Source organism: Triticum aestivum, chromosome 5B, assembly GCF_018294505.1.
Source record: "Triticum aestivum cultivar Chinese Spring chromosome 5B, IWGSC CS RefSeq v2.1, whole genome shotgun sequence".
NCBI lineage: Eukaryota > Viridiplantae > Streptophyta > Magnoliopsida > Poales > Poaceae > Triticum > Triticum aestivum.
Window position 1 is genome coordinate 442448918 of NC_057807.1, and position 144179 is coordinate 442593096.

Below are 144179 nucleotides of genomic sequence, written 5' to 3' on the forward strand. Positions count from 1 at the left end.
TGTCTTGGGTTACAGTTGGGATAGCCCGGCTCCCTTGTTTTGGTACCTTACGTTCCGTTAATTCGGCTAAGGTAGCGCAGGGAGAACTACTGCGATTGTGCCCTGATTTTTCCGGACGAGCACCTCAGTAGAAAAAGCACAAAACTGTCTGACATGATATGGTGAGAGACTGGTCGCTGTTCGAGAGGTCTTAAAATCCTTAAAGTTTTTTCCGCTTTAGGCGTTAATTCGGCTTTGTCCGATATAGGCGTGTATAGCGCCCCAATTCGGCCTTCCGGATTCTAGGGGCTTCGCCGAAATTTAAAATGATAGACTTCTATGGCTAAGTGAAGGTTATAAAGCCGCATAGTCCGATTGCCTTGTTCGCTGCGCTGGACACCTCCTTAAGGGACCAAACATTTGGATAAAGAGTGTCCGGGTTTTCCACGAACACCCCAGTACTAGTTACATGGGGGCGGAAGCCGATGACTGGCCTACTTTCAGAATTTGATAAACAGCCGCACAGAAGGTGATATTTTAAATAACAAAAGCGCTACATAGCGCAAGTAACTTCGTCTTTAAATTACAAACATGACAGAGGTGAATTCATTCAAAAATTATGTCTTTGGTACATTCATCGGCCACGAGGCAAGCACCCTTCATAACGCCATCATAATACTTCTTGGGGACGCGATGCGGCTTGCCCTCTGGCGGCCCGTCCTTCACCAGCTCCTCCGCATCCATCTTGCCCCAATGCACCTTGGCACGAGCAAGGGCCCGGCAGGCACCCTCAATGCAAACGGATCACTTGATGACTTCCAGTCACGGACAGGAATCCACCATCCGCTTGATCAGGCCGAAGTAGCTGGTGGGCAGAAGCTCACCAGGCCATATCCGGACTATGAGATCTTTCATAGCCACTTCGGCCGCCTTGTGGAGTTCGACCAACTGCTTCAGTTGGTCACTCAGAGGTGTTGCATGTTCGGCCCCAGCATACTGGGACCAGAACAACTTCTCCGTTGAGCTCCCCTCCTGGGCACGGTAGAACTCCGCGGCATCTGATACGCTGCGCGGCAGGTCTGCGAATGCCCCTGGAGAGCTCCGGATTCGAGTAAGTAAAAGAAATGCCTCCTCCACATGTTTTCTTTGCATATTAAATTTCTTACCCGCCGCTATCTTTTTGGCCTCCTGGATCTCTTGATGTGCCCTCTCGGCTTCGGCCTTGGCATCTTTTATATTTGTAAGGGCCTTCGCAAGCTCGGCCTCTTTTGCTTTCAGCTCATGCTCCGCGGACTCGAGCTTCTTGCCGAGCCCCTGGAGCTCTTCTTATACTTCGCCCACTCGGGCTTCTTGCTTTTCGTGCTTCTTGCGCTCCAAGGCCGCTTTGTTTTCGCCCTCGGACAGCGCCTTCTTGAGAGACACCACTTCGGTAGTGGCCTCTGCTATTAAATCACAACGCTTCGTCGTTAGCATAATCAACTTTTATTTTTTTATTATATGAGAGAGGGGAATCATTCACCTTTGCTCACTTCGAGCTGCCTCCTCGCGAGGCCGAGCTCTCCCTATGCCCGCTCTAAATCATGCGTCAGGCCGGCGATTTCGGCCATGCGAGTAGCAGCGGCCAGCAGCACAGCCTGTTTATTTACATTCAAAACTTATTGTTAGACTCCTGCGGATTATAATTGACCCTCCGTTTGGTTTTTCTTTCCAAACACCAAACAGAGTATCAGGGGCTACTACCTATCGGGTGGTGATTTCACACATTTTTACTTACCTCAAAGCATGTCAGGAGGCTGGTGCAGGCTTCGGTTAGTCCGCTCTTGGCGGACGAAACCTTCTGAATCACCGCACTCATAAGAGTACGGTGCTCTTCATCTAGGGAAGCGCCGCGAAGCGATTCCAGCAGACAATCCGGCGCCTCGGGCGCAACGGAAATCCTTGATACAGACGGCCCTCCCTCCCTAATGAGGGGCTGTCCGCCTAAATCCGGAACCACTGAAGGCTCCGGGATAGTGTTTGGTTGAGAGTCCGGCTTGCTTCGGCTCTCACCTACACGGTCCGCGGGGATTTTGAACCCCGCGAGTCCGACGTATGGGACGCTGCCTTGAGGCGCCTCCAGGGTCACCTCCCCTATCTCTGGGAGCCTTTGGGACAACACCTCCGTGTCGTCCGCAGGCCGAGGAGAAGTGTCCGTCGGGAGTGAGTTCATTGCTGACTCACTCAGGGACCCGTCCGAAGACGACACTTCGGGATGGGCCCTGGCCGGACTGCACACAGGTTCGGCGTTATAACAAAACTATGAAGCAAAATTACGACGGAATGCGGACACTTACGATCGCACCAGGGGCTTCTTCCTGGGCAACCACCCTTCCTCGCTATCAGCGGTGGTGGCAGAGTTGTCCGGAAGGGACACCTTTCCCTTCTTGGATGTCCCAGTCTCCCCTATCGGGCAGCCTTCCTCTTCTTCCCTCCCCCGACACGGGGAGGTGGTGCTTCTTCCTGTTCCTCCCCGCCTCCGCGGGAGGAATCTGCTTCGTCGTCGTCAGACGACAAGGGTATGACGGCCTTGCACCGGGGGCCTCTCCTGGTCCCCTGGTCCGCCGTCTCAGGACCCCCATCCTGTCCGGATAGGGCGGCCTCTTCTTCTTCTTCTCCTTCTTCCATTTCGGGGGAGGAGTGTTCCTCGTCCTCTTCGGATGAGGCTTCTGGCGTAGCCTTACGCCGGAGACTCTTTCGGGTCCCCGGGGCCTTCTTGTTGGCCTTCTTCTTCGGCCCCTTGTAGGGTGCCGGAGCCAGCATCTCCGTCAGGAGAGCATTAGCTGGGCTTTCCGGCAGCGGTGCCGGATAGTCAATCCGCTCCGCCACCTCCACATAATCCTGAAATGAATACAAACAATTACTTGAGTTTCCCCCATAATTATATTAGGAAGGACTGAATTTGGTGATAGCCTTAGAACTCACCTGAGTAGGTTGCCGTGCGGCGTGGAGCCCGCGGTCCTCGGATATGGGAGGAGGTACTTCGGAAGCCTTGAACAACACCTTCCACGAATTTTTGTGCTTCATGCCATAGAGCCTCTGAAGCGTCTGGTGTTCGGCTGGAACGAACTCCCACAGATTTAATGCCCGCCTTTGGCATGGCAGAATCAGGCGAATGAGCATGACCTGTATCACGTTGAGAAGCTTGATTTTCTTATCCTTCATGCCCTTGATGCAGGTTTTGAGTCCGGTCAGCTCTGTAGATTCGCCCCAGGACAAGCCCTTCCGTTCCCAGGAAGTGAGCCGCATAGGGGTTCCGGATCGGAACTCGGGGGCCGCCGCCCAGTTGACGTCACGCGGCTCGGTGATGTAGAACCACCCCGACTGCCACCCCTTCATGGTTTCTGCAAAGGAGCCGTCAAGCCAGGTGACCTTAGGCATCTTGCCCACCATGGCTCCTCCGCACTCCGCTTGCTGGCCACTCACGATCTTCGGCTTCACGCAAAAGATTTGCAACCACAAGCCGAAATGAGGCTTGATGCGGAGGAAAGCCTCGCATACGACGATGAACGCCGGGATGTTGAGGACGAAGTTTGGAGCTAGATCATGGAAGTCTAGCCCGTAGTAGAACGTGAGCCCACGGACGAAGGGGTGGAGTGGAAACCCCAGTCCACAGACAAAGTGGGCGAGGAACACGACCCTCTCATGGGGTCCTGGAGTTGGAATGACCTGCCCCTTGTCTGGTAGCCGGTGTGCTATGTCTGCGGCCAAGTATCCGGCCGCCCGAAGATTCGCAATCTTCTTCTCCGTCGCGGTGGAAGCCACCCACTTGCCTCCTGCTCCAGACATGACTAACTGTGCGGAGAAGACCTGGACTAGGGCGCTGGAGCTCGATGGGGCAAGAGTATGCGAGGGAGGAAGAAGGCGTGGGTAAAAATGGGGAACTCTTATCCCTTTATAGAGGCGACGAAAGCAGTGCGCCTCCCCACTAGCCTGTTGAGAATTGCTTACTTCCCAAGCGCCACGATTGATGGCACGAGGGGATTACCCATACCCGTATTGATGAGAATCCCGCGATAAGGGGACATGATCTCTGCTTTGACAGGACGTGTCAAGGAAACCGCCTCGCAATACGCGATGTGGCTGGTTGTGAAAAAACGGTTCGAATAATGACCTGGCCCTAATGGCATGTCACGTCCTCTAAAAGCTGTCAGTATCATTCTCTCTACGGTGGTATGTGAAGATCATTTTTGCAGATCCAGACACAACCTACATGTTCGATAATCACCTTGGAGTATTCGGAGGAGGAACCCGCCTTGCAATGCCGAAGACAAGACTGCGCGCCGGACTCATCGTCATTGAAGCCTGGTTCAGGGGCTACTAAGGGAGTCCTGGATAAGGGGGTATCCGGACAGCCGGACTGTATACATCGTCCGGACTATAGAAGCGTCAAGATACAAGACTCAAGACTTCGGCTCGTGTCCTGATGGGACTCTCCTTTGCGTGGAAGACAAGCTTAGTGATCCGGATATTATGTTTCATTCCTTGTAACCGACTCCGTGTAAACCCTAGCTCTCCGGTGTCTATATAAACCGGAGAGCATGGTCCTTAGAAGGCCGATCACAATTACAATCATACCATCATAGGCTAGCTCTTAGGGTTAGCCTCTGCGATCTCGTGGTAGATCTACTCTTGTATTCCACATATCTTCAATATTAATCAAGCAGGAAGTAGGGTTTTACCTCCATCGAGAGGGCCCGAACCTGGGTAAACATTGTGTCCCTTGCTTCTTGTTACCATCAGCCTAAGACGCACAGATCGGGACCGCCTACCCGAGATCCGCCGGTTTTGACACCAACATGCGTCCCGCCCCAAGAGGGCGTGGTATCCGCTGCTGAATGGGGCTACTTGGAATGTAATTTCCTCGGACATGTAATTCTCCGGCGTGCCAAATACCACATCCAGTGTGATTTTTCCCGCGCATTGTGCCTCTCGACTAGGGATGATTCCCCTGAAGGTCATGCTGCTTCATTCAATGCGGCTCTTGTCAATTTCCATCTTGTTAAGGGTTTCCTCATAGATGAGGTTTAGTCTGCTTCCGCCGTCCATGAGCACTTTAGTAAGCCTGAAACCATCCACGGTTGGGCTAAGGACCAAAGCGGCTGGTGCTCGGACTGTCCGGAATTGGGGTTCGTCACTGGCATTGTAGGTTATAGCCGTGTCGTTCCATGGGTTTATTGTTGCCACGTGGCAAACTTCTGTGAGGCTGCGCTGAGCTCGCTTGCGCCTATTATTTGAGGCGAAAGTCTCGAAGACTGTAAATACCGTATTGTTGTCTCCGGCAGGATGTTTTATGAGGAGATCCTCGCCGCTCTTTGCTACCTGCCGGAGTATCCAACATGATCTAAGGCTATGCGTTGGCGTAGTATCCGGTGTGCTATGAATCTTGCACGGCCCGTTTAGCCATTCTTCCAATACGGTTCCGCGCCTTGCGGCGGGCTTTATTTTTTTGGTACTTAAATCGGGTGACTTACGAGTGTTTACCCTTTTAGTTCGGATAGAGGATTTGGCTAGAGCCGGATTGTCCCAGAAACTTGTTTGGGTTGTCCAGGCGCCTTCCATCGCGCAGTACTTTTGCACTATGGCCGCTAAGTCAACGAAGTGTACTATGTCACGACGACTTATAGCGTTGAGAATCCCTTTGTCCATGCAATTTTTGCAAAAGAGGGAGATTGCGTCTGCCTCGCGACAATCCTTGACCCTGTTTATCACAAGGAGGAATCTGGCCCAGTAGTGATGTACTGTTTCTTGGGGCTCTTGTCTGATATGGGAAAGATTGGATAAATCTGGGTGGGTGGGCGGATTTGAATCCGAATCCCGACCCGATCTGGGACCCAGGGGCAAAGAAGCTTCCGAGCTTAACGGCTCGGGTTCTGGGGCGTTGCCCGATTTCTTCGGCCCGCCCCCCGATCCTGAGTCCGGGACCGGGGTCATGTCCTCCCGCGAGCGGGTGTCCGGCTCGGAGAGTTCGGAAATCCGGACATAGTTCATCCTCAAAGTGGAGGGAAAATTAGGATGATGTTCTTCCACTACCGCTATCTCATGGGTGACCGGTGGAGAAAAGAGCTCTATTGGGTCCATCTGTTCGGCAAATTCCGAATCAACGTGGAGGCTATTTTTAATGACCTAGGAAGTCATCGTCGGTGCAATAGCCGATCGGGCGGTCATAACGAAGCCGCCCAGCCGGAGAGTTTGGCCTAAAGCCAGGGCTCCCCCGGAGGTGATGTTGTCTTTGACAACAAGACGAGCCATCAAGCCTTATAGTGACGACACAGAGGAACTCTCAATGAAAGCACCAATGTCGGTGTCAAAACCGGCGGATCTCGGGTAGGGGGTCCCGAACTATGCGTCTAAGGCTAATGGTAACAGGAGGCTGGGGACACGATGTTTACCCAGGTTCGGGCCCTCTCGATGGAGGTAATACCCTACTTCCTGCTTGATTGATCTTGATGATACGGGTATTACAAGAGTTGATCTACCACGAGGTCAGAGAGGCTAAACCCTAGAAGCTAGCCTATGGTATGATTGTTATTATGTCCTACGGACTAGACCCTCTGGTTTATATAGACACCGGAGGGGGCTAGGGTTACACAGAGTCGGTTTATAGAGGAGGAGATCTACATCCAAATCGCCAAGCTTGCCTTCCACGCCAAGGAGAGTCCCATCCGGACATGGGACGAAGTCTTATATCTTGTATCTTCATAGTCCAACAGTCTGGCCAAAGTACATAGTCCGGCTGTCCGGATACACCCTTATCTAGGACTCCCTCACTCGCCGTCGTCGCCCTCCCAGCCGCATCAGTCTCGGCCTGCGCCGCTCCTGGACGTGCATGCACGCCGTCCTCGCCGGATCCAATGAGATCCGACTGGAATCCTCGCCGTCGTCGCCCTCCCAGCAGCATGAGTCTCCTCCGCTGCAAACTCTCTTTTCTGAAACAAAGCCCAATTGTAGAAAGCGTGGACACAAAGGGGCTTGCTCTCCACCGTATGATGAAGAGGCAATCCGACAGACACGAAGGCGGCGGACGCTCGCACGCCATCGGTTCGCTGAAGGTAAGCTTTTCCCAAAAAAATACCCAGCCCAACCGGGCGTCTTTCATCTGATTGTCCACACTGTCCAAACTCCCTAAAAAATTGCTCAAAAAAATCTAAACTAGTAGACTGCCCATGCTTTGCCACGAGATTTTAAAATTTTGTACTAGTTGCATGTACAGACGAAAAAACAATTGAAATCCATTTCACTTGCAACGTATTCAATAGAAAAGTCGACCCTATACATAGAAAGACCTATCATGTTTGATTCACAAAATAAAGAAGGTGACTACAAAAGCATGTTATGAACTTAAAGGGTTCGATAGAGAGCAACGGAATTGTTCTCCGGGATATGATCGTTGACATACGACATCTCTAAGGACTATTTCAAACTGGACCCAACATACCATGAAGGTTGTTTCCAACGTGATTCCGGATGAGCAGAGATTTGTTCTTGTACGTGGTGCATGACATGGAGGAGGCTGATAACTACTTCAAGCTGAGAAAAGATTGTTGCGGAAAACTTTTCATCTCTCCTCTACAGAAATGTACGGCTGCTCAGGATGCTTGCTTATGGCAAAGTTGTAGTTGGTGCTGAAGTCTGAATGGGAGAAACCAAATGCTTGTAGGCCACTGTGAAATTTTCCCTCACTGTGATGAAGGTGTTTGGATCGGAGTACCTGAGAAACCAACTATCGAGGACATAGAAAAATTACTGACAGTTGGAGCATCAAGAGGCTTCCCAGATGTGCAATGTTCAGTTGATTACATTCATGATCAATGGAAGAAGTGCCTGTAAGGTTTGCGCGAGCAAGTACCAAGATCACACCAAAGAGGCCACCATCATACTTGAAGTAGTGACATTGAAGGACTTTTGGATTTGGCATGCTTTCTTTGACACGCCTGGTTCTCACAATGATATCAATGTGCTCCAGCGATCTCCGTTGTTCAAGAGACTTTGTGACGTGAATGCTCTGACATACAATTAGACCGTCAACGGACACAACTATAAAATGAGATACTACCTTGCTGATGGTATCTATCCTTAGCAAGAGACGTTTGTGAAGACTATATTCGAGCACGGAGGTATTAAAGAATGTGTCTTTGCACAAATACAAGAAGGTGCTAGAAGGATATGGGGAGGGCATACAGAGTCTTCCAAGCTTGTGGGGTATTGTTCGTGGAGCTGAAATGGCGTGGGAACCAAAGACACTGTGACAGATAATAACATGTTGTGTAATCTTCCACAACATGATTGTGGAGAATGAGTACAAAAAGACAGCCCGCACACACGATTGAATTTGAGAATCCTAGAGTACAACTCTGCTCCATGCACGGAACAAAATGGAAAGTATGTTTTGAACTTTCTGGAAAAGCATCGACAACTTCTAGATCAACACGTGCAACTATTTAATGATCTCGTAAAGCATATATGTGGGTGGAAATCAATAAACTATATATTTGAATATTCTGATGGGTTTGAACTATGTATATTTAGGTATGAATAAATATTATTACTGTGCGGCATTCATTGTTACGTGTAGTTGTATCATCAAATGATCAATGTGCATGTGTTTGCATGGATTTGAGGTTTTAAAAGTGGACGTGCGATCCACCGTTTAGGGTTTGAATTTGCCTAGTCTGGTTGCGGATGCTCTTTGCTCATGCAATGGGACAAATACATGCGACCCTCGTGTCGCAACCGAATGAATCGTTCGCCCTTGTGTAAAAAAAGGTGGTTGTTCACGCGAGCAAGGCTGCTTTTCTGTTACTGCTCGTCCTTGCTCATGGGCAAGCAGTAAAGCTGTCCTATATATTCGCAATGCCGAACGCGAACAAACCATCTATACCCACCCACGGGCAGGGCAGCGAGCTAGCTAGGGTACTGGTCCGGTATACAATACAGCTAGCTATCGAGAGGAGACTGGAGAGAGATGGAGCATGGCTTCATCTTTGTGATGCTCCTGGCCATGGTGGCCACCGTCGGAGCGCGGTCAGGAGCCACGGTGCAGCCATCCTGCGTCCCCGTTGCAGATGGCGCCCCTCGCATGCACGGTACTACTACTACTTGCGAACTCTTCGGAACAGCTAGCTACGTTTCGATTGTTTCCTTGCTCTTTACTCGATATGAACAAATTTCTGGGTGTTGTGCAGCCGGAGCAGTGCCCCCGTCGGTCGCCGCCAACTCGTCCCCGGCGCTTCATCGTCTGCATCGTCCTGCCAGAGGACTGCCAACACACCCAGCTCCGGCGGATCATGACCCGCGGTCACGGTCACTCACCCGGCCGCTTCCTCGTCTGCCTCGTCCGGCCAGAGGACTACCAACAACACCAACTCCCGTGGATCATGAGCCGTGGTCACCACCGCCGCCCGCCATGCAAGGGTGATTAGTTATGAAATTGCAGCCGTGCCTGCTTCTCAGTACGTTGCTGTTGATCATCACCTGGCAAAAAGAAAATTCCCAGTGTGGTCGCTTTAGTATTCTGTATCCTGTAGTCCAGTCTAGTGTTCCAGTTTTTGCCAGCGTGCAAGCTCTAGTCTACATTTTTGCTTAAACATCACTGTAATAAGTTCTTTAGGCCTTACATCTAAATTCGCGTCTTCTCTTAGAATCTTTTTTCTTGGAACACCTCTTTGAATCTTTGATAATACCACTGCGCTAATGAGATCAGATAAATCAGGGACATCTGTCCATGAAAAAGGGAAGAAATGCCCTATAATTTATAAGTAATTCACATCCCCTCCCTATGCGTTTCTGCTCCCGGAAAAAGAATTATATAAGACCAGGTCTCACGGGTTAGCAGGTGAGACCCATTCTGATGGATGCCACGTGGCATTCACAAATCACAAAGCATCTACCCCACCCCCACCTGAAATCAGGGGGGTTCTCTTTTTTGCCACAAGCTTCTCAGATGTCCAAACATAACGAATTTTTTCCGGACATCACGCACTAGACATCTTTAATGCAAAAAAATCATTTTTTTAATTTTCTAGTTTTTTTTACTGCTCTGGAGCAGGAATTTTTTTTTGTTTGAGGTGCTCGGGTGCAGAGATGGATTTTCGCCTAGGTTCTTTACTTCTTTCTAATATATACAGAGGGAGGTCCGAATGTATGGCCCAACTGCATAAATATTTTCTGTTGAGACTGCAAATCAGCAAGGACGATCTGCCTATGTACGTACCATCAAGAACCGAGAGGACATATTGTGCGTGATTCTTCAGACTCGGCTTGCGGGCAGCTACAACTGACACTGGGAAAAGATCTGGACATTTTCATCGAAACAGATCTTTTTTACCTTTTTCTTTTCTTTTGCGGGACCACATCTTTTACTTCACTCAGTCAAACACAACATTCGTGCATATCAGTCACACCAACCAAGTAGTAGTAGCACAACATTTCTGTATATCAATCACCACATTTTTGCTTTTCTTGTCTGTAAATATTACTTTTATATTAATGAAAATTACATATAAAACAATTGTTCTATGGTTCGGGTTTGAAAGAAAAAGTAGTAGTAACATGAGAGATTAGTATCTTGAGTCCACAACAGGACAACATACATAGTACACAAGAGGCAAGACAATCTTATTCCTCCTTGGAACAGGCTTTTGTTCCGCTTTATATAGAGAGCAACAACCGAAAGTACACGGCCGACCAATACAAGATGGTGAGGTAGCCCTCTTACAAAGCTGATCATGAGATATCCGTCAAACGCAGAATGCACACGATTATACTACCATCTACAAGACCGGTAGCACTAAACACCCACACACTACGACTTAGCACACCTAACCTCCACGACAACGCCCCAAAGAGGAAGAATGGCATGGAGCATCGCCGTTGACAAATCTTATTGCGCACACTGTCCCCCATCCTTCCAAATGTAAGAGGACATGCGACATTGATGCAGTTTATCGAGGAAATTACATGATGGATCCATCAACTTGGTGAGGATGTACAACAATTCCATCCATCATCAACTAGTAAACCGGCAAAAGTGACCCACTAAACTTGGCACTAATGATAACATAGTGGTGATCAGTTTAGTCCAAAAGAGGCCACACGAAGGGATACATGCCTACGCGAGGATTGTTCATGTCACAATACAATTGCGTGAAACACGTTTAAGTGTACTTCAACGACAAAGCTAACACTACAAAAAATACGTCAACTTGCGACCATCACTATTGGTCACTTAATGGTCATTGTTTTTTATTTGCGACCTTTTTGTGACAAAAACAGATGGTCAAAAGCTGACCGTCGTAAACTGAAATTAACAGCCTTCTTCGGGATAAGGTCGTGGAAGGCAACGATCAAAACAAAAGCCTACGACCTTATGTTTTGGTCGCTAGCTTTCTGCCCAGGCTATGTCGGATCCGACGTGGCTAGTTGACATGGCAAAATTGTGACCAAATGAAAAAGCCGTTGATAAGAACCAGCCCGGTCCAATTGGGTGTTTACATGGGTCGAGCCCAACAAGTCAGCCTTTTATATTATTTCCCTATTAATTTTGGTCAGCTACATGGGCCAGACCCAACAATTTGGCCTTTTATTTATTTTTGAGCCATGGCCTTTTAACATTGTTTAGGCCATTATATTTTGGAGTTGGTCCCACCAATCAAATGGGTCCCACTTGTCATCATCTCACACATTGGGCCCACTTAACAGAAATTTCGAAAATGCTCAAATTATTTTCATAAATGGTTCCCACAAGTCAGGCATTCATTCCACACGTTTACAAATCACATACATAATCAATATTTCAAACGGAACATCACAAATGTAGTTCATCAAATAACACTAAGTCGACTACAATCTGTACATAGTCTATTACAACCCAAATATGCCTACTATTACAATATTTACAGTCTATTACAGTCAAACATAAGAGATAACTCTTTGCTGAGTAGGTCTATACGGCTTCAAACTTCAAATTTCGTAGACCTGGAGCTCCTGTAAAAGAGTGAACACATAGGGTACCAGCATTAGAGTTGCTATTATTCCTCGACTATCAAAAAATTATATACTGAAAGAGATCTCATGGAAATGTAGATTTATGGACCAAATATATGATAAAGCAACAGATTCAACCAACTTCAAAGACCTAGATGTTTGTGATGCATCTTCACAGAACCACAAGAACACTAGATATAGTATAATATGATTTCAGGAGACCACAAGAGCATCAATCAGTAGCAGGTATATAGCTAGCAAACTACTACTAGGCATCATCGACACTTGAACCATAACATGTCCAGCAAGGAAACGAAAAATAGGACAAGTACTAATTCTGGATAACATGTACAGGAAGGCCATCCAATGGTTTCAGCCACATCCTAATAAACCAACAGCACTCTAATACTACTAATTACAGCAGCAAATCAAATAGCCAGATGAAGCACCAACACTTGATCATCAACGAAACAGTCGGCAAGGACTTAACCACGGCGCAAAAAGCTTCGAAATCCTAACTAGCGCATGAAACAGAGCATGGTTGTAGCATAGCAAAGGGAGGAGCTCATAGTGGTGGTTTGTGCAGCCGATGTCGAACAGCCTCCGTTCGTTGCTTGCGAGCACCATGCACCTCGGTTGGCCATGAAGCTCTTGTCCTCTACTGCACGGATGAAATCCAAAGCATCGCTGTTGCACATAGATAAGAGGAGTCAGAAATTTTGAGGTCAAATCGAAAAGGGAATAGCATATAGTTTGCAAGTGCTCAATCTTATGGACACATTCATGGTATAGTTTGTCCAAATGATCTCATATTTTTTACAAAGATGCATCTTGGAATGACAAACAATGTTTGGCTAAGAAAGTTTTCATTTTCTTTGGATGAAAAATTCATTTTTCATTTTTTGAGTGCCCAAAATGAGTTTTTCTGTGAAGGACCTACAATATATTTGTTGCAAAAATTGGACCAAATCAATTTTCTAAAATACTAGGACATATTTAATGCAGAATTGACCAAATAGTTTGGTGTCAAAAGTTTTGATTCACCTCTCGTGAAAAAGACAAATTTCTGCCGATTCAGTAGGAAGCGGGTCAAATTTGAACTGCAGCTGCCTCATAGTTTGTTCTTTATTTTTTTCGCAAATTATTTCTAGCTACATAAGTATCTATTTAATCAGAGAAACACCAAAAAAAGTCTAAGATTCAACCACTAGCTAGGAACTGTTATTCCCGCCGTTTTGACTGCATTTTGAAACAGGCATAAAAAAATTTGGAAAAACCTTTGCATTGTGTCATTATATGTGACCAAGTTACCAGGAAAAATAATAAACTTGTAATACTATAATTTTTTTAAAAAAGTGTTCTCAGAAATGAGCTATCATGTGTGAAGATCAATGGCTTTCAAGCCAAATGATCAATCTTATGGCCATATTCATGACATAGTTTGTTCAAATGATCTCATATCGTGCACAAGGGTGCATCTTGGAATGGCAAACAATGTTGCCTAAGGAAGTTTTCATTTTCTTTGGACGAAAAATACATTTTCCATTTTTCGAGTGCCCAAAATGAGTTCTTTTTGTGAATGACCTACCATATATTTGTTGCAAAATTGTATCAAGTAAATTTTATTAAATATTAGGCCATATTTAATGCATAATTGACAAAAAAAATTGGGTGTAATTTTTTTTGATCCACCTCTCATGAAAAAGACAAATTTCCGCCGATTTAGTAGGAAGCGGGTCAAATTTGAACTGCAGCTGCCTTATAATTTACTCTTTATTTTTTAAAAAAATCATTTCTAGGTACAAAAATATCTATTTAATTATAAATTCATGGTTTGGCGGCGATACATCGAGGTTTGGACGGTGGCCGAGGGCCCCAACTCCGGAGCGCGTAAGCTCGCATGCCCGCCGCGTGGTCACCGTGTGACAGTGGCGTTGCCTTGCATTTTGGGTGGCCTAGGCATGCCTAGTGGGTTGGTCAGTCCCAAGGTAGGTTCTAGGAAGAAAGTGACAACAGAAGAATCGCACGACGAGACCAAACTATGCTCAAACATGAATTAGCAACCAAGTGTTTGATTAGCGGTACAGGAAATGCACATGACTAATGGGTGTGAATTTTGGCTGAGGATGATCATCTACTAAGAAGAGTTTCTTCACAAATTTTCAGCTCAAAAGGAGGATCCTAGGTGGCACTTGCTTTGCAAAGTACCACACCGGACAGAAATATGAATGTTGAGGCTGGGCTCAAAATAATGAATGGATTGAGCTGAAATTTGGTGGAGCATGGTTATTTGGGCATAGGAAAGCACTGTAGAAAATTGATACCATTTGGACATGTCAACGTGATACTTCCTTCACAATGCTCTTCTCTGGACCGGAACTTGGGAAAATTAGTGAGAGAAATTGGATAAATGAAATGAGCTCAAATTTAGTGTAGGTAAGTTACATAGGTATGGTCATGCCCTGGTAAATTTTCAGTAATTATAAAGCAATCTAAAATATAGTTGCTTCACAAAATGAAAATTTTACCAGAAAAAAAGATTGGATCGTGAGCTCTCATGAATTGTTATATGGGGCTAAAATTTTGTGGAGAGCTATGATATGGACATATATAAGATGTGGCAAAAATTCATCTCATTAGGATATGCATAGCTAGTACTTCCTTCACAAAGTTTCTAGTTGAATGAAAACTTTGGAAAATTATTGAGGAAGATTTACTGGGCAAATGGAGCTGAATTTTGTCATTATGCAATGATTTGGATAGGAAAGAGTGCCCAAAATTTTTTAGAGCAATCAAGAATATATAAATAACACTTTCTTCACAAAGTGATGTTCTGAACAGAGTAGGAAAATGAATATTGTTCAATTATTTTTGAACTAGGCAAGGAAGATTTTTGACATATTTGATGAACATATGATCCAAAGAATTTATGAGAATTTTTTGGGAATTTTGAGAATAACAGAAATATAGGTTGCTTCACAACCTAGGGCAGAAATTGACACATGGACATGCCACATAGGCAAAACTGACGAGGTGGCGCCTAGTCATCGCAATCCACCATAATTTACAAGGCTATGCCCATCTATATTGGTCGTTATCAGCTAGAAATAAGATAGCGAACCAGCATTGTTTGCTTTATGACCATTTCGTGTAAGGAAATTACAACCTTTCTGACCAAAATGGTCACAATGGTTTAGGGTTTCAAGCCCCCCCCCCCCCAAACAGCTTTTGACCAATTGGTCTCAAATAGTCGTAGATTTATGATCAATTTTCCTAGGTTCACTGACAGAAGGTCACAAGAAGATCATAAGTTGACATATTTCTTATAGTGTGATTCTGTAACTTTGCTAGTGAAGCGGGTCCATGGGTGATTCAAAAGCCAACTGGAACTGAAACAATCGGGCCTTAGCATTTACTCCACGAAATGATGAAATGTTGATCAAGATTGACCAACCACCACGACCCACCCCATGGAGTAATTTATTCGGACAATAATAAAGTTAGTTTGTGTTTTCAAAAAACTATGCAGACAGTGAAACGAACAAATTAATACTGTAGGCAGACAGAAACGCATCGTATCAAACGAATAAACTGCAAAAAAAGCACCACAATGGAGGACCCTAACTCAAAAAACTACCATCTTTCAAAAAAATCAAAACCACCACCACTGGACTAATAGTTTCCAAACAATGCCGATTGATCGATTAGACAAGTTTGATGCAAGATCTGACATATGGATCTCACTGTCAGATGCCACATGGTTGGGGTTTAGACGGCGCCCGTCACGCACATACTCACGACACTAAGGTTTTACCAGCTCGCATTTCATGAGAAACAAATCACCAGTCCAGTCGCCGCCCCGTGCCTGCCAGCGAGCCCGCCTTGCACCGCCGCCGCGCACCCGCTAGCGAGCCTTCCTTGTAGCGCCGCCGCGCGCTCGCCGGTGAGCCTGCCTTTCAGAGCCACTGCCTCCAGCCACCGAGCCTTCCCTGCCTCCATCGGGGAGCACCAGGGACATAGAAGCGACCAACTTGTGAAGGGGAACGAGGGGGCATGGGAACCGTCATGGCTGATGGGCCTCGGCCAACAGTGAGAGGGGACGAGAGTTTGGCCGTGCGAGACAGCGACCACTGAGCGTCGATGGAGGCGGCAGGGTGTAAGGCGGTGAGGAGCACCTTGTGGCGGGATGGGCACCCGTGCGACTCCTCGACCGAGCTGGAACCAGGAGCTCGCCGCCGCTGACTCCGATGTGGAGCTCCTCCACAACGTCACCGGTCTGCATCGTCCATCAGAGTAGCGACCATGGGTGAGCCAAGGTGCCGTCAGCGAGCTCTCCGACGAGCTCGTGAGCTTCTCGACAGAATGCTAGAGAAGGGAAGGAGAGAGATGAGAGATGCTGACAAGTGGGTCTATATCAACTTAACGGTCTATGCAAACGTTGTTGACTTTTCTTGCCACATCATCAGTTAAACTTGGGCTCCAAGCATCAGGTTTTCGCTGAAACCGCTCTAATCGGTCAATGAGTGTTTTCTGAAAACTGTCAGCACAGTTGCGGTGGTTTTTTTGAAGAAAAAGAAAATGTGTAGAGAGATGTTTTGCAATACAATAATCGTTGTATTGATAGGGTGCTGGTGCACGTATATATAAGTACAGGGTATCCCTCAACCTCAACTATACACAACTAGAAGGTGTGCCACAACACGTAATACATGCAACACAAAGTACAACTCAACACCCCCCCGCAGTCGAAGCGTCGCCAGAGACACAGAGACTGGACCAGAACTCCTCGAAGACGGAAGTAGGCAATCCCTTAGTCATCACGTCAGCAAACTGTTGCGACGTCGGCACGTGAAGAACCCGAACACGGCCAAGGCCAACCTGCTCGCGCACGAAGTGAATATCGATCTCAATATGCTTCGTACATCAATGGTGCACTGGGTTGGCGGAAAGGTAGACCGCGCTGACGTTATCGCAGTAGACAAGAGTGGCCTTATGAACATCACAAAGCAACTCCTGGAGCAGCTGACAGAGCCAAGAGGACTCGGCCACAGCATTAGCCACGGCGCGATACTCTGCCTCGGCGCTAGAGCGGGAGACCGTGGGCTGCCGCTTCGATGACCAAGAGATCAACGAGGGCCCAAGGTAGACGCAGTAGCCTGGCGTGGAGCATCGAGTGTCGGGGCAGCTAGCCCAGTCGGTATCCGAGTAGGCCACGAGGTCGGTGGAGGCGGAGGCCGTCATGGTGAGCCCCAAAGACATGGTGCCGCGTATATACCGGAGAATATGCTTCACCAAGGTCTAGTGGGAGTCATGCGAAGCGTGCATGTGGAGGCACACCTGTTGAACAACGTACTGCAAATCGAGTCAAGTCAGCGTCAGGTACTGTAAAGCACCAACAATGGAGCGGTAAAACGCTCCATCGGACGCGAGAGACCCCTTCAGAGCAGAGACCTTTGCCTTTGTGTCGACGGGGGTGGGTGCCGGCTTGCAGTTAAGCATACTGGCACGCTCCAGGAGCTCGTGGGTGTACTTCTGCTGATGCAGAAAGAAGCCGTCAGTCCGGCGGACCACCTCGATGCCGAGGAAGTAGTGCATGGGCCCCAAGTCCTTGAGGGCGAACTTATCACGAAGACGAGCAGTCAGCCGCTGAAGGAGATCGGGGGTGGACGCCATGAGGATGATGTTGTCAATGTAGAGCAGCAGATATGCAGTGTCAGCTCCCTGATAATACACGGAGAGTGAGGCATCAGAGCGAGTGGACCGAAATCCCAGAGACTGCAGGAAGACTGCGATACGATGGTACCAAGCCCGAGGCGCCTGCTTTAACCCGTAAAGAGAACGAGAGAGTAAGCACACAAAGGCTGGATGCTCAGCGTCGACAAAGCTAGTGGGCTGCTCACAGTACACCTGCTCGGCAAGATGGCCGTGCAAGAAGGCGTTGGAGACATCCAACTGGTGCACATGCCAGTCGCGCGAGACCGCCAACTGGAGCACGGCGCGGATCGCGCCCGGTTTAACAACCGGGGCGAAGGTGTCGGTGAAGTCCACGCCAGCGCGCTGCCGAAATCCACGAACCATACATCGAGCCTTGTAGCGCTCGAGAGAACTGTCCGGGGCGAGTCCTGTGACGAAACACCCACTTGTCAGTGATGATATTGGCACGAGGGGGGCGCGGAACAAGCTGCCACGTGCGGTTGCACTATAGGACGTCGAACTCCTCCTGCATCGCAGCTAGCCAATGGGGATCCCGAAGGGCAGCACGAGCGGAGGTGGGAACGGGTGATGGTGTCGACCTGCGATTGATACCATGTAGAGAGATGTTTTGCAATACAATAATTGTTGTATTGATGGGGTGCCGATGCACGTATATATAAGTACAGGTGAAAGAACATGCGGTGCCCCCATGTTTGGTTTTGGTAATTGATGACAATCTCTATGGACTAATGGTTGTCTTGAGTTATATTTGAAGGATTTGTCCATAGGATTTTCTTGAAGTCCATGTGTTGGTTTCAAGGAGTTTATGAGTTGACCAAGGTGCTATGAAGGAATTATCCAAAGATTGGTCATGCGAGTGTTGAGCTTATTGCAAGCATGTCTTGAAGAAGAAGGTTGTGTGATCATTCATGTTTACCTTCAATACATCATCCAAATGAAGAGAGTTGCAAAGATTTAAGGTTGATCAAGACTAAGTCAATAGTGAATCAAGTTGATCAACTCACAAAGCGTAGAAGATGTACCGAGAGGGATCAAGTGATCCCATGGTATGGTAAGCATTGTCCATTGCACTTTGTGTACTAACCCATGGTCTATGTGAGAGTTCTATGTGGGGTTAGGTACGTATCCATGGGCTTGCATCAAGAGGAAGATATCATACAACCCATGGAAAGGATGACATCAAGTGGCGATCGTCATCAAGATTGCCATGTGCAAGTTCAAGTGGAGCATCACGAAGAGATCAAGTGCTTGAATCTTGCCATCCATTGTGGTGTCAATGGACTTGTGAAGATGAGCCGAAGAGTGGCTCACCCATAGTGGACTATGGGGGAGCAATCATCTAGTCTTCATCGAGCCAACGCAATCAAGAAAGGTGGTCCATCTTGAGGGAGTCAAGATCGTCGTCATCTAACTCAAGTGGACCATGTGCAAGGCAAAGGTTTGCCCTTGATAGGTTTTCTATTTTACCGGTCTCATGGTGGTAGTAGGGAGACCGGGTTATATGATCGTTTGCCGTACTATCAAGGGGGGCTCTCAAGTTGGTAGCTTGATCGTATCGTTAGTAGAGAGCTCAAACCCTTGCATCCTTGCATCATGTTTCTTGGTTCTTGTTTCGTTCTCTTTGTGAGTCTTAGAGCTTATGGTCATCTTGATGAAAAGCTTGAGTTCATCGAAAACGGAGTTCACATGCGTCTTCTATGATGTTTTCGGTGTTGGAGGTTTTACCGGTCTTTTCCGAGAAAGGGTTCTCACCATTTTCCTTTGGGCCTTTTCTAATTTGCTTCTTATTGGTATTTCTTTCAATATTGTGTTAGCCCTTGTCGCTAGCTTTCCAACAAACTTGGTTTCGTTGAATTCGGAGTCCGTTTGCAAAAGTTGTGGTTGTTTTGGTAAAGGCTGCAGCGGTACTACCGCGACTGGAGCGGATGTAATTTTTTACTACCGCTCCAGAGCAGTACTACCGCGGCTCCTGAGCGGTACTACCGCTCCAGAGCAGTACTACCGCGACTCCTAAGCGGTAGTACCGCTCCGGACCAAAATCTCGTGTTTTGCTCAGCGGAAGTAGGCACAGAAGTATTTTTTAGTACCGCTCGCAAGCAGTAGTACCGCTACCATTTGCGGTAGTACCGTGAGGTCGAGCGGTAGTACCGTGAGGACGAGCGGTACTACCGCTCCAAAGGTTCTTTTGGCCTTTTTGCCTCCTCGCTGTTGTGTTTCGAAGGGGTACTACCGCCCTAGCGGTAGTACCGCTCCTTGGAGCGGTAGTACCGCTCTGTGCGGACTGTGAGCATAACAGTTGGATTCGGGAGCTCCTATAAAAGGGGGTCTTCTTCCCCATTCAACTTAATCCTTTGAGCTCGTGTTCTTCCCCCATTGTTGACCTTCTTCGAGCTTGCTAACTCTCAATCCCTCCATGGATTCTTGCTAGTTTTTGAGGGAAAAGAGAGAGGAGATCTAGATCCGTGTTTCCACCAATCGCTTTCTCCTCTAAGTGAGGGGAACCCCTTGGATCTAGGTCTTGGAGTTCTTCGTGTTCTTCTTTCGTTCTTCCTCTCATTTTCCTCCCTAACGTTAGTTGCTTTGGTGGGATTTGGGAGAGAAGGACTTGGGCACTCCTTGTGCCCTTGCCATTGCATTTGGTGCATCGGTTTGAGTTCTCCACGGTGATACGTGGAAGTGAAGTTTGAGAAGCTTATTACTCTTGGGTGTTTGGGCACCCTAGAGCTTGTTCCTCTTGGGTGCCTTGGTGCCCTAGACGGTTGGTGGTGTTCGGAGCTCAATCATTGTGGTGTAAAGCTCCGGGCAAGCGTCGGGGTCTCCAATTAGGTTGTGGAGATCGCCCCGAGCAATTTGATGGGTACCGGTGACCGCCTCCAAGGGTTGCCAAAGTGTACGGGTTCTGTGACCGCCCCCAAGGGTCGCCATTTGTACGGGTTCGGTGACCGCCCTTAAGGGTCCCTTAGTGAAATCACGGCATCTTGCATTGTGCGAGGGCGTGAGGAGATTACGGTGGCCCTAGTGGCTTCTTGGGGAGCATTGTGCCTCCACACCGCTCCAAACGGAGATTAGCATCCGCAAGGGTGTGAACTTCGGGATACATCATCGTCTTCGCGTGCCTTGGTTATCTCTTACCCGAGCCCCTTTACTTATGCACTTTACTTTGTGATAGCCATATTGTTCTTTGTCATATATCTTGCTATCACATAGTTGCTTATCTTGCTTAGCATAAGTTGTTGGTGCATATAGGTGAGCCTAGTTGTTGTAGGTTTTGTGCTTGACAAATTAACCGCTAGGTTTATTCCAAAGCCTAAACCGTAATTATTTTAAAGCGCCTATTCACCCCCCCCCTCTAGGCGACATCCTCGATCTTTCAATTGGTATCAGAGCCTCGTCTCTCTTTATTAGGCTTTACCGCCTAGAGAGTAAATATGTCGACTAGGGGATTAGGATTCTCTGACACTCTTAGTTTCGATGGCACAAATTTTGATGTTTGGGTAATTCGCATGCTTAATCTCTTTAGGGTCATGGACCCAAATTTAGAGCGAATTGTAGATATGGGTTTTTCTCCTCCAAAGGATCCCCAAAGATTATCTTTAGAGGATGAGAAAAACTCTTATCTCAATGCTCAAGCTTCTAATGTGCTTTTCGATGCTTTGAGCAATGTAGTTATATTTCAACTCATGTCGTTCCGAGATGCTCATGAGTTGTGGACGAAGCTTCAAGATAAATATGGTGTGTCCAAGATTTGTGGGGATGATTATTCTCCCTCCACCTCCGGTCGTATAGTCTTCTCAACTTCTTCTACTTCACCTACATGTGGTTTGCCACAAGATAATGACATGGTGAGTAGTGTTGGTCATTGCAATGATGATAGTATGCTTATTGTGGATGATCCTTCATCACTATATTATTGCAATGCTCCTTCTTTGGGCTTTAACACTTCGAACACTCCAAATGTTTCACATGCTTGTGTTGATAGTCCTTGCATATCATGTAGAAATTGCTTGACTAAATCTCATGATGATATGCTTGCTATGTCTTGTTGCCATGATAAAAATGCATCTATTTCCTCAAATTGTTGTGCTAACAATGTAGTGGAAACTGAACACTCCATGGAACAAGATGTGGTGTTTAATGGTGCCTCAAGGGATCCTACATCATCATCTATTGCTTTTTGCCTTATGGCTAAGGTGTCAAAGGTATCTCCTACTTTGTACCCCAATATGTCTCTTGATGATGATGTTGATGCTAATGATGAAGAGAATGATAATGTTGCCTCCTTAAAAACTAAGGGGGAAATGATTTTTAAAGCTCTTCATAAAAATAAAATTGCTCGTTCCAACTTCATGGAAATAATGTCCATTGCCATTGATGGCAAGAAATACATTGAGGAGTTGGAATCTCATCTAGAGGAGCATGAGGCCACCATTGATAAAATGGAAGGTCATGGGCGTGATTACGCTAATGAGATTGCGGACCTCTCTCAAGCTCTTGAACTTGAACAAACCACCAAGGAATCTCTCGAGGAGACTTTTGCTCTAGAATTGTCTAAAGTGAAGGAATCTACTGATAGAGCTCTTAAGGTGGCCAATGTTTTTGAAACTAAAAATGCTAAGCTTGAAGTTGCTCATGCTAGACTCCTTGAGGATTTTGAGCACCTCGAAAATGGCTCAAGGGTCATCAAGGGTGAGCTCATCAAACTCACCGAGTCTCATGCTCAACTTGAAGCTTCTTATTTAAAAGAGCTTGCCAAGTTGCCTTCTCCTCTTGTTGTTAATGATGATGCTTGTGCTACTAATTCTATTACTTGTGAAGCATCCATTTTGAAGGAGAATGTTGAGCTACGGGCTCAACTTGAGGTGCTATCTTGCAATTATGGGAAATTGGAAGAAAGTCATGAAAAGCTCTCAAGCTCTCATGATGATCTTCTAGTATCCCATAGTGTGCTAAAGATAGCTCATGAGGCCATGATTGCTAAGGTAACATCTAGTGAGCCTCATGTGGATACTAGCACTACTTCTAGTCAAAATAGTATATTGCCATGTGCTAGTCCTTGTAATTCATCTACTCACAATGTTGGTACATCTTGTGATGAATTGCTTTCCTTGCCTTGTTGCTCTAACGGTGAAGCTTATCCTTCCTCTAGTACTTGTGTTGAGACTAACCATGTAGAGGAAATCAAAGAGCTCAAGGCCCAAGTCACTTCTTTGAAGAAAGATTTGGAAAAGTGTCATGAAGGGAAGGCCACACTCAACAATATCTTGAGTGTGCAAAATTCCCCCAATGACAAAGGTGGACTTGGATTCAACTCCAACAAGAAGAAGAAGTCCAACATGAACAAAAAGAAGGGCCAAGAACAAGTCAAGAATTCGGCCAAGATTGTTTGCTTCAAGTGCAAAGTAGAAGGGCATCATGTTAGATCTTGCCCATTGAAGAAGAAGGCCATTAGTGTCAAGCAACAAGGGAAGAGGGCACAAGTTCAATCTCATGCTCAACATCAAGTTGAAGAAAGGCCTCTTCCCAAGAATACTCAAGTTAATGCTTCTCAAATTGAGAAATCAAGTGATAAGAAAGTGAAGAGTAGACGTTGCTACTTATGTCGTGAGAAAGGTCACGTCGCTTCTTCATGCACTAGTGGTAACTTATCCAACCCAATTATTATTGATGATATCTATTCTCTTGGTAAGGATAAGGTTGGCAATGTGTTTGCCAAGTTTGTTGGTACTCAAAGTGGTGTCAAGCAAAGAACCATTTGGGTAGCCAAACCTATTGTGACTAACCTCTTAGGACCCAACTTGGTTGGGTACCAACAAGCTCAAACTTGATCAATAGGTGTTGTTGGAGGGCATTGGAGACTTGGCTACATTATGAAGAATTAAGGGGACTTCATCACTCTTATTGTCTCAAGCCAAGTCAATTGAATCATCAAGTTTATATCTTATATCCAATGTGTCTCCTTGCGGTAACTTGTACTTAAATTGTTTACATTGAAAGTTACTTGCCCCTTTGCATGTTTTGGTTTTGTTCCTTGCATGTGTTTGTATATGATGTATCTCCAAATTACCGTTGTGTATGTTGGTTTGCACATCATGTACTTGTGTGTTGTTCGTTGAGCCTTAGTGCATCTTGTTTATTTCTTAGTTGGCTCTTGTGAGATATTAATGGAATATCCATTATGGGGGAGTGGTGTGCTTTGTGCACCTCACAATCCTATAAATGTGTGCACATGAGTAATACCATCTAGTAATGATATTTCTAGATTATCTAGTTGCTAGGTGGTATATCGCTCATGGGAAATTCAAATTCTAAAAATTCCATTGATTATCTCGTGTTGGATCCTCTTATTGCCTCTTGTTAAGTTTTCTTCATTGGTATCACATTATGGGGGAGTAATATGCTATGGATATTACTAGCCTAGAAAATGTGTACATTTGAGATGTTGTCACCTAGTGTTGATATTGTAGATTATCTTGTTCCTAGGTGGCATGTTAGCTCTACAAGTTGCAGTTTGCTTGTGTGTGGTGTGAAGATGATGTTGGATATCCTTGCTATCTACCACCGGGAATTCTTTCCATCTACTTCTTGTCTTTCGACAATTGGTAGTCATTTATGTGTGGTAGAATTTATTGATCATCTTTACATTGGCTTTTGTTTTACTTGCCTTTTCTCTTGCCAAGGTTTGTGTCAACTCCTGTTGTCTTCCATACCACTTGTGGATCTTGTTTATTTCTTGTTCTTGTCTAGTGTTTTCTAGATATAGTGAAAGCAGTGATCCCACCTTGTGCATTTTGTATTCAAATACAAATCCTATATAATGCACAACTCGTGGGGGAGTCATTCTTTTTCTTCACTCTTCTTGTGATCCTTATCAAGTGTGTTTTGGTGGAAGGCAAGCCATTTCTTTTTGGTACTTTGTGCCATCATGAAACTTTGTTGAGAGCTTGGTATGTTTGGAACCATCCTCTCTTTGGGAGTTTGACATCTTTAATTTAGTCTGTATCAATGGATATCTCATTCCTTGATGTATCTTTAATGATATCTTCCAAGTTATGATTTCTCCATTTGGTATCCTTTTCACTTGGCATTTCTTTGTCTTTTGGTTTAGGGTTTTGAAAGTCTTGAGCATGCATGTTTACTTCATGTATTTCATTTGGCATGCTTTCTTTCTTTGACTCAATATATAGGGGAAACTCCACCTACTCTCAATTTGGATGAGATGTGCATGGAATTAATTTTCATATCTATATGCACATATTTATGTGGAGTTTGTCCTATGTATTGGTGTTTCTAACTATTTGGTCCCGATGAGTTTGGGTACCGTTTAGTTTATGTTGTTCTTCTAGGAACATTTGGAGATGCATTGGATGCTTGGCTCACTCACAAGGAAGGTGTTGTCACCATGTGCATATTGGAGTCAAGCTAGGATGATCAATGAACTACTATCTGCCTTCAATTGGTATCTACTACATCCTTCCAATGATATCTCGGTAACAAGTATCTATTCATGCTTTCCCTTCTTGTATTCAACCTTGTGTAGGTTGTATCTTGTCATGATATTCATTTCATATCTTGTGATACTTGTTTCCTTTCTCAAAGCATCCCGACAATGATCTCATGTTGCTAGTTGTGATGTCTTTGATGGTTGTGTGGTAGGAATTCGTTTATATACAATAAGACCATATCTAGCCAAGTGTTATGCTTTCAAGCAAATATCTTATTGGTATATTTATGACTTCCTTGTGGATATCTTGTTCCTTCGTGTTGTAACTATTTCGAGTGTACATCCTTCTTTGTAGATATATATCGTCATGAATTCGTCTACCTAGAACCTTATACACTTGAGAGAAATTACATCTCTAGTTGATATCCTCTCTTTCACGTCCACCTTGTCTTTCTTATGTTATTTCTTTGGTGGCTCCGTGAAAGCTTTTGCCTTGAGTGCATGTTCTCTATCGTTGCATCTTGTTGCACTCGTGTGTGGTGAAGATTTTTTTTCTTCATGCTTATCTCTACGAGGCTTTTGCCATCTTATTTGGTATCCCTTGTCTTGATGAGGCTTTCATCTTCTATCTTCACCATGGGTTGTCACAAGCATAGGTTCTTTATATGCTTATTAGTGACCTTGTGAACCCGTTTGCTAGTTGTGTGTGGGAATGACATGCCTTGCACCGTGTATCTCATTCTTTCAAGACTATTTTGATGTGTAATGCTCATCCGTACATTAGTCTTCTCTAGTGCATTGCCTTGACTCACACACATCATTTTGGTTGAGCCTATTCTTAAGTTGCCTCTTTTACTTCTTGCTCAACCATGTGCTTGTTGCAAGCGCTAGGCTTTGTTTCCTATATTCTCACTTGCACTGGATGTAAGTTTCTATTGATTTTGGGGGAGCTATGATCCTATTTTGTGCACTTTGTATCCAAATACAAATATTCTTATATGTGCACAAATCATGGGGTGCTTCTCTAGCTTATTTAGAACACTCCTTTGCTCATATCATAATATCCTTCATTCTTGTGGCTCATAGGATCTTTGGTCTAGTTGGTTCAATTGATATCATTTGATTGCTTGCTTCAATTGGTATCTTTTGATTGCTCGATTGCTTGTTTCTCTCTTTGTTATGTCTTTGTGGCATATCATTCTTTTGCAATCTTGGGCCTCAATATAGTTTATCTTCCTCCAAGTATTTACCATTGGATATGTGTATTGCATTCCACTCTATTTTTGAGAGATACACAATTTATGGAGGAACACTCTTTTATTGGCCTTCATAGATTTTCGCCCATTTTGGCAATCGATGCCAATGGGGGAGAAGTTTCAGAGAGTTTTGTGGAGAAGTCTAGAGAGTTATCTATTCTTGCTTTGTTTTTGTTCCTTAGCATTTGCATCTCATTCGCATGCACTATTAGTTGTTGCATTGCATGGTGATGCATAATTCCTTATATAAACTCTCTTGAAAGTGATTGTCATCAATTACCAAAATGGGGGAGATTGAAAGAACATGCGGTGCCCCCATGTTTGGTTTTGGTAATTGATGACAATCTCTATGGACTAATGGTTGTCTTGAGTTATATTTGAAGGATTTGTCCATAGGATTTTCTTGAAGTCCATGTGTTGGTTTCAAGGAGTTTATGAGTTGACCAAGGTGCTATGAAGGAATTATCCAAAGATTGGTCATGCGAGTGTTGAGCTTATTGCAAGCATGTCTTGAAGAAGAAGGTTGTGTGATCATTCATGTTTACCTTCAATACATCATCCAAATGAAGAGAGTTGCAAAGATTTAAGGTTGATCAAGACTAAGTCAATAGTGAATCAAGTTGATCAACTCACAAAGCGTAGAAGATGTACCGAGAGGGATCAAGTGATCCCATGGTATGGTAAGCATTGTCCATTGCACTTTGTGTACTAACCCATGGTCTATGTGAGAGTTCTATGTGGGGTTAGGTACGTATCCATGGGCTTGCATCAAGAGGAAGATATCATACAACCCATGGAAAAGATGACATCAAGTGGCGATCGTCATCAAGATTGCCGTGTGCAAGTTCAAGTGGAGCATCACGAAGAGATCAAGTGCTTGAATCTTGCCATCCATTATGGTGTCAATGGACTTGTGAAGATGAGCCGAAGAGTGGCTCACCCATAGTGGACTATGGGGGAGCAATCATCTAGTCTTCATCGAGCCAACGCAATCAAGAAAGGTGGTCCATCTTGAGGGAGTCAAGATCGTCGTCATCTAACTCAAGTGGACCATGTGCAAGGCAAAGGTTTGCCCTTGATAGGTTTTCTATTTTACCGGTCTCATGGTGGTAGTAGGGAGACCGGGTTATATGATCGTTTGCCGTACTATCAAGGGGGGCTCTCAAGTTGGTAGCTTGATCGTATCGTTAGTAGAGAGCTCAAACCCTTGCATCCTTGCATCATGTTTCTTGGTTCTTGTTTCGTTCTCTTTGTGAGTCTTAGAGCTTATGGTCATCTTGATGAAAAGCTTGAGTTCATCGAAAACGGAGTTCACATGCGTCTTCTATGATGTTTTCGGTGTTGGAGGTTTTACCGGTCTTTTCCGAGAAAGGGTTCTCACCATTTTCCTTTGGGCCTTTTCTAATTTGCTTCTTATTGGTATTTCTTTCAATATTGTGTTAGCCCTTGTCGCTAGCTTTCCAACAAACTTGGTTTCGTTGAATTCGGAGTCCGTTTGCAAAAGTTGTGGTTGTTTTGGTAAAGGCTGCAGCGGTACTACCGCGACTGGAGCGGATGTAATTTTTTTTACTACCGCTCCAGAGCAGTACTACCGCGGCTCCTGAGCGGTAGTACCACTCCAGAGCAGTACTACCGCGGATCCTAAGCGGTAGTACCGCTCCGGACCAAAATCTCGTGTTTTGCTCAGCAGAATTAGGCACAGAAGTATTTTTTTAGTACCGCTCGCAAGCAGTAGTACCGCTACCATTTGCGGTAGTACCGTGAGGTCGAGCGGTAGTACCGTGAGGACGAGCGGTACTACCGCTCCAAAGGTTCTTTTGGCCTTTTTGCCCCCTCGCTGTTGTGTTTCGAAGGGGTACTACTGCCCTAGCGGTAGTACCGCTCCTTGGAGCGGTAGTACCGCTCCTTGGAGCGGTAGTACCTCTCTGTGCGGGCTATGAGCATAACGGTTGGATTCGGGAGCTCCTATAAAAGGGGGTCTTCTTCCCCATTCAACTTAATCCTTTGAGCTCGTGTTCTTCCCCCATTGTTGACCTTCTTCGAGCTTGCTAACTCTCAATCCCTCCATGGATTCTTGCTAGTTTTTGAGAGAAAAGAGAGAGGAGATCTAGATCCACGTTTCCACCAATCACTTTCTCCTCTAAGTGAGGGGAACCCCTTGGATCTAGGTCTTGGAGTTCTTCGTGTTCTTCTTTCGTTCTTCCTCTCATTTTCCTCCCTAGCGTTAGTTGCTTTGGTGGGATTTGGGAGAGAAGGACTTGGGCACTCCGTGTGCCCTTGCCATTGCATTTGGTGCATCGGTTTGAGTTCTCCACGGTGATACGTGGAAGTGAAGTTTGAGAAGCTTATTACTCTTGGGTGTTTGGGCACCCTAGAGCTTGTTCCTCTTGGGTGCCTTGGTGCCCTAGACGGTTGGTGGTGTTCGGAGCTCAATCATTGTGGTGTAAAGCTCCGGGCAAGCGTCGGGGTCTCCAATTAGGTTGTGGAGATCGCCCCGAGCAATTTGACGGGTACCGGTGACCGCCTCCAAGGGTTGCCAAAGTGTACGGGTTCGGTGACCGCCCCCAAGGGTCGCCATTTGTACGGGTTCGGTGACCGCCCTCAAGGGCCCCTTAGTGGAATCACGGCATCTTGCATTGTGCGAGGGCGTGAGGAGATTACGGTGGCCCTAGTGGCTTCTTGGGGAGCATTGTGCCTCCACACCGCTCCAAACGGAGATTAGCATCCGCAAGGGTGTGAACTTCGGGATACATCGTCGTCTCCATGTGCCTCACTAATCTCTTACCCGAGCCCCTTTACTTATGCACTTTACTTTGTGATAGCCATATTGTTCTTTGTCATATATCTTGCTATCACATAGTTGCTTATCTTGCTTAGCATAAGTTGTTGGTGCACATAGGTGAGCCTAGTTGTTGTAGGTTTTGTGCTTGACAAATTAACCGCTAGGTTTATTCCGCATTTGGTCAAGTCTAAACCGTAATTATTTTAAAGCGCCTATTCACCCCCCCCCCCTCTAGGCGACATCCTCGATCTTTCAACAGGGTAGGCCTCAACCTCAACTATACACAACTAGGAGGTGGGCCAGAACACGTAATACTTGCAACATAAAGTACAACTCAACAAAACGAAAGGTGGTGGTTTTCTAAACTAAGGTCCCCAATTGTGGTGTTTTTTTGCAATTTACTCCGCCCAAACCCATTATCCACACTTATCCTCAACACTATTGCAACATCCAACGTGCTTATTCTTATTTAGACTTATCCAATACGTGTTGATCGACACCAACTAAACACCAACATCAGCATCAATCGATCCTCCGCACCTGCCGATCGATTAGGCGACGCGGTGGCACAACATGATCCCGTCAGAGATGGCGAGCTGGCGCACCTGGACGCGGCGGTCGTCGGTGAGCTCCGCGTTGAACCCCCGGTGATCCCCGCGAGCTCTTCAGATGTCCAAACAAGATGATTTTTTGCTTGGACAAAACGACCTCGAACGTCTTTCATGCAAATATAATTTAACTTCCTTTTATTTTTCTAGCATTTTTTTTATTTTACAGTAGCTCGGAGCAGAAACAAAATTGAGGGGGCATGGGAGCAAATGTGCTCGGGTGCAAAGATGGATTTTCGCCTAGGTTCTTTACTTCTTTCTAATATATATGGAGGGAGGCCGGAAAGTATGGCCCAACTGCCCAAATATTTTTTGTTGGAGACTGCAAATCAACAAGGACGATCTGTCGTTTTTAATGTGTCTGCATGTCTCTGCCCTACCCTAGCGCCGCCTGAGGCGATGAGGGTTTACCTACTCCGCCGGCAGCTTCTGTCGGCGTTGAGTTTTCCTTACCATAGCCCTTCCCGTCTGTCTCTCCTGCGAAGGAGACCATGGGGAGGTCGCATCGGTGGTCTGGCCCTGTTCGTCAAGAGAGCCACCTTGGTGGCTACCAGATCGGGAGAGGACCACAAGAACAACAAGGGTGCAGGTCCAGCCAAGAAGAAACTGGGCATGCATGAAGCGCGTGCTCAGAGCAAGGACATGGAACGGGACAAAGGCAAGCCTAACCCACCTTTGGTTCCGCCTCCACCAGAACAGTATGTACCTCGTACAGCGAAGAAGAGGCTCAGAAAGGAGACTACTCCGGAGAAGGGAAGCAAGAGTGCAGGTGGTTCGGGTTATACAGAAAGCGACTTGGCAACATCGGTGGCCTCCCTCGTGGAGGACTGCCGGGCCTAATGTCGACGCTATGCTGGAAATGTCGCGGGCTAGGCGACCCCGCGACAGTCAATGAATTGCGCGATCTCGCGCGGGAATGTGCGCCGGTGATCCTTTGTGTGGTTGAAACCCAGCTACCAAAATATCGCGTGGAAGGTTTGGCTAGAACATTGGGCTATGAGAGTGCTTATGGGGTGAGCAGTAGTGGCAGAAGTGGAGGTCTGTGCATTTTCTGGAAACATCCTCTTGATCTAGTGTTGAGGAACTACTCAAAGTACCATATCGATATGGAGGTCCGTCAAAAGGGGAAGGAACCATGGAGGATTACTTGTTGGTACGGTGAAGCAACGAGGCACCTGCGGTATAAAACGTGGGACATGATGAGGTATCTAAAAGCAGATTGTGAGCTGCCATGGCTCTGCATTGGGGACTTCAATGGGGTGAATAGCTCTCATGCGACGTTGTTGGTGTGAATTGTCTCTCATGTGACGTAGTTGGTTGTAATCGCTCTCATGCAACATCTTCGTTGGAAAAAATAGCTCCCATGCGACACTGCTGCCTAATCCAAAGACACATGTTTAAAACTCGAATCAGGTGAGCGGGACCCACAGCATGGGACCCACTAACTTATCCAACTCAGCATTGGTCAGGTGAGCGGGACCCACAGCGTGGGACCCACTAACTTATCCAGGTCAGCATTGGTACAAGAGGACACCGAGCCGTGCCCCGAGCCGTGCAGCACCCGAGCCCATCCTCCCCCCTCCCCCTCCCCGACCGTTGTTGTTCTTTTTCTCCGGCGACGACGCGCAGCAACGCTGTTCCGGGCCGCGACCTAGCAATGTCGAGCTCCGCTTCAGCCTCCCGCCGCTCATGGCCGTGCTATGGCGCAGTGCCCATGACAAGATGCCCTGCATGCCCACGTATCGCACCCCTGAAGCGGCTAGTCACAACGACCGACAAGAATGGCAACCTTGGGTGGGAATTCGTGAAATGCGAGAGCAAACCAGAGCAGGGAAAGGTGAGATTTTACTTCTCAATATGCCAATTTTGGTTTTTGTCTCCCAATTTCATATTTGCCCATTTTTCCCCATCGGATTTGGGATTTAGGGTTCATCTTTCCGATTTCAGAAATTGAAGCAATGCACCCATTTTGAGTGGCTAGATGAGTACATAGAGCGGATTCAACTGGAGGGTGCATCAGGGGAGCTCGATTTACTGTTGGAGGCGGAGAAGTTGGGCAAGTTTGGATCGGGCGCATCTGGATCCGGGGCCCCTGGATCTGGCAATTCCATCGGGGGCGCCCGCCCTTCCATTGGTGCTACTGTGGGGGATGCAGGAGTGACGGCAGAGCTGAAGAAGCTGAACAAGCAGATGAAGAAACTCATCAAATTGCAGAAGCAGGGCAATTTGATGGGGCTGATGGCCGCACTTTTTTATGTTTGTGGTCTCGCATTTGTTTATGTGATGATAATTAGTCGTAAGTGAATAGATTGGGCATCATTTGTAATCGGGATGATATGTACATTTGAATAAAAGTGTTGCGCTGTATGAATTCAGCATGTCCTCTCCACTCTGTTTCGGCCCCGTTTTTTAGTTCTTCAGTTCGTCATCAGTTTCAGTTTCAGTGGTAGAGGGAGAAAAGGAAAAAAAAGGTTCGTCCACAGTTGCCCGAAAAGGCCAGGCCCATATAGAAGTTAGGCAGGGCCGAATAGAACATATCCAGGCCCATTGATAAAAGGAGTGCAAAAAAAGTGCACACGGTCATTGACATCGATATATCTTTTCGGCTTTAGATCATTTCACAAATTTTAAGTTTCCTGCAGTCACCTTTTTTGAGATAACTCATCTGATAATTATTTGAGATATTTTTATGCATAAGCTATTTGAGATAATTATTTGAGCAGTCTTTGTGAACCAAAAAAGTTGCAATTGTTTGGTTCTAGTTTATTTCAACCAAGCACCATTTCTTAATATATATTTTTTACTTGTGCTATGGTGTTTTCAAAGTTTTTACTCGTGTGTTTCAACCGAAAAAGGTTGTGCCCAAAAAAGAAGACATCTAGTGTGCCCCTAGTAGCATCTCCTTACAACATAGAGGGGCATCCCCTTACAACCAGGGGCGGATCCATACTTGGTCATGGGTGTACACCCAAATCTTTTGGCTAGACATTTTTATATATGGTGTATACTTTAATACATTCAGTGCCCAAATGACCTTTCTCGCTAATGCCATGTTTGGCAGCAAAAAATGACATAGCAAGCATGATTTAAACATCAAACAACACTTGCGCATGTCATCAGCACCAGATAATTAGCATTTTTCTTGCCCATTGTCTTCAAATGCATTGTATACCAACTGTATGATTATGTAGTACAGTACATAATCTTTATTGTCAATTTCTTGGTAACGTACATTTTAGATACCAGATCAATTGTTTTTTAGTACACATGACCACATAAATAAAATGCAATGGAGAAACTTTAGGACCGAAAAAACATATAGATAGATAGTGGGGCATCGGGTACCCTAGTAGCATAGATAGATAAAACATATAGAGGGGCATCCCCCCACTACATATAGTTCATAAAACATGAAAGTAAAATAATTAAAACTAGATATATAAAAGACACGGGCACACACGCCCGAACCAACACAAACACAAACTAGAGCCCCAAACTAGATAGATAGAAGACTCGCCCCTTGAACAACTCCTTGGCCCCTCCTCCTTGCCACTCCTTGGCCCCTCCTCCTTGGGCCCCTCACTCGTCATCCTCCGGCATCTGGTAGGGGAGGGTGTGCATGCCGTTGGGGTGAGGGAAGATGTGGTGGAAGTTGGTGAAGATGTTGTAGGTCGTGAACGCGATAAACTCGCATCCACACCAGAACACCTGGCCGAGGAGGTGGTGAGCGTCGTAGGGGTTGGTGAAGGTGACGTGGAGGCCGATGACGAGGCCGTTGGCGTTGCCATCGTACTGCTCGTGGAGGTGGAACATGGGCGGAGTGCCCGGAGGGAGGTGGCGGTAGCCGGCTTGGAGGAAGAAGCGAGCCAACTCTCTAGGGCCCCTCCACCTAGAGATGGCCCACACCCTCAGGCTATTCTCGACGACGACTCCGGCCGGGTACTGCCTCTCCGGCACGGTGCGAGGGCGACGGTAGGTAGGGCCGTTGAACTGCATGGTGGCTCGAGTGGTGGATTTGGCTCGAAAAGAAGAAGGGGAGGAGGCTTGAGAGATGAGTGTGAGAGGATGAGGAAATGGTGCCCTTTTATAGCCGCGTTGCAGCTGTGGTCAATGTGTACACGGTGCCTTCTGGATCGTTTTCTCTTCTCCGTTCGCACTGGCATAAGTAATTGCGGGCATTAATTCAAAAAACGGCGGCCAGAGCATCCAAAGAGGCACGGGCAGCACAGGCGAGTTGCATCGTTTCGTGCACTTGCATCGGCGGTGACAGGCCCGTTCATCCGCGCGTGACACTGAAAAAGGAGCTGCGCCACATCTGCACCACCGACGCGTCCGTCTCGTTCAAACATGCATTTGTTAAAATAGCTTAGATGCGACGTACCTATACGCTGCGCCCCTGCCGTGCTTTACTGCGTCGATGCGTGCATGCAATGGCGGGCTAGGTGTTCACGAGCAAAGAATAGCTAGGCTGCGACGTTGCATGGCATGCATGGGACAGGGATGGCCCACATGTCATTGACCCTCTCGCATGCAGCCCATCCCCCTCTCGACGGCCGTGCGCACACACGCCAGGCTCTGCCGGGCCCGATCCGCTCGGCCCAACGGTCACTTAGATGATCCCCCGCTCAACGTTATCTGTTCGTCAGAGAGAAAAAACGGTGGCCAATCAGATTGGAGCCCACGGATCGCCCCCACGGAATCCTTCTAGAAGGCCTATCCGACGGCCGCAGTTTGGCGTTAGGGTTAGATCGACGGTGGACGTTTGGCGCTAGGGTTACATGGGGTTTGGAGGCAGTCAACGGGGTTTTGAAAGGTTTGACCGAACATTCAAATGTGTATAACTAATTCAAAAAAAATCTAAAAAATGAAAAACCTGCGCATATAGCCTTTTTATGTTACATAGTTATGATATAAAATGATAAACTTGATCTAATGATCTTTGCTTGAAAAAACCTTCACAAATTGGACTATCTCGACTGAGGTTGCATGGAGTTCACAGGAGTGAGAAGAGGGTTTGAGGTTTTGAAAATGCAAAAAAAATCAAAAACATCACCTTAGCTTCATTTTAGAGTGACTAAGGAGGATCTGAAGTTATTTTTGCATTTAAAAATTTTAAACTTGTTTTTTTATTGCTAACTTTGTATTAAAGGGTGTTTTTTCAAAAATAAATTAAATAATATGAATACTTATTCAAAAAAAGGTGAGACTTCGTATTGATCCTATATAGGTATAATATAAGCTAAGAAAATCTTTTTTGGGTGATTTTGAGAAGGTCGAAAAAACTTGCTTAGAAATGGGGCCGTTTTCCCTTACTTTGGAGCCTGTTTGGACAACATTGTCCGTGACTATGAGTTGGAATTCACAAAAAGGGTTGGATTTATGAACTAAAGTGCATAATAGTACATAAAACGATGCAACATCACAGAACAAATAAATGAACTCAAAAAATATTGGAGATAGGTTCAAATTTGAATATCGGTTCAAATTTGAATATCGGTCAAATCAACATCATGGCACATAAGTTATCACATGAAAGAACATAAGTTTTCACATCAAATGACAACAAACTTAAGTTTTCACATCAAATTTGAATGATTTCGACTCTATTTCTTTTGCTTCTTTCTACCACTCGATTTCTTCTGCTTTTTTCCACCGTTTGGTTCCACGGCGCATAGTTTGTTGATGCTGATGCTCTTGATTTTTGGCCCCTTGCAAACTCCACTAGGCCCCCTCAACTTTTGCACCTGACCATGTCCCACTTCTTCAGTTTGCACTTCTGCAGATTGAGTAGATGGCACACATTGTTCAACTACTTCAGTTTGCAACTCAACACTTGGCAGCACAACCTCCAAACATGGCAACACAGTTGTCAAAGCAGATTCGAATGGCAGCACAACAGTTGCTTCATCTGCAACAGTTTCAGATTGCCCTAGCGTCTGCAAAACAGATTCAGTATGCATCACATCGTCCAAAACACAAACACTTAGCTCATGTTCAGCAGTAACAGTTTCAGTTAGCTCCATATCTTTGTCACCAAACATTATCTGCTTAGTGCTCTTCCTTCTATAGCCACTGAGTCTTGCTTTTTTCACTGGCCAGCATTGTTCAACAACAAGAGGTGGGGCTTTTTCTGCACGCTTCCTCCTAAAAAATAAAGCATTTGACTTGGTTAGATACTAGAACAAGTAGCAAAATCAAAAACTTGCAAAAACAGTAACATAAACATACTTTGGCCTCTGAGGAGTGTAGATGCACTTAGATGAACCAATTCTGTGCCCAAGTACCTCACACAACTTGCACCTATTTTTGTTACCTTTTTGAGCCCTTTTGGGCTTATCATTCTTTTCCTTTTCCTTTTTCCCCTTCTTACTACAACCACCTTTCTCAAACCAAGCTTTGAATCTGCTCTGTTTAGGCCTCCCAGCCTTTCTTCTAGTGACAGGGGACACAAGGTAAATTCTATTTCCACCTCAGGCCACTGAGATTGGTCAGTCAGTGCAGGAATTGGACTTGCATATGCAGCTTTGAATTTTTGTACTGAATAATACTCATGCAAATATGGGTGCATATTTAACCTGGGTTTAGATGCCAAAAAAGTATGGAATGCTCACATGGTTTTCCAGTGTGTTGCCACTCTTGGCAAGTGCACTCATGCAACTCAGTATTTACCACATGCCTCTTGCCACTCTTTGTATCTCTAACTTCAGCACCCCACAAGGAAGATTTCTCAACAGATAGATGTGAAAGATTTCTACTCCTGTTGACCACCTGTTGTACCACTGCTGGAAGCTTGTCCCCTTCCAAAATATTAGCAATTTTTCCTCTCAACTCCCACAAACGCATGATCATGATCCTTATTTGGTCCACCATGTCATGCACAGGCAAGTCTTTCAAATGCTTCACTTTGTTGTTAAAACTTTCTGCCAAGTTGTTATTGATATGATCACATTTTATGGCAGTATTAAAACATGATCTATACCACAATAGAGAATGGTGGGTGTTCAACCATGAAGCAAATTCATTATCACTACATGATGCCAATATCTTACCAAGGTGATAGGAATGTGTCTGTCTGGTGTAGGATCTTGCTGCTGGCCACATGCGCCCAAATTCATCTCCTCTAAATTTTTTTATCAGATTCATCCACATATGTCCAAAGCACTCCCTCTGCTCAGCATGGGGGAAAACATTTTTTACTGCATTTTCCAACCCTTTACATGCATCTGTGTGGATGGCCAAAGGAGAAACTGGCCCTATGCATCTTTTCAGTTGCATCATGAACCATATCCATGATGCCTCTGTCTCTGATTGAAACATTCCTATTGCAATTGGGAACATCCAGTTGTGTCCATCTAGAGCATTGCATGCAGCCAACTGACCATTCCACTTTCCAGTCAAAAACGATGAGTCTATGCTCAAATATGGACGACAACCTGCTTTGAATCCATCTATGCAAGGCTTCAAACACATAAAAAACTTGCTGAATAAAACCTTGCCATCCTCTGTTACCTCTGTATCTATCTCCACCACACTCCCAGGTGACCTCTTCTCCACCTCTGCTTTAAAACTATACAACATCCTAAATGTATTTGCCCAGTCACCATACAATGATTTCATGGCCCTTTGTTTTGCTTTCCACACTGTGGTATATTGCAGCTGGATGGGGTACAACTTCTCCAAGTCAACTTTAAGCCTCTTTGCAGTAGTGTTTGGAGTCTTGGCTAAAATAGGAGTAATCTTCTCTGTAACCCAAAGCTGTGATGTCATCTTTGAAACTCTCTGTGAAGTGGTCATACATGTATGCTGGTGTGGTATTTGATTTACCCTTACTGTACTTCCATCAGGTTGTAGTCTGGCAGACAAGTACCATTTGCAAGGATTGCCACCACCATCATAACCTTTGCACCGAGCATAAAATTTCTTTCGATCAGTCCACATAGTCTTGGCATCAAACTCTTTTTTCACTGCATAGGTCCTGAAAGACATCTTAAACTCCTTCATGCTTGGCCACAACTTTCCCACCTCAATAACTGGGTTCTCTTTGTCATACAAACAAACCAGCTCATTATCATCTGCATCATCCACATCATCTGCAGCCTCTCTCATCAGGTGTTCTTCATCCTCATTTGCATTTCTAGGGCCTGTGTTACCTTCAGCTGGCAAAGAACTGTCATCCTTCTCCTTATCTTTGTCATCAACTTGAATGCCAAACATTTCGGCCATATCAATGTCAGATATTGGTGTAATGACCAAATCTGTTTTTTCATTCAACTCTACTACATTCCAGTCAACAACAATCTTCCTAGCACCATGGGTTCCCTCCTCTCCATCTGCATCAATCCCAGTATCTTCAGCTACTATAGTCGGTTCAGTCAACAATGCCAACATCTTCTTTTGTGAAACCCACTCATCATCTTCCATCTGTGCAGCCATCTTTGATGGCATATAACCAACTCTGGAATGAGTTTGCAGATCAATTAGCTCTGCATAAAATGTTACTTGTTTGCTTGCCCATCCTCCTTGCTGATCAATTTCAGCAACCATGGATTCTCCATCTTCAATTCTCACATATTCACCATTATAGTTATCGAAACGTTGCAGAGATACCTCTTGTTCTGGACCCCAAACAATACTCTCCCCAATTCTCTCCACCAAATTGCCCACGGCCTTCTCCTTCATGATCTCCAATTCCTGGGGATCAACATCTGCAAAATCGACATCCAACCTCACGGTGGTATCTCTATCAATGTCTTGGACACTGCCATCACTGAGCTTGGCTTTACAGGGAAAAAATTCCACTATAATTGCGAATGTGGTGGCAGAACCTGAACCTCCCCTGTTTTGTCAATGGCAGGCAGCGGCGGCAGTCACTACCAAATCGAGTTCGATTCTAAATCGCCAAGAAAAAAGGGTGGCATTACCGATTTGAAGCACTGTCTCCTCGGGGCAGCCCGTCTCCTCGCTCCATCTCATCTAGCCCTCGCTCCATCTCCTATCCAATCAAGCAACAGGGGCAGCATGAGACCACAGATTTATTCAAAATTCAGTGGAATGGGAGTAGTGTTTGGAAAATACTCACTCGCAATAGCCGCTGCAGGGATAGGCGCTCCACCACCGGGCCGCGGAGAAGAAACAACCCCCGGATCCAATGGAGCCCGATTCTAAATCGCCAAGAAACAGAGGGCAGCATGAGGCCACAGATCCCCCAAAATTCTGGGGAGTGGGACTAGGGTTTCGGGCTCACCTCGCAATAGCTCTACCGCTGCCGAGAAATGCGCTCCACCACCGCGGAGAAGAAACCACTGGCGGAGAAGATGCTTACGGCGGCGCCGCTCGCCCAGTCCAGCACGGGCGAGTCCAGCACGGTCACACAGTCACCGGTCGAGTCGTGGACGGTTGACTCTTGACTACGTGGCCATAGGTGGACCCCACCAGTCAGAGCACATAACCCCCAGTGTCCTAACCAAATCTCAGCCTAACGGACAGCCAACTAGCCGCGTAAATGGTGTGTCGCATGGGAGCTATTTTTTCCAACGAAGATGTCGCATGCAAGCTATTACAGCCAACGACGTCGCATGAGAGACAGTTCACACCAACGACGTCGCATGGGAGCTATTCACCCGACTTCAATGAGGTTCTCAGGCGGGAAGAACAGTTCGGCACTAACGAGAGAGATATGGCGCAGGTGAATCTGTTTCGGGAAGCAGTGGATGTATGCCAGCTAGGTGATCTCGGATACAGTGGCCTCGACTGGACATTCGAGAGAAGGGTTCACAATGGTTTCTGTAGGGTGAGGCTGGACCGAGCTCTGGCCACGCCAGACTGGTGTAGTTTGTTTCCTTCTGCAGCGGTGCGTCACTTAACGGCGGCGAAGTCAGATCATTCTCCTATACTACTGTACAACAGTTTGGAGGCAAACAATATGAGGATAGCAGATACCAGACCGTTTAGGTACGAATTAATGTGGGAGAGACATGCTGACTTCAAGTCTTTCCTGGAGCAATTATGGGGCGGGAAAAGGCTGGTTCTGTAGCGGAGCTTTGTGAGAAACTAAAGCACACGGCGTCAACTATTCTTGGTTGGGGAGCGTCGGAATTTGGTGCGGTCCGGCAAGAGCTACGTGCGCTACGCAGACAGCTAGTTGATCTCCGGGCGGTTGTGGACAGAACGGGGCCATCATATGAAGAGCTGAAAATAGAAGAGCGAATGATTGAGTTGAGATTTAGGGAAGAAATCATGTGGCGGCAACGGGCACGTGTGCAATGGCTCATGGAAGGAGATAAGAATACCAAGTTTTTTCATCGCAAAGCGTCAAACAGGAGGAAGAAGAACCGGGTTGAGTGACTCGCAAGGGCAGATGGTACATTTTGCGAGGACCCAGCGGAGCTAGAAAACATGGCTGTGAGTTTTTATGAAGAGCTCTACACGACAGAAGGAGTGTTTGGGATAGAGGAAGTGCTTTCCCATGTACCTTGTAAAGTGACTGGGCTTATGAATGAAAATTTGACTGAACCATATACGGAGAGAGAAGTTAAAGAAGTTCTTTTTCAAATGTTCCCGACAAAGGCGCCTGGTCCTGACGGTTTTCTGGCGCACTTTTTCAGAAATATTGGCATTTGTGTGGCGAGGAAGTTACAAAGATTGTTATTCGGATTTTGAAGGGAGATGACTCCCCCGCGGAGATCAATAGGACGTTCATCGTTATCATTCCTAAGGTACTAAATCCATTATATCTTGCTCAGTATCGGCCTATTAGCTTGTGCAATGTGATTTACAAAGTCGCATCAAAAGTGCTCGCAAACCGTCTGAAGCAAATCCTCCCGGATATTATTTCTGAAGAGCAATCAGCGTTTGTTCCTGGTCGGCTAATTACCGATAATGTGATCACGGCATTTGAATGTTTGCATTTCATGAAAACGAACCGAAGTAAGAAAAACACACACTGTGCAGTAAAGTTGGACATGAAAAAGGCGTATGATCATTTGGAATGGAAATATCTTGAGGCGATCATGCTTAAGTTGGGATTTTGTAGTTCCTTTTTGGAGACTGTCATGAGAGGAGTCACTTCAGTCTCATTCTCAATTCTGTTTAATGGAAGACAAACCCAAGAGTTTAAACCAACTAGGGGCATAAGGCAGGGCGATCCCATCTCGCCTTACCTGTTCCTTTTAGCAGGAGAGGGTCTATCATGCCTTTTAAAGCACGAAGCGAGTAGGGGTCAGATTGAGGGTATCAAGATCGCAGCAAACGGCACCCCAAATACACCATCTTCTTTTTGCTGACGACTGTCTGCTATTTTGTAAGGCCTCTGAGCCCAATGTTACATGTTTGAAAGGTACAATTGAGGCATATTGTAACGCATCAGGACAACGCGTAAATGCTGACAAGTCCTCAATCTATTTTGGTAAAAAGTGTCCGGAGCAAACTAGAATCATGGTAAAGGATCTTCTGGAGATACTGAATGAAACACTGGCTGAGAAATACCTTGGTTTACCCTCGGAAGTGGGCAGGTCAGTGAATGGAACGTTTGCATATTTGAAAGACAGAGTATGGAAGAACGTCCAGGGATGGATGGAACTTACTCTTGCTGGCAGTGGGAAAGAAGTGCTCATAAAATCGGTTGTGCAAGCGATCCCTACATACTCAATGGCAGTTTTTAAATTGCCGAGAGGTCTTTGCCAGCACATTACCTCGCTCATAAGAAAATTTTGGTGGGGGAGTAAGGCGGGAGAGAGGAAAACGGCATGGGTCTCTTGGGAGACGATGACCATGCCGAAGTACAAGGGTGGAATGGGATTCAGAGACATGGAGCTTTTTAACTTGTCACTTCTTGCTCAGCAAGTGTGGCGAATCTTACAAGATCCCTCCTCATTGAGTTCTCGAATTTTGCAGGCAACTTATTACCCTACTTCAGATGTCCTTTCTGCTGAGTTAGGTCCTAATCCATCCAGGGTATGGCGCTCTCTTTGTGAGGGCAGGGACATACTAAGAGTTGGCCTAATTAAGCGCATTGGAATGGGACAACTACAAATGCTTGGTCAGAGAATTGGTTGCCGAGGGACTTCAGGCTGCGTCCAACATGTGCGATCACTACAAACCCACCACAAATGGTGTCTGACTTCATACATGCAGCAACCAGAGAATGGAATATGGAAGAGCTTGAAAAACACATGCTACCGATGGACATTGAGGTCATTAGGCAGATTCCTCTAAGCTATAAGGCCCATGATAATTTCTGGGCGTGGCAGTACGAGAAGTCCGGCTGCTTCTCGGTGAGATCAGCGTACAGAATGCTCGTGGAAACAAAATTACAGCGTGAAGATTGGCTCCATGAGGCGACAGGGGACTCCAACCGAGAGGAGGAAGAGAAGAATTGGCGCCAGCTATGGAGGGTCAAGGTTCCAGCAAAGCTCAGGGTATTTGCTTGGAGACTTGCCCGGGCATCTTTGCCCACCAGTGAGGAGCGGAACCGCCGGAAGATGACGGACTCAGCAGCGTGTCCGATATGTAATGCAGCTGTTGATTCATGGAGGCACGCCCTCCTGGACTGTAATTTGGCAAAGAGTGTCTGGTGCCTTCGAGAAGATGATTCGGCCATCCCTCTTTTTGGTGATGAAACACCAGTTGCAAAATTATGGCTGTGTTGCAAAATTATGGTTGTTTGGTCTGAGCAGGACACTCGATAGTGCTAAGTTTGTTGACGTTCTTGTGACTCTCTGGGCGATATGGTGGGCTCGACGCCGCGCCATTCATGAAGGGGAATTTCAGAGCCCTTTGTCTACACACTTGTTTATCCGGCGCTATCTTGACGAGATTGAGACCTGCAGTAGACCGATACAGTCCCGGAATGATCCTACCAAAGCCAATATGAAGCAAACAAAATGGATTAGGCCGGTTCCGGGAATGGTGAAGCTCAACGCAGATGGCGCAGTGGCGAAGAATCTGAACAAGGGCGCTGTTGGTGTTGTATGCCGGAGTCATGATGGACTGTATCTGGGTGCGTCGGCAGTGGTGTTCGACGGTGTGATGGATTCCACAACCCTTGAAGCTCTTGCATGTCGAGAGGCTTTATCACTGGCCGAGGATCTGCATGTGAATAACATTAGTATTGCAACCGACTGTCTGAGTCATTAATGAGCTTCGTGAGTCCGTTCATCGGGGTCCTTACTGCATGATCCTAAATGATATCCGGGATAAAGCTGCGACCCTCCCGGAGTGCTCCTTCAGCTACGAACAGCGCGAATGTAATGTCGAGCCTCATAGACTAGCTAGGATGGCAACTAGTTTAGATGTGGGGAGGCATGTCTGGCTAGGTGACCCCCCCTGCTCACCTTTGTATCTCTCAAAACATTGATCTTTGAATAAAGAGCGCTGTTACTCAAAAAAAAAAAAAAAACAAGGACGATCTGTCTATGTATGTACCATCAAGAACCGAAAGGACATATTGTGCGTGATCCATCATACTTGGCTTGCGGGCAGCTACAACTGACACTGGGAAAAGATCAGGATATTTTCATCTAAACCACATGTCTTACCCTTTTTGCCTTTCTTTTGAGGGAACGCATCTTTTACTTCACTCAGTCAAACATAACATTTGTACATATCAGTCGCACCAACCAAGTAGTAGTAGCACAACATTTCTGTATATTAGTCGCCGCATTTTTTCTTTTCTTGTCTGTAAATATTACTTTTATATTAATGAAAATTACACATAAAACAATTGTTCTACTGTTCAGGTTTGAAAAAAGAAGTAGTAGTAAAATGAGAGATTAATATCCTCAATCTTGACTCTTGAGTCCAAAGCAGGACAACATAGGTAGTACACAAGAGGTAAGATAATCTTATTCCTCCTCAAAACAGGCTTTCATCCCACTTTATATATAAAGCAACAAACGAAAGAACACGGACGAACAATACAAAATGATAAGGTAGCCCTCTTATAATGCCGATCCTGAGATATCCGGTAAACGCAGAACGTGCGCGACTACACTAGCAGCTACAAGCACCGGAAGCACTAAACACCCCCCACACTAACCTAGCACACCTAAGCTCCATGACAATGCCCCCAAGAGGAAGAACAGCGCAGAGCGTCACCGCTGACAAATCTTATTGCCCACGCTATCCCCCCCTTCCTTCCAAATGTAGGAGGACATGCGGCATTGGTGCAACTTATCGAAAATTACATGGTGGGTCCATCAACTTGGTGAGGATGTACAATTCCATCCATCAACTAGTAAACCAGCAAAAGCGACCCACTGAACTTGGTACTAATGATAACGTAGTGGTGATCAGGTTAGTCCAAAAGAGGCCACGGGAGGGGAAATATGCCTACGTGATGGCTGGTTCAGGCCACAATGCGATTTCCTGAAACCCGTTTAAGTGTACTTCTGTGACAAAGCTGATTCTGCAACTTTGCTAGTGAAGCAAATCCACAAGTGATTCGAAGCCAACTAGAACTGAAACAAACAGGCCTTAGTAGTTACTCCACGGGATGACGGAATGTCGATCAACATTGACCAACCACCACGACCCACCCCACGGAGTAGTTTATTCGGTCAATAATAGTCAGTTTGTGTTTTATACAAGAAAAAAAACTGCGCAGATAGTGGAACGAACAAATTAACACTGCAGGCAGACAAAAACACATCGTACCAAGCGAATGAACTGCAAAAAAATCACCACAATTGAGACTTTTATACTAAGTGCGACCAAAGGTAGCTAGTTGATACTCCATCACACAGCATATCTACAAATATGACAATGTAGAAAAGTGCGATCATAGCCAACATTTATATGCTAGTTAGGGGATCTCTATTTTGCTGAAGTGAACAATGTACATACAAAATTCTACTCCCTCCGTTCCTAAATATTTGTCTTTTTAGGGATTTCAAATGGTTACCATATACGGATGTATATAGACATATATTAGAGTGTAGATTCACTCATTTTGCTCCGTATGTAGTCACTTGTTGAAATCTCTAGAAAGACAAATATTTAGGAACGGAGGGAGTACATAGTTTCAAGAGTATAGAATGTAATCCCACCTTCACATGATACATTGTAGGTTACCAATCCCAAGTTAACTTGGCAACAACCTAGATTGCAAGCTATGTCGCGGACCGGCGGGAGACACGGCGGTGACCTGCAAGACAAGATGATGGGAGGTGGGCGGTTACAGAGAGAGACGACTCAACGACTTGCAAGCATGTGATTTATAGTCCAGTAAATATCACATGGCACTGGTAGGAAAACAAAAAAATTAAGCGTTGACAATTAGTAGAACCCAATACCCCGATATTGAATAAGGTGTGACGTTATAGTCCAATCATCTCCCTGTCAGAACATCCAAAACATTTCACCTCTACATAATTTTTTACTAAACAATGTTTTGCCAGAATGTCATACACCATTTCAGCACAGCGATCCTTTTTTATATACAGAGCAATGAGAATAGGAACTAATCTTAGTGAACTAAAAGTTATTCTCAATGTTAATAAAAAGAGTCAGACAACATAGAAGAGCATATTGCAACCATAAGCAATTTCCCCTTGTGGTGATAGCAAGAGGAATCTGGTAAAAATGTTCAATGATGGCTATGATCTGCATATGGTTCATGATTGGAAGTTAGTGTACACAAATGGTTGATCAGACAAAACACCAGATGTTCAATCACACTAACAGTTAGTCGTTCGCATCACTTTCTCTTCCGAAGCGCGCCCATTCGAGTTCAGTATGGATGCACTGAGCGCTTAAGACAGCGGCAAGCATGAGCCAAAACAGAACACAACTCTGCCAAATCATGAATATTAACACAATCTAAACTAATGACCATGACAACACATATGAAAGGAAAGAATGCAACAGCTAGATAGAAAAGGAAGAGAGCAAACCTCCACTGACAGAACAAACAAGCAGCAACCTGCACAGATCATACAGCCTGCGAGATAAAAGGGAAGGAAATCGTCAGGGCAGAAGCATTAATCCAAAAGAACTTCATCCCCACTGACCATGCAGATGTAAACTGAAACAGCAAGGCTGTTCCAACATTCTAGAGAATTCAGAAAAAGCCCTAAGATTATGGCATTAAACAAACAACGACCTATAAATTCTCACCACCCTTCCAACTCGCCGGTGAGAATTTATAGGTCGTACGACCTAGTATTAACAAAGATCATGCAGTAGCTAGCGAGAAAGGGAGGGAACAAACCTCGATCGACATAACAAAGAAGCAGCAGCCTCGAAGATCATACAACCTGTGAAACAAAAAAGGAATCTGGTCAGAAGGAAAAACAAGCATAGCCTATTCGTACATGACTGTATATAAAGATTCCCAGCCAAAAATTGCAGCCTATACTAATACACGACTGGATATCAAGATCATCAGGATAAATAGTTTCCTTACAGAATCATGTACACTTGTGCATTTAATTAAACATCTAAATAAAGATAAAGGATATACCATCTTTCCATCTGATAATCTCCGGTAGTCAACCACTCGTAATATCTTGAAAAGGAGATTGTGCCTATAATTGGGAGGATCTTGTGAAATGTTTAATCTAGTTATCCTTGCCTTCCCTGTAGATTACCGCTGGTGCAGTACTGATTGTTCAAAAATTCTGCAATATAGAGTTAATATGGAGTATATTGAGAGTACGATCAAACAAACAAAAAATCAGAAGAAATGGCAAGAGTTTCCAACATTGCAAATAAACAATAGACTGGACAAAAAAGTCAAAAGCTTGTAGACACAAACACAAATAGTTGATACCCAGACCTTCGATCAGAAATGACTTGAATATTTATTTTTCTTAGATTGCAAGGAGCAGATCATTAGATTACTTAGTACTGCTTACAAAAAGCATACGTAACCTTCTCTTCAACTTGTGAGTAGGTTGAATCCGATGTTCCAGCGCATGGTCCCCTGCTGTGCACACACAATTGGGCGATCCAAATGCAAGTACTCGCACGCCAATGGAAGGTAGACTGCGTGCATGATGACACACAACCCGCTCTATTTCCTTCCTGCTGTTTTCCTTCACAAAGAAAGATAACTATGGAATCAACATTAAACTTCAGAGAATAAGATAAAGCTGAATTAGATATCCATACGGAAAACACCCAGAACTGAGAAATGACATAGGAATTGAGAGCTGAATTAGAGAGAGCACATAGCCATGTGAGAGATGACATAGGAATTGAGAAAATATAATCGGACCAAAATCTAGCATATTCTTCCGAACATATCCTAAAGTAATTTAGAAAATGTGTCTTCATATTTTCACTACGAAAACGCTAATAAATCAAAAGAAACTGAAGGTAAACGAAAAGTGGCTTGATCAGGAGCTGCACTACTGACCATTAAATAAGCAGCAGTGCAACACTCTCCATCAGCCAAGCACCTACTGGGCATCCACAATTTTGATTTAAAATGAGATCCTTTGTTAATAGGTGAGAACCTGTCATTGCAATCGACATGTTCAGGCACAATTTAATTTAATTATTATTGTCGGTGTCTTCAAAGCATTATCAATGAATAAGAAGGAAGGTACTAAGTTACCAAACTGACATGCCAACACAAATAGTTCTACTGGCAATCAGATAAATCACGCGTGTAAGCAATATAAAAAGGATCATACATAATAGATCATGCATGTAAGAAATATGAAGTGCAGGTTTCTGTACACCTAGCACTTCTCATTTTCACATAGAAAGGTACAATCAGATGTCAAAACAACAGTATATGTTCAAGGCATATAGATGAACGTGGTACAAAGAAGCATCAGTGGTACAAAGAAGGATCAGGGTATTGCTGGGTTGGCACAGTATCCCAGTGTTAATGTACATATGGTGGAAGTTTAGGAATGAGTTCACTTCTTTAACAAAATAGGAAAAGTGTGGCCTGTAGCATGAAGAGTAAATTCAAGAAAGTAAACTGATGGGCAGGGAACCATTATTTAAATTCCCATGGTGAATTTCCCTACAAAAGTCCTGCAGCAGGAAAAGCACATGACATATATAGAAAAAAATAGGAAAGTGGGTCCTTGTGTTTATCTTCTGCAAAACATGGCTATTTTCAACATAATCATATAACTATTTTATGCTGCACAATCAAAATCATTAAGAAATTAGTCTCTTAATCTTCTCTTTGTATGTGACACACTGCAAACAGAAGGCCCAGGAAAATGTCACATTGCACAGAATAAATGAGTCATGGTGGGTAGAGCAAACCAGCTTACTTTCCACACAAACCTGAATCGCCTGTTGCTTTGACTGTAACCCAGTCACCAACCTGCAAAGCACAAATAGAAGATGAGATCAAATGATTTGCCCTACAAATTTAGGACAAAGAATAGCTCTAACGCAAAACAACAAAAACTAAAGTAGCTAAAGAAGGGGAAAGTAAGAGACCTCATACCTTAAAATCATCGAACTTCTCCATGCTGATGGATCCGCCTGCCAAGGTGCAGACTGATTAGGAATATCAATTGTTGCTTTTTTTTTCTTTTTTTTTCGAGAAAACGCAAAGGACTCTTTGCGTTTCATTTCATTGAAAAGATGAGAAGATACAAACCTCCTTGTTGCTAGCAAGTAAAAGGATCTATGATGAGTACTTGTATCCACTATACAGAGAACATTTCTCTTTGTCAAATGACTTCAATGAATCATAATAAATTCAATACATTTTAGGAAGAAAAAATTGATCCAAGTCCATGTGGCGCCAGGGAATTAAAATTGTTGAGGTGCCAATCTGGAAAATACTCAGATAAAAGAGCATGTCTTCAAGAACAAACATAAACTCAATGTTGAATTGAGGAACAGTACCAATGGAAAAAGACAGGAAGAAAGGAAACTACAATGAGAGGCAACTTCTCTGCCCTGACAGTATAGGAAAGCAAAGCCTGCAAATTGGAAGACGACATCACATTTAAATTACCTCTGATACTACTGTTCAAGAAATCGGCCGAGTCAGCGATTTATGGCTTATCGTGTGGTGACCGCTAAGATTAGGCCTTATCTTTGATATTTATCATTCGGACCGATTTATCGCTCTGAAAGGCGATATATCGTTAGATTCCCGATTAATCGGGCTGGGCCCCTAATGTCAGAAAGCCCAAAAGGCTAAATTTTGGCTCCCCTAAGGCGCCTTTGGTGGCCTTCCCGCATAGCCGCAACACATAATTGGGATTTCCCCCACTCAGTTAGGGTTTCAGCCTCCCCACCGCGCCGCAATGCAAGATTCGCCACGCCGCTGCACCCTGCTCGCCTCCGGCGGCCCTATCTAGCACCACCCGAGCTAGGCGCCCTCTGGATCCCCCTCTCCTCTTCCACGGGACCTCAACCAGCAGCGCGGCAGAACCATCTCCAACTCCTGCATCGCCATCGCGACTCCTCTGCAACTCCCATCACCTACGGCTGGATCTGCTCCCGTCGCCATGCCTTGCTACAGCAGCACCGGGCTGCGCCCCTCTTCCTCTACCAGCACTGGAGCTGCGCCACTCTTCCTCTCGCAGGCCATACCTTCTCCAGCAGCAAGACGAACGGCTCCATCCTCTCCTGGTATTGTTTCTTTGTTACGCGGCTCTCCTCTTTTAAGTTTTAAAACTGCAGCTACTGTCATTTCTTCTGTCGGTAAAAATGAGTGCCAGCTGCTGTCATTTCTTCGTCACTCAATAACTGTGGTTGTAAGCAAGTCTTATTGTCAATAACTGTAGTTGTAAGCAAATTGTCATTTCTTCAGTTAAAACTACCTACTAGTAGTGATAAAAATCAGTCATTTTTTGAGTTTAACTGCAGCTGCTGACTACTAGTTGTTGTTGACTTCAGTCATTCAGTCACTAGTGATAAAATTCAGTCAGTTTCGGGTGTAACAGAATCAACTGCAGAATCAAAATAGTGCAGAATCATGTACAGAATAAGTTGCCCATCTATGTTGTTGCCCTTTTATTTTATGTACAGAATAAGAATCATCAATCATATACAGAATAAGTTGCCCTTTTATTAGTCTGATTCTCATACATGTTGTTGCCCTTTTTTCAGATGGCTGCTTCCGGTGCTTCTGGGGTTACAAGTTCCAGACTTGAGAGAAACTCAGATGACATGGCATGGGAGTTTGCTATGCTGATTGATCCAGATGATCTGCAAAGAGTCAAGTGCAAGCTTTGTGGAAAAGTGATGTCGGGAGGGGTGACTAGGATGAAGCAACGCATTGCTCAGATCAAAGGGTCAGTGACAAGTTGCATGCAAGCGACACTAGAACAGCAAGCTCGGTGTAAGGATGCATATGAGGCGCCAAAGAAGAAGAAGAAGCAAAAGCTACAGGAAGAAAATGAAGTAAGAGCCTTGGTGATGCGGAGCATCCTACGGACATCACCATGTCAAGAGTCCATTTGGCAAGTGACACGTGCGACCTCTACGTCACATACATAAAGGTGGATCATCTCCTTTACACGTGTTCACTTGACCCCTTCGAGGATGGTATACTACTTGACATTCCTCTCGTGTGCATGCATAGGTATTGCCGGAGCTTCACGGACGACGACGAGGAGTGCAAGCGCCAAGGAACACCTACACCATCCGCGAGGGAAGCTTGGAAGCGAAGACGGAAGAAGACGGAGCTGCAGTAAAGCTACAGCCACCGGACGTCCGACGCGACCACGCCCAGGCCATCCAGAAGAACCGCAACCAATGCACGCTAAAGCGGCCGAACGACCGACGAGACGCCGGACGTCAGACACACTACAGCCACCGGACGACCGGCCGCTACCGGAAATCCGGCGACGCCTGTCCAGAGAAGAAACATCGAAAGTCCGACGACCGGACCTCCACGAGCGCCGGATGACTCCGACACTGCCTGTGCGCAGCCGGGCCTTTGGCCTTGTACCCCTCTCCCACTTACCCTTTCGTGGCTTAGACTATAAATAGACCACCTCCACCTCCTTTCTAAGGTTAGCAAATATGATAGCTCATCTTAGTCCTTTGCTCCTACCTACTCTTCTCTTGAGAGAGAGAGACCACTCCCATGGATTTCAAGACCTCCATGTGAGCATGTGAGAAGATCCCGAGGGATTCAAGACCCCACTTGTGGAAAGGATCTACCTAGATCATACCAAGACCCCATCTCCTTTGGATTTGGGATGAACTCTACCTTGTATCTTTCCCTTTGTTGTTCATGTACCTTGTGGATCTATGTGATTGTTAGTCTAGTGGATGAGTGATTGGACTTGTTCTTGAGTGTTTTCCTTCTCCGTTCTTCCTCGTGTTCATCGTGTTCTTCGTGTTCTTCGCGAGAATCCGCTCCAATCATGAAAGATCGGCTGAAACCGGGTCTAGCCCGTATCATATGGTATCATGAGCCATGTTGATCACGAATTTGGAGTCTTCCCCCTCCGTTTCTAGCCTAATTTTGTGTGTTTTCATCGCAATTCGAAAATCCCCACCAAAAATAGCCCCAATTTTTTTTGACATTGTTCTGGTGCCACTCTTCTCGAGACGACTTCTTCTCGTGACATTGTTGCTCATTCTGAGCGGCAACATGCGATGGCATAGATTGCTACACTTGAGCGCACCGACTCGTGGTAACACAATTCCCTTCCTCATCGTACTCATCCCATCACTTGTAAGTGGGTTTGCAAGGTTAGGACCTTGATGGTTCTCTTGAACGTTACAGAGCTCGTAGTGTGGTCTGTGGCTTTAGGCAAGAACATGGTCGTGACTATGATGAGACATTTGCTCCTATGCCCCAGATGACCACTCTTCGTACACTTCTCGTTGTGGCTTCTATGCACCACTAGTTTGTCTCTCGGCTGCTTTCAAAAATGCCTTTCTTAAGGGTGAGTTGCATGAGACGCTCTACATGTAGCCTCCACCTAGGTATCCCGTTCTTGATGGCATGACTGTGATCGGTTTTGACGAGTGCTCATGATCTGCAATTTATATCCACGTTTTCGCTCATTGTCAGAATTTTCTCTTATATGTCAATGACATGATCATCACTCGCGACGACTCTGAGTACATTTGCCTTTATGGAGGCTCGTGTTACCCAGTAGTTTCTTATGCCTGATCTTGGTCCACTTTGCTACTTCCATGGGATTGAGGTTTTTTCCGCCTCTGATGGCTCTTTATTTTCCAAGAGAGGTATATCCAAGATCTTCTTTCTTATGCTGCTCTTGCTAATGAGCGCACTATTGACTCCTATGGACCTCAATGTCCACCTCTGTACTTCTAAAGGTTTGGCCTTGCACTATTGACTCCTATGGACCTCAATGTCCACCTCTGTACTTCTAACGGTATGGCCTTGTCTCATCTAACGCACTAATGTCATCTTGTTGAGGGTCTTGTCTATTAGATGTCACTCGTCCAGACATTTCATATCCCATCAAATTCTAAGTCAGTTTGTCTGCGCTTCCGCTTCGACCCACTAGTCACCTCCTCTGTGTTCTACGATATCTTCGCCTAGACATTTATCACTTGTTTCGTTGCATTTGCTACGTTCTTCTTGAACCACGTGAGCGCACCAAACTGAGTACTCAACCTGTTGAATGTGTCTTATTCGGTTATAGTGATGAGCACAAGGGCTATTGATAGTCGGATGTGCATTTCTTGATATGTGACTTTCGATGAGTCTCGTCCTTCTATCCTCGTCCATCCTCTCCTTTGCCTCCCCATTGAAGATATTTCTTTACTCAATTTCCCCGATACACCTATCACTCATGTATTACCCTCGTCCACCATCCCACTAATTCTTCCCATACTATTGTTGTGGACCCACGCTATCCTCACTTGTGGCTTCACCACCTTGTTCATTGCCTAAGGCTACCTCACCTCGCTCGTCCTATGAGGATTCCCCAATGACTCCCCCTCATCCTCTTTTACTACAATAATCGTGTGTATGTTGTGGATGTTGCCGGTGTGCCATTTTCATCTAATTAGCTCAACCTGCTTATGGCTCCGCACTCACCCGCTTCCGCCCATTAACCAATATGGTTATTCTGGCGCCCCTCCTCTCGAGAAGACTTCTTATCATGGCGCCATTGTTCATCTCGAACGGCAGCATGTGATGGCAAAGGAGATTGCCGCTCTTGAGCACACCATCACATGGGATGTAATTACCCTTGCATCTTGTGCTCGTCCCATCACTTGTAAGTGGGTCTACAAGGTTAAGACTGATGGTTCTCTTGAGCATTACAAAGCTCGTATTGTGCCCTATGGCTTGGCCCACATAACCACTCTTCGCACACTAGTCTATCGTTGTGGCTTCTGTTCGTCGCTAGTCTATCTCTCAACTTTATGTCAAGAATGTCTTTCTCCTCCTAATGCCTCTTCCTCCACACCCCCCATGCACTCTCCGCTAGCATCCTTTGCCTGGTTGCGGGTTGCTCTATGCCATGCCTCGGTACCACGTTTGTGTTCCCTTGATGGGCGCCGCAATAGCCAAATGCTCGGGCGCCACCGTGGAAGAGAGGTGAAAAATGTTCACGAATTGGAATAAAAATCACATATTCGAAAAATAAGTTCAGGAACTCGAAAAAAGTTCACGCACAAATTCGGGAAGAAGTTCGTGAATGTGGAAAAAGTATACAAATTTTTAAAATATTCGCAAATTTGAAAAAAAGTTTAATAATTTAAAAAATGTTCACAAATTTGAAAGAGAACTCAAGACACGAATTTGGGAAGAAGAATTTGGAGAATGTTCATGGACTCGAAACACAAATATGGGAAGAGGTTTGAGAAACTGAAAAATGGATTTGACAAAAGTTCATTAGCTTGAAAAATCATGAATACGAAGGTCACAAACTAAAAAAAAAAGTTCACAAATTTGAAGAAGGAAAAATGAAAATTAGGAGGAAAAAACAAAACAAAAAAGGACCAAATAGAAAACCGGGCAAAACACAGATGTAAAAAAGCACAAAAACCAGACTAGAAAACAGAAGAAAAATACGAGTGTGCGGTGCGAAAAAGTAAACTGGCAAAGGCCCAACGGCAAACGGGGTGCACGCTTTGTCTACCAAAACAATAGGAAGTGGCGCCTTAAGCGTTGAATAGGGTTTGGAGTGGGAAAGAAGTGAAAACGTTGTCACGGGCGGCATGCCCCGTCTTCAGACGTCGAGCTCGAAGCCAAGCGTGTTAGGATTAGGGTCATCACACGAGTACTTTACTTGTTGGCCATCAAAATTGTGACTCCCAAGGCCTTGAGGAGCTTCACTGGCTTCACTTTCCCTCTGCTACCATTGCCGCCAATCTCCACCTCTATTACCTCATTTACCGGCTCTCGGAGGCATCATCGTTTTGTTCACTTGTGTGGCTCTCGTCGCCCATCCTTAGTTCGACGTGGTCTTCTTGGATCTATCTTTGGCAGTGTGTCTTTAGACTGGCGGTGTCTCTTTAGACTATCAGGTTTGTCAACTTGGTAAATAGGTTTGGTTAGCTTATCCTCATAGCGGTATTGTGTCTCGACGTCCTTTCAATCTCATTTACTCTGATATTTGAGATAGAACTCCCTTTGCTTCGAAAGGAGGCCATCTCTACTATACCTTTATAGACGATTTCTCTCGATGTGCATGGATATATTTTCCGCCTTATAGTGAGGACTTGTCCATCTATAAGAAGTTTGCCGCTGGGGTTCATACCCAATTTTCTCCACTCCTATCTATATCTTCCATGCAAACTTAGCTCGTGAGTATATCTCTAATTTGTTGCGCGGATTCCTTGCTAAGCAAGGCCCACTCGCGCAGTCTCTTGTCCAGGTGCTCATGCTCATGTTCCTGCATTTTCAGTCTGCCAAAAAACTTGTGGTCAAACACTTCTATATCTCGATCATCACTGGCGACGACTCTTAAGTTCATTGCCTTTGTGAAGGCTTGTCATAGTGAGTTTCTTATGACCGATCTTGGTCCGCTTCACTACTTCCTAGAGATTGAGGTTTCTTTCTACATCTAATGGTTTCTATATTTCCTGGGAGAAGTATATCCATCTATCTCATTAACCATCAGCCATCCACTGCTCTGCAAGGTGGTGTTCCATTCAAGCGTCTCTTTGACTGTTTCTTGATTATTCGGTGCTTCAATTGTTTGCTTTGTCCTTCCTGCCCCTCGTTAGGGCACCAAACTGACTGCCAGTCTATTGAGTGTGTCCTCATAGGATACAGTGATGAGCATACGGGATATCGTTGTTGGGAACTTGGGATCATATTGGTTGTTGGATGCCTATTTCTTAAGATGTAACTTTTGTTGAGTCTCACCCCTTCTACCCGTGCTCATTTTCATCAACTTCTTTATTGAAGGATATCTCTTTCCTCACTTTCCCAACACTCCTATCACTCCTGTTGAGCTGTTATCCATTCATCGTACTCCTCCTGCTTCTCCGACTATTGCAGATCCAACATAATCTCCTATGATTTCCTCACCTCGCTTATCACAGACCTTCATCACTGGTAGCTTCCTTGTCACCATGACTTGAGATTTGTCTCGATGATTCCTGCTCGTACTCTGCCATCTTTTCCTCACTTTTATACACGTCGTCCGTGTTGTGGGAGTGTCTACTAATGTGCCATCTTCCCTCTCGGCCTACTTATGGCTTGCGTCCTCGTCCACTTCCTACTTGTGGTCTTCCAAGCGTTGGTGTTGCTATTCTTGAGACGACTTCATATCCTGACGATGTTCATCCTGAATAGCAGCATGTGATGGCGTCGAAGCTTGATTGATGCTCTTGACCACATAGGCGCGTGGGATCTCATTTCTCTTCCTCGTGCTCGTCCCACCACTTCTAAGTGGATCTAAAAGGTTAAGACTGATGGTTCTCTTGAGTGTTACAAAGCTCATCTAGTGGTGAGAACATGGTCATGACTGATGAGACTTTTGCTCCTATAATGGCCAAGATGACCACTCTTCGCGAACTTTTCGTCATGGCTTCTGTTCGCCGCCGGTATCTCTCAACTTCATGTAAGAATGCCTACATGTAGCCACTACATGAGTACTCTCTTTCGAATGGCACGGTTTGTCGTCTTCGTCGCTCTTTATATGGTCTTGAGTAAAACCCTCCTGCCTGGTTTGAGCACTTCGTCTTAGTGCTAACTGCGGCTGGTTTTTTCGGTGAGTGCTCATGATCCTGCACTTCCTGTCCACATTCAACTCATGGTTGAACACTTCTTTTATATGTGAATCATCACTGGCGACGACTCACAAGTACATTGCCTTTGTGAAGGCTCATCATAATGAGTTTCTTATGTCCGATCTTAGTCCTCGTCACTACTTGCGATTAAGGTTTCTTCTACCTCTAATGGCTTCTTTATTTCCTAAGAGAAGCATATCCAGGATCTTATTGCTCGTGCTGCTCTTACTGATGAGCACACTCATCCACCTTGTGTCCACCTCCGCTCCCTGTAAGTCCGGATGGGCATCCTTTGCCTGGTGGCGGATTGCTATGTGTGTTGTCTCGATCCCACATCCCGTGTTCCTTTTATGGGCGACACCATAACCGTACGCTCGAGCACCACCAATGGCGAGCAAGAGCTCGAACAATCGGCGCATACCAGGATTTTATGCACGGGACACGCCCGAGAACACGGCGCTACCTATCGTCAAGGCCAAGGGCACACTGTAGAAGAACGTGGGATGCTTAATCAATGCATGACACAAAATCCGCAAACAGGACAAGGACACCAACCCGAATCAGCGGGGAACGAAGAGTGCACAGGCACGTGGGATGCTGGATCAAGTCCATCTGCTACCAGTACCGCCAGTCTCCCCGACTCTATTCCCTTGTTTACAAGTTATTTTCAGAAGTGGCATCATCTCCTTGAGTCACTTGTGTGGCCCTCGTCTCTCATCCTTCGTGCGACGTGGTCCTCTTGGATCCGTCTCCGGTGATGTCTTTAGACTGTCAGGGTTGTTGGCTTGGTAAACAGGTCCAATTACCTTATACTCATGGCGAGATTATGTCTCAGCGTCGTTTCGACCTTGTTCTCTCTGATGTCTGGGTCCATCTCCTTTGCCTCAAAAGTAGGTCATCGCTAGTATATTATCATTATAGATGATTTCTCTCCACACACCTGGATCTATTTTATTTCTTCTCGTAGTGAGGTCTTACCTATATATAAGCGTTTTGCTGCCACGGTTCACATTTAGTTCTCTATGCTTATTGTGTTATGCGAAGACTCTGCTAAAGAGCAAATCTCCAAGTTCTTGCATGGAGTCCTTGTTGAGCAGGGTGTTGTTGCTTAGATCTCTTTTTCTTGGTGCTCAACTGTTTGCTCAAAATGGCGACGCAAACATCGTCACCTTGAGAAGGCTCATGCATTGATGGTCGTCACCTCTCTTCCGCCGCACTTTCGGGCCGAGTCTTTCACCACTTCCATCTATCTCATCAACCTTCAGCCATCCGCTGCTCGATAGGGTGGCGTTCCTTTCAAGCGTCTATCTTACTATTTCTTGATTATTTGGCCGTGTTATGTCCTTCTTGACCCTCGTGAAGGCACCAAACTGATTGCCCAGTCTACTGAGTGTGTCTTCATAGGTTACAACGATGAGCTAACAGGATATCGTTGTAGGGAACATGTTGGTTGTTGGATGCCTATTTCTTGGGATGTGACTTTTGTTGAGTCCCACCCCTTCTACCCGTGCTTATTTTCATCAACTTATTTATTGGAGGATATCTCTTTCCTCACTTTCCCGACACTCCTACCACTCATGTTGAGTGGTTATCCATTCATCGTACTCCTCCTGCTTCTCCGACTATTGTAGATCCAACATAATCTCCTATGATTTCCTCACCTCGCTTATCACAGACCTTCATCACTGGTAGCTTCCTGGTCACCATGAATTGAGATTTATCTCGATGATTCCAGCTCCTACTCTGCTATCTTTTCCTCACTTTTATACATGTCGTCCGCGTTTTGTGGATGTGTCTACTAATGTGCCATCTTCCCTGTCTCAGCCTACTTATGGCTTGCGTCCTCGTCTGCTTTCTACTTGTGGTCTTCCAAGCGTTGGCGTTGCTATTCTTGAGAGGACTTCATATCCTGACTTTGTTCATACTGAATAGCAGCATGTGATGGCGTCGAAGCTTGATTGATGCTCCTGACCAAATCGGCGCATGGGATCTCATTTCTCTTCCTCGTGCTCGTCTCATCACTTCTAAGTGGATCTGAAAGGTTAAGACTGATGGTTCTCTTGAGTGTTACAAAGCTCATCTAGTGGTGAGAACATGGTCCTGACTATGATGAGACACTTGCTCCTATAATGGCCAACATGACCACTCTTCGCAGACCTTTCGTCGTTGCTTCTGTTCGCCGCCGGTATGTCTCAACTTGATGTAAGAATGCCTACATATAGCCACTACATGAATATTCTCTTCCGGATGGCATTGTTTGTCGTCTTCGTCGCTCTTTATATGGCCTTGAGTAAACCCCTCCTGCCTGGTTTGAGCACTTCGTCTTGGTGCTAACTATGGCTGGTTTTTTCGGTGAGTGCTCATGATCTTGTACTTCCTGTCCACCATTCAACTCATGGTCGAACACTTCTTTTATATGTGAATCATCACTGGCGACGACTCACAAGTACATTGCCTTTGTGAAGGCTCGTCATAATGAGTTTCTGATCTTCGATCTTAGTCCTCGTCACTACTTGCGATTGAGGTTTCTTCTACCTCTGATGGCTTCTTTATTTCCTAAGAGAAGCATATCCAGGATCTTATTGCTCGTGCTGCTCTTACTGATGAGCACACTCGTCCACCTTGTGTCCACCTCCGCTCCCTGTAAGTCCGGATGGGCATCCTGTGCCAGGTGGCGCATTGCTATCTGTGTTGTCTAGATCCCACATCCCGTGTTCCCTTTATGGGCGACACCATAACCGCACGCTCGAGCACCACCAATGGCGAGCAAGAGCTCGGACAATCGGCGCATATACCTGGATTTTATGCACGGGACACGCCCGAGAACACGGCACTACCTATCGTCAAGGCCAAGGGTACACTATAGGAGAACATGGGATGCTTAATCAAGTGCGTGACACAAAATCCGCAAACAGGACAAGGACACCAACCCGAATCAGCGAGGAACGAAGAGTGCACAGGTACGTGGGATGCTGGATCAAGTCCATCTGCTGCCACTACCGCCAGTCACCCCGCCTCTATTGCCTTGTTTACAAGTTATTTTCAGAAGTGGCATCATCTCCTTGAGTCACTTGTGTGGCCCTCGTCTCTCATCCTTAGTTCGACGTGGTCCTCTAGGACCCGTCTCCGGTGATGTCTTTAGACTGTCAGGGTTGTCAGCTTGGTAAACAGGTCCAATTACCTTATACTCATGGCGAGACTATGTCTCAGCGTCGTTTGTACCTTGTTCTCTCTGATGTCTGGGTCCATCTCCTTTGCCTCAAAAGTAGGTCATCGCTAGTATATTATCTTTATAGAAGATTTCTCTACACATACCTGGATCTATTTTATTTCTTCTTGTAGTGAGGTCTTTCCTATATATAAGTGTTTAGATGCCACGGTTCACATTTAGTTCTCTATGCTTATTGTGTTATGCGAAGACTCTGCTAAAGAGCAAATCTCCAAGTTCTTGCATGGAGTCCTTGTTGAGCAGGGTGTTGTTGCTTAGATCTCTTTTTCTTGGTGCTCAACTGTTTGCTCAAAATGGTGTCGCAAACATCATCACCTTGAGAAGGCTCATTTGTTGATGGTCGTCACCTCTCTTCTGCCGCACTTTCGGGCCGAGTCTGTCACTACTTCCATCTATCTCATCAACCTTCAGCCATCCGCTGCTTGATAGGGTAGCGTTCCTTTCAAGCGTCTATCTTACTATTTCTTGATTATTTGGTCGTGTTATGTCCTTCTTGACCCACGTGAAGGCACCAAACTGACTGCCCAGTCTATTGAGTGTGTCTTCATAGGTTACAACGATGAGCTAACAGGATATCGTTGTAGGGAACATGTTGGTTGTTGGATGCCTATTTCTTGGGATGTGACTTTTGTTAAGTCTCACCCCTTCTACCCGTGCTCATTTTCATCAACTTCTTTATTGGAGGATATCTCTTTCCTCACTTTCCCGACACTCCTACCACTCCTGTTGAGCCGTTATCCATTCATCGTACTACTCCTCCTTCTCCAATTATTGTAGATGCAACATATTCTCCTATGATTTCTTCACCTCGCTTATCACAGACCTTCATCACTGGTAGCTTCCTTGTCACCATGGCTTGAGATTTGTCTCGATGATTCCGGCCCGTACTCTGCTATCTTTTCCTCACTTTTATACACGTCGTCCGTGTATTGTGGGTGTGTCTACTAATGTGCCATCTTCCCTTTCTCAGCCTACTTATGGCTTGCGTCCTCATCCGCTTCCTACTTGTGGTCTTCCAAGCGTTGGCATTGCTATTCTTGAGACGACTTCATATCCTGACGTTGTTCATCCTGAATAGCAGCATGTGATGGCGTCAAAGCTTCATTGATGCTCTTGACCACATCGGCGCGTGGGATCTCATTTTTCTTCCTCGTACTCGTCTCATCACTTCTAAGTGGATCTAGAAGGTTAAGACTGATGGTTCTCTTGAGTGTTACAAAGCTCATCTAGTGGTGAGAACATGGTCATGACTATGATGAGACATTTGCTCCTATAATGGCCAACATGTCCACTCTTCGCAAACTTTTCGTCATGGCTTCTATTCGCCGCCGGTATGTCTCAACTTGATGTAAGAATGCCTACATGTGGCCACTACATGAGTATTCTCTTCCGGATGGCATGGTTTGTCGTCTTCGTCGCTCTTTATATGGTCTTGAGTAAACCCCTCCTGCCTGGTTTGAGCACTTCATCTTAGTGCTAACTGCTGCTGGTTTTTTCGGTGAGTGCTCATGATCCTGCACTTCCTATCCACCATTCAACTCATGGTCAAACACTTCTTTTATATGCCTTTGTGAAGGCTCGTCATAATGAGTTTCTTATCTCCGATCTTAGTCCTCGTCACTACTTGCGATTAAGGTTTCTTCTACCTCTAATGGCTTCTTTATTTCCTAAGAGAAGCATATCCAGGATCTTATTGCTCGTGCTGCTCTTACTGATGAGCACACTCATCCACCTGGTGTCCACCTCCGCTCCCTATAAGTCCGGATGGGCATCCCTTGCCTGGTGGCGGATTGCAATGTGTGTTGACTCGATCCCACATCCCGTGTTCCCTTTATGGACAACACCATAACCGCACGCTCAAGCACCACCAATGGCGAGCAAGAGCTCGGACAATCGGCGCATACTTGGATTTTATGCATGGGACACGCCCGAGAACACGACGCTACCTTCGTCAAGGCCAAGGGCACACTATAGGAGAACGTGGGATGCTTAATCAAGTGCGTGACACAAAATCCGCAAACAGGACAAGGACACCAACCCGAATCAGCGGGGAACGAAGAGTGCACAGGCACGTGGGATGCTGGATCAAGTTCATCTGCTGCCACTACCGCCAGTCTCCCCGCCTCTATTGCCTTGTTTACAAGTTGTTTTCAGAAGTGGCATCATCTCCTTGAGTCACTTGTGTGGCCCTCGTCTCTCATCCTTAGTTCGACGTGGTCCTCTTGGATCCATCTTCGGTGATGTCTTTAGACTGTCAGGGTTGTCGGCTTGGTAAACAGGTCCAATTACCTTATACTTATGGCGAGACTATGTCTCAGCGTCGTTTCGACCTTGCTCTATCTGATGTGTGGGTCCATCTCCTTTGCCTCAAAAGTAGGTCATCGCTAGTATATTATCTTTATAGATGATTTCTCTCCACACACCTGGATCTCTTTTATTTTTTCTCGTAGTGAGGTCTTATCTATATATAAGCGTTTTCCTGCCACGGTTCACATTCAGTTCTCTACGCTTATTGTGTTATGCGAAGACTCTGCTAAAGAGTATATCTCCAAGCTCTTGCATGGAGTCCTTGTTAAGCAGGGTGTTGTTGCTCAGATCTCTTTTCTTGGTCCTCAACTGTTTGCTCAAAATGGCATCACAAACATCGTCACCTTGAGAAGGCTCATGCGTAGATGGTCGTCACCTCTCTTCCGCCGCACTTTCGGGCCAGAGTCTGTAACCACTTCCATCTATCTCATCAACCTTCAGCCATCCGCTGCTTGATAGGGTAGCGTTCCTTTCAAGTGTCTATCTTACTATTTCTTGATTACTTGGTCGTGTTATGTCCTTCTTGCCCCTCGTGAAGGCACCAAACTGACTGCCCAGTCTATTGAGTGTGTCTTCATTGGTTACAACGATGAGATAAATGGATATCGTTGTAGGGAACATGTTGGTTGTTGGATGCCTATTTCTTGGGATGTGACTTTTGTTGAGTCTCACCCCTTCTACCCGTGCTCATTTTCATCAACTTCTTTATTGGAGGATATCTCTTTCCTCACTTTCCCGACACTCCTATCACACCTGTTGAGCCATTATGCATTCATCGTACTCCTCCTGCTTCTCCGACTATTGTAGATCCAACATAATCTCCTATGATTTCTTCACCTCGCTTATCACAGACCTTCATCACTGGTAGCTTCCTTGTCACCATGACTTTAGATTTGTCTCGATGATTCCGGCTTGTACTCTGCTATCTTTTCCTCACTTTTATACACGTCGTCCGCGTATTGTGGGTGTGTCTACTAATGTGACATCTTCCCTTTCTCAGCCTACTTATGGCTTGCGTCCTCGTCCACTTCAAACTTGTGGTCTTCCAAGCGTTGGCGTTGCTATTCTTGAGAGGACTTCATATCCTGACGTTGTTCATCCTGAATAGCAGCATGTGATGGCGTCAAAGCTTGATTGATGCTCTTGACCACATCGGTGCGTGGGATCTCATTTCTCTTCCTCGTGCTCGTCCCATCACTTCTAAGTGGATCTAAAAGGTTAAGACTGATGGTTCTCTTGAGTGTTACAAAGCTCATCTAGTGGTGAGAACATGGTCATGACTATGATGAGACATTTGCTCCTATAATGGCCACCATGACCACTATTCGTAGACTTCTCGTCGTGGCTTCTGTTCGCCGCCGGTATGTCTCAACTTGATGTAAGAATGCCTACATGTAACCACTACATGAGTATTCTCTTCCGGATGGCATGGTTTGTCGTCTTCGTCGCTCTTTATATGGTCTTGAGTAAACCCCTCCTGCCTGGTTTGAGCACTTCATCTTAGTGCTAACCGCGGCTGGTTTTTTCGGTGAGTGCTCATGATCCCGCACTTCGTATCCACCATTCAACTCATGGTCGAACACTCCTTTTATATGCCTTTGTGAAGGCTCGTCATAATGAGTTTCTTATCTCCGATCTTAGTCCTCGTCACTACTTGCGATTAAGGTTTCTTCTACCTCTAATGGCTTCTTTATTTCCTAAGAAAAGCATATCCAGGATCTTATTGCTCGTGCTGCTCTTACTGATGGGCACACTCATCCACCTTGTGTCCACCTCCGCTCCCTATAAGTCCGGATGGGCATCCTTTGCTTGGTGGCAGACTGCTATGTGTGCTGTCTCGATCCCACATCCCGTGTTCCCTTTATGGGCAACACCATAACCGCACGCTCAAGCACCACCAATGGCGAGCAAGAGCTCGGACAATCGGCGCATACTTGGATTTTATGCAGGGGACACGCCCGAGAACACGACGCTACCTATCGTCAAGGCCAAGGGCACACTGTAGGAGAATGTGGGATGCTTAATCAAGTGCCTGACACAAAATCCGCAAACAGGACAAGGACACCAACCAGAATCAGCGGGGAACGAGGACTGCTCAGGCACGTGGGATGCTGGATCAAGTCCATCTGCTGCCACTACCGCCAGTCTCCCCGCCTGTATTGCCTAGTTTAAAAGTTATTTTCAGAAGTGGCATCATCTCCTTGAGTCACTTGTGTGGCCCTCGTCTCTCATCCTTAGTTCGACGTGGTCCTCTTGGATCCGTCTCCGGTGATGTCTTTAGTCTGTCAGGGTTGTCGACTTGGTAAACAGTTCCAATTACCTTATACTCATGGCGAGACTATGTCTTAGCGTCGTTTCGGCCTTGTTTTCTCTCATGTCTGGGTCCATCTCCTTTGCCTCAAAAGTAGGTCATCGCTAGTATATTATCTTTATAGATGATTTCTCTCCACACACCTGGATCTATTTTATTTCTTCTCGTAGTGAGGTCGTATCTATATATAAATGTTTTGCTGCCACGGTTCACATTCAGTTCTCTACGCTTATTGTGTTATGCGAAGACTCTGCTAAAGGGTATATCTCCAAGCTCTTGCATGGAGTCCTTGTTGAGCAGGGTGTTGTTACTCAGATCTCCTTTCTTGGTGCTCGACTGTTTGCTCAAAATGGCATCACAAACATCGTCACCTTGAGAAGGCTCATGCGTTGATGGTCGTCACCTCTCTTCCGCCGCACTTTTGGGCCAGAGTCTGTCACCACTTCCATCTATCTCATCAACCTTCGGCCATAGCATGGCGTTCCTTTCAAGCGTCTATCTTACTATTTCTTGATTATTTGGCCGTGTTATGTCCTTCTTGCCCCTCATGAAGGCACCAAACCGACTGCCTAGTCTATTGAGTTTGTCTTCATAAGTTATAACGATGAGCTAACAGGATATCGTTGTAGGGAACATGTTGGTTGTTGGATGCCTATTTCTTGGGATGTGACTTTTGTTGAGTCTCACCCCTTCTACCCGTGCTCATTTGCATCAACTTCTTTATTGGAGGATATATCTTTCCTCACTTTCCCGACACTCCTATCACTCCTGTTGAGCTATTATCCATTTATCGTACTCCTCCTGCTTCTCGACTATTGCAGATCCAACATAATCTCCTATGATTTCCTCACCTCTCTTATCACAGACCTTCATCACTGGTAGCTTCCTTGTCACCATGACTTGAGATTTGTCTCGATGATTCCTGCTCGTACTCTGCTATCTTTTCCTCACTTTTATACACGTCGTCCGTGTTGTGGGAGTGTCTACTAATGTGCCATCTTCCCTGCTCGGCCTACTTATGACTTGCGTCCTCGTCCGCTAACTACTTGTGGTCTTCCAAGCGTTGGTGTTGCTATTCTTGAGACGACTTCATATGTTGACGTTGTTCATCCTGAATAGCAGCATGTGATGGCGTCGAAGCTTGATTGATGCTCTTGACCACATCGGCGCGTGGGATCTCATTTCTCTTCCTCGTGCTCGTCCCATCACTTCTAAGTGGATCTAAAATTTTAAGGCTGATGGTTCTCTTGAGTGTTACAAAGCTCATCTAGTGGTGAGAACATGGTCATGACTATGATGAGACATTTGCTCCTATAATGGCCAATATGACCACTATTCGTAGACTTCTCATCATGGCTTCTGTTCGCCGCCGGTATGTCTCAACATGATGTAAGAATGCCTACATGTAGCCACTACATGAGTATTCTCTTCCGGATGGCATGGTTTGTCGTCTTCGTCGCTCTTTATATGGTCTTGAGTAAACCCCTCCTGCCTGGTTTGAGCACTTCATCTTAGTGCTAACTGCGGCTGGTTTTTTCGGTGAGTGCTCATGATCCTGCACTTCGTCTCCACCATTCAAGTCATGGTCGAACACTCCTTTTATATGCCTTTGTGAAGGCTCGTCATAATGAGTTTCTTATCTCCGATCTTAGTCCTCGTCACTACTTGCGATTAAGGTTTCTTCTACCTCTAATGGCTTATTTATTTCCTAAGAGAAGCATATCTAGGATCTTATTGCTCATGCTGCTCTTACTGATGGGCACACTCATCCACCTTGTGTCCACCTCCGCTCCCTATAAGTCTGGATGGGCATCCTTTGCTTGGAGGCAGACTGCTATGTGTGCTGTCTCGATCCCACATCCCGTGTTCCCTTTATGGGCAACACCATAACCGCACGCTCAAGCACCACCAATGGCGAGCAAGAGCTCGGACAATCGGCGCATACTTGGATTTTATGCAGGGGACACGCCCGAGAACACGGCGCTACCTATCGTCAAGGCCAAGGGCACACTGTAGGAGAATGTGGGATGCTTAATCAAGTGCCTGATACAAAATCCGAAACAGGACAAGGACACCAACCAAAATCAGCGGGGAACAAGGACTGCACAGGCACGTGGGATGCTGGATCAAGTCCATCTGCTGCCACTACCGCCAGTCTCCCCGCCTCTATTGCCTTGTTTACAAGTTACTTTCAAAAGTGGCATCATCTCCTTGAGTCACTTGTGTGGCCCTCGTCTCTCATCCTTAGTTCGACGTGGTCCTCTTGGATCCGTCTCCGGTGATGTCTTTAGACTGTCAGGGTTGTCGGCTTGGTAAACAATTCCAATTACCTTATACTCATGGCGAGACTATGTCTCGGCGACGTTTCGACCTTGTTCTCTCTCATGTCTGGGTCCATCTCCTTTGCCTCAAAAGTAGGTCATCGCTAGTATATTGACTTTATAGATGATTTCTCTCCACACATCTGGATCTATTTTATTTCTTCTGGTAGTGAGGTCTTATCTATATATAAGCGTTTTGTTGCTACGGTTCACATTCAGTTCTCTACACTTATTGTGTTATGCGAAGACTCTGCTAAAGAGTATATCTCCAAGCTCTTGGATGGAGTCCTTGTTGAGCAGGGTGTTGTTGCTCAGATCTCCTTTCTTGGTGCACAACTGTTTGCTCAAATTTGCATCACAAACATCGTCACCTTGAGAAGGCTCATGCGTTGATGGTCGTCACCTCTCTTCCGATGCACTTTCGGGCCAGAGTCTGTCACCACGTCCATCTATCTCATCAACCATCAGCCATCCGCTGCTTGATAGTGTGGCGTTCCTTTCAAGCGTCTATCTTACTATTTCTTGATTATTTGGCCGTGTTATCTCCTTCTTGCCCCTCGTGAAGGCACCAAACTGACTGCCGACTTTTGTTGAGTCTAACCCCTTCTACCCGTGCTCATTTTCATCAACTTCTTTATTGGAGGATATCTCTTTCCTCACTTTCCCGACACTCCTATCACTCCAGTTGAGCCATTATCCATTCATCGAACTCCTCCTGCTTCTCCGACTATTGCAGATCCAACATAATCTCCTATGATTTCCTCACCTCGCTTATCACAGACCTTCATCACTAGTAGCTTCCTTATCACCATGACTTGAGATTTGTCTCGATGATTCCTGCTCGTACTCTGCTATCTTTTCCTCACTTTTATACACGTCATCCGTGTTGTGGGAGTGTCTACTAATGTGCCATCTTCCCTGTCTCGGCCTACTTATGGCTTGCGTCCTCGTCCTCTTCCTACTTGTGGTCTTCCAAGCGTTGGTGTTGCTATTCTTGAGACGACTTCATATCCTGACGTTGTTCGTCCTGAATAGCAGCATGTGATGGCGTCGAAGCTTGATTGATGCTCTTGACCACATCGGCGCGTGGGATCTCATTTCTCTTCCTCGTGCTCGTCCCATCACTTCTAAGTGGATCTAAAAGGTTAAGACTGATGGTTCTCTTGAGTGTTACAAAACTCATCTAGTGGTGAGAACATGGTCATGACTATGATGAGACATTTGCTCCTACAATGGCCAACATGACCACTATTCGTAGACTTTTCGTCGTGGCTTCTGTTCGCCGCCGGTATGTCTCAACTTGATGTAAGAATGCCGACATGTAGCCACTACATGAGTATTCTCTTTCGGATGGCATGGTTTGTCGCCTTCGGCACTCTTTATATGGTCTTGAGTAAACCCCTCCTGCCTGGTTTGAGGAATTCATCTTAGTGCTAACTGCGGCTGGTTTTTTCGGTGAGTGCTCATGATCCTGCACTTCTATCCACCATTCAACTCATGGTCGAACACTTCTTTTATATGCCTCTGTGAAGTCTCGTCATAATGAGTTTCTTATCTCCGATCTTAGTCCTCGTCACTACTTGCGATTAAGGTTTCTTCTACCTATAATGGCTTCTTTATTTTCTAAGAGAAACATATCCAGGATCTTATTGCTCGTGCTGCTCTTACTAATGAGCACACTCATCCACCTTGTGTCCACCTCCACTCCCTATAAGTCCGGATGGGCATCCTTTGCCTGGTGGCAGATTGCTATGTGTGCTGTCTCGATCCCACATCCCGTGTTCCCTTTATGGGCAATACCATAACCGCACGCTCAAGCACCACCAATGGCGAGCAAGAGCTCGGACAATCGGCACAAACTTGGATTTTATGCACGGGACACGCCCGAGAACACGACGCTACCTATCGTCGAGGCCAAGGGCACACTGTAGGAGAACGTGGGATGCTTAATCAAGTGCGTGACACAAAATCCACAAACAGGACAAGGACACCAACCCGAATCAGCGGGGAACGAAGAGTGCATAGGCACGTGGGATGCTGGATCAAGTCCATCTGCTGCCACTACCGCCAGTCTCCCCGCCTCTATTTCCTTGTTTACAAGTTATTTTCAGAAGTGGCATCATCTTCTTGAGTCTCTTGTGTGGCCCTCGTTTCTCATCCTTAGTTCGACGTCGTCCTCTTGGATCCGTCTCCGGTGATGTTTTCAGACTGTCAGGGTTGTCGGCTCGGTAAACAAGTCCAATTACCTTATACTCATGGCAAGACTATGTCTCAGCGTCGTTTCGACCTTGTTCTCTCTGATGTCTGGTTCCATCTCCTTTGCCTCAAAAGTAGGTTATCGCTAGTATATTATCTTTAGCTGATTTCTCTCAAAACACTTGGATCTATTTTATTTCTTCTCGTAGTGAGGTCTTATCTATATATAAGCGTTTTGCTGCTATGGTTCACATTCAGTTCTCTACGCTTATTGTGTTATGCGAAGACTCTGCTAAAGAGTATATCTCCAAGCTCTTGCATGGAGTCCTTGTTGAGCAGGGTGATGTTGCTCCGATCTCCTTTCTTGGTGCTCAACTGTTTGCTCAAAATGGCATCACAAACATCGTCACCTTGAGAAGGCTCATGCGTTGATGGTCGTCACCTCTCTTCCGCCGCACTTTCGGGCCAGAGTCTATCACCACTTCCATCTATTTCATCAACCTTCAGCCATCCGCTGCTTGATAGGGTTGCGTTCCTTTCAAGCGTCTATCTTACTATTTCTTGATTATTTGGCCGTGTTATGTCCTTGTCCCTCGTGAAGGCACCAAACTGACTGCCCAGTCTATTGAGTTTTTCTTCATAGGTTACAACGATGAGCTAACAAGATATCGTTGTAGGGAACATGTTGGTTGTTGGATACCTATTTCTTGGGATGTGACTTTTGTTGAGTCTCACCCCTTCTACCTGTGCTCATTTGCATCAACTTCTTTATTGGAGGATATCTCTTTCCTCACTTTCCCGACACTCCTATCACTCCTGTTGAGCTGTTATCCATTCATCATACTCCTCCTGCTTCTCCGATTATTGTAGATGCAACATAATCTCCTATGATTTCTTCACCTCGCTTATCACAGACCTTCATCACTGGTAGCTTCCTTGTCACCATGACTTGAGATTTGTCTCGATGATTCCGGCTCGTACTCTGCTATCTTTTCCTCACTTTTATACACGTCGTCCGTGTTGTGGGAGTGTCTACTAATGTGCCATCTTCCCTGTCTCGGCCTACTTATGACTTGCATCCTCGTCCGCTTCCTACTTGTGGTCTTCCAAGCGTTGGTGTTGCTATTCTTGAGACGACTTCATATGCTGAAGTTGTTCATCCTGAATAGCAGCATGTGATGGCGTCGAAGCTTGATTGATGCTCTTGACCACATCGGCGCGTGGGACCTCATTTCTCTTCCTCGTGCTCGTCCCATCACTTCTAAGTGGATCTAAAAGGTTAAGACTGATGGTTCTCTTGAGTGTTACAAAGCTCATCTAGTGGTGAGAACATGGTCATGACTATGGTGAGACATTTGCTCCTATAATGGCCAATATGACCACTATTCGTAGACTTCTCGTCGTGGCTTCTGTTCGCCGCCGGTATGTCTCAACTTGATGTAAGAATGCCTACATGTAGCCACTACATGAGTATTCTCTTCCGGATGGCATGGTTTGTCGTCTTCGTCGCTCTTTATATGGTCTTGAGTAAACCCCTCCTGCCTGGTTTGAGCACTTCATCTTATGCTAACTGCGGCTGGTTTTTTCGGTGAGTGCTCATGATCCTGCACTTCGTATCCACCATTCAACTCATGGTCGAACACTCCTTTTATATGCCTTTGTGAAGGCTCGTCATAATGAGTTTCTTATCTCCGATCTTAGTCCTCGTCACTACTTGCGATTAAGGTTTCTTCTACCTCTAATGGCTTCTTTATTTCCTAGGAGAAGCATATCCAGGATCTTATTGCTCGTGCTGCTCTTACTGATGGGCACACTCATCCACCTTGTGTCCACCTCCGCTCCCTATAAGTCCGGATGGGCATCCTTTGCTTGGTGGCAGACTGCTATGTGTGCTGTCTCGATCCCACATCCCGTGTTCCCTTTATGTGCAACACCATAACCGCACGCTCAAGCATCACCAATGGGGAGCAAGAGCTCGGACAATCGGCGCATACTTGGATTTTATGCAAGGGACACGCCCGAGAACACGACGCTACCTATCGTCAAGGCCAAGGGCACACTGTAGGAGAATGTGGGATGCTTAATCAAGTGCCTGACACAAAATCCGCAAACAGGACAAGGACACCAACCAGAATCAGCGGGGAACGAGGACTGCACAGGCACGTGGGATGCTGGATCAAGTCCATCTGCTGCCACTACCGCCAGTCTCCCCGCCTCTATTGCCTTGTTTACAAGTTATTTTCAAAAGTGGCATCATTTACTTGAGTCACTTGTGTGGCCCTCGCCTCTCATCCTTAGTTCGACGTGGTCCTCTTAGATCCGTCTCCGGTGATGTCTTTAGACTGTCAGGGTTGTCGGCTTGGTAAACAGTTCCAATTACTTTATACTCATGGCGAGACTATGTCTCAGCGTCATTTCGACCTTGTTCTCTCTCATGTCTGGGTCCATCTCCTTTGCCTCAAAAGTAGGTCATCGCTAGTATATTATCTTTATAGATGATTTCTCTCCACACACCTGGATCTATTTTATTTCTTCTCGTAGTGAGGTCGTATCTATATATAAACGTTTTGCTGCCACGGTTCACATTCAGTTCTCTACGCTTATTGTGTTATGCGAAGACTCTCCTAAAGAGTATATCTCCAAGCTCTTGCATGGAGTCCTTGTTGAGCAAGGTGTTGTTACTCAGATCTCCTTTCTTGGTGCTCAACTGTTTGCTCAAAATGGCATCACAAACATCGTCACCTTGAGAAGGCTCATGCGTTGATGATCGTCACCTCTCTTCCGCCGCACTTTTGGGCCAGAGTCTGTCACCACTTCCCTCTATCTCATCAACCTTCAGCCATCCGCTACTTGATAGCGTGGCGTTCCTTTCAAGCGTCTATCTTACTATTTCTTGATTATTTGGCCGTGTTATGTCCTTCTTGCCCCTCGTGAAGGCACCAAACTGACTGCCCAGTCTATTGAGTTTGTCTTCAGAAGTTATAACGATGAGCTAACAGGATATCGCTGTAGGGAACATGTTGGTTGTTGGATGCCTATTTCTTGGGATGTGACTTTTGTTGAGTCTCACCCCTTCTACCCGTGCTCATTTGCATCAACTTCTTTATTGGAGGATATCTCTTTCCTCACTTTCCCGACACTCCTATCACTCCTGTTGAGCCGTTATCCATTCATCGTACTCCTCCTGCTTCTCCGACTATTGCAGATCCAACATAATCTCCTATGGTTTCCTCACCTCGCTTATCACAGACCTTCATCACTGGTAGCTTCCTTGTCACTATGACTTGAGATTTGTCTCGATGATTCCTGCTCGTACTCTGCTATCTTTTCCTCACTTTTATACACGTCGTCCGTGTTGTGGGAGTGTCTACTAATGTGCCATCTTCCCTGTCTCGGCCTACTTATGACTTGCGTCCTCGTCCGCTTCCTACTTGTGGTCTTCCAAGCGTTGCTGTTGCTATTCTTGAGACGACTTCATATCCTGACGTTGTTCATCCCGAATAGCAGCATGTGATGGCGTCGAAGCTTAATTGATGCTCTTGACCACATCAGCGCGTGGGATCTCATTTCTTTTGCTCGTGCTCGTCTGATCACTTCTAAGTGGATCTAAAAGGTTAAGACTGATGGTTCTCTTGATTGTTACAAAGCTCATCTAGTGGTGAGAACATGGTCATGACTATGATGAGACATTTGCTCCTATAATGGCCAAGATGACCACTATTCGTAGACTTCTCGTCGTGGCTTCTGTTCGCCACCGATATGTCTCAACTTGATGTAAGAATGCCTACATGTAGCCACTACATGAGTATTCTCCTCCGGATGGCATGGTTTGTCGTCTTCGTCGCTCTTTATATGGTCTTGAGTAAACCCCTCCTGCCTGGTTTGAGCACTTCATCTTAGTGCTAACTGCGGCTGGTTTTTTCGGTGAGTGCTCATGATCCTGCACTTCGTATCCAAAATTCAACTCATGGTCGAACACTCCTTTTATATAACTTTGTGAAGGCTCGTCATAATGAGTTTCTTATCCCCGATCTTAGTCCTCGTCACTACTTGCAATTAAGGTTTCTTCCCTCTAATGGCTTCTTTATTTCCTAAGAAAAGCATATCCAGGATCTTATTGCTCGTGCTGCTCTTACTGATGGGCACACTCATCCACCTTGTGTCCACCTCCGCTCCTTATAAGTCCGGATGGGCATCCTTTGCTTGGTGGCAGACTGCTATGTGTGTTGTCTCGATCCCACATCCCGTGTTCCCTTTATGGGCAACACCATAACCGCACGCTCAAGCACCACCAATGGCGAGCAAGAGCTCGGACAATCGGCGCATACTTGGATTTTATGCAGGGGACACGCCCGAGAACACGGCGCTACCTATCATCAAGGCCAAGGGCACACTGTAGGAGAACGTGGGATGCTTAATCAAGTGCCTGACACAAAATCCGCAAACAGGACACGGACACCAACCCAAATCAGTGGGGAACGAGGACTGCACAGGCACGTGGGATGCTGGATCAAGTCCATCTGCTGCCACTACCGCCAGTCTCCCCGCCTCTATTTCCTTGTTTACAAGTTATTTTCAGAAGTGGCATCATCTCCTTGAGTCACTTGTGTGGCCATCGTCTCTCATCCTTAGTTCGACGTGGTCCTCTTGGATCCGTCTCCGGTGATGTCATCAGACTGTCAGGGTTGTCGGCTTGGTAAACAAGTCCAATTACCTTATACTCATGGCGAGACTATGTCCCAGTGTCGTTTCGACCTTGTTCTCTCTCATGTCTGGGTCCATCTCCTTTGCCTCAAAAGTAGGTCATCGCTAGTATATTATCTTTATAGTTGATTTCGCTCCACACACCTGGATCTATTTTATTTCTTCTCGTAGTGAGGTCTTATCTATATATAAGCGTTTTGCTGCCATGGTTCACATTCAGTTCTCTACGCTTATTGTGTTATGTGAAGACTCTGCTAAAGAGTATATCTCCAAGCTCTTGCATGTAGTCCTTGTTGAGCAAGGTGATGTTGCTCAGATCTCCTTTCTTGGTGCTCAACTGTTTGCTCAAAATGGCATCACAAACATCGTCACCTTGAGAAGGCTCATGCATTGATGGTCGTCACCTCTCTTCCGCCGCACTTTCGGGCTAGAGTCTGTCACCACTTCCATCTATCTCATCAACCTTCAGCCATCCGCTGCTTGATAGGGTGGCGTTCCTTTCAAGCGTCTATCTTACTATTTCTTGATTATTTGGCCGTGTTATGTCCTTGTCCCTCATGAAGGCACCAAACTGACTGCCCAGTCTATTGAGTTTTTCTTCATAGGTTACAACGATGAGCTAACAGGATATCGTTGTAGGGAACATGTTGGTTGTTGGCTACCTATTTCTTGGGATGTGACTTTTGTTGAGTCTCACCCCTTCTACCCGTGCTCATTTGCATCAACTTCTTTATTGGAGGATATCTCTTTCCTCACTTTCCCGACACTCCTATCACTCCTGTTGAGCCGTTATCCATTCATCGTACTCCTCCTGCTTCTCCGACTATTGCAGATCCAACATAATCTCCTATGGTTTCCTCACCTCGCTTATCACAGACCTTCATCACTGGTAGCTTCCTTGTCACCATGACTTGAGATTTGTCTCGATGATTCCTGCTCGTACTTTGCTATCTTATCCTCACTTTTATACACGACGTCCGTGTTGTCGGAGTGTCTACAAATGTGCCATCTTCCCTGTCTCGGCCTACTTATGGCTTTCGTCCTCGTCCGCTTCCTACTTGTGGTCTTCCAAGCGTTGGTGTTGCTATTCTTGAGACGACTTCATATCCTGACGTTGTTCATCCCGAATAGCAGCATGTGATGGCGTCGAAGCTTAATTGATGCTCTTGACCACATCAGCGCGTGGGATCTCATTTCTCTTGCTCGTGCTCGTCTGATCACTTCTAAGTGGATCTAAAAGGTTAAGACTGATGGTTCTCTTGATTGTTACAAAGCTCATCTAGTGGTGAGAACATGGTCATGACTATGATGAGACATTTGCTCCTATAATGGCCAACATGACCACTATTCATAGACTTTTCATCGTGGCTTCTGTTTGCCGCCGGTATGTCTCAACTTGATGTAAGAATGCCTACATGTAGCCACTACATGAGTATTCTCTTTCGGATGGCATGGTTTGTCGTTTTCGTCGCTCTTTATATGGTCTTGAGTAAACCCCTCCTACCTGGTTTGACCACTTCGTCTTAGTGCTAATTGCGGCTGGTTTTTTTGGTGAGTGCTAATGATCCTGCACTTCCTGTCCACCATTCAACTCATGGTCGGACACTTCTTTTATATGTGAATCATCACTGCCGACGACTCACAAGTACATTGCCTTTGTCATAATGAGCTTCTAATCTCTGAACTTAGTCATAATGAGCTTCTTATCTCTGATCTTAGTCCTCGTCACTACTTGCGGTTGAGGTTTCTTCTACCTCTAATGGCTTCTGTATTTCCTAAGAGAAGCATATCCAGGATCTTATTGCTCGTGCTGCTCTTACTGATGAGCACACTCATCCACCTTCTGTCCACCTCCGCTTCCTGGAAGTCTGGATGGGCATCCTTTGCCTGGTGGCGGATTGCTATGTGTGTTGTCTCAATCCCACATCCCGTGTTCCCTTTATGGGCGACACCATAACCGCACGCTCGAGCACCACCAATGGCGAGCAAGAGCTCGGACAATCAGCGCATACCTGGATTTTATAAATGGGACACGCCCGAGAACATGGCGCTACCTATCGTCAAGGCCAAGGGCACAATGTAGGAGAACGTGGGATGCTTAATCAAGTGCGTGCACAAAATCCACACACAGGACAAGGACACCAACCCGAATCAGCAGGGAACGAAGAGTGCACAGGCACATGGTATGCTGGATCAAGTCCATCTGCTGCCACTACCGCCAGTCTCCCCGCCTCTATTGCCTAGTTTACAAGTTATTTTCTGAAGTGGCATCATCTCCTTGAGTCACTTGTGTGGCCCTCGTCTCTCATCCTTAGTTCGACGTGGTCCTCTTGGATCCGTCTCCGGTGATGTCTTTATACTGTCAGGGTTGTCGACTTGGTAAACAGTTCCAATTACCTTATACTCATGGCGAGACTATGTCTTAGCGTCGTTTCGGCCTTGTTTTCTCTCATGTCTGGGTCCATCTCCTTTGCCTCAAAAGTAGGTCATCGCTAGTATATTATCTTTATAGATGATTTCTCTCCACACACCTGGATCTATTTTATTTCTTCTCGTAGTGAGGTCGTATCTATATATAAATGTTTTGCTGCCACGGTTCACATTCAGTTCTCTACGCTTATTGTGTTATGCGAAGACTCTGCTTAAGAGTATATCTCCAAGCTCTTGCATGGAGTCCTTGTTGAGCAGGGTGCCGTTGCTCAGATCTCTTTTCTTGGTGCTCAACTGTTTGCTCAAAATGGCATCACAAACATCGTCACCTTGAGAAGGCTCATGCGTTGATGGTCGTCACCTCTCTTCCGCCGCACTTTCGGGTCGAGTCTGTCACCACTTCCATCTATCTCATCAACCTTCAGCCATCCGCTGCTCGATAGGGTGGCGTTCCTTTCAAGCGTCTATCTTACTATTTCTTGATTATTTGGCTCTGTTATGTCCGTCTTACCCCTCATGAAGGCAACAAACTGACTGCCTAGTCTATTGAGTTTTTCTTCATAGGTTACAACGATGAGCTAACAGGATATCGTTGTAGGGAACATGTTGGTTGTTGGATACCTATTTCTTGGGATGTGACCTTCGTTGAGTCTCAACCCATCTACCCGTGCTCATTTTCAGCAACTTCTTTATTGGAGGATATCTCTTTCCTCACTTTCCCCGACACTCATATCACTCCTGTTGAGTTGTTATCCATTCATCGTACTCCTGCTTCTCCGACTATTGCAGATGGAACATAATCTCCTATGATTTCCTCACCTCGCTTCTCACAGACCTTCATCACTGGTAGCTTCCTTGTCACCATGACTTGAGATTTGTCTCGATGGTTCCTTCTCGTACTCTGCTATATTTTCCTCACTTTTATACACGTCGTCCGCGTGTTGTGGGAGTGTCTACTAATGTGCCATTTTCCCTGTCTCAGCCTACTTTATGGCTTGCGTCCTCGTCCGCTTCCTACTTGTGGTCTTCCAAGCGTTGGCGTTGCTATTCTTGAGACGACTTCATATCCTGACGTTGTTCATCCTGAATAGCAAGATGTGATGGCGTCAAAGCTTGATTGATGCTCTTGACCACATCGGCGCGTGGGATCTCATTTCTCTTCCTCGTGCTCGTCTCATCACTTCTAAGTGGATCTAAAAGTTTAAGACTGATGGTTCTCTTGAGTGTTACAAAGCTCATCTAGTGGTGAGAACATGGTCATGACTATGATGAGACATTTGCTCCTATAATGGCCAACATGACCACTATTTGCAGACTTTTCGGTGTGGCTTCTGTTCGCCGCATGTAGGTCTCAACTTGATGTAAGAATGCCTGCATGTAGCCACTACATGAGTATTCTCTTCCGGATTGCATGGTTTGTCGTCTTCGTCGCTCTTTATATGGTCTTGAGTAAACCCCTCTTGCCTGGTTTGAGCACTTCGTCTTAGTGCTAATTGCGGCTGGTTTTTCGGTGAGTGCTCATGATCCTGCACTTCCTGTCCACCATTCAACTCATGGTCGAACACTTCTTTTATATTTGAATCATCACTAGCGACGACTCACAAGTACATTGCCTTTGTGAACGCTCGTCATAATGAGTTTCTTATCTCTAATCTTAGTCCTCGTCACTACTTGCGATTGAGGTTTCTTCTACCTCTAAGGCTTCTTTATTTCCTAAGAGAATATCCAGGATCTTATTACTCGTGCTGCTCTTACTGATGAGCACACTCATCCACCTTGTGTCCACCTCCGCTCCCTCTAAGGCTTCTTTATTTCCAAAGAGAAGTATATCCAGGATCTTATTACTCATGCTGCTCTTACTAATGAGCCCACTCATCCACCTTGTGTACCTCTGCTCACTGTAAGTCCGGATGGGCATCCGTTGCCTGGTGGCGGATTGCTATGTGTGTTGTCTCGATCCCACATCCCGTGTTCCCTTTATGGGCGACACCATAACCGCACGCTCGAGCACCACCAATGGTGTGCAAGAGCTCGGACAATCGGCGCATACCTGAATTTTATGCACGGGACACGCCCGAGAACACGGCGCTACCTGTCGTCAAGGCCAAGGGCACACTGTAGGAGAACATGGGATGCTTAATCAAGTGCGTGACACAAAATCCACAAACGGGACAAGGACACCATCCCGAATCAACGGGAACGAAGAGTGCACAGGCACATGGGATACTGGATCAAGTCCATCTGCTGCCACTACCGCCAGTCTCCCCACCTCTATTGCCTAGTTTACAAGTTATTTTTAGAAGTGGCATCATCTCCTTGAGTCACTTGTGTGGCCCTCGTCTCTCATCCTTAGTTCGACGTGGTCCACTTGGATCCGTCTCCGGTGATGTCTTTAGACTATAAGGGTTGTCGGCTTGGGAAACAGGTCCAATTACCTTATACTTATAGCGAGACTATGTCTAAGCATCGTTTTGACCTTGTTCTCTCTGATGTCTGAGTCCATCTCCTTTGCCTCAAAAGTAGGTCATCGCTAGTATATTATCTTTATAGATGATTTCTCTCCACACACCTGAATTTATTTTATTTCTTCCCATAGTGAGGACTTATCTATATATAAGCGTTTTGCTGCCATGGTTCACATTCAGTTCTCTACGCTTATTGTGTTATGCGAAGACTCTGCTAAAGATTATATCTCCAAGCTCTTGCATGGAGTCCTTGTTGAGCAGGGTGCTGTTGCTCAGATCTCTTTTCTTGGTGCTCAACTGTTTGCTCAAAATGGTGTCGCAAACATCATCACCTTGAGAAGGCTCATTTGTTGATGGTCGTCACCTCTCTTCTGCCGCACTTTCGGGCCGAGTCTGTCACCACTTCCATCTATCTCATCAACCTTCAGCCATCCGCTGCTCGACAGGGTGGCGTTCCTTTCAAGCGTCTATCTAACTTTTTCTTGATTATTTGGCGCTTCAGTTGTTTGGCCGTGTTATGTCCTTCTTGCCCCTCGTGAAGACAACAAACTGACTGCCCAGTCTATTGAGTGTGTCTTCATAGGTTACAACGATGAGCTAACAGGATATCATTGTAGGGAACATGTTGGTTGTTGGATGCCTATTCCTTTGGATGTGACTTTTGTTGAGTCTCACCACATCTACCCGTGCTCATTTTCATCAACTTCTTTATTGGAGGATATCTCTTTCCTCACTTTTCCGACACTCCTATCACTCCTATTGAGTCGTTATCCATTCATTGTACTCCTCTTGCTACTCCGACTATTGCAGATCCAACATAATCTCCTATGATTTCCTCACCTCGCTTATCACAGACCTTCATCACTGGTAGCTTCCTTGTCACCATGACTTGAGATTTGTCTCGATGATTCCTGCTCGTACTCTGCTATCTTTTCCTCACATTTATACACGTCGTTCGCGTGTTGTGGGTGTGTCTACTAATGTGCCATCTTCCCTGTCTCAGTCTACTTATGGCTTGCGTCCTCGTCCTCTTCCTACTTGTGGTCTTCCAAGCATTAGCTTTGCTATTCTTGAGACGACTTCATATCCTGACGTTGTTCATCCCGAATAGCAGCATGTGATGGCGTCGAAGCTTGATTGATGCTCTTGACCACATCAGCGTGTGGGATCTCATTTCTCTTCCTCGTGCTCGTCGCATCACTTCTAAGTGGATCTAAAAGGTTAAGACTGATGTTTCTCTTGAGTGTTACAAAGCTCATCTAGTGGTGAGAACATGGTCATGACTATGATGAGACATTTGCTCCTATAATGGCCAACATGACCACTATTCGTAGAATTTTCGTCGTGGCTTCTGTTCGCCGCCGGTATGTCTCAACTTGATGTAAGAATGCCTACATGTAGCCACTACATGAGTATTCTCTTCGGGGTGGAATGGTTTGTCGTCTTCGTCGCTCTTTATATGGTCTTGAGTAAACCCCTCCTGCCTGGTTTGAGCACTTCGTCTTAGTGCTAACTGCAGCTGGTTTTTTCGGTGAGTGCTCATGATCCTGCATTTCCTGTCCACCATTCAACTCATGGTCAAACACTTCTTTTATCTGTGAATCATCACTGACAACGATTCACAAGTACATTGCCTTTGTGAAGGCTCGTCATAATGAGCTTCTTATCTCTGATCTTAGTCCTCGTCACTACTTGCGATTGAGGTTTCTTCTACCTCTAGTGGCTTCTTTATTTCCTAAAAGAAGCATATCCAGGATCTTATTGCTCGTGCTGCTCTTACTGATGAGCACACTCATCCACCTTGTGTCCACCTCTGCTCCATGTAAGTCCGGATGAGCATCCTTTGCCTGGTGGCGGATTGCTATGTGTGTTGTCTTGATCCCACATCCCATGTTCCCTTTATGGGCGACACCATAACCGCACGCTCGAGCACCACCAATGGTGAGCAAGAGCTCGAACAATCGGCACATACCTGGATTTTATGCACGGGACACGCCCGAGAACACGGCGCTACCTATCGTCAAGGCCAAGGGCACACTATAGGAGAACGTGGGATGCTTAATCAAGTGCGTGACACAAAATCCGCAAACAGGACAAGGACACCAACCCGAATCTGCGGGGAACGAAGAGTGCACAGGCACGTGGGATGGTGGATCAAGTCCATCTGCTGCCACTACTGCCAATCTCCCCGCCTCTATTGCCTAATTTACAAGTTATTTTCAAAAGTGGCATCATCTCCTTGAGTCACTTGTGTGGCCCTCATCTCTCACCCTTAGTTCGACGTGGTCCTCTTGGATCCTTCTCCGGTGATGCCTTTAGACTATCAGGGTTGTCGGCTTGGTAAACAAGTCCAATTACCTTATACTCATAGCGAGACTATGTCTCAGCGTCGTTTCGACCTTGTTCTCTCTGATGTCCGGGTCCATCTCCTTTGCCTCAAAAGTAGGCCATCACTAGTATATTATCTTTATAGATGATTTCTCTCCACACACCTGGATCTATTTTATTTCTTCTCGTAGTGAGGTCGTATCTATATATCAGCGTTTTGCTGCCACGGTTCACATTTAGTTCTCTACGCTTATTGTGTTATGCGATGACTCTGCTAAAGAGTATATCTACAAGCTCTTGCATGGAGTCATTGTTGAGCAAGGTGTTGTTGCTCAGATCTCTTTTCTTGGTGCTCAACTGCTCATGCTCAAAATGGCGTCTCAAACATCGTCACCTTGAGAAGGCTCATGCGTTGATGGTCGTCGCGTCTCTTCCACCGCACTTTAGGACCGAGTCTGTCACCACTTCCATCTATCTCATCAACCTTCAGCCATTTGCTGCTCGATAGGGTGGTGTTCCTTTCAAGCGTCTATCTAACTATTTCTTGATTATTTGGCGCTTCAATTGTTTGGTTGTGTTATGCCCTTCTTGCCCCTCGTGAAGACACCAAACTGACTGCCCGGTCTATTGAGTGTGTCTTCATAGGTTACAACGATGAGCATATGGAATATCGTTGTAGGGAACATGTTGGTTGTTGGATGCCTATTTCTTGGGATGTGACTTTTGTTGAGTCTCACCCCTTCTACCGTGCTCATTTTCATCAACTTCTATATTAGAGGATATCTCTTTCCTCACTTTCCCGACACTCCTATGACTCCCATTGAACCCTTATCCATTCATCATACTCCTTCTCCGACTATTGTAGATCCAACATCATCTCCTATGGTTTCCTCACCTCGCTTAACACAGACCTTCATCACCGGTAGCTTCCTTGTCACCATGACTTGAGATTGTCTCGATGATTCCTACTCGTACTCTGCTATCTTTTCCTCACTTTTATAGACGTCGTCCGCGTGTGGTGGATGTGTCTACTAATGCGCCATCTACCATATCTCAACCTACTTATGGCTAGCGTCCTTGTCCGCATCCTCCTGTTTATCACCTTGGTCTTCCAAGCGTTGGCACTGCTATTCTTGAGACGACTTCTTATCGTGACATTGTTCATCCCGAATGGCAGCATGTGATGGCGTGGAAGGACACCAACCCGAATCTGCGGGGAACGAAGAGTGCACAGGCACGTGGGATGGTGGATCAAGTCCATCTGCTGCCACTACTGCCAGTCTCCCCGCCTCTATTGCCTTGTTTACAAGTTATTTTCAGAAGTGGCATCATCTCCTTGAGTCACTTGTGTGGCCCTCATCTCTCATCCTTAGTTCGACGTGGTCCTCTTGGATCCGTCTTTGATGATGTCTTTAGACTGTTAGGGTTGTCGGCTTGGTAAACAGGTCCAATTACCTTATACTCATAGCGAGACTATGTCTTAGCGTCGTTTCGACCTTGTTCTCTTGGGTCCATCTCCTTTGCCGCAAAAGTAGGTCATCGCTAGTATATTATCTTTATAGATGATTTCTCTCCATGTACCGGGATGTACTTTATTTCTTCTCGTAGTGAGGTCTTATCTATATATAAGCGTTTTGCTACCACGGTCCACATTCAGTTCTCTACGCTTATTGTGTTATGTGATGACTCTACTAAAGAGTGTATCTCCAAGCTCTTGCATGGAGTCCTTGCTGAGAAGGGTGTTGTTGCTAAGACCTCTTTTCTTGGTCTCATGCTCAAAATGACGTCGCAAACATCGTTACCTTGAGAAGGCCCGTGCGTTTATGGTCGTCGCCTCTCTTCCACCGCACTTTCGGGCCAAGTCTGTCACCACTTCCATCTATCTCATCAACCTTCGACCATCCACTGCTCGATAGGGTGACGTTCCTTTCAAGCGTCTATCTGGCCGTTTCTTGATTATCTGGCGCTTCAATTGTTTGGTCGTGTTAGCTATGTCCTTGCCCCTCATGAAGCCACCAAACTGACTGCTCGGCCTGGTGAGTGTGTCTTCATAGGATACAACGATGAGCATAAATGATTTCTTTGTTGGGATCATGTTGGTCGTCTGATGCCTATTTCTTGGGATGTGACTTGATGAGTCTCGTCCTTTCTACCAACGTCCATTTTCCTTAACCTTTTTAATGGAGGATATTTATTTCCTCACTTCTCCCGACACTCGTATCATTCTTGTTGAGCCCTTATCCATTCATCGTACTGCTCATACTTCTCCAATTATTGCAAATCCAACATCATCTCCTATGATTTCCTCACCTCGCTTATCATAGACCTTTTGTTGTGGCCTCTGTTCACCACTAGTCTGTCTCAGCTTGATGCTAAGAATGCCTTTCTTAACGGTGAGCTACGTGAGAAGGTTTACATGCAACCACCACTTGGGTATTCTGTTCCTCACGACATGTTATCTCTTCTCCGTCGCTCTCTATGGCGTTAAGCAAGCCCTAGCGCCTAGTTTTGAGTGTTTTACCACTGTGATGGCTATTGTTGGTTGTGTGAAGGCACGTCTTAGTGAGCAGGTTCTTATGTCTAATCTTGGCCCACTTCGCTACTTTCTTGGGATTGAGGTCTTTCTTACTCAAGAAAAGTAATCCAAGATCTTGCGCATGCCTCTCTTAATGATGAGTGCACTGCTACGACTCCTGTTGATGGTGACACTTTGTCTGATCTAACATCGTTTATCTTATCGGGAGTCTTGTCTATCTAGCTGCCACTCGCCCGAAAGAAGAAACAAACTGTAGTGCCTCGTGTCCAAGTGCACCTCTACCCTCCACTATATGCTCCGCGGCTGCCGTCGTGGCAAACTCACTAGCGCTGATGCCTCTCACACGATGTTGCTAGAGCCTTCAATCTCATTGAGGGGACAATGCCGCCATGGCAGCTAGCATTCCCTCACTCGAATCATGAAGTGTTTGTGAGTGAGATTAACAAAAATACGGGAAAGGAGACAATGACTAGCGTATTAGGGGAATGAGGCCTAAACAGTATTGTTGAGAAGAGTTAGGCCCACTACCAAAATGGTTGGTGTATTCTTCTCCAAAGTGGGACACGCTTTTGATGCAAACATGACCAAGTGAGATATATTCATACTCTATCAAGCCCAAATGATAATCCCCTGTTTTGGCAAACTTTAACACCGGCCTTCAAATACTAATTTGACCCATTGTCTCCTTTCTATTCAGGTCCATCGTCTCCTTTGGCCTCCAACATTAACGATATTTCTTTCCTCAATACACCTATCACTCATGTATTTGCCCTCATCCACCCATCCCATCGTGTCTTCTTGTACTATTGTTGTATACCCAATGCCATCATCACATGCCTCTTCACCACCTTGTTTGTTACCTCGGGCTACCTAACCCCACTCGTCCCCTAAGGCTTCCCCGATGATTCCCCCTCATCCTCTTCACTACACTAGTAGTCCATGTTTTGTGGATTCTTTTGATGCAGGTTGACATGTAACAGTTATAATTATATCATTTTAGAAATCCTATGTAGGTTTGACTAGATGTCTCGCCCATGTCTATACTCTATAACATCGTACGTAAACACAAGGGTGTACCTTAACTTATCACCATCCTCCAGAAAGCAATATCTATCCCAACCTAGGGCGTGCATTACATGATGGAAAATACAAAAATCTTCCGAACTTTGACAAAAACTTAAGTAATAAATAGCTATGTTTGCGATTTCAAAAGGAATATATTAATGATAAGGTGTCGAACAAATATGCATGCATGTTGTATCGTGCTTATAGAGTGAACTCACATGAGCTACAGAACGATCCTCATCTCCGAGGAATTGAGTAGTTGGTGAATGAAAACTTAAATCCATCAGCGGATCTATCTGTAGGAAATGAGGGGGAAAGGGAATTAGACTTCCTGTTTTACTAATGACCTTCAGAGAATTGTAACAAGACACTGTGCAACAACCATGATGGTGCTTGACAAAATGACAATGCATTTACCATGCAGCACATAGAAGATTTGAATATCTATTGGGTATATGGCCTAACCACATGAGCAAGTTATACTTAAACTACCTGTGGATCTGAAAATGTCACAAAGCAAAAGCAGCACTAGCGGTTTGTGCGACTCTACAGCATGGTCTGCGATAAAACCTACATACAGACCAAAGCAGCATAGTAAGCATCTGCCAACCTTTGAACTGAGCGATGGAGGAAAGGGCAAAAAAATCAGTAAATAATCACAAGGATTCATTACCACAACATTTGTCATAGTTTGTTCGAAATTGTAGCACACAACAGCTTATAAATGGATTGGCAGACACAAAAACTGGAAATTTGCACTTTGCACTTTGACAAGGTAGCAAAGGGAAACGTTACAAACATATGCAAGTCTATAGAAGCTAGCCTCCCTCCTTAAAAAAACATGATTCTCTTTTGGAATAAACTAGCACATATGCCTATGCTTTGCAACGAGGACATAAATATTCTAGTAGTTCAACACCCATCATCTATGATTTGAAATTCTGGTTGAGAAAAGAGGTGTTAAAAGTTCTTGCTATATACAACAATGGAATTTTGTCACTATATCTACTATTGTTGTTAAACTGAATCAATATAACTACAATCAGGATACCTTGTGTCAGCTTATCGAAGTGCTAAGACATATCACAGCAAGTATACCTTGAACATTTAACAAAGAGGCCATATGAACATATGGCAAGCAAGGTAAGTACCACAAGAACACTAACTGTTAAGCTCATGCTGAGTAGGGTCATTCACATTAAACGCAACTCAGGAGAATTTCTCTTTTATCCTTGTTACCAGCACACAATTATAATGAGCACCAGACCCACAAATACATCATCTATCAAAATCATCCAGCCACACCTATCAGCAATACAACTGCAGAACCCATAGAGGGATCTGCTAATACAGAACTACTCCCTCCGTTCCTAAATATAAGTCTTTTTAGAGATTTCAATAAGGACTACGTACGGATGTATATAGACATATTTTAGAGTGTAGATTTAGTACTATAAATTCAGTACTGGCCATTTTCTGAATTAGTTAAAACCTGCCACACACACCAACATTTTGTTAGTAGTATGCTTAAAATCCATGATCGGACTAGGAAGGCAACAAAGCTGCTTACATGTTAGCAATAAGGTCGAGCTCTTCTTCCATGCATGACAATAACACTGATTTTGTCTCCAGTTGAAAACAACCTAGCCGAAAAGCATAGTATAAGGCCATGTAAATATACATGGTTGATTTATGTTCATTTCAATCCATTAGAACAACATAGAAACATAGTGTATACTGATTATATAAAATCGACAACATGTTAGGGTGGTAATCTAGCACACCAACCCACAAGGTGATCAGAATGAATTATATCCCAGCAAAGCGCAATAAAGGCAGGTGTGCATCTTTGCTCCCTAAAATAATACTCAATTAAAGAGCCTGATCGTGTATTGTTTGTCAAACATGTCCTGTTTGAGTTCATAGTAAACTTGATATGTCCCTCTCTATACTACATGCCTATTTAATTCTCATAATTAGATGGATATAATACCATAGTCATCACTCATCATTACAGGTTTCACTTTTTTGTTTGCAAACTCTGCAGATTGTCCGTACATGGCAAGGTATTAAGTATTAACGATGGAAGCTAAAAATCATGTCTTATTTAAAACAGCAGAGCCGCATTTAGCTTGGCATGTGATCCAGCGTACCTCAGGTGGAGCACCGGCGGTCGGTGTTCCGGCGAAGTTGGTAGAACAGCGAGATTGGATGCTTCCTTAGAGCACTCGATGCCTATTATGTGGCAAAGGAGGGAGTTCATGTGGAGTCCGTGTCCGGCACAAGTTGATGGCGTGCTCGAGCATGACACAACACTGGCAAAGGAGGGTGGAAGAGTCCATGTCTGACACCCGTTGATGGTGTAAACGTCCTGCTTTGCACATGAACGGATAACACCTACAATGGACAATAATATAAACCTGAGACTATAACATGCAGCATCTAAATAACAAAGAATTGGAAATATTACCAGAGAGAAAACCCACTCTGGTAAACAAGTAATAGTACTTGGACTAAATATGGTATTCAGACATAGCCGGCCATTAACATGACGTTATTATTTTAGATATTATCAGTAATGTGCTTAGAAAACTTTTGTGTGCTTCTATTGATAGCCAGAAGCCATGGCTAATGTATCCGATCTATCTATGACAAGAACATGTATCATAAGTTATCAGCTAATTAATTAGCTGACAGACAATCTAGCAAGGATTGAAGAGTTAGCAGCTTATAAGAATTTTTCTCTGAAGTTTTGATGGTCCATTGATATCTAATACTGTAATTACTAATTGCGCAGAATACTAATAGTACTACTTGGTGAAGGAATCAGAATCAATAGAGACCGGAAGCCGGTCTGCGGGACTACTTGTGTCCGTCAATGAATTGCATTGCATAAGGACCAAACTTCTTTTAGGGAGATCAGCTGCAATAGCGTCGAGGGTGCATATACCTACATCAACGATAGAAGGGACAAGAACAGAGACTACTGCTACCAAGGGCAAAATCATACATGTGCACAGAGGTAAGAGGACGGTCCAAAGCCCTCGGACCAGAGCGGCGCGAATCCTGAAGGTGTAGCCGGAGGAAGGACGCGACGGGCGACGCTCCGAGCAGCGCAACCTCCGAGGTGCGGCGCCGGGGAGGAGCCGCCGCCGATTCCGCCGGAGGTGGTGGCAGTAGCACTAGCACCAGAGCTAGGGTTCCGCCGGCAATTTGGGATTTTTTGGGGGTCCGTGGAGGAGACGGGGAAGTGGGGATTGGAAAATCGAAGAGGCGGCGGGGTCTCTCCTGCTAGACGCGCGGGGAAGTCCATGGTGAAGGACTCCGACCGACGCTTTCCTTCTCGTGTGGGATTTGGCTTCGTTGGGCCATATGTCGAGGCCCAGGCGGGCGACGACGGGCTTTGGAATCCGCTTCGTCGGAGGACGTACATACGGGGAGGTCCTATTGGGCGCCTTCTGCGCCGGTTAAGGTTCCTGGCGCCCGCGCGCATCGCCTAGCCGGCCGGCCCAACAACCTCGCCAAAAATCGAACGCGGTAGAAAAACACTTGCGGGATGTGGGATTCGAACCAACGCGAGTAGGTGAAAGAAACGGCGGAGTAACCACTGCACCAGGACCGCCTACATGTTCATGATCCAAAAACAAACTTATTTAATACTTCTTCTAGTACAACATGAACATAATTTCTGTACCATAAAAATCATTTCGGAAAAGGAAAACGTAAAAAAGGAAAAGAAAATCATAGTTTTGTAATAAAAGTTCAATTTTAAAAAACGTTGGAATTCAAAAAAGTTCATCAAATTTAAAGAAAAGCACGAATTAGAAGAAAAAGTTAATCAATTCTGAAAAAAGTTCGTCGAATTTGAAAAAATAGTTCATCAATTCTGAATATAGTTCACAAATTTTAAAAAAGTTCATCGATTTTGAAAAAAAGTTCATCAAATTTTAGAAATAGTTTATCAGATTTGAGAAAAGTTCATAGAATTGGAAAAAAGTTCATCAAATTTTGAAAATAGTTCATCGATTTCGAAAATAGTTCATCGATTTTGAAAATAGTTCACCGGATCTGAAAAAAGTTCATTGGATTTGAAAAAAAGTTCATCGGATTTCAAAAAAAAATTCATCGAAATTGAAAAGGAAATTATTGATTTCGAAAAAGGTTCACCGAATTTGAAAAAGGATGAGGAGAAAAGAAAAAGAAAAAACTGAACTTACGTAGATAATAACTAGCAAAAATGCCCGTGCGTTGCAACGGGAAAAGAAAAAAATATCACACACCCTCCTTCCCACCCTACTGATGGTGGTCGTGGTGTCTACTTGATCACAAACACATCCGAAGCGTGGGAAATCCAAAGACGATGAACCCATCCATAAAAATATAAAGCTAATTTGTAATTCCATAGAAATGGCCCTTGTAGAATCCATACAAAACTCAATCCAACCGACCATTTTACAATGATATGTTCACAAACTTTAGTTGTGCTATTACTAATCATGTTTAAATTGGTAATAAGAAACTTAATGACGCCGCATGTTGTTTGCGAATAACGTTTATATTCTCTCACATAGAAGAATTGCTTCTATTCTTTCAGGACAGAACGATACAACAAAACGTTTTAGAACGCAAGGGGTCAAAATATAAATTCAGGCCATATACATTCCGCTTTTGCAGCTAACCTACCAAGTATTACACTTCTAGGACCAAAACCTTCAAAGTGGAATAGCACAACTTAAGTATTGAACTAACCTATACTTGAAAGCATTGCACGCATTTGTGAATCCAAGCATAGTTATCTGGAGGAAATAATTCAGCAAATACAATATGCGTCGAAAATTCAGAGATCTCATGAGAGGTGGATTGATGCCCAATATATTGAGAAACAATACACATGTTTCAGCAGGTAGTTCGATGAACTGAAGCAAATTATCTACAAAGAATAGAAAAGGAAATGAATACATAACCCGGGGACCAAATTGGTAAACAATACCACAATCTTGAAAAGAAACATCAACATTAGTAAATTTTAGAACACCACAACTACAGTCTTGTGCCACTTGCGGTTGCACCCCATGAAATGGCAAGAGAACCGCACATAGTGGCGAGCAGTTGGCTTTGCTTGACTGAACAGCGGCAAACAAAACTTGCAGAATATTTTGTAAGAATTTTGATAATTTTACTACATAACAATTCTCCTAATTCCTAACAAAAAAACATTACCCAAACAACTGCAGGATTTTTTTTGTCTAAAACCTAGACTTGCAAGAGAAACATCCACAGTTCTACACAAACCAATGCTGATATCGTTTGCAGAATTTCCTGAGTTCATTCTTGCTACTTTTTCACAAGGGAGTCACAATTTGACAATTTTTTCAGTGCTCAAATATTGAAATATATGTTCTTATAGCGAGTATGTTCAGAGGACCATAGAGAAAAACAGGTTTGTATTAATTGACTTGTTAATTGACTCTCTATAGCCCCTCACAAATTATACACAAACACAATCGTCAAAATCCGGAGCCGACCCTCAAGTAAGCTAGCTAGGTTCTGGGCTTAGTGCTGAAGTGCATAGTACTGTGCTACATCATATTACAGGGAGACGATGATAGGAGCAGGAGGAATTTGAGTATCCTGAACTGTAACAGAACAGCCCCACTACCGCAAACCGTCAATACATCAAGATCTCTATTTTACCATCTCTAAATAAATTTCTAAATACACAAAATCTTGAGGGACTGACTGAGGGCACAGTTAGCTACAACCAAGCTCTGTCATACTACAAGAAGTAGAATAAAGCATGTGAGACTGAGCATCTCCATTGCGACTCTGCTCCACATTGGTCAGCTCAAACAGACTCCAGCCAGTACTAAATGGCAGGGAGCGGCGAAGGTTTAAGCCGCATCTAATCTGATCTACCCAACAATTTACTAAGTTTAATACTGGATTTACTTTTTCCAGTAAAATAGCTTCCTTGCTATGAATTATTGACCCAGTAATCATACCATAATCATCACTCATCATTATAGGTTTCACTCTTGTTTGTAAACTCTGCAGAAATATTAACCACATAAATCTTGTAAGCAATTATCTACGAAAAAACTGGTTCTGCATGTAAGTACACTAATTCTTGCAAAACATAAATCTGCTTGGACTGAAAAGCATGGAACAAAATAACTGTTATTTGGCCTCTAAAACTTTCACCACGTAAAACAACTACTGTGAGAAGGAACACAGGCACCACAAGTTCAGCAAATTTTCCAGCCTCAACATGATTTCTATTGTATTGTCTCAGCCCATGATGTCTAGTGTATTTGCCAACATCATGTGCAGCCACAGTACATGGAAAAAATCAAACAACGCAGATAACAACCTAGTGCTCAGTTACCATCTCTAAATAAATCTCTGAATACACAAAAGCTTGAGGGACTGACTGAGGCACTCAGTTAGCTACAACCAATCTCAAGAAGAAAGGGAAGGGGGAATAGCAAGGCTGTTTTTGAGGGTGGTCGAGATCAAATACCTCTGATGTAGCCACCGTTGGTGATATTGGATGGCTCGACAAACGTTCTGCTACCTCCGGCGAACTTGGTGCGTCCCTAACTAATTTTCTTTGTTGGCTTGCATTGCTTGCCTACCTTCCAAGTGACGAAGCTCTAACTGCCAGGAAGGCTATCTTCCCCTCTGGAATTCACAACCAAGATATGAATTGTGTGACTGCATATTATGTTGTGAATAAAAGAGAAAACACATGATATACAATGTTACAGAAACTGTTTTGGATAATTCTAACTTGTAGATAGCTCAATATGATTTTGCTTTGAAATAAAACTTAAGCATAAATGCCCAGAAAAATTAATGAACAAAGTAGCAGACTAAAATATTTACAATAAAAAGGATATATTTGATCACTAATCCTGCTACAAAACATAGATTTTTTTTGTAGCATCAGGCAAAGATTCTTAATGTGAGAAATTTAATCTACAGTAACGCCCAACCACTCAGTTCACACAATTGTAGTCATTTTATTTAGGGAAACATATGTGTTGCAATGGATACAAAATAGATAAATAGATGTGTTTAGAAACCTGGAAAATAATTATCCAAACAAACCTCTTTTATTATTCTAATGATTCAAAATGAATGGCGTCAAAGATACAACATATGCTCATGTACATCCAGCCACATTGTCGACCACTATTTATTCACCTTGCAACTAATGTTCATATCAACAAAATGGTTCATATTTTCAGTTTCAGATGAAGGATATGAAAGAGAAAATGATGCATGTAACAGGCCTTTAGACGTTTCCGAAAACACAAAACTATATGGTACAATACTTCTTTGTATATAGATATGACTGAAAAATTAAATGGTCAATGAGAGGGCAAAAAAATCACAGGATTTTCATTTGCATATCAATGTCAGTTAGAAATAAACAAAGAATTATAATCAGAAGAAATAAAGAAAGCACAAAATTTCTCAAGGGCATATGACTACAAACAATCTAATCCACTTCCACTAAACTTTTTTTTGGTGCATTTCCTCATAAAAAATTGGCTTTACTAAACGTCGGTGCCACCTAATTACCAGGTCCATTGAAGGTCCAACTTCAACCAGCTCCATTCCAGGAATAGATGGATTTTGTAGTTCTCAACTCCTGCTTCATAAGATCATATATGTGGTAATCATAAGTCCATCCAAAAGATTGTTGAGCCTCTTCTTTGAATGAGGCGTACACTCCTACTGCAAACACCATTATAACAAAGGAATATGACATCTTTCAGTAGTTATAGCAAACGATAATATTCTCTAGTTAATATACAAAGGAAAATAAAAAGATCATTGTAACAGGCACGTAAAAGGCTTCAGATAGGACCTCTATTGTGCTACTCAGAAGGTCAATATCTAGCTCAAAAAAAGGTCAATGTCGAGCTCAAAAAGTCATTTCACTTTTGAGAGCCTCACCATTTAATCTTTATTTTCTCAAGTGAATAATAATTCCTCATTGTCACTAAGAATGCAGTAAGATTTAGGGAGAACTCCAGGGACACCCCTTCTCTCAAATGGCCTGATGTTGTTGCTATTCATGGTGTAATTCACAGAATGCTTCAAGGCGAAAAAGTTCTGCCAGCACGAAGTTCAAACTGTACATTATTGCCATGCTCAACCTGGAACAAACATTAGAGCACTGGTCTGACGTGGGAGCCAGGGAAAAACACATACGTACTATTTCTAGTTGCTCCACATATAAGGTTCGAAAGAAACAATCTTTCCAATATCAACTAAATTAAGATTTACATGTGGTTATCTGTACAAACCATGGACTATCTGCAAGAAGCAGCGCAGACACAAATTCCAGTTCGGTCTCCATTAGAAAGATTAGGTAAGCGTGCAGACCTCATGCCGAGACGAGCTGATGTTGCTTGCAACGAGGAAGGCTCGGCGTCCTCTGACTATGGATGCACGCCGGCCAGAATCACGTAGCCACGGCTCCGACCAGAATCACCGTGTCTGTTCCGGATTAGAGAGAGGGAGCAACAAATTACAATCATGGTTTTGGTACGGATTCACAGAAGACCCTAATCAAACATCACGATAGCATACTGTTTGGAATTCAGAAATCCATTCAAGTCATGCACTCCAAAGGATGATCCATCAGTAATATCGGATAAATCACCCAAGAATGATTACCAACTCAAGCATCATGTTCTAGAAAAAAATATTCAGGCACGCCATGGTTTCCAGTTCAGAAGATGAAGCACAATACCTCTATTGAATCTCAGGCTAGCGTACTCCTTAGCCTTGCCTGGAAGCCCGCCGGCCGGTCGCCGGAGCCGCCACCGCTAGCGACAGCCTCCCTGACCTTGCACCCCCTGCTCCTTCTCCTTTCCTCCTCTCTCCATCACGCCCTGTCTCTCTTTCTATGAATGAGCAGGACGCCGCCGCCGCCGGAGCAAGCCGCCGCACCAGCAGCCAGATCGGTCGCTGCTGCCCCCGGATCTGCCCGTATTCCTTGCGCCGGTGTCGCGGCCTCGCGTCACCCAACGGCCGCCTGCACGTTCCGACGAACTCCAGCGCCGCCAACCTTTTCCCCTGCGTCGAGGAGTTGCTCGAACCGCTGCCATCCGCTGCGTGGCCAGGCAGCCCAGCCAGATCGGCAGCTCGCCCGCGTGGGCTGCGCAGGTGGCCGGACAGGAAGACCATCCGCAGGTGGCGGCGGCGGCGGCCGTACCCCGGCTCTCCTTCGATGCGTGCCCGTGTGTCGTGTGTTTTTTTGTTTCCAACCCTTGTGTTAGGCCGAATAAAAGTAAGGCCCAAGCCCAGAAACGAATGAAACAGTTTCTCACTTTAAAAGGATCGCACGTTTAATACAGGAAACTGCATGGGTTTTTCTTGAAAACTTACTGGACGAAACGTTTTCTGACTTAAAAAGGGACCGCGGGTTGAATAACGAAAACATCAGGGACTTTTTTGCAAAAACGCCGACGACGTACGACCAGAAGCGATACCTGGTTTATTAGTAGGTAAGAATAAGAGGACTAAAAAAGGATTTGAGAGAAGCTGTCACGGCTGGGTGGCTCGAGCGTAGCGCTCGCAGCGGCGAGCTACTGGGTTCGATCCCTCGGTCATGCACTTTTTTGTACGTTTCTCTAGAAACAGAAGAAGAAAAAAAGCAAAACGGGCCGAGCCCAGCTAACTCGGCTGCAGGCGCCCGTTTGCAAATTGCACTATAACGGGCGCCTGCAGCGCCAAATAGGAAATCCCGTACATACGCCCCCTACTGAAAAAAATTGTTACCATGCACGAAATGGCAAATTAAGAAGCACTCATTGTAAAGATCATTCTCATCTCTACTCCTAACTAGTAGAAGGCCCGTGCGTTGCCACGGGTTTTTAAATATTTTTACCGTGTGCATATATAAACATAATGCATATCAAGTTTTACGTGTAAACATAATTGAAATCCATATCACACAAAATATTCTTCGATACAAAATGTAATTCGATAATATATACATAGAAAGACACGCGATGCACAAAATAAAGAAAGTGGTACAGAAACATAGTACTCTTTATTGTGCACTATATTACACAAGGTAGATAGCACCCTACATGACTTTTATGCTTAAGACCAATCATCTCACGAAGCATTTCCATTGTTATTAACCATTAATTAAAGACAACACATGGAGCATTTTGTTACCTTTAAACAAATATTCCAAGATGCTGCAACCAGAACCTTAATACATTATGGAATTTCCTAACAAATATTACATAGACCCAAATATACAGCACAACATCCAACAAAAAATCATTATAACACACCATCTAACTTAAAAGTCTGGCATATGAAAATTTAGACCTTCGATAGAAAATGCTGAATTTTAGCAGGAAATATCAAATACATGCTTCCCTGTCCGATGTATAAATATGTGTAATTCTCAATTGATGCACTTTTGAAATCTTCTAACTCACATAACACCATAATTACAGTGATTGTGCAACATATTTTTTAGAAAGCATGCATAAGCCTTTGAGTATAAACACAACTTTTGGTAGGGAGTCAATAACACCCCTAGGTAGCCAAGCCTTTGAGTATAAACAAAAATGATTTCTCAAGCTTTCTTTTGCTTCATGGAGCTGTAATTATTGCTAACAGAAACAAAATAGAAATCACATGATAAAAAAGAAACAACGCAATAGGAGAAAATGAGGCATACTACGTGGCCATGTCGCTAACCTGGCCATCACAACCTCCGAGACCAAGGGGCGAGGAGGTGGCGGCATCAGCTCCAATGAACCTATGACACCAAAATGATTATGTTTGCCGTCCTCGATCGTCGGCATCATCGACTCAGTGGTCGGTCCCCTTGTATCTTCTTCCCCATGGATCAGGATTGATTCGACATAGGATCAGAACAACAAACAGAATCAAAAGTCACAAAGAATTATAGCCTAGTAATGCTCAGTCAGCCAAATTAAGAAATATCGGTAACACATGCATATCTATTAATGATATTAGTGAACAATGCAAAAAGCAAAGGATTCCATTTGTCGCAATTAGTACACACGACAACTACTTCATAAGTTCATATGACCAATTAGTTAGACCACATGGTTAAATTCATTCATAGATGAACAATAGATGAACAACTAACAAAAGTCGAGAAGGATCCTTACAAAAACAATGATTGGTCAGGAATTTGGAAGGAGGGAGGGTCTATTATTAACGCTAGTGAAGGCGCATGTCATGCCAACTCTACAAAGTTAATTCCATTTACAAAAATCACATCGGAAAAGTATTGTGCATTCATGTTCTAGTCTTAATATCCCTTAGGTAATCTTGTTTTCGGCTGAACGACGATCATGTCAAGCTAAACGAAGAGGACGCCGACAGGGCCACATTGTTCCCTGCCCACCACCGCCCACTTCCACACGCCACCATCCATATTCACCGCCTGGATGCCGGCCCCAGCTCTCAAGGCCCTAGAACCGGTGCGCCCACGGGTCGCCGCGTTGGGTATGTACCCGCCGCCACCGCGTTGGACCTTCTCGTCCTACAATGCAATAGCCATTGCCTTAGTTGTCTACATCAGACATCTGAAATGAAACAAAAGTCAAATGCTACTAATTAGACGTAATACATCAAAATGTCAAACAGTGTCAACACTTTAATTATGCTTCATAGGATAAGAATCAAACATACATAGTTAAACCAAATACTTAACAAAGTGTCAACAACATTTCACAGATTTTTTCAGAATTTTTGAAGCACTAACCTGGCTTGGCTCAATGCCAATGTGGTTCAGCATATCAATGCATAGATGTAGGAATCATCCTTGTACTCTGCACAAACAAGGGAAAAACATGAGCTTTCATGTTTCCGTGTATTATAGTTGAGCAGAAGCGATACATGGACAGTAGTATGAATGTACAACAGTGGGAAAGTTGAGGTTCCCTGGGCTGAATGTCGATGAAAGGTGCCTCCCATTTGCCCTTGTAGTCTAGGTTCCTAATTATATAACTACACAAATATCCCATGTCAGAAGTTGCAATGCCAATGCACACTGCTGTTTGTCTACAATTTGACCATCTAATCTTACTCTAGCAGAAGTACCTTTTGCATCCATGGTCTCTTGCACCGGGGTACGTACCAAACTCCTAACTTCTTACAACTGATGATATTGTTAGGCGATGGAATTTGGAGTAACTTCTTGCTGACAACTGATGATATTGTTGGGCATTGAATTAATTGAACCACCCAAACTACTTTCAATCCTTTCTCGAAAGACAAATCAAGGAGACCACGAGATAGAAAAAGAGAGAAACTTACCATTAAGATAGAGGACAAGTCAGGCAGTCTTGCACATGGTGTTGGTAGGCAGCACCGCCGTGGTCGGGACAGTTCGCGCCCCAAATCCATATCCTCCATTTTTGCAAGATTCTGTACACCACATCTTTCTTACTAAAGTGGGAGAAACCATAAATCGACTATCAATCATCATTAAGTGTAGAATATGGTCATTAAAATTTATTAAAATCATTGCACATCGCTTGCTTGATTCTCCTCTATTAAATTAGCATTCATCACGGTGCCTTCTAAAGACAAGGCATGACAGAAACACAAAGCACAACCCAAGCACATTGGTTTATGTACCATACTCATTGTAAAAAATTAGAAGCTTCTGTAAGATGTGACACTGTTTACATGTTTGGAGTGAATTGCATCCTCGTACAAAGGATAGAAGAACTGAATGCTTATGTACTTATAAAATACAAAAGTGAAAAGGGTAATTAAATCATGTTGGGTTAAAAACCTTACGTTCCCATGGTTCTTTCTCAGATCAAAGAACTCAAAATATCAGCAGTGGATATTGGAGCCAGGAGAAGAAACGACGTGACCTTCACCCACATCCTTAATGGCCAGCCTCATCTCCATGCCCAGGACGATCTGAAGCCTCCCTTAATAATTCGACACCTGCACGATGACCGACCGTCAGATCACAACACTCGGCTTGGGCAACGAATTCGAGGGATTTCTAGACCAAGCGTTGAGAGTACCTAGGGGTCACCTTGGTTTTTGTACACGACAAAGAGGAGTGTGGGAGGCGAGCCCCAACCCATCGAGACCACGATGCCTTGAGAGAAAGCTAGGGGAGGCGATGGTGAAGCACGACATCATGGCGCACGTGCCCTACGTCTCAACGCTACAGTCGAGCGTCGCCATGTAGCCGCACAACAGCTTGCACTCCATGAGTTACATACTATTTTCGCTCACACGACGAACGCCATCCGCCCGTCACTGAGACCCATCCTCTCAACCCTGCTGCTCCACGATCACGCGACGCCGTGTTAGTTAATGCAGAAACATAGGAGGCGGGCATCGTAAGGTAAAAAGTCCGGTTTGGACAGGATGAAAGACGAACCAAAATAAAGCAAAATTGGACAGGGAAGGGGGTGGATGAGGAGGCGAACATACAACGAGGTCGGGGTGGCTGTGGCCGAAGCATGAGGCTCGGCCTCCTCGCCGATGACCAGATCCGCCGTCAGAGATGATCGTCGGCATGCCCAGGACGATCTGAAGCCTCCCTCAATAATTCGACACCTGCACGATGACCGGCCGTCAGATCACAACACTCGGCTTGGGCAACGAATTCGAGGGATTTCTAGACCAAGCGTTGAGAGTACCTAGGGGTCACCTTGGTTTTTGTACACGACAAAGAGGAGTGCGGGAGGCGAGCCCCAACCCATCGAGACCACGATGCCTTGAGAGAAAGCTAGGGGAGGCGATGGTGAAGCACGACATCATGGCGCACGTGCCCTACGTCTCAATGCTACAGTCGAGCGTCGCCATGTAGCCGCACAACAGCTTGCACTCCATGAGTTACATACTATTTTCGCTCACACGACGAACGCCATCCGCCCGTCACTGAGACCCATCCTCTCAACCCTGCCGCTCCACGATCACGCGACGCCGTGTTAGTTAATGCAGAAACATAGGAGGCGGGCATCGTAAGGTAAAAAGTCCGGTTTGGACGGGATGAAAGACGAACCAAAATAAAGCAAAATTGGACAGGGAAGGGAGTGGATGAGGAGGCGAACATACAACGAGGTCGGGGTGGCTGTGGCCGAAGCATGAGGCTCGGCCTCCTCGCCGATGACCAGATCCGCCGTCAGAGATGATGAGGTCATCAGCCCCGTGACCTGGATCCCGCCAACAGGGTGATGCAGAGAGAGGTGCGGCGGCATCCTACGGGTGAGGACGGCGGGGGAGGTGAGGGAGCAGCTGAGCGCGGTGGTGCGGCTGCGTCCCTCGGGAAGACGAACGGCGAGCGGCCCGAGGCGGGAGGCGGCGAGGGGGAGAGAAGAGTCGTGCGGTGCGGGGTGAAAGTCCTTTGATGTAATTTGACTACGTATGGAAAGATTAATCAGTGATTGACCGACTTATGGTAAGTTAATTAATTTAGATTTGATTTTTAAATATTGATTAGAGATTAACCGTGATTGATTCTCTCCCATAAAGACATTACTAAATAATTTGTGTCCACATGGAAAGTTCTGATCCGTTTGGCTTTCGGTACATGGGATGGTGGAAGGAAAGACGAAAATAAACCGGACGAAAATAAACCAAACGAATAATAACAGTGGACGCAATCCTAGCAACTGCTCCATTAAGAGTAGAGATAATTCCTCAGGATGAGGAGGTCACGATTAGGGTATGGCAAGAAGAACTTTTTTGGAAAGCTTTGATTCTGGTGATAATTACCATATTCGAAATTTCCTTAGTTATAGCCTTACCATACATGGATTGATTTATTACTATAATTATCATATTTGAGATTTCTAAGTTTATAGCCTTACCATACGTGGATTAATTGTGATTGATTACCATAAATACGTTGGGTATTGTCGGCCAGACGAGAAAGAGAAAAACCGGTGGGAGGGGGGTGGTGGGAGGTGGGACGAAGAAAAACCGGTTGAAAAAAAACCGGTTGAAAATAAACCGGTTAAAAGTGGGAGGGACTATTCAACCAATTCGTCCATTAGGAGTAGAGATGTCTCAGTTGGTAGGTCGCGTTCCGGGTTTTATTTTCGTCCCACCTCACTCGGTCTTTTTTAAAACTTCTTTGGTACTTCCTCCCACCTCCCACTCAGCCGCGAAAAACCAAGAAAAACCCCACAATCGAGTCCCACACCCGCCCCCACGCGCCTAACCTCCTGTCGCACCCATCTGTCACGAACGAAAACAAACCAGCAAAAATAAACCGGCAAAAATTAACCAACGAAAAAAAATCACAAACCAACCACCCGCACGTACGACCGAGGTCTCTTGCCCTCGAGCGAGAAACAGTCGCCCAACTCTGTGCCCTCGTTCGCCGCCGCTGCCCTTCGTCCTCTCACCACCACCGCTAGATCCCTTCGCCGCCGCTCGGTGCCGCCAGGCCCCGACCTCCTCCCCGGCTCCCGGCGCCGCCCGCCCCCCATCTGCTCCCCCGATCCCGGCTAAGCCCGGCCCCACCTTCTCTCTCACTCTTGGCGGTGATCCCCGTGGTGTCCCCGGACCGGAGGCCGTCGAGGATGTAGAGCGCCGGGAGCGCGGCGCCGACGAGGAACCCCCCATGATGTGCGCGGCGAGGAGGAGGCGCTCGGGGCGGAGGAAGACGGGCGCGGACGGGTTGGGCTTCCTGGGCGCTGCGGGAAGGTGAGCCTGGCTAGGAGGAGTAGGTAGGGAAAGGACGGCGGCTCGCCGGCAGGTCACCGGCGCCGGGAGGCGGCGAGGTCGTCTCTCTCGCTCGCCTCTCCCCTTCTCCCCATCTCGCATCTCCTTCTTGCACCGTCGGTGCTGCCGTCCAGTACGTGCCGCGGCGATCCCCATGATGCGCTGGCCATCTGAACCAGATCGGCGCCGACGAGAAGTCTCTAATGTCCCGTGCGGCGGCCACGGGTCCATCTTAAGTCGGCGGCGAGCTATGGTGAGGTACACATGGCGCTGATGGATGCACTGTACAGGGGCGCCGCCGCCACTGAGCTGGCCACCGGCTTTTGCCTGTCGTGCTGCCGCGACGGGCACTCCCTCCTCGGCTTTGCCAGGGTCCTCCTGCCCTGCGTTTATGTGCTGCTCCTCGTCATCATCTCCGTGGGTGGGTTCCTCCTCTGTAAGCTCTGCTCTTACCTATGGCAGGGTCAGTCGATTGGTCCGCGGTTCATTTGTATTCTGTCAAAGTTCGTTGGTGATGTCAATGGTTATCGGTTTAGTTATTTCTGGGTACATGTGCACTAGATAAGTTATGTTTCTTGTTACTCTGGAGTCTGGACCTTGAAGATATGTCATGTTAGAGAATGCAAATCTGTATGTCATGGTCGTGTCCTCAATCTGCAAACAAATAAATCCTTTTCATGTTTTTTATCCATGTGTAGAGCGTAAATATTAACAAAATAGAAATGATCAGTTAATAAAAAGGATTAATCCCAAGATTCATCATGTAGTCCATCAAGATTATACGTTTTTCCTAAAACACAAGTATTTCATATCATAGGATAATTGTAGCTCAGAGACCATGGTCATGGTGTTGTTCGTACAGAAACCTGAGCCAACTTGCTTGTACAATTAACTTTTAAGATGTAATTTTCCATTAGTGAGCACGGTAATTGGAAAACACTATGTAATGATAGACTAATTAAAAAATATATATTCTTTAGAAATAATTGAAGAGTAGTTTATACATTAGACATGAGCCCATGCTGCTGGGGTATGTGCCATGCTCGACGCATTTGATTTTTTTTGAGGTTGTCTTAAAGTTTTTTAACGCGCAGGCAATGCCCTTGAACCCCATTCTCCAACCATCTGGCAGCGTGCTGGACGTCGTCCTCCTCGACGCAGCCGTCCCCGACGAGCTCTCTTTGTCGGAGGAGGTGGGGCAGCAAGGCCTCCTATCCTCCAGCGCGTGGACCGACGGCTGAGTCCTCCTGCTCTCCTAGCGTGGTGAGCTTCCCCTCTCTCCCCTACCCCAAATCTAGATGATACTTGCAATTGTGCAGCTATAATAGTAACTGGGGCATCTCTATATGGTTTAAGCACCAGCACAATCTCTGTACTTTCTGGAGCGTAGGAGAAAATGAAGCACAATCTCTGCACAGTTTCAGAGATGACCAGTAGTAAAGTATGAAGCTGCACGTTCAGTTAGTAACCAAGCATGGAATGTTCCTGAAAAAGGGGTTCATTTCTTTTACATACATGTATGACCATATATGCACGCATCTTCATCACTAGATGATTAACACATCAAGTAGTGTGCATCCATCCATGCAACACCACTGATTCTACAGCCAAAGGTTTTTTTTGTAAGAGATAATTAGCTTCATGTAAATCTGGCTGACACTTGCAATTGTACAACTTTGACTGAAACTGGATGTTCAATTTTTTATTAGTGTGCACTACTAATTGGTTCAGTTTGGTTGAATACACAACTTTGGATGTTCAATTTGCTTGTGCATATGATTGAAATCTGACTAAACCTGATATCACATCTAATCTAATGCTAAGAAACTTTCAGGACATTTATCCGCACTGATTGTTTCCACGACAGTAAACTATATGTATATCTAGGATATGATGGAAGCGTGCAGTAGCATGAGAGGTCTTTCCTAATTCTAGGACATGATGTGAAGCTTGTATCTGATTTATAAGGTGTGTGTTCCTCTTTGATGTTTTCCTTTCTAATCCATTTCCCTTGATGCTTCATGCGATTCATAGATGAAAAGAGTCCACATGGTTTCTCATGAGTTTTCCACATGGAGCAAAGGCAACGTATGCCTATGACGATGTATGTAGGTCTGAACACCATGGCAATCTCAATCTTGTTCGGCATCCAATGGCTCCTAATTCTTTTACAACGGCTCTGCTCGGGATTTGTGTCGATGACGTCCATTGACAAAGTGGTTCCAAGAGGTAGAGAGGCTGGTGCGGGACGTTGTGGAGAGTGACGTCAAATGGGGGTCTGTCCGGGCATCACTGCTGCTGGAGCTGCAGCGCCGGTACACGGAGATCAACGGGAAGAGGGCCATCAACGAGACCCGCATGAGCCTCATGGAGGAGGACCCATATGTACTAACATACACAAGATGACAGAGAAGTTCTCCGCTCTTCAGCTCAAAGTGAAGGAGGTGGATGCATTGCAGAATCACTCCTCCAACAGGTGAACTAATTAATTTGCATTGTCTTCTTTTTGAACTTATTTCTGAAAGCAGTTTCTGAACTCTGAAATTGTGTGACTAATGCTGAAGTGATATGTTGTGTTAACTCCTTTTGAATCTCTTGATTCTTTTGATTCTCTTAAATCATTGCAATCTCTTGACCCGAGGGCTACCGATGAGTCTCCGCGGCGGATATCCCCCCAAAAAGATAAAGAAACAGATCCCCATGGAGATTCCCTCACTGCACGGAAGCCTTCTTGGACAGCGACCTCACTACCCAGCCGGTAGCAGCGTCGCCTTCCTGGTAGGCACCCGGCGGATGGGTTCCTGGTGGACCGTCCCGTGCAGTCCGATGACTGCGTGGCCGCGCTCATCCAGACGGAGATGGAGCACATGCCCGTGGACGGGTACCCCCAGATGCTGCGGCGGCTCGGGGCCTTGTATTTGGCCGCCATCACGAGGGACACCATAGATAGGACCTGGAAGGTCAGCCCTCACATCTTTATTTGATTTGAGTCATTCCTTTCTAGCATGGTACTGATATGTGATGGGCTGTGTAAAGATGCCCTTTTAATCAATTTTATTTTCGATTTCTAATTGGATTGTTGCTCAATGATACTGTCCTGTTATATGCTGCCATGATAGCTGATTAAATCTGCAAATTCTTTGATCATAGGTCAGTGACATTTCAATTTCACGCCTTTGACTGTGATTTTGTCTGTCAACTACCTTCATAGGTTCCTCTCGGTAGCAACTGAAGCAACCCTGCTAAAATCCCATAAAGTACTTGTTGGAATCATGGAGAAATTGGTTTCTCATGGCTTGCTTGTGTGACATAGCTCTTGGCAGTGACTTGCTTCTGTCTCGCTCGTGGACCAGCAGGTCAGTGACTGATGCATCTCATCTCATGAAAGACCTCCTCATACATCGTTGAGGGGTTCTGTCTTCTCAGTTTTGTCTCAATTAATCAATGGTTTTTGCTTGACACACGATTGAGGCAAAGTCTGTGTTTGAGGCAAGGACAATAAAAATGATGGAGCTTTTGGTGCTCAGCACCTTGAAATGGAGGATGCAAGTTGTTACTGCTTGCTCGTTTATTGGCTACTTCCTTTGCAAATTCAATGATCATGACACACCCTCCATGCTCGCATTCTCCCGCTCGAACCTCATCCCGAGCACAGCTAAGTGTATGAAAGTCAAATCAGATCCCCCTTTTCAGTATTCATCAACCAATGTGTTAAATCAGATCTCACTTTTAGTATACATGGATCAATGTGTAGATTTTGGCGGCCATCAATTATTAAAGTTTCAGAATTTCGATTGCAGGAGCTGATTTTTTGGTGTTCAGACCTTCCGAGATTGCTGGAAGTGTTGCACCTGCTTCATTTGGGGAGCGCAGTACTTCAGTGGTCGAAAGGGGTACAACTAATTGCAAGTATATAAACAAGGTAGTGATCAGCTCTGTGCTATCGTTATCTAAACCATTTGCCCGCCATCACATGGTATCCTTTAAATGCAATGGTGTCTTGTAGGAGCGAGTGTTAAGATGCTACGATGGAGCCATGGAGGTAACTCACTAAATGAGCGGATAATGTTTTTCAAATGAGAATCATGGAGCTCCGGTGGTTGAAATACCAAACCCCATCTTGTTTAGAGAAATAAATAATTCGCACATGTGGTAGAATACTTACACGAATTTGAGAAACTTTGGTCTTAAAAACTGAGGACATATGAGTGAGCAAGGAAGAATACAAGTTTGTTCAAAGCAACATAATGTATTGGTTACTTGACAGGCCATATGAGTTTCTGTAGTTACCTATTTTTGTCTATCAAATCGTAAGATAATGCATCATCTCAATCTGAGAGGTGTAAATGATCATGTCATCTAATAATCGTATCTAGGTTTGGCTTTATTTGGTGACTGGAATTTTCTATTGCGAAAAGTTACTGGTGATGGTACATTAGAATTACCAAACTGAACAGGTGGTACTAAAAAGTACTGGAAAATCTCAATGCCTAGATGGTATGATGTGCCATGTTCATCACCGCCGGGAATACTTTGATAGGGCTAAATTTTGCTCTATATGATTTCCTGGGGGGCTGTTTGGAAGAGAGGGATTGGGCTAGGAGTTAGTTTAATTTGTACGTTAGGACAAAGATGATTGAGTGATGAAACTACAGTTGCTAATTCAGTGTAGAGATCCTACTTAATGTACACATCAACATTCTTATAGAGCAATTTAATACTGTAACTCTTATCTTATTCACCGTTATTTCTGTTGAAGATTGTTTGAAATTATTAGGCACTGGCCCTCTTCAAGTCCTACTTTAGTGCAACGGTGCAGAGACTATGCACTTCGGTTATCCTCATAATCCCAGTACCATAAATTTTGAAGTTAAATATAACCCAGGAAGGCGTACGGTCACCATTTTCCTCCAAGGTCAGAGATATATGAAAAATGAAGTCGGTTGTATTGGATATACAAAAAATAAATATGTATGTTCCTTTATTTTCTAGGTAAGTGACCAAATCATATTTCCTTTTATCTGTACTAATAGAATTTAGATAAGCCTGTGCTAAATGCGACCCTTGTAAGTGCGATCTTCGAAGTTACGAGCGTTGTTGGATGGAGAAGAGCGGGTCTTGTATTAGGCTTCAGCTGTATCCGAGAAAAAGCATAGCACCAACTTTTATAATGGTCCTAGGTTCCTATCAGGGCAATACCATCATCCTGCATACATTTTAAAATGCATTTCAGTTCTATTACATATTGTACACGTACCAACATGCGTTCCTCTGTTTTCATTTCTTTGTTGTCCTTAATGTCATCTCTTTTTTTACTTTCATTTAGCAAGTGAAGTAACAACAATAACTAATAGGTTCTCCTCGCATGTTAGGTTTTCTTGGACATTGTTGAGAGCGTAAACCTTCTTATGTCTTCTAAAGGGATTTTATGTACCATCAAATTTTACTTGTCTGTTATGAGGTTTCTGGTGTCTTCCTGTTCAGCTATTTGATATTCATTGTGTATGTTTCTTAAATTTCTGCAGGGAGAGTTCTAATATGTGACGTGACAGGAAAGATCCTGATGAAGTGCTTCCTTTCTGGGATGCCTATCTGAAGTTGGGACTAAATGACAAGATTTAATTGGCTTAGTAAATAAAAAACTTGCTAAAGAAAAATAAGATTCAAAATAGATGTTTTTATTATAGATTAGGATTCGTGTGTTCTGCCACCGGGTTGACTTCTCATATCAGAAGGCAAGCCGTTAGTTCATATCGTGCTACTTTCCACTATTGTAGTGAGAGAGAGAGGGATTGAGAGGCTCCTACTTTTTGTATTGTTGTCGATGCTTGCACAATGCTATTGCTTATTATACTGGGGTATTCATCTTTGGAATAAAAAACAATCATTTTCTCCCTTCAATATTTTAGTCATGACTTAGTTTTACTTACTAACCTCTCTTCAAAATTATATTAGGATTAAATTTAGCTTTTTATAAAGTTGTAAAGAATAGTTCTGATTTTTGTGGGTAGTCAATCAAATTTTGGTTCATGGTTGAAAGCCCCTTGTCATCGTAGTTTACTCGAAGGCAGCTTTAGATTGATTCTCACACTGAGGGAGTCATCTTTGGAAGCAATAGTTCTAAGGTTTTTAAAGAATCATGTTATATTTGTTTGTTTTTGTATAACCAACAAATATTTCAAACAAACGTTGTGATTAGAATTATGACAACATCGGTGTTCATCACTATTCTTTGTGGACTTGAATAGGTCTTTCTAAATTACACATAATGTGTATGAGCAAATTATCATGTCTTTTTTGGATCTGTGGCGAAGCATAGTCACCTTAGTACTATGTTGCTTTCTGCATGCGTTTCTCATGGCCTTATTAAAGATCCCTGGTTCTATGGTTTTAAACACAAGATGATATTTTTTATCACATTTCGTACAAGTTCTCCTATAAGGCTATAATTTTAAAGTTAAAAAACATTTTTAGTTGGGAGAAGGAAGGAAGAAAGAAAAGGATAGCGCTTTAACGTATGTTGTCAATGCAGCCCGTGGCAACGCACGGGCGTTTTACTAGTCTTCTTAGGTTACGACAAATGGCGCACTACATCTCTACTCCTAATGTCTCAGTTGGTAGGTCGCGTTCCGAATTTTATTTTCGTCCCACCTCACCCGGTCTTTTTTGATACTTCTTTGGTACTTGCTCCCACCTCCCGCTCAGCCGAGACGGTTTATTTTCGTACTCCCTCCCACCTCCCAGGTAGTTCCCTCCACGCAAAAAAAATCGAACCAACCAATCTCTACTCCTAATGGAGCAGTTGGTAGTCTTCGCTGGTCAATTTTCGTCCCACCACTTTCGTCCGGGTTTTTTCGTAGGTTAACTGTCGTAGATTTTTTTCGTCGCCTCCCCCACTTCATCGATTTATTTTCACTTCACCCTCTCACATAACGAAAAAAACTGAATGGATCAGAACTTTCCATACTGACGCAAATTATTTAGTAATGTCTTTATGTAAAAGAATCAATCACAATCAATCTCTAAAGATCAAATCTAAATTAATTAATCTTCATAACGTTTGTTTCCTTTCGAATCACGTCCATAACTTTCCTTCCTTGTTTGGGCAGAAACTGTTTGGTAGCAGAGATTAGGAAGCTTTCTATGAGTGTAGTAATAGGAAGTATTCTTTTTCTTGATGATTCGTTTCCATGCATGATGATAGTAAATTATGCCAACATTCACCACTATTTATCAATGTCATCAATCGTATCCATTTCTACCAGTTTTAAGGGAATCTGCTCTCTATGTCTTTTTTAAGGGGATCCGCTCGCTAAGTCGTCGTCGCATGTTATTTTCACAAACAATCTCTACTCCTAATGGAGCAGTTGGTAGCCTCGTACGGTTTATTTTTGTCCTCCTCCCACCTTTCCTGGTTTTTTTTCATCCTCTCTCCCACCTCCCAATTTTGTTGGTTTTTTTCATCGGTTTTTACTCGCCCCCTCCCACCTCCCAATTTCGTCCGGTTTTTATTCGTCCCACCTCCCACCACCCCCTCGTACTGGTTCTTTTTCTCTCCACTCTTTCCTTGCAAACCAATAATTTCCTAACATACAAAAGATCACGAATCTATCTTTCCTTACCCGAACCAATCGCGCCCTACATCAGTGCATTTCTTTATTAAGAAAACTAACACGTAAATCTTAACGCATTGCAAACAAATCCCGTTATGGACCTAATTAATTTATTATGGAATCTATACGTGGTCGCATTGGTCCTTTTTCTCTCCACTCTTTCCTTGCAAACCACTAATTTCCTAACATACAAAAGATCACGAATCTATCTTTCCTTATCCGAATCAATCGATCCCTACATCAGTGCATTTCTTTATTAAGAAAACTAACACGTAAATCTTAACGCATTGTAAAGAAATCCCGTTATGGACCTAATTAATTTATTATGGAATCTGTACGTGGTCGCATCTCTCTCCTCGTGAAAAAATCGCATCCATCTCCCGTTAAAAAGGAAAAGAGAACATGAACGATCAATCCCACACCCTGCATCTCAGTAGCAAAAAATCGCCCCCGCCTCTGCTACTGCGCCTCGCCGTGTGCCCGGCTCGACCCATGCCTCGCCTGCATGGCTGGACGCCGCCGTCTCCACCGCCACGTACAAGAAAACGATGGGCAGAACCATCCATTCAAATCGCACACCCCCACCCTCCTCCGCAATCCCTAGCCCCGCATCACCCTATCGCTTTCTCGCCTCTCTTTCCCCTCGATGTAGATGGTGCCGAGCGGCGGCCTCGAGCACCGGCAGTGCCTCCCTCTCTATCTTCGCTGCGTCGAGAGATGGGCCGAGGCTATCGTCGATTCGCCGCCCACGATTGGGCCGCCTCCGGTTGTCGCGCACCACCGGCTCCACCTAACGTGCCCGACCCTCTCCGCTTTCGACCTTCCGGTGACCACATCCCTCCGCGCCTCCATCCATCATCCACAAGGCCACTCCCTGCACCCACCCTCCTAAATTCTCCATACCGGCGGACAATCACCGAAGATCCAAGTTGACCCGATATCAATTTTCTTACATGCTTTCTTTATCAGTTGGTGATGGAAATGGGTTCCAATTTCTCTCTCTGACTGTGGATTCGCAGGCAAGAAGCGCTTCTACATGCATCCTCCTGTCGGTCCCTAAAGTACCAAGGTAAATGGTTGATGTTGCATTTGTCTAGGATGATATATGTTGGCTCTGTTCCGGTTCATCCGAGCAGTTTGGTGACTAATTTACTGATAATTTAATTATATTAATTAAATGAGCCGGGTGTATCGTCGTGCATTTATCTTGCCAGTAATGTTCTGTGATGCTCTGATGCACTTTGGGAATTGGTTATCTTGTCTTCAGTGCAGAACATTTGTTTATTAATGCATGAGAAGAATCCTTGTTACTACCTTGAACCTATTTTATAATCCATATTGTTATGCACTAGCGCGTGTGCGTGTGAAATAGATGGATTATGGTCCCGTACCCAATAAGATGGATATGTGTGTGTGTTAGAGAGAGAGAGAGGGAGAGGGGGAGAGAGAGTGAGGAGGAGGGAGGGAGAGAGTGTGTGTGAGAATTTGATGGTAAAAAGGTCGTCAATGTCACTTGATATGTATGAGAATATTAAATGTAAAATTAACATAATTGATATTGAACTCTTAAAGTTAATGTGGCCCGTTGCAACGCACGGATGTTCTTCTAGTATATGCTACTTGTCGAGTTTTACTTTTTTCGTAGATCCGTTTATTCAAAAAATTCTATCTCTTAAACTATGTGTCTAAATCTTAAACCGTTTCACCGTTAGATTTCTCACGTCCAAATCTTCAAAACTAGATCTCATGTTGATAAATTTTGATGAACATTTTTTCACGAAAGTATCGAGCCAGGAGTACTTTTTTCCTTTTTGAAAAAGACACGACCGTGCCTATCGCGAAAGCAAATCCATGCCTCCACGAGGAGTAAACCCATGCCTCTCGTGAAAAAAAATCATTTCTGAGAGGCACGACTGTGCCTCTTACGGAAGCAAATTCGTGGCTCTCACAGAAGAAAAAAATCGTGTTTTTTTCGTTTTCAAGAGGCACAGTCGTGCCTCTCACAGAAGGAAAAACATGTTTTCTTTTTATTTACAAGAGGTATGGTCGTGCCTCTGGCTGAAGTAACAAACATGATTTTTTTCGTTTTTGAGAGGCACGTCGTGCCTCTTGCGTAAGCAAAAAAAACATTTTTATGCTAAAAAATAGAATTTTTTTTGTCCAAAAGCTAAGAAAGACCATTGAAAAACCTATAAAAGATGAAAAAAGGAAAGATCTAAAAAGCCAAAAGCACGTGCGTAAAAATAAAAAATAAAAATCGGAGGGAGCGCCCAAAGGGTGACCCTTGCATGGCTCCCGAAGGAGTACCCCTTCGTTAGTTGCTCCTACGGTCTGACCTATTGCAAGGCGCAGGACATCCTATTTTGCCGAGGAAGCGAACTGACGCTCACACGCAGCATCTAGTGGACCGGCTGTGGAAACCCACCAAAAATGAAGTTGTCGCGGGGAATTGAACTCACACCACAACATTTGTGAAAGAGGTTGGCTACCATTGTACCATCTCAGTGCTAGTGACTACTTGTAGCGTGCATGCTTGGATTTGTAGCGGTGCTATTTGAATCAAACTCGCATATTCAAAACAAAATATTAAAATTTTAAAAAGTTCACTAATTTGATAAAAAAGTACAAGAATTTTAGAAGTTAAAGTAAATTTGAAAAAATCTTCGATTTTGAAAATCTATAATGTGTATGAAAAGGGTTCATAAATTTTGAAAAAAAGTTCCTCAATTTGAAAAAGGTTTACAACTTTGAAAAAACATTCATCTATTTTGAAAAAAAGTACATCTGATTGAAACATGTTAATCGATACAAAAAATGTTCACAGTTTTGAAAATAAAACATCATTTTAGAAAAAAAGTTCAGTGAATTGAAAAGGTTCATCGGATTTGAAAATACTTTTTTGAAAAAAATTCATCGATTTTGGAAAAAAATGATTTTAGACAAAATTTCATTCAGTTTTGGAAAAAAACATCAATTTTGGCAAAATTTTCACCGCTTTTGCAAGAAGTTCATTGATTTTGAAAAACGTTCATCGATTTTGGAAAAAAAACGTTCATCTAACTAAAAAATCATGGATTTTGAAAAAAGGTTGACAACAAATGAAAAAGGTCATCAATTTCTAAAAAGACTCATTGAATTTTAAAAAAAGTTCAGGAATTTGAATAAAAGTTTATCCATTTTGAAAAAAGAGAGTTTACATTTTTTTTTAAAAAGGCCGCTTATTTTTTTGCGGAAAACTTCCAATCTATTCATCTTCAATCATGGCAGTACAACGAATACCAGAAATAAAAATTACATCCAGATTCGTAGACCACCTAGCGACGACTACAAGCACCGAAGCGAGCCAAAGGCGTGCCGCCGTCATCGCCCCTCCATCGCCGGAGCCGGGCACAACTTGTTGTAGTAGACAGTCGAGAAGTCGTCGTGCTAAGGCCCCACAGGACCAGCACCCCAGAACAGCAACCGCCGTCGATGAAAAATAACGTAGATCGGAAGGATCCAAACCGAAGACACACGAACGTAGATGAACAACGACGAGATCCGAGCAAATCCACCAAAGATAGATCTGCTGGAGACACATCTCCACACGCCCACCAACGATGCTAGACACACCGCCGGAACGAGGGCTAGGCGGGGAGACCTTTATTCCATCTTCAGAGAGCCGCCGCCGTCTCGCCTTCCTGAGTAGGACACAAACCTTAACAAGATTGAAAAAAAGACTAAAAACGAAGCCCTCCCGCCGGCCCTTGCCAGGATCCACCGCGCCTCCATGGACCTAGGGCCACCGGAGACGAGGCGGACCTGCGCCGGCGCCGGCGAGAGGCACGAACCCTAATTTTCTTTCTTGGAGGAGAAGGAGGAGGCGGAGCCCTGGTTATTAGACACACATGAGCTTGTTAACTAAACTTTAAAAAAAAGGCCGCTTATTTAAGAATACAAATAAAGGGAAAAGAAAGAATAAAGAAAAACTAAATAAAAACATACAGAAAATGACCAGCAAACCCGAAAAAAACACCCGCGGACAGAAGAAAGAAATAAAAGGGAAAGGAAAAGGGCGCTTATAGGCGCCGGCGCACCTGCCGAACTGTTCGGCCGGTCAAGCCCCAGCCGCCCGATACATCCGTTCCCCACCGTCTGATTGCTTTGTTTTAAAAGTCAAACACGCAGAAAAAAAAACACGCACAGGAAACACGAAAAAAAAGGACAGCGAGCGCACATGCCAGATCTATGTGCTCGCCGCCCGCGATAGTCCTCGTCTTCCCGTGCTTGCTTTCCACCGCGCCACCACGCCCGTCACCCACGCTCGCATGCCGCTTGCCTGACACTTGCCTTGGCTGCCTCTGCTCGTCATGGTTGCAACTCAAACACAGGAGGGTTCCAGCGCGCTGTCATCATGGTTGGAGCATCCCTGGCGTCCCCGTCTCCGGCTCGCCGCCATTGTCAACGCAGCGTCATGTCTAGCAAAAAAAGCAATAAAAATCTCATGCTGGGTTGAAGCAAAAAGATTTGCCGGTTCCAGCAAAAAATAATGATGGTTCCAACAAAACTCTCAACAACAAAAAAACTCCAGTAGCAGATTTGTAAGAATGTTTGCTGGTTCCAACAAATTACAAGACACTGTGATGTGTGTTGGATGTAGCAATTAAGAATATTGGTTGTAGCAAAAACTCAAACGGTGGTAGCAAAGAAATTGATGCACTGGTTCCCCCAAAAAACATGGTAGCAAAATAATTGATTGGTTCCAACAAAAACCGAGGTTGGTTGTAGCAAAAATGTACATTGGTTGTATCAAAAACAAATGACATGGTTGCAAAAATTTGGGTTGGTTCCATAAAAAAGAAACGAACATGGCGGTAGCAAAATAATTAATTGGTTCCAGCAAGAACTGAAGATGGTGGTAGCAAAATTGAAAACCGGTTGTACCAAAAAGCAAATGACATGGCAGCAAAACTTCGAGTTGGTTCCATAGAAAAAGAACATGGTTGTAGCAAAATCTTACACTGGTTCTAGCAAAAATCAAGGGCGTCTGCAGTAAAAATTGGGGCTGCTTTCAAGAAAAGAAAATGATGGATCTCCATCACTTGTCACCGTGGTTGCAACGCCTCAACGTCGGCCGCCGCGGCTCTCTATTACTTCTCGCCGCCATCGGCAGCACCGGTGGGTGTTGGTTTGCAGCGCTGGTCGCTGGTGGGGCGTGAGGGGGCGGGGTGGGGGCAGCCACGGTGGGGAAGGCGCGGTGGCCATGTCCGGCGGCACAGCCGGTCGCCGGTGGGGGAGGCGCAAGCGCAAGCATCTACAAGAGAGGAAGAAAAGAGGCGAGCGGAGGAGGTTGCGGTAGAGGAGATACACGAGCAAAGAATGAGTGGATGGTGTTGTCCCTGAAGAGATAAGGTAGATGGTCGTTCGGTGGTGGGCCTACATGTAGAGAAAGCGAGCGGTGCGACCGGTCTAACGATTCGGCCGGCGCGCCGTCTGGGAAGGTTTCCCAAAGGAAAAAGATAATGTGCACGAGCGGGTGAATACCGTAGTGGCTTGTCAGTTAGAACCAGGACGCACGCACCGTTTAATAACAGTGAAACAGAAAAGTTATATCCCAGAACGGAGCGACGGGCGTGCGCTGGTTTACAGTATGTACTGTAACCGGCGTCGCTGAAGCGTGTCGCTGCCGCGCGAGCGTATGGATCGGCCCAGTGCGCGGGAGGTCAATCCCTCATTTTTGTCTGATAAGCTTGTATTTGGAAAATTTTAATCAACATTTCAAAAAAATTGTTAAATGTGTATAGAAACAATGTTCGCCATGTATTAAAAAATTGTATTCCGAAAATGTTAATCAAGCATGTGAAAAAACTATTAAATGTGTATAAAAATGTTTATCATGTATTGAAAAATGGTTAAACTTGTATTTGTTAAATATTAATCATGGATTTGAAAAAAAGTAAAAATTTTATAGAAGAAATGTAGACCATATATTCAAAAAATGTTAATCAGTATTTGAAAAATGTTAAATCTTTGTAGAAAAAATGTTGACTGTGTATTCAATAAAAGTTAAACTTGCGTTATTATTATTTTTGCGGAGAATATTAAACTTGTATTTGGAAAATTTTAAAAGTGTATTAGAAAAATATAATTCTTCCATCCTATAACAGAAGGAGTACTATATACAAAAAAATGTCTATAAAAAGGAAACTTGAGAGAAAACACACAAAAAACTAACAAGAAAAAACAAACAAAACCAAAGAAAAAATGAAGAAAAAGGACAGAAAAAACCAATGAAAAAACAAAAAGCCTGGAAAAACAATGGAAACCCAGCTCTTTTTCTTTAATGAAAAACGGAGGTAGATTTCCATTTCTCAGAGGCTCGAATGAATAAGACATCTTAATTAGTATCTTATTTTATATTGTGGTGCAGTATATATTACTAAGAATACTAGGCCCGTAAGGGTTCCTTTTTCCTGGTTTTTTTGATTCTTTTTACAGCCTCTTGGTAAAACGACGCGTGTAATTGTTGAAAGGAGTGCCTACGATCCTGGCGTGTTCAGAATATTTTAGTAAACAGTTTAATCACGTGTCCTATGTACTGACTAGATATTTGCATGCATTCTGGAAGGCAGTAGAACAGGCAAGCGATTGGGGTTGATGACACGTGCAAACACGTGTAACTGTTTCCGACGTTCGCTTTGGTTAGTCATCGCTGTAGAATCCTGGAGAAATATCGGGAGGCAAAACAAGCACATCTATATAAAGCTTTTCTCGACCTATATCCACCGTCCCCATCTCCATCTGCCCACATCCCCCCACGTTCGCCAATGACGCCCCAGATGCAGGGAGCGGCATCGCTGCATCCGTTCTTTCCATTCTCCATCGCTGCCACGACCAGTGAGATCCGCACGAGGAGGGAGATGCATCAGGGAGGTTTCACGCTGCTCACCGACGAAGCCCTCCGACGAGCGGCCAGACCCAGGCGAGGTGGATTTCGTCGGTGAGGCCCTGTTCCCTTCCTCCTCTTCTGCGCGATGGCGAGGTGGATTTCGTCAGTGAGGTCCTGTTCCCTTCCTCCTCTTCTGCGCGATCTGGCCCAGTGGTACGGAACCTTCCTGATTTGGCTTTCTTTTTGCACTCCACTATTCTCCGGCATGTCGTCGTTCGTCCTTTGGTTCCGTGACCTCTGCACCGAGGGGAGACTCTGGTCTTCCTACCTATAAACGTTTTGGTTCTTCTTAATGAAGACACGACGACGAACTCCACCACGATGAACTGCTCACTTTTAGCTGAAATTCACCTTCCATCTCTATGTAATTCCTTTTATACTCTGACTGCACAACAGCTCTAGGTTCGAATTTACTCTCTCCCGTAGGGTCGCCGGGATCCTGACGTTGCAAATTGCATTGCCTGACTGCCTTCTTGCTTAGATCTCTTCCTACAGATGCCTGATTCTTTTTGTTTAATGTGTTATGTGCAGGGTTATTGCCAGGAGTGGTCTTTTGGGTTTTGCGAGAACGGCGTGTCCAGGACTCCAGGTTAAAACCAGCCGCCCTCCGAGCAAGAGCACCATGTACCTCTACTACGAGGGCATGCCAGGTTTTCCACAAGCTTAGCCGCGAGTCATACGACTTCCTCCGCAGGAACTGTAACCACTTGTACTACGCTCTGCCATAATCTCCGCATCCCCAAGCTTCCAAGTAAGGGTAGGAGATTTAGCCTTTGTTCTTCTGATTAGCCACTGAACTAAGGTCTTCTTTATAAAAATTAGTCACTGGACTGTATTTGTAGGCACTGTATGGTGGCGTTTGACACATCTTAATATCATGATTTACTATAGAAATGGCCACATATCTGTAGTATTTTTTTGTTCCCAAAACCAGAATTGGTCCAACTGTAATTTTCTTGTTACTTCTCAGAATTGAAGCTTGGTACCGATACTAGCTGCATACCAGTACCAGAAAAAAAAAAATCTGATTTGGCCACACTCCATCCACTGGCTACATACTCGAAGTGGTTGTCTGGATAAATAAAATTAGTGCCCAGTTTTTCAAAGAACGTATTTTCATTTGATATTTTTTGGAAAATCCAATTTTACTTATAATTCACGTAATAAGTACGCGCAGAGTCTGTTTGGACTAGAAAATTGTAGTATCCATTGAAATTCGCCAGATAGACATACATACTTGTTTCCACTTGAATCCAAGCAAACTATCATGTAAATTAGATAAATTGTACAATGTTTTGACTGAACCATGAATTTTTGTGATGGCTTACCTACTTTAAAAATTATAATTTATGGTCTTGACAATTGAGGTGAACATGGTCAAGTGCTGAGCAGTTTGGGGTCAGAGATTTCCAATTGAGATTTCCTTTCACCAAAAAGAAAACTTTGTACCAATTATTCTTGTCTGTTTTCCACTCTGATGCTTTAGATGTTTAATGGTTTCATAGTCTTTTTGTCTATACAGTCAGTGTATTTGCTAATTGTCAAGTTTGTACAGGTTATGATCATTACCCTTCAACCGGGTTATTTGAAAGAACGTTTAATCCCTTGCTGAGCATAATTTGTGTAGGCAAAAGTAGCAATCTCATTTGATTGTTCTATTGTCAGAATGACAGATGGTACATGGAAGTAGTAGTGCATGTCAATTCAGTTGGTAATATTGTTGTACTCTAAAGGAATTACCTTATTTTGTTTCATTCTATTCATGTAGGTGCTGTGTGTTTTGCACAAGATAATTACCGTGTAGCAGGTCATGTGCAGTTTTAAATTTATTTAGCACAAGTGTGCATGCACACACACACACATATAGAGTATAGATCTTTTTGATAGTGTGGCTGTTGTCCTTTATTTACCAGCTTAATATGATTGCTGCCTTGGTCTACTTTATTATTCATAAACGATGATAGGTAGCAATTTTCTTATTCAAGAATAGTTTTCTTTGCAAAGTTGTGTAGAAGAGCGTCATGCACATTTTTCAGAGAGTATTGACATCTGAGAGGGAGGTTCACAGCAAAAAAGAGAAGGGCTGCTTCTTATGCTTCCATGTCATTCTACCTTCAGTTTTGGTAAACAATGTGTGAGCCCAAATATTCAGATCCCAGTGAGCTTTCACATTTAGTTTGACGGAAGCATGTAAAAGTGCACCCAGCAATATATTTTGATGGCACTTGATTTAAAATTATTAAGTGCAGCTGATTGCATAAGATGGTACCTTATGGAAGAACCAAGCACTTAAAGTATATTAGTGTTAGCACTCAGAGTCAGGCAACTGTAAGAATTTGCTGGGTTTAGTTGGTGTTACCTTGTATAATAAGATGGATAAGGGTCGGAGTACTCGCCCAAGTATTTATTTTGATATTATAATTTATATATACGACTCTGATATGCGATAGTGGCTTCCATTTTTAATACAATAGTTGATGTTACTTTTCTGGGATTAGATGGAAGAGGTGAACATTCACTTTATATAATATTCCCGTTCAAGTCCATAACTGATGGAAGAAGTCAGGGTTAACTCTATGTTTCAGGTCCGAAGCTTCAACAATTTATTTGTAATGACACAGTTGATCTTGGCTTCCTACTCTTAAGAGTTTATTTGCTCTAACAAGGTATAAAAGAGACACAGACAATCTGCACATATCCTAGCCTACCAGGGATGGATTAATGACTAACTGAGCTTTTTCCTGGCTTTGACTTCAGGGATTGTAGTTAACTCTGTGCCAGGAATATGTAGTTTGGGATTGGTTTTACTACTGAATATATATATAACTTTAGGGCAACTCTTATATTCACTTAGATATTTTAGCTAGCTGAAGAAAAGAAAAAAATACTTTTTGAATGTGCTATGATTATGCCTGCCCAAGATAGGAAGGGTGATACTTTATTTCCTTTTTGTTTTGTTGAAATCTAATCTATCTTGGAAAATACATCTTTTGATGTATATTTGTTTTACTATCTTTGTTTTTGTCTAAATATTGTGAATGAGCAGCATGAACACGGCGTCTAGAGGAGCACACATAGCAATGGAGTGATGATTGATGAATGATGCCTTCGTTTTCTAGATGGCAAAACTTGTATAAAACACAGTCAAATGTATGTACCCCAAAACAATCTGACTAGGCAAAAGTAAATGAGTATATCTTGATTGGTGCCGAACATACAAAATTGTGGATACAACAATGGAGCTCTGTGGAGCAAGTGAGCAACTAGCACTTGCTATTTACCAGTTTATATAGATGCCACCTTTAGAGGGCCACTAAATACACTAATTTCAGGTTTCAGCCCATTAAAGCAATGCAATGACTCTGTACCTCCTCTCTTGTACATTATTATTTCTTTTACATTACTATTCTCAAAATAGTGCAACGACAGGGTAACAAGATGATGAGTACAGTTACATGTACCGACCAAGTCGGCTTATTCATTCTCTTGACACTGCTGGATTTGTCTTGTAGTATGTGGCACTTACACAATTCTATATACTTGTTCCAAACCTTCAAAGATCATTTTTGTTTTGTAAATAGGCTTTATCCCAGTATTCTGGCATCACTTTAGTAGCAAGTAGATGTGTCTCTTCATCCCTGATTGCATTATGTATAAACTTTATGGATAATTAACCATACACGATTATTTGACACATTCTTAGAAAGACAGAGACATATCCGCACAAAACATACAACAATTTTGTTAGCTTATCAAGAAAAACAATTCCTAAGAAAATCAGTGAGGCGCGGCGTGCCGCCGCGCACTACTCGCTAGTATATAGAAGATGGCAACAATAAAAATATTTTGTTTGTGTTGTTGAGGATCAGCTTGATTTCTGACAGGCGCAATGTTGGACTTAATCGGCGGAAGCATTTGTATTGACCCCGTACTTCATTACTTAGAGCATCTATAGCCGGACTTAGCAAATCCGATTCTTCAAGCGAATCAACATGTGGTTGGATGGTTAGAGGGACAGTGGTATCCCCAGACCATCAGAGTTCAAGTCCTGGTGCTCGCATTATTCCTGGATTTATTTCAGAATTTCCGGCGATACGCTTTTAGGGGGAGAAGACGTTCCTGTCGACGACGAGGTGCCTACGGCGACTTAATAAATTTCAAGATGACATGCCGGCTCAGTCTCTTGAAGGTGCTCATAGGGATATGATGTGCGTGTGTGCGTTCATAGAGGTGAGTGTATGCGCGTATGTATGAGCGCTTGCGTTTGTACTGATGTTCAAAAAAAAATTGATCCTGCCCGGACGCGTCCGCGGGCACTGACCGGGCACCTTTTAAATAATATAATTCATATCCGGACACCTTAATTACCATATCTCAAATCCATACAAACTCATGCAACTACGTTGACGCATACGCATCGTCCGACTACTCCATCACAGTACACTAAACATGCCATCGGACTACCAAAGTTTGGCATGTTTGGCTATGATGGATTCCTCCACAGCTGCCCTTGCCCTTCCCGACTCCCTTGCCGTCCTTCTCACGGAAGTATCGGTCGAAGAAGCAGTACGGATCGAGCCGGATCTGCTCGTCGCCGAAGTTGTCTTCACCGTCGTTGTCCTCCTTCGGTGGCAGTCCGGCCATGGCACGGACCGCCCGATTCTTCTCTTGGGCGAGGGCGCGCGTGTTCCTTCGTTGTTGTTTCTTGACAATGCGGGCGCGGATGGCTTCCTCCATTGTGGCCGCCCGCCGCCATTTCCACCGTGATACGAACCTCGGCGACCCTTATCCTCTCCTTCCCACGGCGGACCGCCCATTCCCGGTGGGTCTCATAGTCTGCCCGATCGGTGATGGAGAAAGAGAGGTGTTCCGGCTGCCGGGACCGCGAGGATCCAGCACCAGAGGACCGGAGCACCCGATGAGCCGACGCTATGGCGTCGCGGTGGACGGACCCGTCCGTCGGCCGGGTGTTGTCCTCCCGCGAGCGGCGGAGTGCAATGCGTTGCCTCCTCCAAACCACAAGGGATGACACCCCAGTCAATGAAAGCCAGAAACCGTCGGAGGTGAGCTCGGGTGACGTAGGGGGGTGGAGTGAAGTGGCTAGGGTTTGGTCCGGCGAGCGGATGGGAACGAATATAAGTGGGATCGGGTGGGCCAGCATGGGCCGGGTTCGGCGTGCCGGGCATGTCCAGGGGTGCCGGTCAGCCCACGCCTTTGAAGCCCGTTTGTGACGTCCGTCTGGGTCAAAAAATGTGTCCGGTCAGTGACCTAGCGGCCCGCCCGGACGTATAAAGCGGGTCCGGCTGTAGATGCTCTTAATTAACTAGTTTCAAATAGGTGAATTTCCTTTTTACCATCCTACCACATTTCTGCGAGAGTAAGATGGTGTTTTTATGTACGTACCAAGCTGGGATTGCTATCTATCGATTGTGTTGTCCAACATACCGCCCATTTTTTCATCCTTGCTTTGTGAGAGGTGTCATTTACTTTTGATATGCTTGAAAAGATATTTTTCTGCAGTTCTTGTTTCCGGCATAATCTTCTACAAGTGATATCATAATGTTCTGTTAATTAATATTTTTGTTTGATTATGAGCATTGATGTATGATTTTCATGATCCAGATCTCCAATTTGATGTTTGTGTTTATCCATCCTCTTATTTCTAACTAGTAAGCCAGATGCTAGCACTAAATTTACATTGGATCGTCTTTTTTCTTATGTAGGCATATATAGCTAATCTCAGCCGCCTTGTATTTTTTTTTTGCGGGAAAACTATTGATCTATTCATCTTCAATCATTACAGTACAACGAACATCGAAAATAATAAAAATTACATTCAGATCTGTAGACCACCTAGCGACAACTATAATCACCGAAGCGAGCCGAAGACGTGCCGCCGTCACCGCCCCTCCATCACCGGGGTCGGGCACAACTTGTTGTACTAGACAGTCGGAAAGTCGTTGTGCTAAGGCCCCATAGGACCAGTGCACCAGAACAGCAACCGCCGCCAACGAAGAATAACGTAGATTGGAAGGATCCAAACCAAAGACACACGAAGTTAGACGAACAACGACAAGATCCGAGCAAATCCATCAAAGATAGATCCGCCGGAGACACACCTCCACACGCCCACCAATGATGCTAGACACACCGTAAGAACGGGAGGCTAGGCGGGGAGACCTTTATTTCATCTTTTGGAAGCCGCCACCGTCTCGCCTTCCTGAGCAGAACACAAACCCTAACAAAACTGAGAGAAACGACTAGAAACGGAGCTCTCCCGCTGGCCCTTGCCAGGATCCACTGCGCCCCCATGGCCCTAGAGCCACCAGAGACGAGGCAGACTTGCGGCGGCGGCAGAGAGAAGCGGGAGCCCTAGCTTTTGTTTTGGAGAAGGCCGAGGCGGCTCGTATTGGAATCTGTCCGCCTTGTTTTTTTTGCTGCCATGATAGGCCAAATTTTATTTTTAGGATGCATTGTGCTATGGTTTCCATCTTCCTCTCAGCTAATGGAGTGGTTTGCAATAGTGGGATGTTCAGTTTCCACCATATAACTAAACTATATTCATGTATATTGGGATGCATTTACCACCGTTTCATTAATAGCTCTTTCTCTATGTATTAACTCCATTGGATCCCTCCAAATAAATCAGGTAATCCAAGATGAAAAATATAAATTCCAGGATTTACTGAGGGAAAAGAGTATGCCTAAATTTTGCTGCCACGATGGACCAAATTGTATTGCACTAGGGATTTTCATCTTATTGTTCGATCTCCACTGTATAACTAAAGCATATTCATGTACAACCATAGCTTTTACAACTGTTATAGTATCTATAACTGGGCGCCCAAACCCTCCTTAAACGCCCGGGCGAGCCGCCCGGTCACTAATCGGTCACGATTTTTTGACCAAAACGGACGCATGAAACGGGCTCAAACGCCCGGGCTAACCGACACCCTTTATACCTAGCTCAAATATGGGGCGGATAATGGGGGTGCTCGGGCACGCCCGCCACGTCAGACTGACGGCGGGGTCCCACGTGAAAACGCTAGGAAATCCGGCGATCCAAAGCTTGTCTCCTCCGCCGAACCGGTGGCGTCGCGTAACGCCACTCCGGTGGGCCGCTACTGTGTAGCCCGGCTATTTAAGTCGACCGGCGGCACCGAAACCCTATCATCCATCCGCATTTTTCTTCGCATGTCCGCCGCCGCCGCCACTTTCCACTCCACCCGTCCGCCTAATAGCCGTGCCCCCACGCCGCCGGGTGAGGAGCGAGCCATTTCTGACGCCGGAGCAACGGCTTGAGCTCCTTGAGCAGATCCGGGCTAGGAGTGAAGCCTGGATCGCCTCGGGGCTATCTTCGGATGTACTGGATCCGGGGGAGGAGGAGGTTGAGGAGGAGGAGGATGTGGGGGATGCTGGCGACGTGGATCTGTAGGCGAAGCAGCAGGCCATCCTTGATTCCCTCCGGTCGGAGTCAGCTGTGGAGGCCAGACGCCGTCGCCGGCAGGAGATGGAGATGCAAGAGGCCGCGAAGGAGGTGTAGATGTTCGCCTACATGGATGAGGTCAAGCAGGAGGAGGATGAGCCGGAGCCCCCCTACCCGCCCGTCCAGCCGGCGCCCGGCACCGTCGTTGTGGACATCTTCAACAACGAAGACTTGATAGGGTTTCCCTCAACAACAAAAAAGACTAGATAGGGTAGTACATACAGTACATAGGATTTCTTTTGCATTCTTTGTATGGATCTAGGGGATAAAATATGAGAGAGGCGGATGCAGAGTAACTAATATGAGACATGACCGATCATTGTCCGTGGACGCACCCGGTCGAGTCCGCGAGCGTTTGAAGGGTCGGATTTGCAAAGTCCGGCTGTAGATGATCTTAATTACTAGAGAGTGAGGTGTACAACAGCGAGGCATGTGCAGGAACAACAAAGAGCCAAGGTAGCACACACTTGCACTTTGGAATTGAATATTCGGTGGTTCGACATGTACCAATATTCAGATTATCCACTAAGTATGGTGCATTTATTTATGCAACACAACACTAGGCCTTGCAATATTAATGTAAGTTAGTGAGCTTCATGTTTAGCAACATAAATCCATGTTGTATTGTTTAGTTAGGAAACAATGATTGTGCTTCTGATCAGCAAGTCTACCGGTTGCTTTCTTATTTGGCCGACGTGCAACATATATGCCTATGTGGGCGGACATTTGCATTGAGAAAAAAATTGGTGGCTTAGGCATCAGGAACTTGGAGGCAATTAATCAAGGACTTATTCTTTCTACGGCATGGAGATGTTGGGAAACGTTGCATGGAAAACAAAATAAAAATCTACGCACACGCAAGATCTATCCATGAAGATGCATACCAACGAGGGAGATAGTGTCTTCAGAACCCTCGTAGATCATAAGCGGAAGCGTTTGATAACGCGGTTGATGTAGTTGTACTTTCTTCACGATCCAACCGATCAAGTACCGAATGTACGACACCTCCGCGTTCAGCACACGTTTAGCTCGATGACGTACACGCCTTATTGATCCAGCAAGACGGCGAGGTAGTGGATGAGTTCCAGCAGCAGGACTGCATGGTGACGGTGATGGTGAAGTTATCTCCGCGGGGCTTCGCCTAAGCACTATGAAAATATGACTGGGGATGTAAACGATGGAGGGGGCGCCGCACACGGCTAAGACAATATTGTGTGTTGTGCTAGGCACCCCCTTCCACATATATATAGGTGGGGGTGGAGGGAGCAGCTAGGAGGCGCCCCCAAGTAGGTCGAATCCTACTTGGGGTCTTCCCCCAAGTGGCGCCCCCTTCCTTATTTGGAGTGCGGGAGGAAGGAAGGAGGAGGTGCCCCCCTTCCTTTCTCTCCTGAGGAGGGAAAGGCGGGAGGGGCCACCCCTCCCCTTTCCTTCCCCTAGGGCCGGCCAGCCAAGGGAAGGGGCGCACGAGCCCCCTTATGGGCTGGTCTGCCCCCCCCTTGGCACATAAGGCCAATACACTTGCCGGGGATGCCCGGAACCTCTTCCGGTGACCCGATGAGCACCCGCTTCACTCCGAAACACTTCCGGTGTCCGAATACTATCGTCCTATATATCAATCTTTACCTCTCGGCCATTTTGAGACTCCTCGTCATGTTCGTGATCTCATCGGGGACTCAGAACAACATTCGATCACCAAATCATATAACTCATATAACACTATATCGTCAATGAACGTTAAGCATGCGGACCCTACGAGTTCAAGAACTATGTAGACATGACCGAGGCACCTCTCCGGTCAATAACCAATAGCGGAACCTAGATGCCCATATTGGCTCCTACATATTCTATGAAGATCTTTATCGGTCGTACCGTAATGACAACATACGTAATTCCCTTTGTACATCGGTATGTTACTTGCCCGAGATTCGACCGTCGGTATCTCTATACCTAGTTCAATCTCGCCACTGGCAAGTCTCTTTACTCGTTCCGTAATACATCATCTCGTAACTAACTCATTAGTCATTTGCTTGCAAGGCTTCTTATGATGTGTATTACCGAGAGGGCCCAGAGATACATCTCTGATATTCGGAGTGACAAATCCTAATCTCGATCTATGCCAACTCAACAAACACCTTCGGAGATACCTGTAGAGCATCTTTATGAGCATCCAGTTATGTTGTGACGTTTGATAGCACACAGGGAATTCCTCCGGTATCTGAGAGTTGCATAATCTCATAGTCGAAGGAATATGTATTTGACATGAAGAAAGCAATAGCAATAAACTGAACGATCATTATGCTAAGCTAACGGATGGGTCTTGTCCATCACATTACATTATCCTAATGATGTGATCCCGTTATCAAATGACAACACATGTCTATGGTTAAGAAACCTTGACCATCTTTGATCAACGAGCTAGTCTAGTAGAGGCTTACTAGGGACACGATATTTGTTTATGTATTGACACATGTATTTAAGTTTCGATCAATACAATTCTAGCATGAATAATAAACCTTTATCATGAATAAAAATATATAAAATAACAACTTTATTATTGCCTCTAGGGCATATTTCCTTCAGTCTCCCAATTGCACTAGAGTCAATAATTTAGATTACATTGTAATGATTCTAACACCCATGAGTCTTAGTGCCGATCATGTTTTGCTCGCGGAATGGGCTTAGTTAATGGGTCTGCCACATTCAGATCCTTATGTATTTTGCAAATCTCTATGTCTTCATCCTTGACCTTTACACGAATGGAGTTGAAGCGTCTCATATGTTTGGTTCTCTTGTGAAACCTGGATTCCTTCGCCAAGGCAATTGCTCCAGTGTTGTCACAAAAGATTTTCATTGGACCCGATGCACTAGGTATTACACCTTGATCGGATATGAACTCCTTCATCCAGACTCCTTCATGTGCTGCTTCCGAAGCAGCTATGTATTTCACTTCACATGTAGATCCAGCCACAACGCTCTGCTTGGAACTGCACCAACTGACAGCTCCACCATTCAATATAAGTACGTATCCGATTTGTGAGTTAGAGTCATCTGGATCAGTGTCGAAGCTAGCATCGACGTAACCATTTACGACGAGCTCTTTGTCACCTCCATAAATAAGAAACATACCCTTGGTCCTTTTCAGGTACTTCAGGATGTTCTTGACCGCTGTCCAGTGATCCACTCCTGGATTACTTTGGTACCTCCCTGCCAAACATAATATACATCAGGTCTAGTACACAACATAATATACATGATAGAACCTATGGCTGAGGCATAGGGAATGACTTTCATTCTCTCTCTATCTTCTCCATTGGTCGGGCTTTGAGTCTGACTCAATTTCACACCTTGTAACACAGGCAAGAACCCTTTCTTTGACTGATCCATTTGAACTTCTTCAAAACTTTATCAAGGTATGTGCTTTGTGAAAGTCTATATTAAGCGTCTCGATCGATCTCTATAGATCTTGCTGCCCAATATATAAGCAACTTCACCGAGGTCTTTCAGTGAAAAAATACTCATTCAAGTATCCTTTTATGCTATCCAAAAATTCTATATCATTTCCAATCAACAATTTGTCATCCACATAAAATATCAGAAATGCTACATAGCTCCCACTCACTTTCTTGTAAATACAGGCTTCACCGTAAGTCTGTATAAAATCGTATGCTTTGATCACCTCATCAAAGCGTATATTCCAACTCCGAGATGCTTGCACTAGTCCATAGATGGATCGCTGGAGCTTGCACACTTTGTTAGCACCTTCAGGATCGACAAAACCTTCTGGTTACATCATATACAACTCTTCTTTAAGATATCCATTAAGGAATGCAGTTCGGACATCCATTTGCCAGATTTCATAATCATAGAATGTGGTAATTGTTAACATGATCTGGACTGACTTAAGCATCGCTACGGGTGAGAAAGTCTTCTTCTTGAAGATCCATTTATTTTCTGTGGCTTGCCGATCATCAGGCAAGTCTACCAAAGTCCACACTTTGTACTCATACATGGATCCTATCTCAGATTTCATGACCTCAAGCCATTTGTCGGAATCTGGGCTCATCATAGCTTCTTCATAGTTTGTAGGTTCGCCTTGTTCTAGTAACATGACTTCCAGGACAGGATTGTCGTACCACTCTGGTGTGGATCATGCTCTGGTTGACCTACGAGGTTCAGTAGCAACTTGATCTGAAGTTTCATGATTATTATCATTTGCTTCCTCTCTAGTTGGTGTAGGCATCATGGGAACGGACTTCTCTGATGTGCTAATTTCTAATTCGAGAGAAGGTACAACTACCTCATCAAGTTCTACTTTCCTCCCACTCACTTCTTTCGAGAGAAACTCCTTCTCTAGAAAGGACCCATTCTTAGCAACAAAGATCTTGCCTTCGGATCTATGGTAGAAGGTGTACCCAATTGTTTCCTTAGGGTATTCTATGAAGATGCACTTCTCCGGTTTGGGTTCGAGCTTATCAGGCTGAAGCCTTTTGACATAAGTGTGGCAACCCCAAACTTTAAGAAATGATAGCTTAGGTTTCTTGCCAAACCACAGTTCATACGGTGTCATCTCAATGGATTTAGATGGTGCCCTATTTAACGTGAATGCGGCTGTCTCTAATGCAAAACCCCAAATGATAGTGGTAAATTGGTAAGAGACATCATAGAACGTACCGTATCTAATAAAGTATGGTTACGACATTCGGACACACCATTACGCTGTGGTGTTCCAGGTGGCGTGCGTTGTGAAACAATTCTACATTGTTTTAAATGAAGGCCAAACTCGTAACTCAAATATTCGCCTCCATGATCAGATCGTAGAAATTTTATTTTCTTGTTACGATGATCCTCCACTTCGCTCTGAAATTCTTTAAACTTTTCAAATGTTTCTGACTGGTGTTTCATCAAGTAGATATACCCATACCTACTCAAATCATTTGTGAAGGTCAGAAAAAACGACACCCGCTGCGTGCTTCAACACTCATCGGACCGCATACATCGGTATGTATTATTTCCAATAAGTCATTAGCTCGCTCCATTGTTTCGGAGAATGGAGTTTTAGTCATCTTGCCCATGAGGCATGGTTCGCAAGTATCAAATGATTCATAATCAAGTGATTCCAAAAGTCCATCTACATGGAGTTTCTTCATGCTCTTTACACCAATATGACCTAAACGACAGTGCCACAAGTATGTTGCACTATCATTATCAACTTTGCATCTTTTGGAATCAATATTATGAATATGTGTATCATTACAACCGAGATTCAACAAGAATAGACCACTCTTCAAGGGTGCATGACCATAAAGGATATTATTCATATAAATAGAACAACCATTATTCTCTGACTTAAATGAATAACAGTCTCGCAATAAACAAGATCCAGATATAATGTTCATGCTCAACACGGGCACCAAATAACAATTATTGAGGTCTAAAACAAATCCCGAAGGTAGATGTAGAGGTAGCGTGCCGATGGCGATCACATCGACCATGGAACCATTCCCGACGCGCATCGTCACCTCGTCCTTAGCCAATCTTCGTTTATTCTGCAGCTCCTGTTTCAAGTTACAAATATGAGCAACCGAACCAGTATCAAATACCCAGGCGCTGCTATGAGCATTATTAAGGTACACATCAATAATATGTATATCAAATATACCTTTGTTCATTTTGCCATCCTTCTTATCCGCCAAGTATTTGGGGCAGTTCTGCTTCCATTGACCATTCCCTTTGCAGCAGAAGCACTCAGTTTCAGGCTTGGGTGCAAGCTTTGGGCTTCTTCCCGGGAGTGGAAACTTTCTTGCCATTCTTCTTGAAGTTCTGTTTCTTTCCCTTGCCCTTTTTCTTGAAACTAGTGGTCTTGTTAACCATCAAAACTTGATGCTCCTTCTTGATTTCTAACTCCGTGGCCTTAAGCATTGCGAAGAGCTTAGGAATCATTTTATTCATCCCTTGGTGGTAGTGATTGAAGAACTCTGTCAATAACACTATCAACTAGAAGATCAACTCCCAACCGAGTCAAGTTGTTATGATACCCAGACATTTTGAGTATGTGTTCACTGACAGAACTGTTCTCCTCCATCTTGCAGCTATAGAATGTGTTGGAGACTTCATATCTCTCAACCCGGGCATTTTCTTGAAATATTAACTTCAACTCTTTGAACATCTCATATGCTCCATGACGTTCAAAACATCTGTCAGACGTTATGGACCCAGTAGTCATCAGATCAAGCTTTCCAGACATTCATAACATCTGCATCAGCTCCTGCACCAGGCTTGTCACCTAGCGGTGCATCAAGGACGCAATTCTTCTGTGCAACAATGAGGCTAATCCTCAAGTTATGGACCTAGTCCGTGTAGTTGCTACCATCATCTTTCAACTTTGCTTTCTCTAGCAACGCATTAAAATTCAAGGGAACGGTAGCTCGGGCCATTGATCTACAACATAGATATGCAAAACTATAAGACTAAGTTCATGATAAATTAAGTTCAATTAATCAAATTACTTATGAACTCCCACTTAAATAAACATCCCTCAAGTTATCTAAGTGATATGTGATCTAACTCAGCTAACCCATGTCCGATCATCACGTGAGATGGGGTAGTCATCAATGGTGAACATCTCTATGTTGATCATATTCACGTTTGACCTTTCGGTCTCCAATGTTCCGAGACCATGTCTGTACATGCTAGGCTCGTCAACTTTAACCCAAGTATTCTGCATGTGCAAAACTGTCTCACCCGTTGTATGTGAACGTAGAGTCTATCACACCCGATCATCACGAGGTGCTTCGAAACGACGAACTTTGGCAATGGTGCATACTCGGGGAGAACACTTTTATCTTGAAATTTAGTGAAGGGATCATCTTATAATGCTACTGCCATTCTAAGCAAAATAAGATGCATAAAAGATAAACATCACATGCAATCAAAATATGTGACATGATATGGCTATCATCCTCTTGTGATTTTGATCTCCATCTCCAAAGCATCATCATGGTCTCCATCATCACCGACTCGACACCTTGATCTCCATCATTGCATCGTGGTCGTCTCGCTAACTATTGCTAATGCATAGCGAGAAAGTAAAGCAATTACATGGCGATTGCATTTCATGCAATAAAGAGACAACCATAAGGCTCCTGCCGGTTGCCGATAAATTACAAAACATGATCATCTCATAGAATAACGTATATCACATCATGTCTTGATCATATCACATCACAATATGCCCTGTAAAAACAAGTTAGACGTCCTCTACTTTGTTGTTGCAAGTTTTACGTGGCTGCTACGGGCTTCTAGCAAGAATGATGTCTACTAAGCAACTTTATTCTTGTAGACACGTGTTGGGCCTCCAAGCGCAGAGTTTTATAGGACAGTAGCAATTTTCCCTCAAGTGGATGACCTAAGGTTTATCAATCCGTGGGAGGCGTAGGATGAAGGTAGTCTCTCTCAAGCAAATCTGCAATCAAACACAAGAAATATCTTGTGTCCCCAACACACCCAATACAATAGCAAATTGTATAGGTGCACTAGTTCGGCGAAGAGATGGTGATAAAAGTGTAGTATGGATAGTAGATATGAGTTTTCGTAGTGCGAACAATAGAAAACAACAAGGTAGTAAATGATAAAATGGAGCACAAACGGTATTGCAATAATGGAAAATGAGGCCTAGGGTGCATACTTTCACTAGTGCAATCTCTCAACAATGCTAACATAGTTGGATCATATGATTATCCCTCAAAGTGCAATAAAGAATCACTCCCGAGTTCCTATTAGCGGAGAACAAAAGATAGAAATTGTTTGTAGGGTACGAAACCACCTCAAAGCTATTCTTTCCGATCAATCTATTCTAGAGTTCGTGCTAAAATAACAGCAAGCTATTCTTTCCGATTGATCTAATCAAGAGTTCATACTAAAATAACACCATATGATGCATATCAACCAACTCTAATGTCACTTAGATACCCCAATGTCACCGCGAGTACCCGTGAGTTAATTATACGATATGTATCAAACAATTTCAGATTCATAATACTCAATCCACACAAAGAACTACAAGGAGACCCCAAAGTTTCTATCGGAGAAAAGATAATAAAAACGTGCATCAACCCCTATGCATAGATTACCCCAAAGTCACCTCGGGAATCCGCAAGTTGAGTGCCATAACATATATCAAGTGAATCAAAATAATACCCCATTGTCACCATGGGTATTCATATGCAAGACATATATCATGTGTTCTCAGATCTGAACATTCAATCTGACAAGACAAAACTTCAAAGGGTAAATACTCAATTCATCACAACAAGAGTAGAGAGGGGAGAAACATCATATTATCCATCTATGTTAACAAAGCCCATGATACATCAAGATCGTGACATCTCAAGATTGCGCAAGAGAGAGAGAGAGATTAAACACATAGCTACTGGTACAAACCCTCAGTCCCGAGGGTGGACTACTCCTTCCTCATCGTGCTGGCCGCCGGGATGATGAAGATGTCCACCGGTGACGATCTCCCCCTCCAACAGGGTGCCGGAACGGGCTCCCAATTGGTTTTCGATGGCTACAGAGGCTTGCGGCGGTGGAACTTCTGATCTAGGTTCGCCCCCAGGGTTTTCAAATATTTGGGAATTTATAGGGCGAAGAAGGGGTACGGGAGGCCACCGAGGTGGGCACAACCCACCAGGGCGCGCCTGGGGGCTCAGGCGCGCCCTGGTGGGTTGTGCCCCCTCAGGGCACCCCCCAGGTGCTGCTCTGGCCCAATGGCTCTCTTCTGGTCCATAAAAAAATCCACAAAAAGTTTCGCGGTGTTTGGAGAACTTTCATTTCTGCACAAAAAACAACACCACGGTAGTTCTGCTGAAAACAACGTCAGTCCGGTTTAGTTCCATGCAAATCATACCAGAACCATATAAAATTGTTGTAAACATGGCACGAATACTTCATAAATTATAGATACATTGGAGAAGCATCAACATCGCCAAGCTTAATTCCTACTCGTCCTCGGGTAGGTAAATGGTAAAATAAATAATTTATGAAGTGTGAATGCTAGCAAAGTGCACAAGTTTGATCAATGACAATTTCAATCACTTTTCCTAGAATCATAATAACAATTATTTCTTATAAAACTTCTCATGTTAAAGTAGCAACCAATTCACATGTTAAGGTTCAAATGACGAATTCTCTTGAAACTCAACAACCTATGTTCTCAGTCACCAAGCAATTGCAATTCAACTTATTCAACAAAGTCTAAGTAATAGCTCCACATACTCAACAATCATATAGTCTTCTATGATTGTTAACACTCACCGCGTACACATGAGAAAAACATTTCAACCAGACACATAGAAAGATAGGGGCTTATCATTTTTCCTCCCAACGTATTCACCTCAAGGGTGATGTCAACAATAATAACTCATGCTACCCATATCCAACTGGATATATGTGCCTAGATCTTCCCTCACCACATGATGCTTGACAAAAGAGAAAAATAAAAAAGGAATAGAGAGAAAAACTTTAACCTTTTGCATAAAAGTAAATACTGAAAGTAAAAGATAGGCCCTTCGCAGAGGGAAGCAGAGGTTGCCATGCGCTTATTTGTTTGTATGCTCAACCCCTTAGTGCAAAAGAACGTCACGTTATATTGACCCTTATGATAGCAACCTTTATTATACAGTTTGTCGCTTTTATTCTTTGCCATCACAAGTTCGTACAACACTCAATTTTCTCTTACACTAAATGATCTAACACTTTTAGAAGCATTTTTTATTGCCTTATTGCACCGATGACAACTTACTTGAAGGATCTTGCTCAATCCATAGGTAGATATGGTGGACTCTCAAAACAAGATTTGGGTTTAAGGGTTTTTGGATGCACAAGTAGTATCTCTACTTGGTGCGGAATTTTTGGCTAGCAAAGATAGGGGGCAAGCACCACATGTTGAAGGATCTATGACAATATAACTTCTATGTGAATATGAAAAAACATAAATCATTACGTTGTCTTCCTTGTCCAACGTCAACGATTTTAACATATAATATTTTGATGGGGGCTCACAATCACAAAAGATTTCCAAGATAGTGTATTTGCATGTGAAAGTTCTCTTCCTTCTACTAATCATTCATGAATTGCTTGTATGACCAATATTGTGATTGTCAAGCTTCAAAAGATTTCATTTTCTAAACCCAATGTGAAGCTACCACTAAGCATGATATGAACATACAATTTTCAATTTCATGATATTCAGTTCATTCAACAATTTATTCATAGGATATAAGTGAAGCACAAGAGTAATTGACAAACTACTCCAAAAAAGATATAAGTGAACATCAAGGGAGTAGTTATGTAATTGGGTAGCTCTTTGAGGATTCTCTCTTATTTAAAAACTTTCAGATCTAAGTATTTTATTAAAACAGCAAGAAAAACAAAACAAAACGACATTCCAAGAATAGCACACATCATGCGAAGAAGCAAAAACTTAGGCTCAACCGATACTAACCTATAATTGTTGAAGAAAAAAGGTGGGATGCCTATCGGGGCATCCCCAAGCTTAGATGCTTGAGACTTCTTGGAATATTAGCTTGGGATGCCCCCAAGCTTGAGCTTTTGTGTCTCCTTAATTCCTCTCATATCACGGTTTCCCTAAATCTCAAAAACTTCATCCACACAAAACTCAACAAGAACTCGTGAGATAAGTTAGTATAAATCAGCGCAAAACCTTATATTCTCTACTGTAGAAAATTACTAAAATTATTATTCAACATTTTATACTTAATGCCTTTGCATATTTAAAACTCCTATCCTCAAATAGAATCATTAAATAGTCAAACATATGCAAACAATGCAAACATAACAGCAATCTGCCAAAACAGTACAGTCTGTAAAGAATGCAATATTCATCATACTTCCCTAACCCAAAAAATCTGAAAAAATTACCACACTTTAGAAAATTTATCAGAGCTTATTTTTCAAAAAGTTTCAGAACTTTATCACATTGTGAATTTTCTATGAAATTTTTGCAACAATGATAAACTTTCTGTTTTGAAGCAGCAACATGTATACTTGCAAAATAAGCATGGCAAAGGCTATCATTGCCACTTTTATTGAAATAAAAGATGAAAAACATTATTATAAATAACATAAAGCAAATCCTAACAAAATAAATTGACGCCCAAGAAAAACACATATCACGTGATGAATGAAAACATAGCTCCAAGTGAGGTTACCGATAATGTTGGAGACGAAAGAGGGGATGCCTTCCGGGGCATCCCCAAGCTTAGTTGTTTGGATCTTCCTTGAATATTACCTTGGGGTGCCTTGGGCATACCCAAGATTAGGATCTTGTCACTCATTATTCTCCTCATATCGACATCTCATCCAAAACTTGAAAACTTCAATCACACAAAACTTAACGGAACTTCGTGAGATAGGTTAGTATGATAAAGAGCAAACCATTTCACTTTGGTACTGTCAAAGACAAGATTCATAAGTGTTTCCACACAATTCCTACTGTATCATATCATTTCCACAATTTATATTGAGCAATATAATCTATAGAAACAAGGAAACAAGCAAACTATGCATTGAAAATAGAACCTATCAAAAATAGAACAGTCTGTAGTAATCTGTACTCAAACCATACTTCTGCTACTCGAAAAATTATGAAAAAATTAGGATCACGTGAGAAATTTGTATATTAATATTATGAAAAAATAATCAACTCAAAATCACTCTTCTGTTAAAAATGAGAGTTATTTTCGTGAGCGCAAAAGTTTCTGTTTTTCAGCAAGATCAAAACAACTATCACCCAACATGATCCCAAAGGCTTTACTTGGCACTTTATTGAAACAAAAGCAATAAAACATGATTACTACAGTAGCATAATCATGTGAACACACAAAAATAGTAGGTAAATGTTGGGTTGTCTCCCAACAAGCGCTTTTCTTTAATGCCTTTTAGCTAGGCATGATGATGCTCACATAAAAGATAAGAACTGAAATATAACAAGAGCATCATGAATCATAAGTTCGTCTCTCATAATAATTTTCAGTAGCATCATGAATAGATTCATCCATATAAACATCACATAAAGCATTCTTTTCATGATCCAAAAGCATAGAAAATTTATTACTCTTCATGGCATACATGTCATCATAATAATCATCATAAGTAGCAACTTTGTTCTCATCATAGTCAATTGAAACCTCTTCCAAAATAGTGGATGTGTGACTAAATAAAGTCATGACCTCTCCAAATCGAATTTCATCAATACTGTAATAAGATTCAACACCCTCCAAAATAGTGGGATCACTACTACCTAGAGTTGACACTCTTCCAAACCCACTTTCATCATTGTAATCATCATAAATAGGAGGCATGCTGTCATCATAATAAATTTTCTTATTGAAAGTAGAAGGAATCAAAGGATCATATTCATTATGCAAAGCATCCCCAAGGTTGGGACAAGCATTATTTTCAGCAAATACATCTTCAAACATTTCATACTCATCAAACATAGCATCCCCAAGCTTGTGGTTTTGCATATCAACATAATCATTCTTATCAATAGCATGAATGGAACCAATGATATAGCAAACACTATTATCATATTCTTCCAAACAAGTGCCAAAAATATCTTCAAGGTCATAAGATACATCATTGTCTTCCCAATCATAATCATCACAACAAGTAGTAGGCATCACAAAATCACACTCAATATCATCATCCTCCATCAACATATTTGATTCACTTTCATGAGGCACAATGGTGATAGGAGCAATATTACTTGGGAGAGTTACCTTTTTACCTCTACTTTTTCTTCTTTTCTTTTTCTTCTTCACCACCTCACGTGTGGGTTTAATCAATTTTTTCGAGCTTCTCGTTGAAGAGATTGATTGGATAGGAAGCTCCTCCTCATTACCTGATTCATCATAAGAAACACTAGGAGGGTATCGGGAAATATTTTCCCTTTCATTAGTACTCTCTTCATATTCTATTTGTTTTCTTTTCTTTAGATAGTTGGCAATATAAGGATTCTCAATGCAATTTCCGCACAAAACATATAAATTTCCTCTAGATCAAAATCAAGAAATCTATTGAGATTAAATTTTGGAATACCCATAGTTATACGTTTCATTTCTTCATACCCTAAAAGAAGACTAAGCTATTTATGATGCTCAAGGGTAGTCAAATTACACTACAAAAAAATACACTTCCGTGTTGATACATGTTTGTCACAGTAGGTCATGTTTTCTGTCATGCATGTACATCCATGACGATTTTATGACAGAATCAAGATAGTCATACTTGTGTTGTCGTAGAAGTGTTCCATGACACTATGAAAGGATCGAGAAGAGGTGTCTAGAAGGGGGGGGGGTGATTAGACACTAAGTTAGAAAGGTGCAGTTTTTGATTTCTTTAAGTTGAACTGGAGTTTTGGCACAAGTTTAACAATCACAATACATAACAAGCAAGCATGCAAAGAGTATATGAGCAGTGGAAAGTAAAGCATGCAACTTGCAAGAATGTAAAGGGATGGGATTGGAGTGTGCAAACGCAATTTGGAGACACGGAGATTTTTGAGACGTGGTTCCGATAGGTGGTGCTATCGTACATCCACGTTGATGGAGACTTCAAACCACGAAGGGTAACAGCTGCGCGAGTCCACAGAGGGCTCCACCCACAAAGGGTCCACGAAGAAGCAACCTTGTCTGTCCCACCATGGCCATCGCCCACGAAGGACTTGCCTCACTAGGGTATATCTTCACGAAGTAGGCGATCTCCTTGCCCTTACAAACTCCTTGGTTCAACTCCACAATCTTGTCGGAGGCTCCCAAGTGACACCTAGCCAATCTAGGAGACACCACTCTCCAAAAGTAACAAGTGGTGTGTTGATGATGAACTCCTTGCTCTTGTGCTTCAAATGATAGTCTCCCTAACACTCAACTCTCTCTCACAGGATTTGGATTTGGTGGAAAGAAGATTTGAGCGGAAAGCAACTTGGGGAAGGCTAGAGATCAAGATTCATATGGTAGGAATGGAATATCTTGGCCTCAACACAAGTGTAGGTGGTTCTCTCTCACAAAATGTATGTTGGAAGTGTAGGCATGTTCTGATGGCTCTCTCCACGAATGAAGAGTGGGTGGAGGGGTATATATAGCCTCCACACAAAATCTAACCGTTACACACAACTTACCAATCTCGATGGGATCGAATCGTGAAACTCGGTCGGACCGATTTAGCAAATAATGTGACCGTTAGGATTTTCGATGGGACCTACATGCAACTCGGTAGGACCGATATGATTAGGGTTAGGGCATAAAGTAATCTTGGTGAGACCAATTACTCAAACTCGGTGGGACCGATTTTGGTAATAAGCTAACCAGAGAGTTGGTCAGGCAAACTCAGTTGGACCGATTCGCTCATCTCGGTTTGACCGAAACGTTACAAAGAGGAATAGAGAGTTTGCATTGTAATCTCGGTAGGACCGATTACACAAACTCGGTGGGACCGATTTTGGTAATGGACATACACAGAGAGATTACAATCCCATCTCAATGAGACCGAGATCCCTATCGGTGAGACCGATTTGCCTAGGGTTTGTGGCAGTGGCTATTACATCTGAACTCGGTGGCGCCGGATAGAAAGAATCGGTAGGGCTGAGTTGGACTTTTGGTTTAGGTCATATGTGGATGTGAGAAGGTAGTTGAGGGCTTTGGAGCATATCACTAAGCACTTTGAGCAAGCAAGCCATTAAGCAACACCTCATCCCCTCTTGATAGTATTGGCTTTTCCTATAGACTCAATGTGATCTTGGATCACTAAAATAGAAAATGTAGAGTCTTGAGCTTGGAGCTTGAGCCAATCCTTTGTCCTTAGCATCTTGAAGGGGTTCCACATCCTCTAGTCCATGCCACTTCATTGTTGAACTTATCTGAAACATAATAGGTAAAAGTGTTAGCCCAACAAGAGATATGTTGACATTAATTACCAAAATCACCGAGGGAGCACTTGTGCTTTCAATCTCCCCCTTTTTGGTAATTGATGACAACAAAGCTTTAGACAAATCTATAGAGAATAACAAGTAAAGCTTTGGAAAGACATGTAACATGCATAGGCTCCCCCTACATGTATTCAATCAAGTAAATATGAAATATAGGATCATGTGAATGCATAAACATGACAGAGTAGGCAATGTGTTACATGTATCTTGGCTATATGCATCAGAGCAAAAGATGTGAATATGGAAAATGTACCTTCATGCTCATGAGTCCTTCTTGCAAAGAGTATGTACATCAGCAAGAGATCCTCATAAACATGACTGTGATGCGTATACTTACCTTGTGGTCTTGAGTTGGCTTAGGATGGAATGAACCTGTGTAAGCAAGGTTAGATAACACAGATACACCTACTAGCCGGAGCAAACAAAAGAGACCACAAGAGAACCAAGACTGGGATGACATGTAGAGTGAGTACTAAGTACCATATTAAACATAGACATGTCCCCAAAGGTAAAGATGTGCAATGAATTTAAGGATTTCCTTCCCTTAGATGTCTTGCTCCCCTTGAATCTAGCATGGGATACTGGGAGAAGATAGGGAACAGAAAATCAGAGCTCAAGGAGAATAAATAGAGCTAATGCAAATAGACAAACAAATATGAACATGTCTTTCCCCTCTTGAAGACATGTAACTTCTCTCCTCTTGAACACCAAGCATCTGGGGTCCTTGATGATTACTCTCTCTTCCCTTGAGTATTCTCTCCCCTATAGGTATGATTAAGCTTTGATGTGATCTCTCTCTCCCCCTTTGACATAAATTTCCAAGAAGGGTTCTTCTGGATTTTTGTTTCAAATGGGTTTGGTCCTTGAGTCATAGAACAAAGCAGCAAGTTGAATGTGATGCTGGTAGAGGACAAGATTCATTTAGTGGAGCTGGTTCAAAAGTAATACAGGAACAAGTGGCAAAATGTCTTTCCTGCTATGAAATCGGTGACTCCGAGTTTTATGCTTCGGTTGCACCGAACGGATTCGGTTAGACCGAAAACAATAGACCGGTGTGACCGAGTTCATCACAAAGAAAACATGTGTCACCTCAGCTCTCTAGACAAGTAAGATATTACAAGGATTTGCAAGGAATTAACTAAAAGATTTTCAATGAATTGGATGCAAGGAATGCAGAACAAAGAGAAACATAAATGAAATCTAGATGAAGTTTTTTTTGAAAGGGGAAACAAATATGCATGAGACAAATGCAAGAGCACAGAAAAGAACACAAGAGAACTTCATCTAGAATTGGTCGGCGACAAAGTCACCTATGTTAGAGTATATTAACTTAGGAGTCAAGTGAGATCACTTGATCATGGGTCATACTCATCGTTTAAGCTCAAAATGGGGTTACCATTTTTTGTTTAAGCATCTTGATGTATTCACATCTTGTCGAGTTGCTTTGACTCATGGCTTGGAGTAAAGCTTCTGTTAGATGGAATGGCATACCTTGGGTGGTGGTGTTGATCGTGATCATGTAGTTGAACTTATGTGGGTTGCTCAAGGTTGATGTAGCTCATCAAGAGTTGGGAGCACCACTTTGGAATTTGAGTTCATCTACCGACATGGGTTAGTTTTTTTTGCAAGGAAGAGCACTTGTGTATCCAAAATGACAATCATGAATTTCAATAATAAATTTGTCAAAGGATATGTTTGAGTGGTTTCGTGCTTCCTTGTCTTCAACCACCATTGTGTGGAGACTTTGTGATGTAGAGATTGCTCAAGATGTGAGTGAGTTGCAATCTCATAGATTTAGATTCATCCAAGTACCTACAAGGATTAGATAACATGCAAGGTGCAAATATATCCAAGACATAAGATTGTCATCAAGAGAGAAATATCAAGGATTAGTCATAGACTCATGTCTTGCATGTATCAAAATGGAGTTCCTACTCCAAGTTTGAAGCATCAATGATGTTCAATTCACCTCTCATACTGCAAAATTCTCATCAAGTGGTTTAGTGAATATATCTGCTAATTGCTTTTCGGTGCAAACGTGCTTAAGATTAATGTCCCCTTTGGAAACATGATCTCGAATGAAATGATGACGAACTTCAATATGCTTAGTTCGAGAATGTTGCACGGGATTATGAGCAATCTTGATAGCACTTTCATTGTCACAAAGTAATGGAACATGTTTCACATATATCCCATATCTTTGAGAGTTTGGGTCATCCAAAGTAATTGAGCACAACATGAACCAGCGGCAATGTATTCCGCTTCGGCAGTGGATAAGGATACCGAGTTTTGTTTCTTGGAAGACCAAGACACAAGAGATCTACCAAGAAATTGACAAGTACCCGAAGTGGACTTTCTATCGACCTTGTCACCGGCATAGTCCGAGTCGGAGTAGCCAACAAGATTAAAAGAGGCCCTCTTTGGATACCAGATGCCAAAATTTGGTGTATGGATTAAGTATCTCACTATCCTTTTCACGTCCTTAAGATGACATTCTTTAGGAGCGGCTTGATATCGTGCACACATGCACACACTTAGCGTAATATCGGGACGAGAAGCACATAGATATAACAAGGAACCAATCATAGAGCGATAAACCTTTTGATCAACCGGTTCACCATCTTTGGTTAAATCAAGATGTCCACTAGTAGGCATGGGTGTAGTCATACCTTTGCATTATTGCATATTGAACTTCTTGAATAAGTCCTTGGTGTACTTTTTTTGAGATACAAAGGTACCTTCCTTAGTTTGCTTGATTTGCAAACCAAGAAAGAATTTGAGTTCACTCATCATAGACATCTCAAACTTCTCCGACATTAGCTTTCCAAACTTCTCACTAAAATGAGGGTTAGTTGAACCAAATATAATATCATCAACATAGATTTGGCACACAAATAGTTCTCCATTAACCATTTTAGTAAAAAGAGTAGAATTAATTTTTCCAATCTCAAAGCCTTTTTCAATAAGGAACTTGGTCAAGCATTTATACCATGCTCTAGGAGCTTGTTTAAGGCCATAAAGAGCTTTGTAAAGTTTGTAAACATGATTAGGTTTCTTAGGATTGACAAAGCCGGGAGGTTGCTTAACATAAACTTCCTCTTCTATTTCACCATTTAGAAAAGCACTTTTAATGTCCATTTGGTACAAGGTGAGATCATGGTGATTAGCGTAGGCAAGTAAGATGCGAATGGACTCAAGTCTAGCAACGGGGGCATATGTCTCACCATAGTCCATACCTTGGACTTGAGTGTAGCCTTGGGCAACGAGACATGCTTTGTTGTGAACTACTTGTCCATCTTCATCTTGCTTGTTGCGAAACACCCATTTGGTACCGATGATGTTGCTGTTGTTGTCGGGCTTCTCAACCAATGTCCAAACTTGATTTCTCTCAAAGTTGTGTAACTCTTCATGCATGGCGTTTATCCAATCCGGATCTTCCAAAGCTTCTTCAACCTTCATAGGTTCAATGGTAGAGATGAATGAATAGTGTTCACAAAAGTTAGCTAAACGAGTTTTAGAGCGAGTGATTCTCCTGGTTTGGATATCATTGTAGATTTGCTCGACGGGATGGTCTTTAGCAACTCTTTCTCAAACTCGTGAAAGCTTTTGTTTGGATCTTGGTTGAACATCTTCTTCATCTTGTTCTTCTTCTTGGCCTTCTTCATTGTTGACGTTGTCGTTCTCTTGTCGTGGTGGAGAAGGAGGTTGTTGGCGTTCATCTTGGTGTACTTCCTCGTTTTCTTCGTCTTGGTGTGTCCCACTTGTGGATGCTTCCGTATCAACTCTTGGTTCACCTTGTCGTGAGGTAGAAGCTTCCACTTGGACGGACGAGGTACTCTCCTTCACCTCCGTTGGACGAATCTAGCCAATAGACAAGTCTTGGATTGCTTCCGAGGGGTCTTTGTCTCCTACATCAATTGGCAATTGCTCTACTTGCGAGCCGTTAGATTCATCAAACTTCACATCTACCGTCTCTTCAACCTTTCGGGTGAAATTGTTGTAGACACAGTAAGTGTGAGAGTTTGAGCCATAACCAAGTAGGAAACCTTCATGAGACTTAGGAGCAAATTTAGAATGATGATGCTTATCAAGAATGTAGCACTTTGAGACGAATACTCGAAAGTATCCAACTTGGGGTTTGTTACCGATGAGGAGCTCGTATGCCGTCTTGCCGAGTAGCTTGTGAAGATAGAAGCGATTTGTTGCGTGACAAGCTGTCTCAACTGCTTCCGCCCAAAAGTGCTTCGGCATTTTGTACTCATCAAGCATCATTCTCGCCATTTCGATGAGCGTCCGCTTCTTCATCTCAACAACTCCATTTTGTTGAGGTGTGTACGTAGCCGAGAACTCATGTGAAATCCTTCTTCGTCAAGAAAGGTGTCCACATTTGCGTTCTTGAACTCCGTTCCGTTGTCGCTGCGAACCTTCTTGATCTTCACTTCAAATTGATTTTGGGCCTTCCTAGCGAAGTTCTTGAAGATCTGTTGGACCTGCAATTTATCATCGAGAAAGAATACCCACGTAAATCTTGAAAAATCATCAACTATAACTAGACCAAAAGAATTTCCACCGAGACTTTTGTAGGTGTTGGGACCAAAAAGATCCATGTGACGTAGCTCGAGTGGCCTCCTTGTGGTCATGATGTTCTTCACGGGATGCCTTCCTCCGACCTGTTTACCTGCTTGACAAGCACTGCAAAGCCTATCCTTATCAAATATGACATCGTTAACGCCAAGGATATGATTTCCTTTAATAAGCTTGTCAAGGTTTCGCATGCCCACATGACCCAATCGTCTATGCCATAACCAACCTTTAGAGGATTTAGCAATAAAGAAAGTTCTAGGTTGAGCCTTTTTAGTGAAATTAACAATGTAAAGATCACCTCTACGTATACCGGTAAAGACCATTTTATGATTATCTCTACAAAACACTTGGCAATCTACTTCAGTGAATAGGACATTGAAACCGAAATCAGCAAGTCTAGATACCGAAAGTAAATTGTAGCCAAGAGATTCAACGAGAATAACATTTTGAATGGAGCTATCATGTGAGATGGCCACCTTACCGAGGCCAACCACCTTACCCTTTGAGTTTGTCACCGAAAGTGACATACTTTCGAGGGCCATCGTTCTCAAAAAGCTCAGGAAACATATCTTTATCTCCGGTCATGTGATCGGTACATCCACTATCCAGAACCCATTCCTTTCCTCCTGCCATGTATCCCCGAAGATTTGCCATAAGACCAAATTGTTTCAGTGCATCATCGAGATCAAAGTCACTATCATCATCCTCATCATAGTATCCATGTTAAACATCGTCAATTGGTGGATCAAATTCTAGAGAGGGTGATTCGTTAGTTTGACAATGATCTTCTTTATGAATTTTAATAGCTTCGGAAATAATATCACTAATAATTCCAACATCTCCTTTGGCACGCATAAGGTTTGTAAGATCAAATAGACGATCACCAAACATAGGATCATTGCAATTCATCTTACTCAAGGCAATAGACTTATGGAGAATTTCATCTAGATTTTTCAAGGAATAATTTGGAAAATGTTCCTCAAGAAATTTCCATATAGTGTAGGCACACTCAAGAGTAGGCAAACTTCCAATCAAGTTTCTAGGCAAGCCTCTAGTGATAAGATTAACAGTCCTAAGATTGCGAATCATGTCAATTGACTCATCAAGGGTAGGATGCATAGGATCAACATGAGGTGCACAAGGGCTAGCAATGTACTTGTTCAAATGATATTCATTGAAAATCACAAGCATCTCATTTTTCCACTCATGAAAGTACTCTCCATCAGGTATAGGCACTCTATGTCTAAGACTCCCCAAAGTAGACTCATCCATCTTCCTCCAATGGTGTTTAAACCAAGGCAATGGAGTCCAAAGCTCTAATACCAATTGAAAGGATCGAGAAGAGGTGTCTAGAAGGGGGGGGGGTGATTAGACACTAAGTGAGAAAGGTGTAGTTTTTGATTTCTTTAAGTTGAAGTGGAGTTTTGGCACAAGTTTAACAATCACAATACATAACAAGCAAGCATGCAAAGAGTATATGAGCAGCGGAAAGTAAATCATGCAATTTGCAAGAATGTAAAGGGATGGGATTGGAGTGTGCAAATGCGACACGGAGATTTTTGAGACGTGGTTCCGATAGGTGGTGCTATCGTACATCCACATTGATGGAGACTTCAACCCACGAAGGGTAACGGCTGCGCGAGTCCACGGAGGGCTCCACCCACGAAGGGTCCACGAAGAAGCAACCTTGTCTATCCCACCATGGCCGTCGCCCATGAAGGACTTGCCTCACTAGGGTAGATCTTCACGAAGTAGGCGATCTCCTTGCCCTTACAAACTCCTTGGTTCAACTCCACAATCTTGTGGAGGCTCCCAAGTGACACCTAGCCAATCTAGGAGACACCACTCTCTAAGAAGTAATAAATGGTGTGTTGATGATGAACTCCTTGCTCTTGTGCTTCAAATGATAGTCTCCCCAACACTCAACTCTCTCTCGCGGGATTTGGATTTGGTGGAAAGAAGATTTGGGTGGAAAGCAACTTGGGGAAGGCTAGAGATTAAGATTCATATGGTAGGAATGGAATATCTTGGCCTCAACACAAGTGTAGGTGGTTCTCTCTCAAAAAATGTATGTTCGAAGTGTTGGCATGTTCTGATGGCTCTCTCCACGAATGAAGAGTGGGTGGAGGGGTATATATAGCCTTCACACAAAACCTAACCATTACACACAACTTACCAATCTCGGTGGGACCGAGTCGTGAAACTCGGTCGGACCGATTTAGCAAATAATGTGACTGTTAGGATTTTCGGTGGGACCGACATGCAACTCGGTAGGACCGATATGATTAGGGTTAGGGCATAACGTAATCTCGGTGAGACCGATTACTCAAACTCGGTGGGACCGATTTTGGTAATAAGCTAGCCAGAGAGTTGGTCAGGCAAACTCGGTGGGACCGATTCGCTCATCTCAGTTTGACCAAAACGTTACAAAGAGGAACAGAGAGTTTGCATTGTAATCTCGGTAGGACCGATTACACAAACTCGGTGGGATCGATTTGGGTAATGGACATACACAGAGATATTACAATCCCATCTCGGTGAGACCGAGATCCCTATCGGTGAGACCGATTTGCCTAGGGTTTGTGGCAGTGGCTATGACATCTGAACTCGGTGGCGCCGGATAGAAAGAATCGGTAGGGCCGAGTTGGACTTTTGGTTTAGGTCATATGTGGATGTGAGAAGGTAGTTGAGGGCTTTGGAGCATATCACTAAGCACTTTGAGCAAGCAATCCATTAAGCAACACCTCATCCCCTCTTGATAGTATTGGCTTTTCCTATAGACTCAATGTGATCTTGGATCACTAAAATAGAAAATGTAGAGTCTTGAGCTTGGAGCTTGAGCCAATCCTTTGTCCTTAGCATCTTGAAGGGGTTCCACATCCTCTAGTCCATGCCACTTCATTGTTGAACTTATCTGAAACATACTAGGTAAAAGTGTTAGTCCAACAAGAGATATCTTGACATTAATTACCAAAATCACCCAGGGAACACTTGTGCTTTCACATTACCAAAAATATCATCACGGAAGTGTCCACTTCCATGAC

General features: G+C 44.2%; 2 protein-coding genes, 3 long non-coding RNA genes and 1 pseudogene across 16 annotated transcripts; 4 read left to right on the forward strand and 2 right to left on the reverse strand.

Annotated features, from left to right (window-relative positions):
- Positions 1 to 8888: 8888 nt before the first annotated feature.
- Positions 8889 to 9658, forward strand: LOC123116365 (extensin). Its single transcript, XM_044537330.1, has 2 exons — positions 8889 to 9101; positions 9201 to 9658. Exons 1-2 carry the CDS (start codon positions 8981 to 8983, stop codon positions 9431 to 9433), a joined length of 354 nt encoding a protein of 117 aa, XP_044393265.1. The 5' UTR covers positions 8889 to 8980; the 3' UTR covers positions 9434 to 9658.
- A 34804-nt stretch (positions 9659 to 44462) lies between these two features.
- LOC123112339 (uncharacterized) lies at positions 44463 to 87065 on the reverse strand. 9 transcript variants are annotated; one of them, XR_006455362.1, is made up of 14 exons: positions 86811 to 87065; positions 85954 to 86197; positions 85371 to 85443; positions 84293 to 84370; positions 84019 to 84096; positions 48374 to 48550; positions 48218 to 48255; positions 48039 to 48091; positions 47159 to 47258; positions 46672 to 46835; positions 46262 to 46418; positions 46010 to 46055; positions 45693 to 45739; positions 44463 to 44944 (listed from the first exon to the last, which is right to left on the reverse strand). It is a non-coding gene; the product is annotated as an uncharacterized lncRNA (long non-coding RNA). The 9 variants fall into 9 exon arrangements; XR_006455363.1 differs by lacking the exon at positions 48374 to 48550; XR_006455360.1 differs by having other exon boundaries at positions 48218 to 48550.
- A 1254-nt stretch (positions 87066 to 88319) lies between these two features.
- Positions 88320 to 93094, reverse strand: LOC123112340 (uncharacterized). 4 transcript variants are annotated; one of them, XR_006455373.1, is made up of 6 exons: positions 92568 to 93094; positions 92198 to 92311; positions 91766 to 91968; positions 91388 to 91543; positions 90321 to 90481; positions 88320 to 88730 (listed from the first exon to the last, which is right to left on the reverse strand). It is a non-coding gene; the product is annotated as an uncharacterized lncRNA (long non-coding RNA). The 4 variants fall into 4 exon arrangements; XR_006455371.1 differs by having other exon boundaries at positions 88323 to 88730; positions 91766 to 91924; XR_006455370.1 differs by lacking the exon at positions 91766 to 91968 and having other exon boundaries at positions 88328 to 88730.
- Positions 93095 to 99107: 6013 nt separating this feature from the next.
- Positions 99108 to 102195, forward strand: LOC123112341 (uncharacterized). Its single transcript, XM_044533300.1, has 3 exons — positions 99108 to 99956; positions 100615 to 100783; positions 101633 to 102195. Exons 1-3 carry the CDS (start codon positions 99785 to 99787, stop codon positions 101730 to 101732), a joined length of 441 nt encoding a protein of 146 aa, XP_044389235.1. The 5' UTR covers positions 99108 to 99784; the 3' UTR covers positions 101733 to 102195.
- Positions 101923 to 105038, forward strand: LOC123114851 (cyclin-D3-1-like; annotated as a pseudogene).
- An 8766-nt stretch (positions 105039 to 113804) lies between these two features.
- On the forward strand, positions 113805 to 116638 carry LOC123116366 (uncharacterized). Its single transcript, XR_006457042.1, has 2 exons — positions 113805 to 114112; positions 114593 to 116638. It is a non-coding gene; the product is annotated as an uncharacterized lncRNA (long non-coding RNA).
- Positions 116639 to 144179: the final 27541 nt, after the last annotated feature.

What these genes read in the sequence shown, in the direction of transcription:
- LOC123112341 (XM_044533300.1), top strand. Translation starts at nt 99,785, where the DNA reads ATGGCGCTGATGGATGCACTGTACAGGGGCGCCGCCGCCACTGAGCTG. An exon ending in CGTGGGTGGGTTCCTCCTCT is followed by an intron (nt 99,957 to 100,614) that starts GTAAGCTCTGCT and finishes TTTAACGCGCAG; the next exon opens with GCAATGCCCTTGAACCCCAT. An exon ending in CCTCCTGCTCTCCTAGCGTG is followed by an intron (nt 100,784 to 101,632) that starts GTGAGCTTCCCC and finishes CGATGTATGTAG; the next exon opens with GTCTGAACACCATGGCAATC.
- LOC123116365 (XM_044537330.1), top strand. Translation starts at nt 8,981, where the DNA reads ATGGAGCATGGCTTCATCTTTGTGATGCTCCTGGCCATGGTGGCCACC. An exon ending in TGGCGCCCCTCGCATGCACG is followed by an intron (nt 9,102 to 9,200) that starts GTACTACTACTA and finishes GGTGTTGTGCAG; the next exon opens with CCGGAGCAGTGCCCCCGTCG.